Source organism: Megalobrama amblycephala, linkage group LG5 (assembly GCF_018812025.1).
Source record: "Megalobrama amblycephala isolate DHTTF-2021 linkage group LG5, ASM1881202v1, whole genome shotgun sequence".
Taxonomy (NCBI): Eukaryota; Metazoa; Chordata; class Actinopteri; order Cypriniformes; family Xenocyprididae; genus Megalobrama; species Megalobrama amblycephala.
The window spans coordinates 2,229,916-2,333,301 of record NC_063048.1 but is presented as its reverse complement, the minus strand read 5'-3'; the positions used below and the strand labels follow the sequence as shown (position 1 = coordinate 2,333,301).

Sequence of the window (103,386 nt, the reverse complement as noted above, 5' to 3'; positions counted from 1 at the left end):
ATTTAAAATGATGGTTTTCTTTTTTAATATGCTTTAAAATATATATTTTTTTTCTGTAATGCAAAGCTGTGTCTTCAGTCTTCAGTGTCACATGATTCTTCAGAAATCATTCTAATATGCTGATTTGATACTCAGTTATCAAAGTTGCAAACAGTGTTGCTTAATATTTTTGGAAACTGTTACTTTTTCAGGATTCATTGATGAATAAATAGTCAAAAAGAACAGCATTTATTCAAAATAGAAATATTTTCTAACAATATAAATCTTTACTATCACTTTTTATCAATTTAACACATCCTTTAATTGATAAAAAGTGAAATTGTTAAATTGATTTTTCTTGAATTTATTTGACTTGAAATCCTGAAAAAGTACCACAGGTTAAAAAAAAAATATTAAGCAGCACAACATTTGTATTAAATCATCATATTAGAATGATTTCTGAAGGATCATGTGACACTGAAGACTGGAGTAATGCTGCTGAAAATTCAGCTTTGATCACAGACCATTATAATAGAAAACCATTATTTTAAATTGTAATAATATTTTACAATATTACTGTTTTTTTTTTTCTGTATTTTTGATCAAATAAATGCAGGCTTGATGAGCATAAGAGACTTCTTTGAAAAACATTAAAAATAGTAATGTTTCCAAACTTTTGAATGGTAGTGTTCATGTCAACTCTAATGAGAGTTAGCTGACATGTAGTTGCAACAGAAAATGAAGTCTAATCAAAAGTTTATAGCTCATGCAGTTTGATATAGTGAGAATATAAATGGAAAAACAGCTTAATTTTATTCAGATGCCCAAACTGAGCAGAAATAAGCAGTTTGGTGCAGATGCTGCTGATATTAATATGACAAAAAGGAAGATGAAATTCTGATGCTTGTAACTTAATGATATTTTTATAACAGTATAGCAGATACTTACATAAAATGCATATAAACATCAATATCTGCCAATAAAATGTCTCAGTAAGATGATATTTAAATGCTTAGTTTATGATCAAAGCTCTGTAGTTTTAAAACATATAATGCAATGCAATACAATGATGATTGAGAGATGAACAAATAAACCTTCAGCAAAAGATGATGATCATATTTGATTTTTTTTCTATAAAATGATGTCTGGATAATCAAGTAAACTGAAGCTCCTTCAGTCCAGTTGAAATATTACTAACAATATCAAAGTTATTCTTACATTTACTTGATAAAAATCAGTGCAGATTTCACAGCAGAAAGACACGTGAAGCAGGAGCTGAAGGAGGACGTTTGTACTTGATAAAGTCTAAACCGATCAGTTTGTGTATCAGAATATAATACAGTAGCTTATAGGGTTAATCAGGACCCATCTCTCCTGTCCTCTTTACAGAGCTCCGCTCATATGAGTCCAGTAAAAAGCGGTTCATGATTTGTTACCCTAAAAACCTCTAACCCTAAACTGATCTTGATTCACATTGCCCTCACACGGGCCCCAAACACAAGGCCCCCAGTGGCCCGTCATCGACAAGCTCTTAATGCAGTAGAGAAATAAGTAAAACCACAGTGAGTAGGTGAGTCAGTTCCTCTGAGAGCTTCCTGTCATTGTGTTCTTGATGATCAGACACTGTAAATTAGATTCTGCTCTCAATGTCCTGCCATGATGTTTCCATGTGCCCATGTTTCTGTCACATGGGCTGTTTACATGACTGCCTGCTTTTAGATTCAGTGGTGAATCTAAAATGAAAATGAAATAAAAAATTGCCATTATTAACCCTCATGCCTCGTTCATCTTTGAAACATGAAGATATTTTTAATAAAACCTCAAGAGATTTCAGGCCATCCATTGAAAGTCTTTTCATCCAAAACTGTGATGCTTCAAAATGTTTATTAAGAGTTGGTAAGTGTGTTGTCAAAAGTACTGACCGCGATACCTGTTGGTACTGGAATTTTAAAAAAGTGGCGCTTTGAGCACTGTTGAGCGGATTTGTAAACGCCTTTGATTGGCCATTACGTTCATGCACTCATCAGATACAGTGCTCAGCGTAAATGAGTACACCCCCTTTGAAAAGTAACATTTTAAACAAAATCTCAATGAACACAAAAACAGTTTCCAAAATGTTGACAAGACTAAGTTTAATATAACATCTGTTTAACTTATAACATGAAAGTAAGGTTAATAATATAACTTAGATTACACTTTTTTCAGTTTTACTCAAATTAGGGTGATGCAAAAATGAGTACACCCCACAACAAAAACTACACCACATAGTGCTTTGTATGGCCTCCATGATTTTTAATGACAGCACCAAATCTTCTAGGCATGGAATGAGCAAGTTGGCGACATTTTGCATCATCTATCTTTTCCATTCTTCAAGAATGAGCTCTTTTAGAGACTGGATGCTGGATGGAGAGTGATGCTCAACTTGTCTCTTCTGAATTCCCCATAGGTGTTCGATTGGGTTCAGATCAGGAGCCACTGAATCACTTTCGCCCTGTTCCTCTTCAGAAATCCAACAGTGGCCTTAGATGTGTGTTTAGGATCATTGTCATGTTGGAAAAGTGCTCGACGACCAAAGGCACGGAGTAATGGTAGCATCTTCTCTTTCAGTATAGAGCAGTACATCTGTGAATTCATGATGCCATCAATGAAATGCAGCTCCCGACACCAGCAGCACTCATGCAGCCCCACATAAGGACACTGACACCACCATGTTTCACTGTAGGCACCATGCATTTTTCTTTGTATTCCTCACCTTTGTGATGCCATCAGTTCCAAAAACATTTATCTTGGTCTCATCACTCCAGAGTATAGAGTCCCAGTAGTCTTCATCTTTGTCAGCATGGGTCCTGGCAAACTCTAGGTGGGCTTTTTTGTGCCTGGGCTTTAGGAGAGGCTTCTTTCGTGGACGGCACCCGTGCATGCCATTCCTGTGCAGTGTACGGCGTATTTTGTCACAGGAAATAGTCACCCCAGTTGGGCTTTCTACTTCTTTAGATAACTGCAGTGAACTTGCATGCCGATTTTCTTCAACCCTTCTCATCAGAAGACGCTCCTGTCGAGGTGTTAACTTCCGTGGATGACCTGGACGTCTCTGTGAGATGGTTGCAGTTCCATCTTTTTTACATTGTTGTACCACTTTTGCTACAGTATTCTGACTGATAAGTAAAGCTTTGTTGATCTTCAACTTTCTGGTGTAAAGAAATTATTTTCTTTCTCAGGTCTTGTGACATTTCTCTTCCATGTGGTGCCATTGCTGACAGTAAGAAATGGGGTTTGAACACCCTTTTATAGTCAACTGTCTGCTGGACAGCTGTGTAATGAATAATTAGACTCACCTGTGGTTGAAATCTTGTTAAATTAGGCATTTGTAGTCTAAAATGTAGCTTTGCTCCAGAGACTTTCAGTGGGGTGTACTCATTTTTGCATCACCCTAATTTGAGTAAAAAATTAAGTTATATTATTAACCTTACCTTCATGTTATAAGTTAAACAGATGTTATATAAAACTTAGTTTTGTCAACATTTTGGAAATTGTTTTTGTGTTCATTGAGATATTGTTTAAAATGTTACTTTTCAAAGGGGGTGTACTCATTTACGCTGAGCACTGTATGTCTGTGATTAGCCATTGAGTTCACACGCTCAACAGATATGTCTGTGATTGCCTAGAATGATCAACGCTTCAAAAACATGTTGTAAATAGACATCAATGATGCTCTTCACTGAGCGCTTACACAGATAAACATGGGAGTGTTTGAAAGCAGGCGTCTATCTGCAGACCGGTCCACTCAACTGGCATCTCACCTGCTTTCAAACACTCCCACTCCCGCTTTCAAAACTCTTTTTCAAATTCAATTTCGCTTTCAAATTTCACTCTTCTGTGTGCTTTTGAACGCTCCTGTGCATTGATCATTGTAGCCAATCACAGACATATCTGTTGAGCATGTGAACACAAAGGCCAATCAGAGGTGTTTACGAATCCGCTCAAAGTGTCACATTTTTTAAATGTCAGTATCGACTCGGTACTTTTGACAAAAGTAGTTAAAATAAATCCATAGGAATTGAGCAGTTTAATCCATGATCACTGGTTAAAAGTAGGGCTGCACGATTAATCGCATGCTATTCTCACGCGCATTTCGTCAGTAAAGCCGGTTCCCTGATTACCGCTAAATCGCCATCACCTGCTTTCAAATGAAGCGGCATTTAATAGACAGAGCCGTAGGTCACTGAAAAGCCACGCAATATCGCGTTCATATCGCAGATGAATCGCCTGCGATAATGAACGCGATATTGCGTAGCTTGTCCGTGAACTACGGCTCCGTCTATTAAAAGGCGCTCCGTTTAAAAACAGGTGATGGCGATTTAGCGGTAATCAGGGAACCGGCTTTACTGACGAAATGCGCGTGAGAATAGCATGCGATTAATTGTGCAGCCCTAGTTAAAAGTTTGGAATAATTACCTTTTTTTTTTTTTTTTTTTTTTTTTTTCAATGCTACATTTATTTGTTCAAAAATACAGTATCAATGTTGAAAACTGTTGAGCTGCATTCAAAAAAAAAAAAAAAACTTTTGTATTTATCAAGGATGCATTAAATTGATCAAAAGTGACAGTAAAGACATTTATAATGTAGCTAAAGACTCTCTTTTAAATAAATGCTGTTCTTCTGATCTTTCTATTCATCAAAGAATCCTGACAAATAAAATGTATGGTGGTTTAAAAAAAATATGTTTTCAACATTAATAATATTCATAAATGTTTCTTGAGCAGCAAATGATCATATTAGAGTGATTGCTGAAGGATCATGTGACACTGAAGACTGGAGTAATGATGCTGAAAATTCAGCTTTGATCACAGGAATAAATTACAGTTTACTATATATTCACATAGAAAACAGCTGTTTTAAATTGTAAAAATATGTAACTTTTTTTACTGTATTTGTGATCAAACAAATGCAGGCTTGGCAAGCAGAAGAGATTTCTTTCAAAAACATTAAAACAATCTTACCCACCCAAACGTTTGACCTCTAGTGTATATAGAGCTCATCAAATTACAGCGAGCAGAAGCTTAAACATGCGAGTTCGGCGTGTGAGAACGGTTGAACTTGATACAGGAGAGTAAATGACGACATAGAGTTTCATTTTTGGGTGAGCTAAGGAGATCCCAAACTCTCCTAGATCAACACAAATGAATTGTGTCAGTGAAACACCTCAGAGCCCGTGAGCGGACCGTCCAGCCGCCAGCCCAACATGAGTGCAGATTTGAGCTTGTGGAGGTTTGGAGGGAACAGGAAGCAGATCAGCAGCTGTTTCTGCTCAGTCATTAACATATTCATCTCTCGGCAGAGCAGCAGGTGTGTTATTATGTGCTGCTTCACACACTCACATTCTCTGCTGGCAGTTAACTGCGTTTGTCTGATGGTCTTACGTCACGGCTGAGATTTCAACAGTTTAATCCAGCTCCATCAGCGCTCAAACACACAGCGGCCTGAAACTCTTACTGAGGGAACCCAAATGATTATTACACCAGATTAACTAGATATAATGTGAGCTGTTCCCTTTTACTTTTACTTTATATGATAGTTTTATGGCTAAAATTATGTTTTGTAGTAAAGTTATGAATAAAATAAAACTTTATAATATCTAATAAAACATTCTAGAAAATGCCATTCATTATAATTGAGACAAAAACTCAAGAGCTTGATGAGTTAGTCATTTATTTGATCAAAAATACAGTAAAAAAAGTTAAATATTTTTACAATTTAAAATATCTGTTTTCTATGTGAATATATATTAAAATGTAATTTATTCCTGTGATCAAAGCTGAATTTTCAGCATCATTACTCCAGTCTTCAGTGTCACATGATCCTTCAGAAATCATTCTAATATGATGATTTGCTGCTCAAGAAACATTTATGATTATTATCAATGTTGAAATTTTTGTGAAAACTGTCATACATTTTTTTTTTTTTTTTTTCAGGATTCTTTGATGAATAGAAAGTTCAAAAGAGCAGAATTTATTTAAAATATAATCTTTTGTAACATTATAGAATGTCTTTACTGTCACTTTTGATCAATTTAATGTGTCCTTGATGAATAAAAGTATTAATTTCATTCAAATAAAAAAATCTTACTGAAACAATACTGTACATTTCTGGGTGGAGTTTATATTTATGCACTTATATTTCATAATTTCTCCTGTTTGCACATCCCAGTTGTTTTGTCAGTGAAACACACATTTGTGGAAATCTTGATATTTGTGAATCTGCTGCAGGAAGAGAAGGACGCTTGTTCTTCTGTCTGTATATGTGTGTGTGAACTGAAGTGTCTCAGATGGAGCTGCTGTGATGTCTGAGGAACACGAGCCTCAGTGTTGAGGAGCTTCACGACGGCCGTCCGTCCGCTCTCCTCGGCCTGTCACTGGGTGTTCGGGTTGATTGTGCTGGATGATTGTGTTTTTGCTGGGGGGATTTAGTCAGTCCGGCCCCTAAAGGTCAACGGCGCGAGTGGCATTTGGGTTCTGACAGGTGACCCACATTCACTGATATTCATGTTCTGTCGGAGGCCGATCCGTCTGTCCATGAGCGACCGTCAGAGAACCGGAGAGTAGAAGAATGAGTGGAGTGTGGAGATGCAGAGACAAACGACACACACACAGTCAGCTCAAGTCAGTCAGGCTGTTTGGCTTCAGTGTGTGTGTGTGTGTGTGTGTGTGTGTGGTTTCTACATTATGAGGGCAAAATATCCCCACAAAGATGCCAATACCATCATTTTTGACCTTGTGGGGCCATTTTTTGATCCCCATGAGGAAAACAGCTTATAAATGTATAAAGTATGCAGGTTATGTATAAACAATGGAGCTGGAGTCTGGAATATTTCCTGGTTTAGATGTCTGAATGAACACGTGTGAATGTGGGAGATTTCTGCCCATGTCAAGAAGATTCACATTCATGATATTGATCAGTGGAGGCACTTTAACATTTTTCAGAAATACTTCTATCAGTTATATATTCAAAGAGTTAGTTCACCCAAAAATAATGCCATTAATTACTCACCCTTGTGTCATTCCACACTCATCTTCAGAACACAAATTAAGATATTTTTGATAAAATCCAAGAGGTTTATGACTCCTCCATATACTAATCAACACTTTCAAGGTCCAGAAAGGTGCTAAAGACATGGTTAAAACAGTCATGTGACTGCAGTGGTTCAACCTTAATGTTATGAAGAGACGGGAATAGTTATTGTGCACAAAAACAAAACAAAAATAACAACTTTATTCAACAATCTCTTCTCTTCCCTGTCATTATCTTACGCAGATGACGCAGTAACACAGAGAAGACTTCTGTGTTGACATCTGAATGCCAGCTCAGTATTGGCCAAAGCTGGTCATGTGATCAGCACGATGCATGCGTGTGATGCTGACACAGGAGCCGGCCAATAATGAGTCGCCGTTCTGATGTAGAACTTGGAAGCTCTGAATGTAAACAAAGTGTGAGAATGACACAGAAGAGAAGATAATGTTGAATAAAGTCGTTGGTTTTGTTTTGTTTTTGCGCACAGAAAGTATTCTCGTCTCTTCATAACATTAAGGTTGAACCACTGCAGTCACATGAGTGTTTTAACGATGTCTTTAGCACCTTTCTGGACCTTGAAAGTGTTGATTATATTGCTATCTATGGATTTCATCAAAAATATCTTAATTTGTGTTCTGAAGATGAACTAAGGTCTTACGGGTGTGGAACGACATGAGGGTGAGAAATTAATGACAGAAACTTCATTTTTGGGTGAACTAACCCTTTAATGTTTTAATGTCTCTGTCTGGATGTAAGTGTGAAATGATTTTTTTTTTCTCTTTTTTTTAATTTTCTAATTATTAATGTAACATGATGTACCTGCAAACTTTTTAAGCATTTCACAAACTTGTGATTGTGTGTGTATTATTCTCTTTAAATATGTTATTCCTGGGCTCTTTAAAATATGAAAAATTGTTAGCATGTATTTGTGTTTCTTTATGCTGTAAAAAAATATAATATACCAATTAACAAAAAATGCAGTGTGTTGTGAATCTTTGCTCTGTGTGTGCGCGCGCTCTATGAACAGCACAGAGCTGAAGTGTGTGTGTGACGGTCAGTTTCTCCTGGTTTGTCGTGTGTTGGTGGTCTGAAGCTCGCTGCTGTGAGCGACTGACGGACTGAAGCGACTCTTGACTGCAGACGACACACACACATATAGATTTGTAATAAACCTCGTTGAAAGCCAAAACACGTCTGTCAAAGAAATTCTCCTACCACAGCTATTTGATTTAGTCACAGGGAATTCACTTTATTTCACATGTACACAAATATAATTCCTGACACAGGCACGGGTAGATACGGCAAATGGGGGCAATAAACAGAGCAACCCGCAATTCACCACCACACCTTACATACAGTGAATTTCACACTCAATTCATTAAATATTTAGCACTCCAACAGCACGCTTACACAGCACACCGTGAACACACAAAAGGCACGTTTCTTCATTCATTTAACCCCCAACTTCCCTCCCATACCCATTGTCCGTCATACAACAAACAGTCCATGAATACATAAATAAATAAATGGATAAAAGTTAAAAGCACTTCCCTCTCCCCAGGTCAAGGAGACCCATCCATAAGGGGTAAAGCAGAGCACGGGCAACTCGTGTCGTCCGCCAAGGAGCGTCCCTTCGCTGTAAAGAGGCGGCGCTTAAGTCACAAGTCCATTCATAAAACAGTCAATCCGTTTTCGGCAGCAACTTCGTCCTTGTGCTGAGTTCATAAGCACCACGCAAAAATCCGTCCCCTCAGCCGTGTCAAAGTTGGGTGATGCGTGGCGCCAGCAATCAGTGTGCCGAGGCAAGTGACACTAAGTCAAATCCCCCCTCTACCTCCGCTCTCTAATATTAAAGACAGCTAGCTAACTATCTATCTTCATCTCCGGAGGGCCTATTGCCCCCGAGAGACAGCAAAACGTACCCCACTAGTCACCGCCTTAGGCCCCCTTCCTTCCCCACCACGCCACTTTTTAAAGTGTCCTTTGTGCGGTCCTCCACAGGTGCACCCCATCATAATAGTCACATGATTGTCCAATGACGACACAATGACGACACAGTACACTATTCCCCCTCTAATTCAGAAGAACTCGTCCTCGAGTCAAGATGATAATCCTTAGCCCAAACTGGCAATTTCCTTTGTCGTACAGGTCGAAGCATTTCTGCACTCTGCATTAAATCTGCTCCATTGTCCGCTGATTCAGATGCTAGCCCAGGGCTAAACTCCACAATTGACCCTGGCTTCTGAGTCGATGACACCGATGAACCATGTCGAAGAGGTCCATCCTTCTCTCCCAAGGGGCAAGACTGTCCCTCCATATGTCGTCTCTCACTTCCAACTGGAGGCACCGACTGAAGGACTGGCTGATCAACCGGCTGCTGCAGTGATGGTTGCTCAGACTCATCGCTTCCCCCCAGTCTCTCTGCAACAAATCGAGAAACATATGGTTTTAAACGGTTGTAATGAACAACTACAGCAGCGCCCCCTTCTGTTGACTGTAGTTGATACAATACATCCGACAGTCGCTCAATCACTTTGAAGGGACCTTTATAATTTCTCTGCAACTTAAAGCAAACTCCTTTTTTTCGAGCCTTATTTCGAACCCAGACTAATTCCCCCACTGAATAATATTGCACCTGGGCCCGAAAATCAAAATGCTTTTTCTGCTGCGAAGAAGCCTGTAACTGATGTTGCTGTACTGCCCCCACCACAGTAGACAAAGTCTCGGCCATGCGTTGCACATAATCATTTGGAGATTCAAAAGCCTCTTCCAAATTCGCATTCAACATAACATCCACTGGTAATACCATCTCCCTACCAAACACCACCTTATAGGGGGTAAAACCAGTAGTTGCATGGACACTGCTACGATATGCCATCATCACATAAGGTAACAATGAATCCCAATTCTGTTGGTTCTTATCCACAAAAAGTGACAGCATAGAAAGCAAAGTCCTATTAAAACGCTCAATGAGCCCATCTGACTGAGGATTATAGGGGGAAGTACGCGTTTTATTAATCTCCAATAACCGACATAATTCCTGAAAAAGAACTGATTCAAAATTTCTGCCCTGATCGGAATGGAGACTCCGAGGGACACCATAACGGCACACCCACTGCTCCACTAAAACTTTGGCAACTGATCGTGCTTCTTGATTAGGCAAAGCAAAAGCTTCCGTCCACTTAGAAAAATAATCTCCCACAACCAAAATATAATGATTTTTATCAATTGTTTCTGGAAGTGGACCCAAAATATCCAAAGCAACACGCTCATAAGGGCGAGAAATAGCAGAAGGGCACAATGGGGCCTGGGGGTTGCGAGTTGGAAGCTTTCGTGAGGCGCAGTCCGAACACTCCCGACACCACCTCCTCACATCCGCAAACCACCCCGGCCAATAAAAACGATCTTTAACTTTACCTTGAAGTTTTTGCACCCCTAGGTGGCCACCAGTAACGGCATTATGCAACATTGTCAGAACTTTTGGAACCAAACACTTTGGGAGTACGACCTGCACTTTATTGGCTGCATCAGAATTACGTGGAGGGACACGCACCAATAACTGGTCACGTATCTGAAGCTGATCCCACACTACTGCAAATTTTCGCAACCCTGGGTAACTTTCTATCTCCCCACGCTCCTCTGATGGCTTAATTAGCAAGTGAAGCAGCTGACCCAACTCACTATCCTCCCTCTGCAAATTAACCAAGTCATCTTCTAACGTTTCTCTAAACAGTGGCTTCTCACTCGAGTTAACCACTTGCACTACCCTTACAGGGCAAGTTTCTTCACTAGCCTCACCCCCAACCCCCTTAGGCACCTGATCCAAAACTGAATTCAGGCCTGGCAGTCTTGATAGAGCATCAGCGTTAGCATGTTGCTTACCTGACCTATGCACAATCCTGTATTGAAAGCTTGCTAGCTGTTCTAGCCAACGAGCCAGCTGTCCTTCAATTCCTTGAAAGTTATGCAACCACCGCAGGGAATTATGATCAGTACGAAGCACAAACTCTGCCCCTAGAAGGTAATGCTTGAAATGTTTGGTAAATGTCACCATACTCAGTAATTCCTTTTTGGTGGTTGCATACTTACGTTCTTGTTTAGTCAAAGACCGGCTGGCATAAGCCACAACACGTTCCATCCCTCCCTCCACCTGGGACAATACAGCACCTATCCCAACATCGGAAGCGTCAGTGTCCAAAATGAATTGTCTCAAGGGGTCTGGATATGCCAATACTGGAGCTGAAACAAGACATGACTTGAGTGTTAAAAATGCTCTTTGACACTCCTCTCCCCACTGAAATTTTCTCCCCTTTTCCGTCAGTTGATGCAGAGGCCTAGCAATCTCAGCAAAGCCCTTTATAAAGCGACGATAATAAGACGCCAACCCTAGAAAACTACGCACTTCCGTCTGGTTCCTAGGCACCGGCCACCCCCTCACTGCCTCAACCTTCGAAGGATCAGCCTTGACGCCTTCTGCTGAAATTATATGCCCCAGGTAAGATACCTGTTTCGCAAATAAATTACATTTAGAGGGTTTCACCTTCAAATTGGCTCCATACAAGTTCCTAAAAACTTGCTCCAAGCGTCCTAGGTGTTCCTGAAATGTCTTTCCAAAAACAATTATATCATCCAGATATACTAAACACGTAGTCCACTGAAGATCTGCTAAAATCAAATCCATCAACCTTTGAAAGGTAGATGGAGAGTTACACAGACCATAACTTAAAACATTAAATTCAAAAAGACCTTGACGTGTAATAAAAGCAGTCTTGGGTTTATCTTTGGGGTCAACCTCAACCTGCCAGTAGCCACTGGCTAGATCAAGAGTTGAGAACCAACAAGCATTTGCCAAACTATCCAGCGCATCATCTATCCTGGGAAGCGGGTAAGCATCTTTCTGTGTAACCTCATTTAGCTTCCTATAATCAATACAGAAACGTAAACTGCCATCCTTTTTCCTAACTGGTACCACTGGAGCTGCCCAGGGACTACAAGAAGGCTGAATGATACCATTATCCAACATTTGCTTTATCTGATCAGTTACTTCTTGGTGCAAGTGCAGCGGGACACGACGGGGGGCCATTTTAATAGGTTTAGCTGCTCCTGTATCAATTTGGTGACGAACAAGATGCGTCCTACCCAAATCGGTATCACCCGTACTAAAAAGTTGGGTATATTGCTCTAATACTTGGCGAATGGAATGCATTTGTTCTAAATTAAGACCCCTAGAATCTAACCCAAAATGGGATATCAAGGCATCAGCTGACCACCGAGTCATAACATCACACTTCTGATCCACTTCTTCTGCCCCTTCTCCTACCTCTATATTGGTAGACAAAACACCAATTTTCATTCCGTCACGCAAAGTATGGGCCTCCTTAGTTACATTAATAACGCGGACTGGCATAACACCAGCGGTTACTGCACACACCACCCGCGCCACCAACACATCACAATGGCGAGACAGAGAAGAACCAGGTTCCAACATACCTATTATCTTTCCTGGTGGCGCTCCCTCAACTGACCCCAAGATTATCACTTCACTGCGTGGAGGTATCCTGGTATCTCCATGAACTACAACAGGCATAGAAGAAACTGGAACATCAGTTTGCAAATATACTGAAATTTTTTTTCCCATCAGATAACAGCATAATTCCTTCAAATCCAACTTTACGCCAAATTTAACTAAAAAATCACTCCCCAATAACACATCACCGGGGCTTATATCTGCTACTACAAAGTCAAGAACTACAGTCAAAGATTCAAATTGACAAGTAGTTTTCCATTGACCTATAGCTTCCATTCTGCCTCCATTCGCTACTAGCAAACTACCATTATACTCCACTAAATCACTACCCCCACCTGTTGCTTCCAACCAAAACTGCTTAGGTACAATTGACACTTGTGCTCCTGTATCGACCAATAAGCGGGTCTCCACTCCCCCAACTTTACCGAGCATATAAACTCCAGCCATTTCTGGCTGGGACTGACACGCTTCCCCAGGTATAGACACAATGGAAAGAGGGGCGGACTCCCGGTCTACCGAGCCCGCCCCCTCCCGTTTCCCGAAACATATGGACAGTCTTTCTTAAAATGACGAGTACACCCACACTCCCAACAAGCTTCAATCCTATCTCGATTTTGTGAGTCTATTCGTGAACTATCCGATTTCAAATTCTTTGGATCGCGTCTATTTATGACATAATCAAATTGAGGACTCAAGGACGACGAATTCATTGTCACCTGATCTTGTAACATTTTAACAGTACTCTGTAAAGCTTTTACTTCTTGCCGAAGCCCTTCCACCATACCCACTAAAGCTTGGATTTGTCCATCTCTAGCTGGCCCCACATTTTCATTTACTACACCACAAACTTTAGCATTTGGGAGAGCTGTATTTCTTTCCAAATTTCTAATCAATTCAAGTTCAGATGCCAGGTTAATCGCCCCTTCCAAAGTAGCTGGTTTGACGCTGCGCAAGTGAATACGCGTATCGGCACAGCCTATATGGGCAATAAAATGGTCTCGAGCCAAAAGATCTCTCGTAGCACCATCTACTGACGGATATGCTTTTGAAATTAAACGCCTTAAAGCGTTTCCAAACTCACGCACGGTCTCATTTGGCTGCCTCTTACGGGATGAAAAGCTCACCCGATTCCAATCAGTACTTTCACAGGGCTCGAAACATTTACCCATTGCCGCCTTCAGTTGACTAAAATTTTGCCGAGCTTCATCGGGTAAACCACAATAAACATCCCGCGCACGACCTGACAACAATAAAGACATAAATTTTAATTTCAATACATCGTCCCAACCATTAATCCCCGCAGCCATTTCAAACTGATCTGCCCAATCAGACCACTCACGCCCCGTTCCAGTGAATGTTTCAGGCATAAAAACAGGACGAGGCGCAGGATTTAACTGCCCAAAAGCTTCAGCACCTGAAACAAGTACGGCATCGGCCCCGCTTGCCCCCCCAGACCTTGGCTCTGACATTTTGACAAACTGTAGGCTATCAAATATTTCAACGAGATCTATATGAATCACAGCAATTCGCTATGATCCCACCGCTGCCACCAGTGTAATAAACCTCGTTGAAAGCCAAAACACGTCTGTCAAAGAAATTCTCCTACCACAGCTATTTGATTTAGTCACAGGGAATTCACTTTATTTCACATGTACACAAATATAATTCCTGACACAGGCACGGGTAGATACGGCAAATGGGGGCAATAAACAGAGCAACCCGCAATTCACCACCACACCTTACATACAGTGAATTTCACACTCAATTCATTAAATATTTAGCACTCCAACAGCACGCTTACACAGCACACCGTGAACACACAAAAGGCACGTTTCTTCATTCATTTAACCCCCAACTTCCCTCCCATACCCGTTGTCCGTCATACAACAAACAGTCCATGAATACATAAATAAATAAATGGATAAAAGTTAAAAGCACTTCCCTCTCCCCAGGTCAAGGAGACCCATCCATAAGGGGTAAAGCAGAGCACGGGCAACTCGTGTCGTCCGCCAAGGAGCGTCCCTTCGCTGTAAAGAGGCGGCGCTTAAGTCACAAGTCCATTCATAAAACAGTCAATCCGTTTTCGGCAGCAACTTCGTCCTTGTGCTGAGTTCATAAGCACCACGCAAAAATCCGTCCCCTCAGCCGTGTCAAAGTTGGGTGATGCGTGGCGCCAGCAATCAGTGTGCCGAGGCAAGTGACACTAAGTCAAATCCCCCCTCTACCTCCGCTCTCTAATATTAAAGACAGCTAGCTAACTATCTATCTTCATCTCCGGAGGGCCTATTGCCCCCGAGAGACAGCAAAACGTACCCCACTAGTCACCGCCTTAGGCCCCCTTCCTTCCCCACCACGCCACTTTTTAAAGTGTCCTTTGTGCGGTCCTCCACAGGTGCACCCCATCATAATAGTCACATGATTGTCCAATGACGACACAATGACGACACAGTACAGATTTATGTTTTCATATAAAGCTATATTGCAAATATAATAGGCTTCAGACGAACAGCAAACCTTCACCATTTTATGCATTAAAAAGATGCAGTTGTTTGGATTTGGTTTGCCTGTTGAGAATATTCCACATGTATTCAAAACTAAAAATAAATTCGCACACGCAGCTTTATGTAGGCAATAATTTCTGTATTAAAGGTTATAATATATCTAGTTATCATTATTGCCGTTGTATGAACGTGCATTTAAGGCTTCATATATTTTTAGGCTATTTAAATTCCTGCTCGAGTCTCAGAAATCAACTTTCTCAAATGTAAATGTGTCATGTGCAGATGAAAGATGAAGCCCATCCGACACACTGACATTAATACTTTTAATTAATATGACACAACGACATTTAATAATGTTATTAATTGTAAAGTAATGATGTCACAAAAATAGCAGTAATATTTCGATGTTTCTGTTCTTTAATACTCGTTGACCCGTGAGAGATCTGATCTTCATCCTCATCTTCATTAAACACGATCATCCAGTGCTTTACTGAGGGACACTGATGTTTTTCTGCTTTAATGAACGCGCGCGCGCGCCCGTGCGTGTGTGAAATCAGTCCCTTTTAAAAGAGATATTCAAATCATTTATAAAAATAAAGGAATGAGATTCAGAAATAGTTCGTCACGCCCTTATTCGTTCATGTATACTCTCACCCAGAAGGGGTCGCTGCGATATTGAGCCCCGGGGTCTGTTCTCACACACACACACACACACACACACACACACACACTTTTGTGAAACTCACAGCCTTATTTTCTAATATTATTTAATTGTTTTTTTTTTTTTTTTTTTTTTTTCGTTTCCCCTGAAAAAATAAGGGTTTCAGTGATTAAAATGTTTGCTCCTCCGTCTTTAATTATTCATTATATCATTTTAAATAATTTTAAAAGTCAATAATGGCGCAAAAATGTACGGCCATTTTGAAGTAGCCTACTCATTCTTCTTCTTCTTCTTCTTCTTCTTCTTCTTCTTCTTCTTCTTCTTCTTCTTCTTCTTATTATTATTATTATTATTATTATTATTAATACACAAGAATAATAGAAATATACTGAGATTCAAAAGAAATAATCATTTTGTGCTGCTGCTGTTTGTGTGATCGCTGGAGATTCATCATCATCATCATCATCATCACATGCAGAAATTGAGAGACTCCTGAGTTTACTCGAGAATAATAATCCATATATAATAAATCAAAATTTGTGATTCTTCATGTCAGTAAATAATCTACATTGAAAAAAAAGAGAACGAAAATTTAAAATGAACTAAAAACAGCTATAACCATAATCACAATACTCACATTAATAACAATATTAATAATAACAATAATAGCACATATTTTCCCCCAGACTGGTGCTGTCGGCCTGTAACAGATATAATCACAGACTCAGATCAGATGCGCTTTAAAACCTTCGACGGTCGGTGTGGAATAAATATATTTCCGTGTGCTGGAGTTATTAAATACATCTTCAGCTATTAATTATTAGTGATGCTTCTGTCGGTTCAGTGTGAAATAATGACACTTATTGAGAGGACGGTGTTTGCTGTAGTTTGAGATCATGTGAAGATTTTCAGAGCAGATCTTGTTGTTGTACTCCGGTTTAAATGAAGAACAGAGAGAGAGAGAGAGAGAGAGAGAGAGAGAGTGTGCGGCATTATTCCTGCATGTGCTTTATTGATCAGTGACTGTGAGCTAATGTCATTATCCTCATCAATAGAGAATCACTGTGATGCTGACAGTGATTAATGATCAGGGGCCTCTGCGCGTGACCCCCGGGGCCCACAAACACACACACACAAACACACACACACAGCAGATGCCGAACAGGAGCTCTGCGTTAAATGCGAAACATGTAGAAAACAAGTGTGTGTTTCAGTGTTCGTCATCAGACTGAACAAACACGCGTGAAAATCATCCGATCCGAATTTACTTGCTCACTTTCTCCCTTTTTTATTCATATATCTTTTTTTTTTTTAGTTGGTCTGCTTTTGTGTGTTCTCACATTCCCGTGACTCTGACATGATGATGATGATGATGATGATGAAGGCTAGACCATCCATCATTCCTGTCACAGACGCAATTCAGTCCACCTCCTGTCCCCTATTAATATTAAAATCAGCTCACAATGATGCCGTCCTTCCTTTCACTTTTCTTTCTTTCTTTCTTTCTTTCTTTCTTTCTTTCTTTCTTTCTTTCTTTCTTTCTTTCTTTCTTTCTTTTTTCTTCTTTCAGCTCATAATATTTTACAATTTCAAAATAAATCTTTTGCTAGTCATTTTTTTTTCGAATGCGTATTAATTTAACCATTAAAATTACGCATGTCCGTTTGTGATTCTTTGTGAATAAATACATAAAGATTTGCGCTTTGCGCATAGCGTGGTGCAATTTATTTCGGACATTTTAATATACGTTTAAATCTTTATTTTTATACAGGCCTAAATTAATTAAATCGAAACGCGTGTTTATTAGTGTAGAAACAGCACAATCTCTCCACGCCACCCGGATACATTTTAATGACTGGATATTTAGATATAGTTTTACGTTTTCAATGTTATTATTTTGTAAAATAATTATTATCGTTGCTGTAAATTTTAATTATTAATGACAGTGTAACCGGGTTCTTTACAAATAATTAAAAACCTCCTGCTTGGGGGAAAATATGAAGATTTTCTTTTATCCATCGAGCTTAAAAAATGAGACATTCCGCGCAAACGAACCCTTCAGTAAATATTCAGAAAAACATATTAAACATTAAAGTATTGAAGAAAGATCAACTTTCACATCAATCCCTTGAAATATTTGCCTTTTTTTTCCACTAGAGTTTTCTGGAAATGTTTGAATGTGTTTTGATTCGTTGTGTTCATTACGCACGTGCGCGTCGCCATCACTATTATCGCCATTAATCGTGTTATTAGTGCGTACGGCGTTTATGATAACGCAGTGATGTTGTGTGAATGCAGCTGCAGTGCGGCCGTCAGACAGCAGGAGGCGCCGCAGAGACTCAAACCTCCTCCAGCCTCACAGTCGCTCATCTGAAGATCATGGCGAGACCAGCACTGTCCATGCACCCCCTCAAAACCCCTCAAACCAGTGAAAACAGCCGGTGGAAGCTCTTGTGCTTGTTTTCTATCAAAACAAACATCTTAAACTTCAAGAACACGGAGCCCTTAAACAACAACAATACTGAAAAACTGTTCGCCATATTTGTACGATAATCATATTAATTAAACAGGAACGATGCTAAATCCACGTCTGAATTTGCAACAACACACTGTACAGCACACAAGAATCTACCAAAATCAAAAATGAAATATTTATTACAGCATTTGTGACTGAACACCTTTGAAACATTACGCCACAGTCCTCATACAAGTATTGAATGTATTTCTGACAAAGCTCAAGGGAGACAGTATTTCATCTTCTAGTGAGGAGCACGTGCTGAGAAAGGAAGGGGAAATCATGGACATACAATATCAATGCCACAGCAGATCTGAAACTAGCAAAAACATTCGTCTTCAATTGAGGTAAACACATAGAATATCTAACATGAAACAATTAATAGACTGAACTCTGTACGAAGTTTCTTACAATATTCTCTCAGCTTCTCTCCGAGCTTTGAGTTCATAATTTAAGTTCTCTTTTCTTTTCTTTTTTTCCATCCTTTTAAAGTTTTTCACCGCGTCGACCGTCGATCGCTTCTCTACTGTATGTGCCAAAGAATTCAGAGAATCCGCGTATCGCTATCGTCCGTATGGCAGATTATATATATATTGATCCCCAGGCGTGAAACTGCTGTTGGTTTTTCTAGAGGATACGCGTCCTTCATAAGGCTCTTACTCTGAGAGTCCAAGATACAAAATTAATAATAATAATAATATTAATAATAATAATATTAATAAAATAAAAACGTATAAAAGCAACACAATCCAGTGCTTGGGCAATTCAAACGAAGAACTTCACCTACAGGGCAACATTCATTCATGGACCAAAAAGGGGGGAAATGCATGACGAAAAAAAAAGAGGAGGGGTCACGTGAAGAGAGCGGGCTTCAATCGGCGGGAGAAACTCTTGAGTCTGGTGGTGGAGGAGGAATCATCGGTTACTGTGGTCCGTAACGGGGCGCTTTCTCTCCCGTTATTGCTGCGATCGGAGCTTCTCTGCTTCGGGGATCAGCACACATAGTGTGAAAAAACAGGGCAACGATTTACTCTAGGACTAGCTCATGAAACATAAAGTGAGTGATAAAAATGTACAAGATTTAATTTAGTTTCTATGCTTTTATACTACAGTAGTTTGAACTCTTGGAGTCTCTTTTGTCTTTTTTTTTTTTTTTTTTTCTTTATCATGACGTGTGTGTGCACGTGTGTATTTTTAATAAGTTGAAACATCCTCTGCTGATTCGAACAGACACCCAAGACTTTACAAAGTGTTTTCGTCAGCTCTTGGTCCTCCAGCAACGAAAGTAACAAAATTCACAAGATAAAAAAACGATCACAGCTCGTCTGGAATTCCACGTGACATTCGCCGTTTTCTCTTTTCCTTCAAAAATCTTATTGTCCAGTTCATCCGTGATGGTGTTGGTCGGTTCCCTTCGGTCATCGGCCGGTCCAGCAGCGCTGTGGTCAGGGGGAGGGTCGGAAGAGTCGTGGTCATTTCTGCTCGAGGAGGGGGTCTCCGTGCATTAGCATGGCCGCACGGGTCGGAGGGTGAAGAGGAGCTCGGTGTGACAAACGCAAGAGACGAGGGGCTTTTGGTGGAGGGGGGTGGGTCGGTCGGTCAGTCGGTCGGTGATGCCATGCTCATGCCCACAGGACCACGCTGAGGTGCAAACTCCCCCGGCACGCCTCATGGACCTGAGATTCAGAGAAACACACAGTCAGCGGTGCAAGACGAATGCTCTACATGCAGGCCGCGTGTCTGCAGCTAATGCGGCTAAAGGTATTTCAAACAAAGCACACTTGAGCAGAGACATTTGATAACGGCGTGTATCTCTGCTCGGCATATCAACTCGTGAACGTGTGTTAGAAGATACCTAGATTCACTTCATTTGACTCAATTATGCAGCAGAATGTTTGACTTTACATTCTCTGGGAATCAAACCCCTGACTTTGGCGTTGCTAGCACCATGCGGATCCTGCAGAAACAACCTCATGATACTAAAACTTATCATCATTACGAGAGGTCGAATCCTGGGTACAAAAAAACGAGGTGCTCTGCTACAAACAGCTTTGATTTAAAGAAATTTACGGGCTTGTTAACAAGAATAGTGCTTCTGATACAGGACAAGATCTGATACAGGACGGCATTAATAGAAGAAAACTACAAGCAGAGATGCATGTGCAGATTCGGTGCGCAGTAGGGTTAGGAATCAGAATCAAAGTTCACATGCAGGACGTCATTGTTTTGTACCGTGACCCCAGGGGGATTAACAACAGGAGGGGGGTGGGGTCACTCCAGGGTCATCAGGCACTCACAGCCCAGTATTCTTGTTTATTAAAGCAAACTGCTAGAAGCTCATGAAACTAGTGAAACTTCCTATTAAAGGCGCAGCAGACATGTGTAAACGCCTCTCTGTAGATCTGTGTCTTTTAGCAACAGCACACCTCTCTGAGCACGCTCCGTCACCGATCATAATTAAACAGCAAATACGGCATATTGTGTGTGTGCGTAATCGAATCAGAGATGGCTAATATTCCTCTGTATTAAGCTATTAATCTAATTGCTCATGAAGCATAAAATATGTTACGTAATTAAATAGTCTCAAAATTATCCCGCGCCGTATTAAAAATTACCCAAGCTGAGCAAATGTTGTCTCTGCGGCTGTTTTAGGGAACGCTCTCACCACGTTTCTGAGTCTATTAACGAGGGGAGGGGGGGTCCGTGGCAGCATCGCTATGGTGACCTACAGGAAACTGCTGTCTATTTACATATAAAGGGTTCTTTTAATCAAGCAAAGTGTTATTATATTGAGGCTCATTGAGCAGGAAGTAGAGGTGTTAAATAAAATCTTCTCTGCCCTGCCACCTTTGGGACGCCATACGTCTTGATTTCTCAAATGTCAGTGGCGCGGCGCCGGCGGGCAGCGTAATGGGTGTCTTAATCAGACGAGGAACGCAAGCGAGATCTCTGCATTTACACACGGTCGTTCTTTAATGCCGACTTCCCGCTCCCTTCTGCAGATATTCCGATTCGATTCCCCTCCATTCCCAGTAAAAAAAAAAAAAAAGCCAAGCGGCTTCCCCCGGTGAAGGATGGCCGTGTCACCCGCCGTCTCTATATCTCTCTCCGGGAGCGTAATGTACTGCGCTGTTCCCGTCTTTGCATATAAGATAATTTGGGCATCAATCCTTCCCCTGACGGATTTATGTCACTCCGAGGACAGTTTCACTTCTCCTTTTTTATCGCTTCACTGGAGCCCGCTTAATTTCACCCCGTCATCTTCTACCCCAGGAGATGCCATTTTTTTCCCCCAAATGTCCAACATTTGCATTGGCCGCATGAGACGTGAAGCGCGCCGCCGCTGCGGCAATAAATAAATTCAACTTTAGTGCTTTTCTGCCTTGTTTTTTTTCCCGGGAAACATTGCACGACCCACGTCTCACCTGACTCGTTCTGCTGCCCTGATATTTAGCGATCGCAGGACGGCCGTAAAGCGTAGCGTCTATGGTGTTATTTTGGGATTTCAGGGGAATTCTGACAGGAAATGGACAGGAAAGACTCCTGAAAGAAAGGCGGAGGAAGAGAAAGAGTCCCAGTGTACTTACTTCCCCCTTTTCTTTACTGTACAGCCGTTACATGTAGTGCCACTGGCCGTCCATGCCCATGTTCATGCCCATGCCACTCATAGGACCTGCAGAGACAAACAGCACAGACAATCAGTGCCCACCAGAGCCCACAACATGACCAGATGCACAGGAGATGAGCGACTTCACATCTGGGGGAAATGAAAACAACAGAGGAGACTGCTCAAAGGTTGCTCTTTCATTGCTCATGGGGGGAGTTTTTGAGTTTATCTCCCTAACATTTAATTCAAATCAAAGTGGACAGCAGCTCAGATAATTAGATCTTGGGAGAATTGGATGAGAGACATTTTTGAGCTCTCCCCTGAAACTCTACAGGAGACATGTGGGGAGAACCATCTGTGAACCAGGAGACCCCCATTTTTAGACAATTACTGTGTAAGACAGGGGTGTCCAATCCTGCTCCTGCAGGTCCACTGTCTTGCAGAGTTCAGCTCCGGCCCGCAATAAACTTGCCTGAACCAACTAGGGTTGCAAATTTCTGGAAATTTTCAAAGTTGGAAATTTTCCATGGGAATTAACGTGAATATATGGGAATGAATGGGAATATACTGGAAATTTGTAAAATTGAAGGTTAGCCTATAACAAGGAACATCAATGTAGTTGGAAAAAAAAACAAAACATCTTGCAGCATAATCTTGGTTAAAACTATATCTTGGTTTGGAAATCTAAGCAATTCTTGCCTGAATGACTGGTGTTTTCAAGATCATTTGCAATTTATAGATTTCACATATTATGGAAGAGAGGTAAGAGAGTTGGAAGAGTTCTTTGAATCACACGTACATGCATTGGAGAAATGATCGTAAAATCAAATGTAGGATGGTTTCTACGCAACATTTTATAAATGAGGTGCCTGGTCACTCTGGAATCAGAGGATTTTTTTTTTTTTTTTTTTTTTTTTACTTTTTTGGATTTTTTGAATATTTCCAAAAGTCCCCAACTTAACTTCCCATGCAAAGTTTCCTGGAATTTTTCCATCCATTTGCAACCCTAGAACCAACTAGTCAAGGCCTTTAGGATCACTAGAAACCTGCAGGCAGGTGTGCTGGAGCTCAGCTCTGCAGGAGCAGGACTGTGAGAAACAAATGAGATATAGAGGAGATCTCAGAGGTGATGTGATCGCAGGAAGAGGGTGGCCTCATCTCACCTGCTGGCCGGATGCCCATGTGTTGCTGTCCGTCCAGCACGAAGCTGCCCATTGGCTGCCCCTCCGGACTGTACGCCGCTCCCTGGCTCACTGAAGGATCAAGAAGAAAACCTGATTGAAGTCAAACGTGGACACCAGGGGAAGAAGAGAGAAGACACACCAGACAATCAGCGATTATCCCAGCAGCAGCCAAACACAATGAGCCACACATCAACCACACACACTCGTCTTCAGTCATTCTCCAACATGAATCAACAGGACGTGAGAAGGTTATGACAACACAACTGTCCAGCAGCACTCAATGGCGTCCAACTCTTGAACTGCTTCACTGTTCTTGGGGTCAGTAGATCATAGAAACCATGCAGTGGCACTCTACATCTACACTGGTATTTCAATATCAGATGTTTACTGTTTATCCCAGTTTCCAATCCTAATAAATTCATTTGTACAACCTCTTACACAAATCTGCACAACATCAGCACAGCCAGAAACATTATCAAGCCATCAATAACTCAAGAACTAGAGAATTTCCCTTCTGTTTCTGATATGAATTCATGAATGATTATGCAAATCACTTTCTAATGTACCGTAACACAAAGAGAAACAGTGAAACACTCCAGAATTACTGTAAAGTTCTCATGTGGCCAATTAGCATTGAGATGTGCTAATGTCCCTCTAACCAGCGAGATGGAGAAACATCCAATTAGATTCAATCTGCTCTCATTGTACCGTAGATGCAGGAGAGAAAAGCTCAGGGACTCTAAGATCAGACATGAACAGTGTCGAGAACATCAGAGAAGATGAGATGAAGATGTTTACCTGCTCGATTCGACTGGTCAATCATGGGCTGCACTATTCTTCTTCTGGCATTAATGAACCTGAAAACACACAAGAAAAACATGACTAATTAAATCACCTGGCATCACAAACCTCACATGTGACTGATATTAAACACTTAGCATTAGTAGCGCTGTAGTACTCGAGGTAGGACTTGGATTCAAATCCATCTCAAATTTCAAGAGCATTTGGACTCGGCCTGGATTTGGACACTAATGAGCAGGTCTCAACTATTTATAGAAAATATGGACTTGGACTTGATTCCGAGTCCATGCTTGTCTGGACTTGAGTACTCCTGCTAAACAGTCCCGATATACCTGAAAACAACATTATTGCTCAAACTCTGTCCAGAAAGGTTCATATTTGATGGAATTGGGGATTCTCTGACTTTAATAAATGAAAGAGTTTGAGTAGTTTGATCAGCTCTGCCTGTGGAAAGACGAATCGTAAATGAGATCTCAACGGTTTCTCAAAGACGGCAATCAGACAAGTGGAGATGTTAGCTGAAGACTTCTGAAGTCTGAAGTAATCATCTCACATGAGGAGATCTCCAACTGTGCTCAGATCTGCCAAGAGAGATTTTTAAACAATTTTTAAAATGTTTTAAACAGTTTCTTCTTGGTTATGAGAACGTTAAGCCCTGGGTATACATTTTTTTATGCGTATGCTAGTGTACATGCACAGTCGAACGCACAGCTTTAGAAAATATACTTCATTCGACTCATACATGTACACAGGTGTTCTGCGCATGCACAGTTTTGAGCAATCTCTCGCCACAAGTTACAACCCATGTAAACATCTTTGTATTCTTTCATGCTAGAGTTGATGAGGGTACTTTCTAACCTCTTCACACAATCTCTCGTCTATGTAGGCCTCCATTGTCACTGTAGCTTGCATGCGTTCCTGTCTGTTCTGGTTATGCAGTTTTTCTTTGATTATCTTGTGAATTGACGCCTCCATGGCACAGTTGCCACCTTGTGGATAAAGAATTACTGCAAAAAAAAATTAAATGCGTACGTGCGACCTGCGTGTACAAGTACGCGCGGTTACAAAAATCCGACAGTGCTCGTACAGTATGCGCATACTCTTCTGATGACAAAATTCACTTCACGTGCACTGTATGGTGACCCTTGCATATGCGTAAATAGTGAAGTATACTTTGGGCTTAAGGGAACATTCCAGATAACTTTGATTGCACATTCTATTAATGTTAGTGGAAGAACGTTTGTTCATAACGTTGAGAGAACCTTGCCAGAATGTTCCCTGTTATCTGGGTCGCAACCATTTCCAATCAAATGAGCTGAGCTGCTCTCCACATTCACTTTTAAAGCTCTTCAGGAGAAACATCTGAGACCAAGTTGATCATCAATTCGAACAACTGAGAGCTCTAGTGAGTTATGAAAGAGCACCTTCTGTAGATGACTGCACCGCATGCGGTACTGTAGCTGGACCGAACCCCCGCCTCCCTCATGCACAAACATTATTCTTCACGTGTTAGTGCTCACGAGACGCTACAGTGTGCGAGGGCTGCGATACAAACGGCTCTTTGAGTTCGTCCCCTGCCCCCTAGTAAGGGCCCGTGGCAGGGGTCTCTCTCCTCTCCAGCTGTCTGTAAATGAGCTCCAGGCTTTCAGCAGCTATTGTTATGTCAGCGAGACCATCAATTAGCCTGTCTGAAGTTTTATCACCAGCACGGCGGCAAATAAGAGCAGCTCCACAAAACCTCCCGGCCCGGCCTCTCTCCTGCAGCTTTTGAGCGCCGAGCCGCTCGGGTCATCGGTAGGTCAGTGCCAGCCGAGGGAACCTTTTTAATGCGGAATGGGCCTGTGTCAAAGGCAAAACGGCCGCCCCGCACCGGGAGAGACTCCGTACTAAAGGTGCACAGAGGAGTTAGCGTTAAAGGTGCCCACATGTGTTTGATATTAGAGCGAGGGTTCGGATCACGCTGGGGCTATCCCGCATGAAAGAAGCGGGCGAGCGCACACAGGGCGACTCTATGGGACCGGTCATTAGATACAAGCAGGACTGGAATCAATTTGAGCTGTAATCCCTCCTGATGCCGTCGTACATGCTCTTACCTTCCATTAACTTAAACGCCCGCAATCTGTGCTTCACAATGACACGCTGAAGTTCACTAAACGTACAGCTGGGAAAATAGGAATAACTTTGCTTTCTTTGTCAGAGAGACTACAGAGCGACAGGCGCTCCAATGGCGGATACAACCAAACGACAGAAAGAAAATCAACATGCGTGTTTATTTGAAACATGTAAATCGAGATGATCTGTCATATGAACACACACCTGTACAATTCATCAAACACACTGACTAAATAAGCAATAGTAGTTTATCATACGGCTCAATTGTGATTGTCACTCTGTGGTAAAATATTTGCATGAAACTTTTGTTGTTACTTCGTTGAGCTCATTGTTTCTGCTTTAAAATTATACATTGGTAGCTAACTGCATGATTTTTATATGTACAAATCTGAAATACATCATTTGGACTCCCCTCTGATAACAGATCAGTCTAAATTGTAATGTAGACACATGCATTTTCTGTAAATGATATATATCGCGAAAAGCGCTATACAATTAAATGTGAATGGAGTCTAATTGAATATAATGACACTAAACGTTTTGTCACTCCACACTCTTTTTCTACATTTATGCTCATCACTTCCATTTAAAAGTTTGGGGTCAGTGAGGTTATTTTTATTCAATTAAATTGATCAAAAGTGACAAGTTGTAATATAACAAAAGATTCTATTTAAAATAAATGCGGTTCTTTTGAACTTTCTATTAATTGAAAAATAAAATGTATGTAATGCAGCACAACTGTTTTCAACATTGATAATAATCATAAATGTTTCTTGAGCAGCAAATCATCATATTAGAATGATTTCTGAAGGATCATGTGACACTGAAGACTGGAGTAATGATGCTGAAAATTCAGCTTTGATCACAGGAATTGATTACACTTTATTATATAGTCACATAGAAAACAGCTATTTTATATTCTAATAATATTCCAGTGTTTTTTACTGTATTTTTTGTCAAATAAATGCAAGACAAAACTTCTTTCAGAAACATTTAAAAAAAAAAAAAAAAAAAATTGTACAGACCCCAAACTATTGAATGGCAGTGTGTGTGTCCATTTATTTATTTGCTGTATTTGTTTAGTCATTAATAAGCAGCATAACGTAACATAACAGCTGATCCTGATTATACTTGATCCCTTAAATTATATTTTGTCAAAAAAAAAAAAAACAACTTTCCTCATAAACTAGAGAAATACCAGAGAAGAGTGATTTATGAATTTCTTTAAGAGTTGCTGCTGGGACTGACTGACCTCTTACACACACTCACACAATACACACTCACACAGTCACATACGCACTCACATACACACAGCGTCTGTTTTGCCTCTCCAAACTGTTGCCACAGTAACCCTGCAGGAGCGGCCCAGCAGCGCCGCGGCCCCAGAGCGCATTTTATCAGTGTGAGTAAAGCCAATTGAGATTATCAGACCTGCCTCTGATAACACTGTTTCACCTCCTCCCATGAGCTGCTAATGGGGTGTGCTTAGAACAACACCCGCCAGCACACACACACACACACACACACACACACACACACACACACAGCAACCAGCACCACTGCATCTCTCCAAACTCAGGCCTTCACTTGTGTCCACAAATACTTTTTTATTCATTTTGATTTTTCATTAAATAAAATGTACATTTCATGGATACTTATAAAAATGTAAGTAACAAACAAATATACAAACCACAAAACAAATGCACAGTGTACTAACAGATAAGACAAATAAAGGTAAAATGCACACAACACACACATACACACACTCCCCCGCTGCTGCGCTCCGCATGGGAACCCCATGCTGTCTTCAAACAAATAATTAAAGGAGAGGTGAAGGGTCACGGCAGGGTCATTTCTCTGGATATGCCACAGAATGTGTCCTTTACTGCCGCTCACAACAAAGACAGACCCTGCATGAGACGCAGCACAGAATCCTCAACGCTCTGAAGTCCCGCGTGTGTTCCTGACAATAGTGCCGCTTTACACAAACAGGGCACACACTTTACTTTTTTAAATATTAAACCAAAAATCCCATGTTCTTTGAAGAACTATTAATGTAAGATTATCATGCAATTAACAAAACTAGTCAAATGTTGGTAATTCCTTTCTAAAATAATGATTTTGCAGTGTTACATTAATATTAAGAACTCATTTTAATGACCAAAAACATTTTTTTTTAAATAATCATTAAAGGGTTAGTTCACCCAAAAATGTAATTTCTGTCATTAATGACTCACCCTCATGTCATTCCACACCCATAAGACCTTCGTTCATCTTCAGAACACAAATTAAGATATTTTTGATGAAATCTGAGAGTTTTTTTTTTTTTTTATCCTCCAATGAAAGCAATGAAATAACCACATTCAAGGTCCAGAAAGGTAGTAAAAACATCATTAAAACAGTCATGTGATTGCAGTGGTTCAACCTTAATGTTATGAAGCGATGAGAATACTTTTTGTGCGCAAAAAACAAAACAAAAATGAGTATATTCAACAATTTCATCTCTCCCCTGTCAGACTGCTACATTATTTACGTTGCAGAGCTTCCATGTTTACGTCAGAACGCGGCTCAGTATTGGCCGTTCTGATGTAGAACCTGGAAGCTCTGAACGTAAAAACATTAAGGTAGAATCACTGCAGTCACGTTGACTATTTTAATGACGTTTTTACTACTTTTCTGGGCCTTGAATGTGGTAATTGACCCTTAGCAAAGACCCGCCCGCCTTAGTTACTGTTGCTTTGTCCGACAAGCCATGGCGCCGTCACGCCACACGCAGTGAAAAATACATTGCAGAGCAAAGAGGACACTGACCACACGTCGACAGACAAGACAGAGCAGGTTACTTATGATGTTAAACAAAGTCCCAGATTTCAAATGGTGTAATTTTTTAAGAAATTCGAACAATAAAAACTGTTTAGTGGCTCTTTAATGTGTCATGACAGATCGCTGTAGTGCCTCAGATCAAGCGGCTCATGAACCGATCATCTGTTCCTTCTAGTTAATTTATAGCATCAAATAACATCAGAAGGAATGTTGTTTCAAATGCGGAAAGACATCAGTATACATATTTTTCAAGTTTAAGTCCACCAAGGTTAATCTTCTAACTCCTGACTGCTTTGTCGGACAAAACGGCGGATTCGGCGTTATGATTGGTTAGATCGCTTGTCAATCAAACTCCTGGCGAAGGGTCAATTACGTTGCTTTCTATGAGAGAGAAAAAAACATATCGGATTTTATCAAAATATCTTAATTTGTGTTCTGAAGATGAACGAAGGTCTTACGGGTGTAGAACGACATGAGGGTGAGTAATTAATTATTTTTTGGTGAACTAACACTTTAAAATGAAATAATCCTATATCATTTTCTCTTTTCTTACACAAAACTGAATGTGGACTGCATTTATTAAATTCAACTATTGAACTAAACATTCAATTACCAGGTTTATTTGAAGAAAATGATCATTTTGTGCTACACTACCTAATCCCTACTGAATGACAGCTTTATTTACTGCAACCCAATTAATTTATCATATTAATCTGCATTTTTTCCTATGCATTTTTGTTAGAAAGCAAAATCAGGGTTTTAAACTATTAACCATGCCAAATTCTAATAAAAGCAGATAAAATAACAATTTAGTTTGATCTTCTGAGGTGGAACACTTTCTTGAGGGCCAGCAGCTTTGATAGAAATATCACTGTAAAAGTTTGGGAACATCCCTTATATATCACTAACATTCCATTTTCTCGTCACCTGGTCCGAGGAAGCACACGTGTGATCAGCTCAAACACACGTGGAGCGGCTGCGGCTGTGAGTTATGGACTCAGGCCTGCAGGAGGCCACTTGACCTCGCTCTAGCGTGGAGCTGCATCAACATTCACAAACCTCACTTCAAACACTGCTTCAGCAGCGAGAGGGCCGGCAGACCGCGAGTCTCAGGGGCCGTTCGTGGAATTCTTGACAAAGAGTCACGTGATTGTGTGTGTGTGTGTGTGCCGCTGCTGCCACACCTGGAAACCGGCCCTGTCGTCAGCATTCCTTTCCTGAAAAACCCCAAACCAAACCACCCTCATCTGGATGTCATCCAGCAGCGCTCGCCCGGCCCCAGCCAATCACGGCGGGAGGGTGAGACGAGAGCCTGGCCAATCGGGAGCGGGGTCAGTCGTTTGACGGGACGGCGTGATTTCAAGCACAGCGCAGTGCAGGAAAGGGTCGCTCTTCGCCCGCATCTGCTCGTCAATCAAAGCCAGAAAAACAGATCCAACCAAGCAAAACTAATGAAGTTACTCTTTAATGAGGTTCAAAAACAAATAAATAGATAATGAAATAAACAGAGAAACACGCCGACGGCTGGAAGGAGGAAGCGAACAGCACCGGCGTCAACTTTGACCCGGGAAGTGTGCGCAGATTAACGCCGGGCGGCGCAGGTTTAATCAAAGCAAACAATTCCTCAATTTACACCCACTAACAGGGTCAGACGTGTGTCCACAGGCCAAACACACACCAGAGCTGTCTGTCCATTCATCAGACTGTCTCTCTCCTCTTTAAGTTAAAGCAGGAGTGGTGAGACGAGCATTCGCTCACCCGCCGTTTGATTCGCTGCAGATGGAGAGTGTGTTCAGTGAGGAAGAGTGTCTCAGACTCTCTGTTGTCTTCAGGTTTGTGTCTGTGTTTTGGGTTTGGAGGTGCAGAACTCATTAAGACCCCAGTGGAAAACCAGACTCAGACTTATATGTTTGTTTTGCAAACTGACACGATTTAACGAGCTGCTAATTAAAATAAATCAATAACACTGCGGCACCGGCTCATCCTCGCTGTCGCCCTCTCTGGATTGAGCCGAGTTGTCCACAGATTTCAGTTCAGATACATTTAAAACCAATGTTTTTGTTTCAAAACACACTAGCGTTTTCAAAAGTTGCTTGTCCACACCGAAACAATCTTCCAATGCGTGTGTAGGACATAAAAAAATGATAGCGAGAGACCATACGTAACAATTTTCACACTATTTTTCTAGCACAATTATTTTATTAGCAAAATATCTCAGCACTTTTTGGTGCTTTAAAGGGGTGGTTGATTATGATTTCACTTGTTTAACTTTAGTTAGTGTGTAATGTTGCTGTTTGATCATAAACAACATCTGCAAAGTTACGACACTTAAAGTTCAGTGCAAAGGGAGATATTTTCTTTTACAGAAATCACTGTTTAAGGACTACAACAAACGGCTGGTAGGGACTAAAACAAGCTTCTTCCTGGGTTATTGACATCACAAACCCCAAAATTTACATAAACCCCGCCCCCGAGAACACACAACAAAGGGGGCGGGGCCATGTTGGGCTGCTTTAGAGAAGAGGAAGAGTTGTTGTAGTAGAGTGTTGTTGAAATTTTACGCTGGATTTGCACAAAAGATGAACATGATGGCACATGCTAGTGGATGAGTTGAATCAACTCCACAGCAACTACATCAATTTATCCACTAACCATTCAGAAACGTCCAGTTTCATTCTAAAAGTTGTAACTTCTTCCTGAGTCTCTCCATCAGTGTCGACTCCGGTTTGAACAATGTAAGGCTGAACACCGTTACTGACAATCCTCATTTTGGCTGCATGAGATTCTCCAGCTTTGTTGTTGTTGAGCTGTTAAAGCTCCGCCCTCTTCTGGAAAGGGGGCTGGAGCAGCAGCTCATTTGCATTTAAAGGGACACACACAAAAACGGCGTGTTTTTGCTCACACCCAAATAGGGGCAAATTTGACAAACTATAATAAATGATCTGTGGGGTATTTTGAGCTGAAACTTCACAAACACATTCTGGAGACACCAGAGACTTATATTACATCTTGTGAAAGGGGCATAATAGGATCCCTTTAAGGTCAGACTTAATCACCATTCCATGAGTGGTCTAAAATGCAATCGCCCTCACTTTTTGGTGCACCAACTGCAAGTTAATTGACCCTTCACAAAGACCCGCCCCCCTTAGTTACTGTTGCTTTGTCCAACAAACCATGGCGCTGTCAAGCCACGCACAGTGAAAAATACATCACGGAGCAAAGAGGACACTGACAACATGTCGACAGACAAGACAGAGCAGGTTACTTATGATATTAAACAAAGTCCCAGATTTCAAATTGTGTAATTTTTAAAAAAAAAATTTGAACAATAAAAACCGTTTAGTGGCTCTTTAATGTGTCGTGACGGATCGCTGTAGCGCCTCAGCTCAAGCGGCTCATCAACCGATCATCTGTTCCTTCTAGTTCATTTATAGCATCAAATAAACATGAATGAAAATGCAGAAAGACGTAAATTCACACCATTTTTCAAGTTCATGTCCACCGAGGTTAATCTTCTAACTCCTGACTGCTTTGTCGGACAAAATGGCGGATTCGGCGTTATGATTGGTTAGATCGCTTGTCAATCAAACTCCCAGCGAAGGGTCAATTACCTGTCAATTTTGCAGGAATGTAAAGATTGTAAAAGTTATGATAACACTTTTTTTTTACCGTGTCATTGTTACATGTAGTTACTGTAGCAGCAACTATAATTTTGCATAATTACATGCAACTAATCCTAAACCAAACCCTCATCCTAACCCTATAAGTACATGTATATAATTATTATTACTCAGTACTTAAATGTATAATTACACTGTAACAACAACACCTTAAAATAAAGCATAACCAAAGTAACATTTATTTTTAACAACATTTTGTTTATTTTGTTTATTATTTGTTTGCATCTTCAAAAAGCTCTCAGTGTCTCTCAGTGTGGACAGAAGGCGAGAAAAAGATGTGTTTTTAAATATCAAGCTGCCTGTGTCCTGATCAAAGACACAACATCTGGGAATTAGGAGTGTCCCGACCAGCCGCAACGCACCAATAAAGAATCTCGTTGGTCCACAAAAGCATCAGAAGGCATTCTGATTGGCTGTGATCGTGGCGTATGAAGGCGGGCTCTACATGCACCCGTGTACGCACGGCCCACCGGAGGGTCCAAGTCGGCCCCGGCTGTCAGCTGTCCGTCAAACACCTGGAGCGCCGGCCGGTCAGGAAGGGCCGCTTGTTGCTCCTTTGATCCCGCAGTAGCAGCTGCTGGTTTTTACAGCGAGACTTTGTTCTGCTGTCTCTCCGTCTCTCTGTCCTGCGGCACAACAGCAGCCAATCTACCGCAGGAGAGAGAGATGTGTGCGAGAAACACCTTCTCTGGCTACATCAGCAAGCTCTGACAACTGCAGCAGGTTTGTCTTGGCCCCGGTAAAGCTCACAGACATCTGACGCTGCGTCCTTAAAGACATGATAGTCAGGCTCAAATCAGAGCCAAAGACGCCCCGGGCGTCAACACACCTGTGTGAGGATCCTGTCTCTCTCTCTCTCACCCTCCCTCGACTCGTCTGTCTTCCTCCTCGGCTCAGGCACCTTTGCTCTGCAAGTTGTTTTTGATTATCACTGGGATCACAGACGCTCGCCACCGCTCTGACCCGACACGAGTCTTTCTCTCTCTAGGGAAATGTTGCCACTTTGTATTTTTAATCTTACTGACCCCAAAACTTAAATAAAACTCAAAAATATTAAGCATTGTACATTTGATCAGTTCCTGGATTCACTGAGAGTTGAAAATTGTTTCGAAGTAAATCCTACACCAGTTTTTCTCAGTCCGGAAGTGGAATCACTGCACAACAAACTCTCAAAAGAAGCATATGTTATTTTACAAAAGCAAAACTATTTCTTAAAAATAATTGTTAAAACATGAACAGGGACATAAAAATTGATGGATTGCCTGCTTATAAAATTGATTTTGTCTTTGACGTGAGGCCTGGTGTCGTACGACGAGACACACACACACACGTACACATGTCTGAGGGTGATGCTGGTTAATGTGGAGTGTAAGTTACGGCGAGGAGCCGCTGCAGGGCACCTGCGCCCGAGATCTGCCCGTCATCAGTGAAACCTCTCAATTAACCTCCTTTCACTTACTGCCGCCTGCGAGGACTCTGTCATTACCCTCGCACACCCCCGTCACCCCATTCAATCTCAAAATCAGCCCATTCTCTCAGACCCTAAAGGGGCCCACGGTTCAACACCCTCTCTCTCGCGCTGCTCCTCTCGGTCTCTCGCCCCACAGTCCCGTCTCACGCTGTGAAGAACCACGCGGGCGGGTGTGTGCAAACTGATAATGAGAGACGAGAGGCTGCAGTGTCCACTGAGAGAGCCTGCTTTTATTTCACCGTCGGTGTGTGTGAACACAGTTTGGAGTTCGTCCAGAGCGCGTCGCGTTTTGGCATAATTTCTGCTGGTAGCTCATCCGGAACATCTCCGCTCGCTGACACGACGCGCTTCAGTAAACAAACGTGAGGTATTAATTTATGATGGCGCTGTTGGCATGTGTAGCTCAGAGAATGGGCGATAAATTGAATCCTGGGAAAACAGATCTCAGGTACGGCTTGTGTTTGAGACTGTATGAGAAAGACTCGTTACTTTTTAAAGCAATAAAGGCACAAGGCCCAAGGGTCTTTGTTAACGTAAGAAAAATATTAAACAAATATTTTTCTTATGGGAAATACAGGTTTATTAAAAAGTACAAGCTGGTGCTATACTGAGTGACAGCTTCATTTAGACTAAATCTGCATCCATTAGTGTATCTATCTATCTATCTATCTATCTATCTATCTATCTATCTATCTATCTATCTATCTATCTACCCATCTTTTTATCCATACATCCATCCATTTTCCATCTTTCTATCCATCCATCCATTTTTATCTATCTATCTATCTATCTATCTATCCATTTTTCTATCTATGCACCCATCTTTCTATCCATACATCCATCCATTTTTCATCTGTCTATCTATCTATCTATCTATCTATCCATTTTTCTATCTATGCAACCATCTTTCTATCCATACATCCATCCATTTTTCATCTATCTATCTATCTATCTATCTATCTATCTATCTATCTATCTATCTATCTATCTATCTATCTATCCATTTTTCTATCTATGCACCCATCTTTCTATCCATACATCCATCCATTTTTCATCTGTTTATCTATCTATCTATCTATTCATTTTTCTATCTATGCACCCATCTTTCTATCCATACATCCATCCATTTTTCATCTATCTATCTATCTATCTATCTATCTATCTATCTATCTATCTATCTATCTATCTATCTATCTATCTATCTATTCATTTTTCTATCTATGCACCCATCTTTCTATCCATACATCCATCCATTTTTCATCTTTCTATCCATACATCCATCCATTTTTCATCTTTCTATCCATCCATCCATCCATTTTTCATCTTTCTATCCACCCATCCATTTTTCTATCTATCCATCCATCCATCCATTTTTCATCTTTCTATCCATCTATCTATCTATCTATCTATCTATCTATCTATCTATCTATCTATCTATCTATCTATCTATCTATCTATCTATCATCTGTCTGTCCATCCGTCTATAAATCTATCTATCTATCTATCTATCTATCTTTTATAAAAAAATGCAATTATTTTATTGTTTGTTTATTTCTAGAAAATATCAAAATAATAACTTTATTACAAATGCATTCAGACATCTCCCAAATTTTGGTTGCAAAGATTGTAACCTTATGTAACAATTAATAAATAAAACATATTTAGTTGGATCTCCTGAGGCTGATGATCAGTGTTTTTTGAAAATCCAGCAGATATTTTTACCAGCTATTCGTTGAACAAGAGCAAAAATAATTTCAAAAGAGTTTCACGCCCTATTTTATGAAGAATGAAGCCCTCCAAATGCCCCCAAAATCCCACAAACCTCTTCAGCCTGAAACTGATAAACTCGTTCCTTCAAATCCTGATTGTCAGTCGTGCTTTTCTCCAGGGTCTCCCTCTCTCTCTCTCTCTCTTTTCCTCTTAACTTCCTCCCAGCTCACACTATGTTCATCTGCAGAGTCAGCAGAAAGACGCCCCACTCTCTCTCTCTCTCTCTCAGGCTTTATTTCACTAATGTGGGCTGTATTTCCCTCATCCTCTGTGTGAGGAGCAGCAGATCTGCCTCTATAAATAACTGGAAAAAGCCAACTGATCCGTCTGAGGGTGAAACACAGGAAGCTCTCAGCCATACATCCTCGCCAGGACCAGCAGAGTCCCGAACGAACGCAACCAAAACAATCAGGTTTCTGCTAGTCTGAGACCAGAGACACACTGGATTCAGCTGAACGTTAGTGCTCCGTATATGAAGTCCAACTAGCAGAGCAGTGAACACTAAAGTCCAACGGCAGCTCATAAACACAACCTTGGCAGTATAGACTTTATATTTCAGCTTTAAGTGGGTTTTCCCTTTTACAAGCCAGAACCCAGAGACAGATGGGAAGGGTGAGTGCGCATTTATTTTTCAGTGATATATAAAAAGAGCAGATAGAAAAGCTCGATGCTACTCCTGCCCGTGACATCTCTCCTCGTTTGCGACTTCTCATTAACAAACAATACTGCTGTGAAATTGCTTTAATGACAATGTAATAAAATTGCTATTCTGCTCACAGATGGCCCGAGGCGCAGCACGATCCTACAGCGCTGCGTCAGACGGCCGCATGTGATGTGCCGCCGCTGCAAACCATATAAATTAACCCACTTATTCACCTTCTTTTCTTTCTTCAATCTTTCTCCATTTGTTTCTCCCTCGAAACAAAACGCACCATCCCAGAACATAAAACCGCTTCACCCCAGTGCACCGTCTCACCTTCATTCGCACACAGCTTCACAAGATTATTTCCTCAGTGTTTTTGTCTTGTTTGTAAACCCTAACTCTCAAAACACTTAATTGGTTTGAGTAGGACAAACTTAAATCAACTGTTATGAGTATTTAGAACTTTCTTTTTCTTTTGAGTTCACAGAACTGACATATTTCAAATAAACTGAAATGTTTCATTGTTTTGAGTTGTATGAACTCATTTCTTTTCATTTAGATGAACTTAAGTTTAATTTCTGCATGCTTTGCCCATAGCACTTGAAAAGGGAGAGTAAATGCTAAAATTAAATGTTATTTTGTGCAATTACTAAAAACGAATGTGAATGACTTTACTCAAGTTTACTCAAATATTTCAAGTTAAGAACAAAATAAAAATCTTAAACTTTGAGTTTCTTAACTTAAAAAATTATCATTCAACTTTTTTGAGTTCTGACAACTTAGGGGTTTACAGTGAAGTAAATAACTCATTTGATTTGCAAGAACTCAAAATAAAAAAGTTAATTAGGTAAATCTTTTATGTTAATTGCTTTCAAAATGTAGTTTGATAACTCAGTACTTCAAGTTAGGAGCAATTAACATGCATGAGTACTACAAACTTGAACTTGAAACTTGAGAGTTCTGCTTACTTAAAATTGGGAACATTATAACTCAAAAAAATGATGTAACTGATTACCTCAAATGTTTTGAGTTAGCCCAACTTATTCAGGTTTACAGTGCAGCACAAATATCGAAACATTCTTAAATCAAAATACATTTACTGGAGATGCAAAATGACTGAAGATATTTAAAGTTATTTCCGTTAACATTAGTTAATTCACTCTGAAATAATATGAAGACACAATGAACAACTGTGTTTATATTAACTGACAAAAGTTAATAAATCCTGTAAAAATATATTTCTCATAGTTAATGTTAACTAATGCATTTATTACCAATTGTAAATTGTTACTGCATGAACGCACTTAATTTTGATACATTACATTCAAGACTTTTTGTCATAAGAACATGTATCTTGATTTAAGAATGTGTAGATATTTGTACTGGAAAACAAGGCAGAAACACATCAGACCAGCTCATTCAGATATGACAGTAAGTAGCAGGAGTTTCCCTCTCCGAGAGCTGAGAGTGAACGTGACGTCAGAGGCTTCGAGTGACGGTTTGGCCTGAATGTGAGCCGCACATTGGCCAGATGTAGACTCGTATGCTAAAAGCGGATCAGCGCTCTGGCGCTGTGAGAGATATCAGATCAAATGAAGCTGGAGCGGGCGGAGGCTGGCACTTGGGAAGCAACAACTGAGTCAATTCTGCTAATTAACTGCCAATTAGCGGTCCCTAAATGCAAGCGATGCCGATGATGTTCTCTGGCAGCAGCTCGTCTCCACTCGTCCTCTCGTGCTGTATATTAAGAGAGAACGGACACTGCCGCGTCCCGCGAGAGTCCAAAAAAAGACTCGACAGTCTCATCTAGGTCAAAGTTAAATGGATAACCAGCAACTTCAGTCATCATTCTGCCCGTGTGCAACACAGAGAGAGACCGCAGGGCTCGTGTAGTCCACTAAAACCATAAAAAAAAAATTAATCTCTTAAACTGAAATGAAATAATAAATCATCATTTTAATTTAGTTTAATTTGATGCACTAAAAGAACTTCAACTGAAATAAAAAATAATAAAAACTATATATATATATATAAAACTATTGATTCAAAATATAAAGGATTAGTTCACTTCAGAATTAAAATTTCCTGATAATTTACTCACCCCCATGTCATCCAAGATGTTCATATCTTTCTTTCTTCAGTTCTTCTTCAGAAAAGAAATGAAGGTTTTTGAGGAAAACATTCCAGGATTTTTCTCCATATAGTGGACTTTACTGGGGTTCAACGGGTTGAAGGTCCAAATGTCAGTTTCAGTGCAGCTTCAAAGAGCTCTACATGATCCCAGACGAGGAATAAGAGTCTTATCTAGAGAAACCATTGGACATTTTCTAAATAAAATAAAAATTATATACTTTTTAACCACAAATGCTCATCTTGCACTGCTCTGAGATGCTCCACGCATGACGTAATCATGTTGGAAAGGTCATGAAAGATTAAGTCAAACGCACTTTACAAAAAAAGGTAAAACAACGATGTCGGATGATTTTGAAGTTGGAGAAGAAAATGAGATAGAGTTTTTTGCCCTACCGCGGTACTTCCGCCTACGTTGACCTTTCCAACATGATTACGTCATGCGTGGCGCATCACAGAGCAGTGCAAGATGAGCATTTGTGGTTAAAAAGTATATAAATTTTTATTTTTTTTAGAAAATGGCCGATGGTTTCTCTAGATAAGACTCTTATTCCTCATCTGGGATCATGTAGAGCTCTTTGAAGCTGCACTGAAACTGACATTTGGACCTTCAACCCGTTGAACCCCAGTGAAGTCCACTATATGGAGAAAAATCCTGGAATGTTTTCCCTTAAAAACCTTAATTTCTTTTCAAATGAAGAAAGAAAGACATAAACATCTTGGATGACATGGGGGTGAGTAAATTATCAGGAAATTTTAATTCTGAAGTGAACTAATCCTTTAACATAAACAATAATAGTATCTCAATGGTGCTGAAATAACACTGGGACGGCATGTGTTTAAACTCAATGACTTTCCCATGATCTGAGGAGGGAAATAAAAACTTCACAGGCCTGTTTATACTTTTTACATTACATTTGGAAAATATTAAGCCATTATTTTGAATTTCATAACAGCTGGCTGCGCCAACTGAAACGGTCATAAAAAACATAAAGCTGATCTGTTTGTTCGTGACTCATTTGAGTTCGGGGAGGGAAAGAGAGCGGGTTATGAAATTGTTTCTCCAGTTGTCCTAGTCTAAAACAGACCAAAATAAAGGTCTGACAGATCGAAGACCAGCAGAGATGGTTCAGTCTGGAGATGATGAAACGACAACACACAGACAGCAAAGAGTGTGTGTCTGTGGGCTTCAGGTAAGATGGCAATGTTAGACCTCCATGAAATCAAGCAAAGGTCATTCATAAGTCACCTATTCCACTCCATTTTTCAGCTCATTAGTCAAATGAGTTTCCATGAGTGACAATACAGAGAGAGAGAGAGAGAAGAAACACAAACAAACTTGGTTTTTCTTCATGCACTTTTAGCCCGGTGCAAACGTTCTTGTTTTTCCCAACAAATTTCATTTTTATCAAATTTTAAATCATCATACTTGAAACATACTTTGTCTAATGTCATATCTAGCATTTTAAGTGTCCTAAAACAATATACATATAACATTTCCAAGAAAGTTTTAACAAAAATCCAGAAGTTCCTGAACTCCCAGAATCGACTGCAAGAGTGACCAATAACGAGAGACAAACCTGTCTCTGTCTCTCTCATAATGATGTGTGTGTGTGTGTGTGTGTTTAGAGGAGGCGTGTTGCTGTCAGCATGTGATTAGACAGATAGAATAACACACAGATGCAACTGCACTTTCCTGTCGTGTGGTGTGTGAAGCGTCTCTCTCTCTCTCTGAGGTCAGACAGGATTGCTGAGCAGTCTCAGATTTAATTACCCATCGGCTACATAACGAACCACCAACACCAGTGACCGTCACACACATGCAGAGCAGAAGATCAGATCCACGGGCACAGACAGAGAGATGGAGAGGTAGACGGTCTTGTCCGAGCAGGAGACGCGCTGTCTATTGACACGTTACACAGAGCGCCCTTGTGCCTCCAGGTCTGATTGTGCCTCCGAACAAAGACGTGATTCAGGACGTCCAGCCTGAGAGAGCACGCAAACCTGTCTCTCTCTCTCTCCTGTGCTCTATATCAAAGGCAGGATCAGGACAATGACCATCACAGGAGGAATCCGGGACGCTTTTGGCCCATCAGCAGGAATGTCAGGTGGATGGAACGGATCTAACTGAGACCTGAGTGCGCTACACACAAAACAACCTGACCTGAGATATATATATGATATATATAGATAGATAGATACATAGATAGACAGCACTCTTTTTTCGGTATCTGTAGTCTAAAACTAAAAGCGTTCACCCAGCCTCGCTCGTTCTCTCTGTGTGGTTCTTGTGGGGTTTGCGGGTTATTTCAGCATTAATCAGCATGAAACAGGCAAAGCAAGTCAATTTTCTGCTGCTGTAGGTGTGTGACGGCATAAAAGCTGGGTTACCGCTGTAATTGAAACGCCATCCACACCGCCAGGCGGGTGAAAGGCAGATAACGGCACTTCCTGTGGCCAATTTAAGTACCTGGTCAGACAAATCAAGCTCATTCTCCAGGCGCGCCGCTCATTGTGAGCCGGCAACAGAATGAGGTGTAGGGGAAAAATGAATCACAAAAGCAAAAAAATCAATTGACCCCGAGGTGCGCGCGGGCCCGCGGGCCGATAAAGCCGAGAGCCGCCGCCTGTACCCGACAGATAGAGCGCTCCGTAAATGAGTCCGCTTTGATAAATACATTAAGGGAAGCTGTGAATAAAAGGCAGGGACTACTCATTTGTAAATAGAAGCTCCACTACACGGAATTAGACTGATAAAATAGCGCTCCGTATAATTAAGTTTGTGTAAGGCCAGAAAATCCGTGCAAATACCTTCCCGGTGTTTTGAAAAGAAGCTGTCAGCTCAATTAATCTGAACATCGGCCGGAGAATGTAGCGAACGAAATTAAGCCAGCGATAAAAAAAGAGCCCGGGCGTGTATTTTGATAAATAATTCCTGTATCATTTCTTTGGCTCTGTGATCATTTTATTTAATCCACCACCTCCAGTTATGAGCTAAGCCATCTACAAAGACGCTGCCGGCCAGAGCGCTGTAGCTGTAATCCGGCACGGAGCGCCGATCGGGGGCGGGGAGAGCGCTCGGCTCTTGGGGAGGAGGTGTACCGCTGTCCTCTTCCCCTTCGTGCATCAAAGGGAATGAAAATGTGTGTCGAGCGGCAAAGGGACGCGGCGATAAGGCGAGTGCGGTCCGTGCGCGAATGCTTTCCGACGGTCAGCGCTGCTGGTAAAAGACATGAAAAGTGACTTGACTCACCAGTTGTTTACTTGTAAGATGGTGAGGCCCGTGTCTTGAGCGAGCTGCTTTTTCTGTTCTTCTGACGGATATGGGTGCTGCAAGAGAACACAAGAGAGACTCATGGATCATGGGAAACAACAGAGAAAGAGTGTGATGTGCTGTGTGTGTGCACTGCCAGTCATCTAGATGAGGCAAACATTACGCAAATGACTATGAAAGCTTGTTTCCTCCATGAAATAAAAAAGGTAATTGCGAATTTTTAGAGATATAAACTCACAATTATAAGTTATAAAGTCAGAAATGGGTGATATAAAGTCAGTATTGACCGTTCGCAAAGACCCGCACCCCTTAGTTACTGTTGCTACGTCCGACAAGCCATCCCGCTCTCACGCCACACATCATGTTTGGAACAATACATTGCGGAGCAAAGAGGACACTGACAACGCATCGACAGACAAGACAGAATAGGTTACTTTTGATATGAAAGTCTCAAATTTCAAAAGTTGTACTTTTTAAAGAAATTTAAACAATAAATATCATTTTGTGGCTCTTTAATGTGTCGTGACAGATTGCTGTAGCCTCAGTTCAACCGGCTCGTGAATCAATCATCTCTTCGTACATTCATTTATAGCATCAAATAAACATGAATGAACAGCAGAAGGAACGTTGTTTCAATCGCGGAAACACGTCAATGCACACCATTTTTCAAGTTTGACGACTCGCTTGTTGTATTCCTCACTTGTAAGTCGCTTTGGATAAAAGCGTCTGCCAAATGAATAAATGTATAAATGTAAGTTCAAGTCCACCGACGTTAATCTACTAACTCCCCTGACTGCTTTGTCGGACAAAATGGTGGATTCGGCGTTGTGATTGGTTAGATCGCCTGTCAATCAAACTCTGAACGGGGGTCAATTGCAATGCTATCTCATGACCAATTCGTACATATTTTACAAGGTGGCTAATTCATATGAATTCATACGACCTCACTCACATACAAATTCATACGATTTGCCTAAACCCCAGTGACGGGTAGGTTTAGGGGCGGGGTTAGAGGTAGGTAACTCGTAAAATACGTATGATTTATCAAAAATTGTACAAATTTGTACAAGTGAGGTCGTATGAATTCGTACAAATGAGCCACATAAAATGCATACGAATTGCCATGAGATCAGGTTGTCAATTGTGAGATACAGTCATAAAAAAAGTCAGAATTGCGTGATATAAATTCACAGTCGTGAGTTATAAAGGCAGAATTGTGAGATACAAACTCGCAATTGTGTGTTATAGTGTCCAGTTGTGAGGGGAAGAAGAATGTTTTTTCTCAGAATTGCGAGTTTATAACTCACAATTCTGACATTTTATCTCACAATTCTTACTTTTTTTTCTCAGAATTGCGAAATTTAAACTCGCAATTGTGTCTTATAAAGTCAGAAATGTGAGATATAAACAATTCTGAGAAAAAAAGTCAGAATTATAAGATAAAAAGTCGCAATTACACTTTTTAATTTTTAATTTAGTGGCGGAAACAAGCTTCCATACTAAACAACCGCCAACTATAGTTGACTACTTTTCTAGAAGACTGGTAGAAACAATGAATAGCTGTGCTACATGTGGAAATGGTGCTGTGGACCAGAGTCCGCTCCCCAAATCAATAGACATGACCATGATGCTGCACTTCATTATGTTCTGTTTGTGAAGATGACAAAAGGTTGAATAAAATACATTTTTGGCTGCTGCGCCTCAGAGGTCTAACAGCACTCGTCAGTGTCAAAAAGACTGAGATGACCAATCAGATAAAAGAAGGCGGGGCTTTACAGATTAACATGAATTCCAGTGCGACTTCAGTCTTATCAGTGAAAGAGTGTGAGCTAAATTTACAACCAACAGCAATATCCAGTGATGCAAACTACTAGACTTTCTAGTGAAAATGAATTAAATTTTCATGATCATGTAATTCATAACTGAATGTGATGAGACAAGAAACAATAATATGTTTGTATGCCAAATATGATTAGGAGTGAATGTGTGCATATTTTAAAACAAAAATATTATTTGCAAATTGTTTTTCCTTTATTCGCTCCAAAAAAAGGCCTAAATGTAAGATTTATGTATTTGAATTGCATATAAACTTTCCATCCATTTGAATTATATTTTATAGGCCTATATATATTTTTAATGTGTACTTTAAATGCTTAGATTTTTTTTAATTCCTTTAAATAAAAAGGGTATTTAATGGAAAAAAAAGTAATTGTTCTATATGCGTCGGCTGTGAATCTTTAGTTGACAGATGACTGTAATAACGAGCTGATGGATTGAATCCGCTGTGATAAATAAAGGATATTCACAGTGTGCTGTGCACGGCCTGTAGGGATGAGTCGCTTACATTTGCTGCAATATGTGTTAAATTTTAATAGTTCCTAACACTGAAGCTGGAGTCTTGCAAACAGACAATATGATAAGAGATCAGCGGGGTGAGGAGTGCAATTGAATCGGGATTGGACCAATTAATGGAAGTATGGAAAACCACAGAAAATACCAGATCCGTACGGCACTGCAGTGAATTCTCCAGTCAGATTAAACGTATCGCTCGGAGCGGAAAGACGGAAAACATCCTCCTTTCCTCGACGGTTAGAGAAATGACTTCAGCTTGTGTTGTGCTGAACGCAGGCCAAGCGCTAAAGCAAGACGTTTCTGCAAAGGTCTCTTATTGCCAGAAGTCGCACCTGCAAACACAATCCCCGCGCGGGATGCAATGATACAATTTGTGTCACTGTTGATCTGCCAAATGTGACATGATAGAAATGGCAGGATTGAATTTGTGCCGTGCGTGTCTCAAGCATGACGAACAATAGTGATCCGCACTGACAGATGTCTTTAAGAGGCAGATTAAGAACCAAACAAACCACACGCTCTGCTTTTATTCAGCCACCGCCTCACATGTGCGCCCACACACACGCACACGCACACACACACACATACACACACACACACTAGGTGTCTTTCTCTTCTAGTAGGTCATTCTTGAAAATTTTTAAAAAGTCACCAAGAACAAAACCATAAAAATGAGCCGGACTGACACGCTGCTGAATCTTGACCCTGAGCGCTCACGTTGAGAAACGAACGGCCGAGGTTTAATTAAAGAGCGGGAGGAGGGAACATTTCAGGAATGTGTCCAATTAATTAGAAAACAATTGTAAGATTGAACAAATAATGAAGGAAAAAGAGACGCATGAATCAGATTTCTACTTGTGCACACTGGAGCTTTTAATATGCTAAAATCATTAACAAAGAAATATGATAATGGGCACATAGAAATACATTTTTTGATTGCTAAGTGCTGACATATGCTTGGCAAGACAAGGTCCATTTTCTGTGAGGCGCACATACACGTGTGTGTGTGTGTGTGTGTGTTTCACTGACAGCATCAGGTTGTGTGATGGGTTCTCTGTCATTATTATTATTATATAGATATATATATATATATATATATATATATATATATATATATATATATTTGCAATTGGCAACTGCCAAAAGCCTTTAATCAATAACAAATTATTGATATACAAATTATATATATACATTTTTGGTTAATTTTGAAAGTAAGCATTAATTAAATCATGTATGTGCCAGCCATTAAAACAAACCCATATCGGTGATAAATACTGTTTTAAAGGGGACATATAATGCCCCTTTCACAAGATGTAATATAAGTCTCTGGTGTCTCCAGAATGTGTCTGTGAAGTTTCAGCTCAAAATCCCCCACAGATCATTTATTATAGCTTGTCAAATTTGCCCCTATGAGAGCAAAAACACACCGTTTTTGTGTGTGTCCCTTTAAATGCAAATGAGCTGCTGCTGAACAATCCTCATTTTGGCTGCGTGAGATTCTCCAGCTTTGTTGTTGTTGAGCTGTTAAAGCCCCGCCCTCTTCTGGAAAGGGGGCGGGGCTTTAACAGCTCAACAACAACAAAGCTGGAGAATCTCACGCAGCCAAAATGAGGATTGTCAGTAACGGTGTTCAGCCTTACATTGTTCAAACCGGAGTCGACACTGATGGAGAGACTCAGGAAGAAGTTACAACTTTTAGAATCAAACTGGACGTTTCTGAATGGTTAGTGGATAAATTTATGTAGTTGCTGTGGAGTTGATTCAACTCATCCACTAGCATGTGCCGTCATGTTCATCTTTTGTGTTGAATTGACCCTCGTTTGTGAAGCAGTCCGGCGTAAAATGACGGCATGTCAACAACACTCTACTACAACAACTCTTCCTCTTCTCTAAAGCAGCCCAACATGACCCCGCCCCCTTTGTTGTGTGTTCTCGGGGGCGGGGTTTATGTACATTTTTGCGGTTTGTGATGTCACTAATCCGGGAAGAAGCTTGTTTTAGTCCCTACCAGCTGTTTGTTGTAGTCCTTAAACAGATTTCTGTAAAAGAAAATATCTCCCTTTGCACTGAACTTTAAGTGTCGTAACTTTGCAGATGTTGTTTATGCTCAAACAGCAACATTACACACTAACTACAGTTAAAAAAGCGAAATCATACTCAAACACCCCTTTAAACTAACCAAAGACACGTTTGAAGAAGTGTGATGACATTATATCTTTTTCTCCCCGACAGGAAAAAAACAGAAAACGCTTAAAACCCTTCAAAGCCAGCTTAAGATATCCTGACCGCAGACACACAATATACAACAGATCCGGTTTCATTGAGCTCTGTTCCACAAATCACTGTAAATACAGACCTTGGGCCTGGTAAACAGTGCAAACGGCCATGGAAATGTGTGTATGTGATTTCCCATGCACATACTGGGATTTATAAAAACATTAGCGCAAATATGTGTGCACTATCCGCTCACTCTGGGCTGTGATGGCATTCACAAACTGTATTATCATGTACTGGTGTTTTAACCTGGATGGGAATATGCATATGGGTTATGCACAGAGAGATTAGCTTCACATATGTGGTGGGGATGAATGTACACACAATCTTACACTTTTAAATTGAAACCTATGCAAAGTATTGTACCTCAATATTTATTTATTTTTTTAATGGATCCCAAATTTTGCGTTCTGTAAATACAGCTGTGAAACCAGAGTAATGCACATCCGAATGACATCGCAGGTCGAGTCTAGCACTGTAAAATAGGGCATCAAATGACAAAACAAGTGAAACCCGAACACAGCACTACCTTTATATGAATTATTAATTCCGTCCAGCGGTGTGCATGACACGCTAACAGCACGATGAAGAGTAAACTTAGCATGAGAGATCAGAGAAAGATTGAAAGTGTTCCTGTCGCTTTAAACTCAATCAATAGAGTGAATTACTAAGAGCCGGAGCAATATCCTGAGAAACGGACTGACCACAGAATGTGAAGAGGTGCAGTCTATAAATTATTAGACAGAAAAATGAGCAGCTTATTTTATTGCAGATGCCAGCGCTAGCCGGCGATCGAATCAACTGTTAATTACGCTGCAGCCTGTTAATGGCACCGGCTTTTTGCTGCTTGCGCCATTCCGAACGCACACACGCGGTTCGGGAAGGAGTCCTCTGGGATGTGTCAGTGCATCATACAGTCCGCGGCAAGTGCATGTGGGGCGATTTTATTTCCCAGAGTGCATGTGTGTGCATGTGTGTTTGCACTCTATTGGCTAAATTACAGGGTGTGATGTGCTCTTCACCGCAACTCAATGTAACGTCGAGCCTGAACCCCCAGTGCCCCCAAACACACATCAACCCCCCTTCACACACACACACACACTCTCCCCAACAGAGCGGCTGACCGTGAGCTTGATGAATGACTTCATCAGTATGAGGCCAGACTGCAATGAATTAAAGAGTCCTGCAACCTAATGAAACCCAGCACATCCCCCAACTGAACTACTGAACAGCTCTCTGTCGCTGCAGCCAAATTCACATATCCATCCTAAATAATATGCGAGATAAGAATTAGCGCTCAGGAGGACAAACAGTCAGCCAAATGATGCAGTGTATTTTTTGAGTGAGTAGTTTAAATGTTAAGCTTTAAAGGATTAGTTCACTTCAGAATTAAAATTTCCTGATAATTTACTCACCTCCATGTCATCCAAGATGTTCATATCTTTCTTTCTTCAGTCGAAAAGAAATTAATGTTTCTGAGGAAAACATTCCAGGATTTTTCTCCATATAGTGGACTTCACTGGGGTTCAACGGGTTGAAGGTCCAAATGTCAGTTTCAGTGCAGCTTCAAAGAGCTCTACATGATCCCAGACAAGGAATAAGAGCCTTATCTAGAGAAACCATCGGTCATTTTATAAAAAAAAAAAAAAAACTTTTTTAACCACAAATGCTCGTCTTGCACTGCTCTGCGATGCTCCACGCATGACGTAATCATGTTGGAAAGGTCACGCGATCCAGTGTCTACAAAGTCAAACGCACTTTACATTAAAAGGTAAAACAACAATGTTGGACGATTTTGAAGTTGGAGTACCCTACTTCTGCCTACGTCAAACATGACCTTTCCAACATGATTACGTCATGCGTTGAGCATCACAGAGCAGTGCAAGACGAGCATTTGTGGTTAAAAAAGTATATAATTTTTATTTCTTTTAGAAACTGACTGATGGTTTCTCTAGATGAGCCTCTTGTTCCTCGTCTGGGATCATGTAGAGCTCTTTGAAGCTGCACTGAAACTGACATTTGGACCTTCAACCCGTTGAACCCCAGTGAAGTCCACTATATGGAGAAAAATCCTGGAATGTTTTCCTCAAAAACCTTATTTTTTTCCGACTGAAGAAAGAAAGACACGGACATCTTAGATGACATGGAGGTGAGTAAATTATCAGGAAATTTTAATTCTGAAGTGAACTAATCCTTTAAGGTAATGCATTTAGCTAGATGCTAACATGCTAACACAAACAATATGTGACAAAGGCGATAGTATGCCAAGATACTGCTGTGCTATCATACGGCACGCTCAAAATTGTGCACTTTATTTTTCTGTTTTGGAGGTTTGTGGAACTGAAATGAAGGGCACATTCTCATAACTCCATTGTCCCTTAACAACAATTTCATTTATTCTCCAACTACTCCATCATCGCTGAAGGATTTGAGTTTCCCCGTGACGCGCAGCTCAAATTGACTGTGATCGTTTCTGTATGTTTAATCAAACTGAGCGCAGCAAGATAACACAGACTCCCAATAAAATCAATCAAAGCCCAGAATGACATTTTAATATCTGCTACACAGAAATCTGCAGAAAGATTGGCACATTTTAAATTTAGAGAGGCTGTTAATAATGCATTTACATATGTGTGTTTCTGCAAGCATGATATTCCAACCAAATGAAGGCTGCAGGTTTATTTTGATAAGACTGATTTGAATATAATATATATCCCATTTTACAACGCAAATTCATGAATAATTGTAATGTGGTGTGTTTGTTGTAAATATTTCACACTGTGAGAAAGACAGATTTGTTTAGAAAGTTAACTTTGATTATGAAATGACTCATGGTGTGTGTCAGCAGCGCTGTGATTGATGTCTGCTCAGCAGAACAGAAGCTAAAAGACTGTTTTGTTTAAAAGATGGACAAAAGGAGTTTGCTTCTATGTACTCTAGTAGTTTGTGTGTGTCTAAGGTTAAATGTGTGTGCTTAGGTAGGGTTTTGTGTGCGTTTGATTTTCTTCAGCACTACGCTGCATCCAGACAACAAGGAGGAAGCCGGCAAGAATGCAACTTGTCTCGCTCACACACACACACACAAAAGAGAACACGTCCTCGGTTTTATGAAATCACAAATACACCCCCTGATGCTCAAACGATGTGTGCATACCAGCAGTCATTGTGTTCATCAGCATGCACACGTATGAACAAACCCTTCTTCGTGCAGCTCTGGGATCAGATTCGGTCGTGACTGTTTTTTTTTTTTTTTTTTTTTTTTTCAGAGGTAAAACAGTTTCAATTTATGTGGCTTCAAAGGGGCACCTGGAGCCCAGCGCACCATGAAAAGCTATTGAGGAGAGCAGCTAGACTCCCTCTCTTCATATGTCTCTCTCTCTCATTCTTTCTCTCTCTGTGCCCCCACAACAATTGCTGGCTGGGCTGGGCTCGGAGCCGCTGGACTGCCGCCAGCCCCCCTGTTTGCTCTACACCAATAATTTATGTTCACTGAAGATGGTGCAAGGTTCTAGAGCGACTCTAGCTATCAATTTGCCTGCCAAGCAAACTGTTGCCCCGCAAAAAACATGGATTGGCAAGGCCAGGCGGAGGGGGATGCTGGGAGGGGTGTGTGGAGGAGGTGGGCACCCCCGTGAGGTTGGCCTGGAACGCAGTTGCTGAGGGTAAACAAGCATTAGTGCTAAAAATCAATCACTCCCATTCTCAAGGCCGTCAGAGAGAACCGCACAGGGGAACAAACACACACCCACTGCAGTGAGAGATACACACACAGCAAAACACACATTGAGAGATACAAACAATTAGAGAAAAGTTTTGCTCTTTAACGGCTGTTGTTAGCTGTAACTGCTCTAGCAACTGACATGTGCTCTCTCAGTTATGATGCTTGCCTTCTGCCCGTGAGGAAAAAAACAATGAGCCTAACAGCATTGAATATAGGTCCTGTGCCTCTTTAGATGAAGTGCAGCACAAATGGTTATGTTCTGAAGTTCGCAAATCACTAACACTGACTAGGAGTAGCATTAATATTGATGCTTGACTCGGCAAATCCCACTAATAAGAGTGAGTGTGAAGGGTGTAAAGCAGTGGGGGTTTGTGTAGACCTTGTGATTTGGACACAAAAAAACCCTCTTCTATGTGTGTGTGTCTGGATGTGGCCCACAGCCATAGTGATGAGGCTAGTTAATCATCAGATCAGGTTCATGGCTTCTCTTACAGACGCGGCCAGTCGGCTCTTTCAAGGGGAGGAACCTGATCTCCATGTCCTTGCGTAGGGAAAGGGGAACAGAAGATAGACTGAATCTCCTCTCATCCTCTTAACCCTCTGGCTTTAGGGTGTACATTTGACCAAATTAAAGTCTCACCACAACAGCCCTAGAATTTGTCTTTCCACCTGATCAGTCAAACACTTCTGGGACAGGAGTTTAACTTAATTTTTTGCAGCAGCTTCTGTCATCAACTGGCTATTTTTAACTGCATGCAGATTGAGAAGCATTCCCTGTCTTAACAGCGGTTTTCAAACGGATTCATTTCACACTGGAAAAAGTGGAAGGGAAAGTGAATGGGAGTTGAGAGCAGTACAGAAGTCTTGTCAGTTGACACTACTGCTGTCATAAAGTCATGTGACCACTCATGCTCAGAGGCAAATTGGCAAATCAAGTAGATAAACATGACCTGAGTTCACACTGTAAAATGAAAGCCTGTGAAATAAGGCAAACAACCGGCTGGCCTCAGAACAAATTCACAACTAAAACGATAAAAAAATACCTTTAGATATCTGGCCTAACAAGATAGAGGCAACGATGCACTGCTCATCCAAAATACTGAGGGTGCACAGAGCAAGAATTCTCTCTTGTCGCTGCCTTCACCAGTCTGTAATGACTTGATTAGTCTAGATGGCACCCGTGAGCAACGGAGCCGAGACCTCATGGGTCACGTTCATTAGGCCACTGGGCTACTACCTATGGCTTACTGCTGTCTTGCCCCCACCATCCCACAGGGCAAGACTTACTTACGCTATTCTTTAATATATTTTGCCTGCATGAGAGAGAGAAAGGGATGTTTATTGCTCGTGGGGTACATGGACTGGGCTGGAGAACAGAAATGTTGTCCAAAAGGCCACTGGGCAGCCAAAGAACAACAGGGTCATTCTCCTTGCAGGCAACAAAGTAGTTCACCAACCCCTCAATATTCCAGCCAACCCCTTTTATGCAAGCAGGTCTTGGCAGCACACATTATTGTAAGACTCCTCTTGTGCTGGCATTTGAGACTGAAGGACAAGGCAATAGAACAGGCTAATCTAAGATATACACTGCACATATAATTTAGCGTAGTAAGCTTTCTTAATAAGGCAAAGGGTTATTTGCACATGCTGTCTCTGTTGCTTGGTTTGGGAGCAGCAATTAATGGCATGATAGCATCTTTTACCAGTAGTCGAAAAAGAATAATCCAAAGATCTAAACCTGTAATGTTATGTTTCATCTGTTGCACCAGCAAATTCAAGTTGTCAAATCTGCTTTACAGTCAAAACTCACAGTAGAGGAAACCTCGATGTTTAGCCATTAGCTGGGAATGTGGAGCAACCAAGCAGCCGGCAAACAGCTGCAGGGGCAATTTCCTGTAGGTTAATGATGCTAAAAATGCAGAAGTCAAGCATGGCGCCCATTTAGTTGGCTCTCCAAAAGGACTAAACTATGTATCAGCATAGAGAGGCCGCCATGGAGGTTTTCAGTAAACTAAAACAATCAAGTCAACCGAAGCAGGACAGAAAAAGCCAAAGATCTCTCGCAGTCATGATCGCAGAAACCTTACGAGACAACTGACGGAGCCAAAGCAAAGCTCAATTCACACCCGGGCGTCAGTACTACAGACTCAGGCAGTGGATTGCTATGAGCCCTGGGGACTCTCCACTCTTGATGCTCTAGACTAAGGGATGTATGAAGAGTTTTAATGGCTCTAAGAGCAGTAGAGCTAAGGAACAGAGCAAAGGGCCCCTTTTCAGTGCATTCCAGCTGCCTGTGCTCTCCCCATAGTGCTCATCTGCACAATCCTGCCCTGAGGTCTGCTGACCTCTGACCTGACTGACCGGCTTGGCTGTAGGCTTCTCGTTTGTTACTGACTTTATCCACTGACAAAGCAAGCAGGAAACTGGCAGCTACCCAAAAATCCCATGAGAGGATGACCAACAGCTTGCTCAGCTTACCGTTTATTAGTGGATGGGGGTCAACAGGCAGCTCAAATAAGAAATGTAGCTGGCTTTCTTATTTTTTATTTAGCTAAAGGTTACCTAACTAATGAAACTGAACAGGTAGAAAGGAAGTTTGAAACCTAAAAGGTTGATGAGAATTGCAACCTTGAATCTATCAGAGCAGATTAACAACTTGTGCAATAAATGCAGGGTTGTTCAAACCCCAAAAGGAGCGATTCATGACAGGATTGAGTTTCCCTATCACTGTGCCTTTGAGCAAGGAACTTGACCCCACATTGGTTTGGGTGGACAGTCCTTGTAGTAAATGTACTGTAGGTCCCTTTGGATGAGAAAGCGTTCACTAAACTGGCAAATAAAAGAGTACATATCAGTTCTCTCTCTGTCTTTCTTCTTTCTGCACTTTGCATGGTGCATACTGAGGCATCAAAGGGAGCTACAGTAATCCAAACACCGTCGTTACTCTGAAAGTTTACGCGCTGCCCTAGAGGGAAAGATAAAAAGGGATTGTCAGGATCCACTTACAGCTTTTTGGGCTGATCCAGGCCACAAGCAAGAACTGCGAGCTCAAACACAGCAGAGTGCTGCTGGTGCACTGGACTCCAGCAGGACGGAAGAGCAAAGGGAGGTCATTAACCTCTGCGACTAAAATGCACTCAGATGGCTCCCTGCTCTGGAGGCTGATGACAAGCGTCTGTGTTCTTTTCAACAACTTGTTGAGCTGTCTCCACCCCCACCACCTGCCCCCACCTCTGAAACCAACACCAGCCATCCCCATCTCAGGAATGTAACCCAAGCCCCACTCCTCTCCAATCACTTTGCAGAGAAGCCTGCTTGAGGTGTAAGACAGCTGTTGTTGTGTTCTTTACACAGTGTGTTTGTGTATTTTCTCTGCCATTACTTCTAAATCTTCCCTTTTTCCCCCCTTACTCAATCCCTCGCCACACCGCTGCACAATAATTCATGATTCAGTGCAGTCAGTACAGTCAACTTTGACTGACGGGAATCGAGCGGCGTGCCTCTATAATGGTGAAAGTGCTTCAGTAATGGCTATGCCATTGAGGGTTGGGCTCTGTAGAGGAAGATCTAGTGCAGAAGTCATTACCACATACTAAAACCAAATGAAGCCAAGAGCATTCAAAATAAAGCTCTGCAGGGCAGGAAAAACTGTTTCCCATCATGTTTTCAATGTGGTTCCTCACCTTTAACTCCAGCGTTTAGACTCTTGGGAAGGTCTGGGCCATAAGGCTGTCTGCTGATTCACGTAATGTCTCAGGAAGTTATTTCCCTGAAAGAGGCCACCCCCACCCTTTCAGCAGAGGAATACAGAATGGAGATGCACGGTGCTGGTGGAAACATCCATGCTTTGCAAATAAAAAGCATACCATGGACGACCACCAAGAGCCACTTGTTTAGGGACATATGACATACTACTGAACTGGCTTTGTAGATCGCTCTAATCCTGGGTCCTTCTGATGTTCTTCCACATTTCCATTACTGTCACTAGTTACCAAATCCATTGCAGTAATTGCAGCCTCGTTGTAAGGTTGGGGAAGCTACACAGCAAAATTGCTAACATCTGCAGAGTCTCCTCCATGTGTCAGGGGCTCTTCTTTGCTAAAGAACATTTTTCTAGTCGGCACAGCTTGTTTCAAAAGCTCACTCCACATTTGTTTACTTAATTCTGCTCAAAACATGCCTTAAAGAGATTCCTCACCGTTAGAGTACAGATGACATAAAATGATGCGTGAAGTCTTGCCTTCCTTTTCCTCCATAGGCTTCATTACTTTTTAATATGTGTGCAGGAAGAGGGAAAAATGGCGTTTAGATAATCAATGGTACAGAGGCAGTAGCCCATTAATCTCTCCATGGATTCCGTTCTAATATGCACACTTGCTTGGGTAAACATGGGCTCTGCTGTGGTGCACGTGTCTGCCTGGATGGGCCACTTAATGAAACATTCAGTCTTTGCTTCCTTTTGAGGAGATTTTGCTGAATGAAAAATGAACTGTCTGCTATTTGCCACGCCAAGAAGCGTCAACGTTTTATTGAATTCAGGTGGGAGTTGTACGTAACCCCCATGTGAACGGGACAAACAATGAAAGCAGCAGCCAGGAAATGGTGTGAGCACTAGAGCAGGTCCCTATGGAGATTTTATCAAAGATCCCTAATGCAAACAGCAGCACAGCTGACCGGGGGGAGGCACACGAAAGCAGAACAGAAAGAAAGGTGACCTGCAGCACTGAACCAGGACAGAGGAAGAAGATAAACATGGCACAGAGAGAGAAAGAGAGCCTCTTGTGTGGAGGTGTAGATGTAGAGGAGGATGTATACAATGACCGCCAGTTGGGGCAGCTCTGAAACTAGAGCTAACCGCTGGGCTCACGAGCCCTCCTCTTGATGCGCAAAGAGCCACCTGTGGACAGAATTGGCTGCTGTGACTGTCTCCTTAGGTAACTGAGATACACCTGTGGGGACGCGCTCACTCCTGCGCCTGCATCCCGTGCATGTGACGTCAGATGGGAGGAAGAGAGAGAAACAGAGCGGAGTAATCTGGAGGAAACGGTGGGCGGCCTGGCAGCCATAAACACAAGGACAAACAGCAGTGAATGCACGACATAAGCCAGGGTAAAGTTTGATATGCTTTACATGTCGGAGGGTAGCTGGTGGGTGAAGAAAGACAAAAAGCCGTGGCTAAGAGGATTGCGAGGCGGTGATAGTGCACGCCGGAGCCCCGAGGTGGCAGAGATTTGTGCCTGTATGGAAATGTATGATTCACCCCCCCAGCAGCGTGCTCCGCTGCCGTGAACATGCTATACTTCATTTGCTGGCGATTATGCAGGTTGCTGGCCCTCTAAGCCCCTTTGAACTTGTAATTGCCGCCGGTTTTAAATAATGAACATTAAGGGAGATTCAGAAGAGTGTGTGTAATTACAGGTTTTCCCTCCTTTTCTTCTGCTCCCTGGTTGAAGGGGGAGAGGAGGAGGAGAAAGAAGGAGGAGGTTATGCTTGCTGAAATCCGTTGTGTCTTGCCAATTCTCTTTATCTAAATCGCTGTAGATTTGAGCAGGGATTGCCGTGCCCCGGGGACATTACAACTACTGCGATCTGATCAATATTCACATGCATTCACATCTGGAGCCAAAACGCTCCGGTTTGATTAGGATATCTGCCTTTAGTAGATTTTCTTTTATTTATCTCTCTCTTTTTGTGAATATTTTTGATACTGCTCACAGGTTTTAGTTTTCATGAAAAACTTGAACAGTGAGTAGATACTGGCATCATAGCATGGCGGCACAGTCGATGGAAGGCTTCAGTTTGCCAGCATCTTGGGAGGCTGAACGGAAACCACGGCAAATTGGTGCATTTTGTTTGTTGCCTTTGATGCACCATTCAAGATACGAAATTATATTTTGCAGTCACAGCGCTCGGTCGTCATTATGAAATAGCAGAAAGGAGGTGCAGACAGAGCTCAGAGGGAGGCTCGTGAGGAGAAGTGCTGGAAAAACAAAACAGAATAAAAACAGCAGCAGAGAATGGGCGGGAAGATCACAGAGCAGAAATAGAGCTCTGGGATTCAGAGGAGCGCCAGTCCCCTGACAAACTAAACAGAGAAGCACAGTCTGGTTTTGATTTTTGCTCCAAACACACATACACGGCCATCCTCTCTTAGTTTTCTGCTTTTATGTCTGAGTTGTTTCTTCGACCACACCCCTAGTTCCTCCCTCTTTTCAGCCTGAGACACACTCTAAACGAGTATACACATTGATTACACACAATTTATTAGTTATAGCTTTGCCACAAGGGGTGCTATAGTGGGCATTAGAGTTCTCATCTATGACTAGTTTCATCTTTTAGGTTAACAGTATAAACAGAATCATGCTGAGTAAGTCCATGAGGGGGAAAAACACAAAACTTCTGAGCTGAAAACTAACATGTGCTCCAAAGTTTCAAGATTTCCTTCACATGCACCCGTTAGCCAGCCTGGTGTTGGGGGCAGACACGTGTGGGTTGGACTGAGTGGAGGTCAGTTGGATCTGTCCAGTGAGATCTAGAGTTACTAAACTAGAGTTCTTGTTCTCCTCACTGTTTATGTGTATCTTCAGGTCAGAGCAAAAGCATTCGCCTCCACACACACACACACACACACATGCATGGAACAGCGTGTTCCAGCCTGTCCAAGCTGTCTTTATTAATACCGACTCAGTCTGGGTATGTAGGAACATTCCAAGTGTCTGCAAGGTCATCCCTCAACTGACAAAGATTTCAGAGACTCATTCATCTCCAAAAAGCATCAATCCTTGATAAAACATGCCGTAAGTTCAGTCTTACACAACATACAGCATGATTCTCAAAGACAAGATCAAGAAAGAGGAACACACTAACAACAGCCTTCAGGTTACAAATGTTATTACACAGAGACATATTAAAGCGAAATGCAGCTGCAACAGTTTAAACAAAGATGCAGTGATCTGAAAACAAGAGGCAAAGCTAATGCTTAACAACATAATGCCAAATGCTAGTTGATACAAAACCAAGACCAAGATCTGTAAAACACTGTAAACATACATACACACATGGACAGCAACTATTTCCCTTGCATATGGGAGATGAAGGCTGATGTGGGTCTCACATAATTCCACAACCTGCGAGTCACTCGATATGGACATTTGGTCAGCTGACTGTAGCAGCATGCAGTTTGCAGCGACATACTTGATTTTCTAGATTTACAACAGGTCTGAATCAACAGAGGCAGACAGAGTGTTTCCACTGTTCAACACACAGATTCACCAAAATTGTTTCCATTCTCATCATTGCCACAAGGGGTGTAATAGCACACATTAGTGTAAAGAGTATTCTTCTATGGCTAGTTTTCACTGTCAGATATGATAAGAATGTTGCTGATCAATTACGTTAATGTTTATAGTTAGTTAACTGAACACATCAGGGTTAATGGCACACACATTTGAAGGTTCAATAGGGTAAAGTATGTTTCTGGTCTTCAGGCTTCCTTACACACACACACACACACAAACACATACACAGAACTGAACTGTTATATAGGCTGCACTGGTGATGGATGGCAAACACACCCATGATAGATTAGTGTTCCCCCGCTGCAGCCCCCCGGAGCGTCACTAAACAACCTTGCTGGGCCTTAAATGAAACCACTGCTTTAAGAATGCCCTGCATTACAGCAAACAGTGAGAGAGGAAACCTCTCCTGAGAAATCCCAGAGTTTATACACGGCAAGGTTGAAGCGAACCCACCGACCACATTTTATGTATGTGTGTGTGTGTGAGAGAGAGAGAGCAAGAGTTTGGCTGAAGTTTTTTCAGTGTACATTTTGTGTTTGCATGTGGATGTCCATTGTTTGAAATGATTGTCAGATGTGGTGCAGTGGAAATGAACAGTACTGTGAATCAGACATGCAAACAGTACAAACTGATCAACCCAAATGTTTAATTGGAGCCAAGCCTCAAACAAGTCTGTTTGCTTTACTGTGTGACTCTACAGCCTGATCATTGGCTGATCCTGTTTGTTTGTTTGTTTGTTTACACAATCGTTTGATGAGTTTTTTAACTTGTGAATCAAAAGCAACAGATGAGAAATGAACATGTGACACTTGCTGCTGTGTCTGACTGAGGATGTTTCCATCAGCTGTCTGTGTTTGACTAATTCACGAAGTCAACATGAAATCAAAATCAACCATCTTTACTAAATGCCCTTACATTTAATAAGTGCATGTTACTCTATGTAAAGTTATGTACTAATTTTCTTCACCACTGAAATGACTTTTTTCAGTTGATGTAAAGCCTGTTATTTGAAAAAAAAAAAAAAAAAAAAAAAAAAACCTTAAAGGATTAGTTCACTTTCAAATGAAAATTACCCCAAGCTTTACTCACCCTCAAGCCATCCTAGGTGTATTTGACTTTCTTCTTTCTGATGAACACAATCAGAGTTATATTAATAAATATCCTGACGCATCCGAGCTTTATAATGGCAGTGAATGGCGCTAAAGAGTATGAAGTTCAAGAAAGTGCATACATCCATTATAAACATACTCCACACGGCTCCGGAAGGTTAACAAAGGCCTTCTGAAGCGAAGCAATGCGTTTGTGTACGAAAAATATCCATATTTAACAAGTTATAAAGTATAATATCTAGCTTCCGAAGAAAGTGTAAAACTCTCGCCGTTCAAAGCACTTACACTACATCCTATGCCTTCTGTATTCAAATTACGTAAGTTGAATACGGAAGGCACTCTGGAGGAAGCTAGATATTTTACTTTATAACTTGTTAAATATGGATATTTTTCTTACACAAACGCTTCAGAAGGCCTTTATTAACCCCCGGAGCCATGTGGAGTATGTTTATAATGGATGTATGCACTTTCTTGAACTTCATACTCGTTGATCCCGTTCGCTGCCATTATAAAGCTTGGATGCATGAGGATATTTATTAATATATCTCCGATTGTGTTTATCAGAAAGAAGAAAGTCATATGCACCTAGGATGGCGTGGGGTAATTTTCATTTTAAAGTGAACTAATCTTTTAACCAATAACATCACAACTAACTTTTCAATACCCAATCAAATCCCAATGGATTAAAACAAATGAAAGTCCTGCCCTACATTATTTTCCAATGAATATTCAGTTTTCCCCCAAATATTCATGGCAATGGTTGAGTCACATTTCAGGCTGCCCTGCTCAAACAACCCTATTTATTTTCACTGCTTTTTGAAGGCTTACTGAAGTGAAAGGACAGCACAGGCCTGGAGTGATATCTTTGTATCTGAGTGCTTCCTGTTTTCATTGCAGGCTGACCCTCTTCTTAGCAGGAGACACACTGAGGGCGCCAACTGACTAATTGAGAGGATTCAAAGTTTGTCTCCATTAAACTGTTGGGTGACCCTGCAGCGATGTCAGTACAAACTACACTTCACCACTGCCCTGCTGTTCTCTCTGTGAGCCTAGTGGAACGTTCTTCTCACTCTTGTTCATTAAATATGAAGTCTAATAGAGCAATACACCCCACAGAGGAGTTTATCTTTCCGATAACATAAGCTCTGTGCCGTATGGGAAAGCTTACAGCAGCCAGCTGGGATTTCCTCCCGCTAATGGCACTGGAAGAGATCCAGAGAGCTCCAGGAGGAAGAGCACATCTCTGGGGCTTCAACTGCAGCGCATTCTGACCCAAACTCTGGAGTTCTGCGGAAGCACTTCAGTCAGGTGGTGAATGTGAGCCACATGGATCTCTTGTGGGTTCATCCTTTGCACCCCTCTGGGGTTGGCTGCCAATGCCCTGTTGGCTCACCCATGTAAGGCTGGGCTCAGAGCATCAGAGAGGGAAAGTGTTCCTTGGGAGAGGAGGCCATCGATTTCAGCCCACAATTGTAACTGTTAGCCGGCGCCTTGTTTTGTGGGCGCGGGGGATGGAATCGGGGGGAGGGAAGGGGTTACGTCCTTTTGAGCCCCTCAGAATAGGTGACAATGGCTCAATGTTGAGAACATATGTAAAGGGACCCCCACCGCTCATGGAAGAGCAGCTCCGCTTTGGCCCCGCGGTTGAGAAAATACAACCTCGCTGCTTTTCTTTTGCCCCCTCGAATGAATGGTTGAATGGAGAGCTGCCGCTACGGGCCATTCAGGGCCAAAGTCCCCATGAATTCACCCGCACACAAATGCATCCTGAACTGGAAAATACATTTGCTTAACAAATTAAAATAAAAGGCCTGATGTGTTAGTGTGTGGCACGGCCGTGCGGTGTAAAGGATTGCGCGGGGGGCAGCGGTTGGTACTTTGGGATAATTCAATTAAGTCTCTTTGGTCGGAAAAGGACGAAAAAAAATAGAAAGGTGCGTTAGAAAGGATGAATTATTACTCTTGCGCATAAAAGACTCTGAAATGAGAGAAACATCTAAAAGGATGATGGAAACTCCTGTATTTCCGTTAATGAAAACTTGTCCTTAGGTTTTCAGGCCAGTTTAAAACAATTCTAAAGGAACAGGAGTGCGTCTCTTGTGAATGTCGTGAATGGGGATCTCCTGAACTGCCAGTAAAGACGCCTAATGATCTTTGAAAAAAGTGCGAAATTCCTGCATGATATGGAGCCGAGTGGGGCGTTTGTGGGTAAAAGCGGCGAGGTAGGTGGTGGGTTGACGCCTCCCTCTTCACTGCTCTACACACAAGCGCACTAAGCGGTTCTGAGAGCACGAAAGGGACGACAAATGAAAAGAGCACGAGAATAAAGCAGAGAAAAAAAGCAAAGTGTCTTTGTCCATCAAATTGGGCTGCGTCGGAGTTGTTCTGATGATGATGAGAGTTCAGCACCTCTGATTATCCCTTAGCAGTTTCTAATGGATTTACAGCCCTTTTAATTAGCCATCATTATTTTGGCTTGAGTTAGATCATCGGGTCGAGGGCCAGACTCCTATGGCAGTAGGGTGTCTGAGCCGTCGCAGGGCATGTCCCTTACAGCAGCCGTTCTCAGTTTCCTGTGGAGCACACGCCACGTTCACGTGCTCAGGGATGGCAGCACCTCCCTCAGAAACCCGACCCTTCCTGTCCTGATCGATATATCCTGAGCCGCGGATGATGTCGTGACATCAGAGAGGCCGATGGAACACGACCCCGCATGCCACCTCTCTAAACCCACACACACAGCGCTCTATCCTTGTGCCACAACAACTAGCATTTGGATAAGCAGAGACTTACACTGAACCATACACAAATGTTGAACTGAGTGATCAGTCACAGTCAGATCATTAGCAATAGCACACTCGAATGTGTTATATCACTACATATGTGATTTAGCTGTATACTCGAGGAAGTAGATACTGCAAATGTGATATTGCGGATATTCTGAAATGCCATTACACTCACAAAATGGCTGAATAATTTGTCTATTTCTGCTCTTGAAATGAAAATCGTTCCAAATGGAGCCAAATCAGCATCAATCGTTGCGTGTCACAGATGCAGACAAGCAGCTGGATCTAACTGTATGTTGGTAAGTGTGCATTGATTCATTGGTTTGTAAGAGTTTCAAGTAAGAGTACTAGTGTGCGATCTCAGCTCACTTGTTTTCCCAATCACAGATACAAAAAGAGCTCATGGAAGGACAGAGACTTACTGTGAGATGCTGGAAGAGCCATGCCCGCATGATGTTGGTGGCGACCTTGGGGAAGATGCCCCGTTTTTTCTGTCGCTTTTTGTCCTTGTCTGGATCGTCATCGTCGCCTGTGCCGGGTGAGGCCACGCTGTTGTCTAAACCGTCTCCTGGACGAAAGGAGAGCTTTTTAAATATGTGATACACAATCTTACACACTGACATTATACAAACTTACATAACCCCAAAAATACAGAGACCCCCTCACGTCAAGAAGATGAAAAAATGGATTAGCAAAAGTTACAACGCCCCTTCCCTTCCTGCACCTCATTTGCATATGACGAGCACGTCTGACACTGATGTCCATGTGTGAGGGCAGGTCGAGTCTCTTCATAACCTACTTCCCAGACTTATATCTTTCTCCTCTGCCATTAATTGTGCATTAGCAAAAATGATTTACTTTAAAAAGTCAGTTATTTTTTCTTGGCCTTGGGGCGAAAATGCCTTGAAAGCCTTCCTTCAGGGCATCTAAATTATGTATCTGAAAAACTCCTGCACTACGCCACAATATTCTACAAATTTACACTTGCACGTCGCTCTGTTTTTGGGGAGACATCAATCACACGCACCTATATAAGCAATAATCACGCATTAATATTTCAACTAATCACTTTAAAAAGGAGGAAAGAGAACAGATCCGATGGGTGGTGTAATGAAATGCAAAATACATGAAGAATACAAGGACAGTTGAAAGCCTTTCCCTCTCAGTTTTAATCTATTATTTTTCTCTCTAGTGCTGTTTTATCGCCTGGATCCGTGCTGATGATGTGGAAGTGACCTCACAGGGGCAGGGGTTCGTACTGTAGTAAGCAGCAAATGCCCGAAACCCACAGAAACGTTCAGAACAGACCGGACCCGCGGCCTGACAAACGTCTATTCATTTGCTCTAATGACATCACCGGGGGAGGAGTGTAAACTTGTCTTGTTGTGGTGTGTTATGAGTGGACCACAGCGAGCAGTCCAGGCCAAAAGGTTGCCAGATTAATTTTATTGACGTTTCCATTTTCACTGCAACACGATAGCCTACTGCTCGCAGTGGCCAGTGTGACCCGCGTGTATTTACAGACCGACTCTTCGCTTCATTACCCGACGGCCCCTGACCGCTCGAGGTGAAACCAGACGCCCCTCGCACACACACAGACACTCACTGATAACCAAATCTATATGTACACAAATTAAACGTCTGGAGATCGGTGTGTTTTTAACAGATCTAGACCAGGGTAAATCAAGTACATAATGCAATTTAATGACAGAGAATGAAATGTACACAAAAACACTCATTGTATATAACATTTACTTTATCCTCTGAGAGAGGATAATGGGGTGTGTTGGGTTCTGTTTTTAGCTGATACCAATAATCTATCCAAAAATCACAACTACTCTATCACTAGTGAAAATATGCTCTCACACATACACACACACATGACAGTGAGTCAAAGGAGTGGAAATAATCAAAAAAATGATGCGACAGGATTAGTGCAGTGAAACAGAGAGAGACACGGAGGCAGAAGAAGAAAAGAAAAGAAAAGAAAAGAAAAGAAAAGAAAAGAAAAGAAAAGAAAAGAAAAGAAAAGAAAAGAAAAGAAAAGAAAAGAAAGGGCAAACTTGCTCATTACTTGTGAAGCTGCTAATCTACATGGCCCCCCCTGCTCACTGGTTAGCGCTGCAGCGCCGCAGGGCGAATCGTCCCAAACGCTAATGGCCTCTGACTGTTCCCTGGCAACTCTGCCATTTGAACCTGTGCGGATGTGAACTCCAGCACAAAACATGAGGACGACACGAGGAGAAGAGGAGAGGGGGAAGGGGAAGTATCCCATCATGCACCTCTGAGACGGGGGCAGATGAGGGGGGGTGGCTATTAGGAGACGCCCAAAGGCCTCCGGGAGACGAGGTGCTGCAGTCTTGCCCCAGGCACTTTTGGAAAAGCAGTACCCTTGGAGAAGGAAAAAACATGCCCTCTCTCTCTCTCTCTTGCTCCATATCTGGCTCAAACGTGTCCACTATGTACATGTAGAGAGAGAGACAATGTTTATCCACATTAACCTGGGCTCCACTGACCCGTATAAAATAGAAAACTGTAAAAAATAATGATAATGGACATGCATTTCAGCCTGTGTTCCTGCCTTCTGATTGGTCAATCCAGTATTCCAGTGGTGTTAAATCATTATTTAAAAATTTTGTGAATATTTGTGTATTTAATCATTTTTATAATGCGATGTAACCATTTAATGAAAGCAACTTGAGGTTGTGCTAGTGAAGTCAATTTATTTGTATAGTGTCTTTCACAATAGACACACTTGTTTCAAAGCTACCCAATGTTTATAATACCCTATCACTTTAAGCCGTTTAGAGATGGATGATGGATAATGTCATGACCTCAAGTGCCCTAATGAAAAATAAATATACTAAAACGTTTTTGAAATACATTTAAGTATACTACAAATACATTTACATATTTATGTACTTAATAAATTGTACTGTTGGTACACTAAACTGGTATACTTAAATTGGAACAACTAATTTTGTACTTATTGCCCTTTAATTGTGCAGAAGTAGTCCAGCTAAAGATTGTCCAACTAAAAATTGTGCAAACTGTATTTTGGTATTCTTCTGGTATTTTCTTCTGGTATACTTTAAATATCTTGCAACTAATTATTCAAAGTTCATACAATCCTTATTAATATTGACATTAAAACATATTTTAGGCTTAATATTAAGAAATGTGCATTGTGCACAAGTAGTACACCAAATAAAGTTTAATATAATTTATATCATTAAGTCTCAAGCGATAGCGATATATTTTAACTATACTTAGTATGAAATAAATGTATTTAAAATATATTATTTTTTTATTATTGCTGAATTATAAAAGAAATTTACACAGCAGATCTGGTTAAATTACACTAAAAATATATAATATTATTCAAGTCAAAAATATAATGTTCATGCATTAACTTATACCAACAAACAAATGTTTACGGATTAAATTGGGCAGAAATAGCTGTTTTTTTCTTCTTTACAGTGTAGGTATGACGTCAAATGTTCTGTAAACATTTTAGCAGAACAGCATTACTGTCGAGAGTAGTAGACTGTGCTGACGTTGTGTGATTGTATAACACACGTAATCACAACAACTGCAATGGGAAGGGAGTAAAAAGCCAAATCAAGCAGGCTGAAGTGCTTCACATTTTCCACCCTTTGTCTTGAGGAGAGGCGCAGTCACAGGTTTGTTTGGTTGGGACATTTGTTTCAGGCTAATGGGGCATGAACGTGGAGGCAGTGCCATCAGAGGCTGAGCTTAAAGACTCTAATTACAGCCGCCTGCTGAGACGCCGTCCACAGGACCATCCCTGCTCCTCACAGTGCGAGCTGAGGGTGCTCATGGTGGAGAGCAGTGATCCAGACCGCTGCACTCACCCACAAACACAGAGGTCAGTACGGAGAGCGTCCACCCTGAACCGCACACCTCAACCCTGCGCCTAATGCGACTACTTATTTTCACTAGTCCTCTCATCCAGGAAAGTGGTCAGTGGGTCAGTGTTTACTTATGTTAATGACTCATCCACTCGTGTTTTAAAAATTTTAACTTGATTTCATAAGTAATTAAAGGGGTGGTTGATTATGATTTGACTTTTTTAACTTTAGTTAGTGTGTAATGTTGCCGTTTGAGCATAAACAACATCTGCAAAGTTACGACACTTAAAGTTCAATGCAAAGGGAGATATTTTCTTTTATAGAAATCGCTTTTTAAGGACTACAACAAATGGCTGGTAGGGACTACAACAAGCTTCTTCCTGGGTTAGTGACATCACAAACACTAAAATTTACATAAACCCCGCCCCCGAGAACACACAACAAAGGGGGCGAGGCCATGTCGGACTGCTTTAGAGAAAAGGAAGAGATGCCGTCATTTTACGCCGGACTGCTTCACAAATGAGGGTCAATTCAACACTGGATTTGCACAAAAGATGAACATGACGGCACATGCTAGTGGATGAGTTGAATCAACTCCACAGCAACTACATAAATTTATCCACTAACCATTCAGAAACGTCCAGTTTCATTCTAAAAGTTGCAACTTCTTCCTGAGTCTCTCCATCAGTGTCGGTTTGAACAATGTAAGGCTGAACACCCTTACTGACAATCCTCATTTTGGCTGCTTGAGATTCTCCAGCTTTGTTGTTGTTGAGCTGTTAAAGCTCCGCCCTCTTCTGGAAAGGGGGCGGGAGCAGCAGCTCATTTGCATTTAAAGGGACACACACAAAAACGGCGTGTTTTTGCTCCCACCCAAATAGGGGCAAATTTGACAAGCTATAATAAATGATCCTGGGGTATTTTGAGCTGAAACTTCACAGACACATTCTAGGGATGCCATAGACTTATATTACATCTTGTGAAAGGGGCATTATAGGTAAATTCAAAGCGGTTGTAAATTGTTGTTGAATAAGTATATTAATTTTTTCAGTGTAGTCAACACAGACTGGTAGCAGAACAAATAGACTAGTCAACCACTACTCAAAAAACACACATCAAACACAAGCAGCGGTTCATTTTGTGCTGAATAACCTACACACACACACACACACACACACACACACACACACATCTGCACAAACACTCTTGTCCCGGACAGCTGCGCTCTCACAGTCAATCTTGCTGTGTAGTTTTCCTGCAGATGTAATGTGCGGTTGTTTGCACTGAAGAACCAAAGCTTCTCTTTTGCTTGTAAATGAAGTGGAATAAAACGCTTCAATTAGACGTCTGTATGAGGATGCAGCTTAAAAACACACACACACACACACACACACACACACACACACACATTCATGTCAGCCTCCTCCCAGGCATGTCACAGATTTCAGAATCTTCAAATCCTGTGCTGAGAAAACTAAAATGGGGTGCGAAAGCCATCACGGGAAAAAGTCTTTCAGCATGAAAAAACCGACCTCGCAATGGACAGGAGAAAATAAAAGGAGCATCAGCAGCCGAAGGTTGAAGATGATAATCATATGCCAATAGTGTTTCAGAAGAGCCAGTATGAAGCACTTGAGTAATTACACGTGTAATTAACCTGCTACCTGTAACGGCAATTATCTCATTACATCATAAACAGGGCCTTGGAGGGGCCGCGTCTGATCGTAGCGCTGCATTCCCGCCGCCCCTCGTCTCGTCTCTTCATTAGTCTGCTAATCACTCTGATGAGTTTATGAGACATTAAGTGTTTCCTGCATCTCTGAGCTTCTGGCCCATGTGAAAGACAATCACAGGGAAACAACATCCCGAGAGACAGTTTAAAGGAAGCTGCACGTGAACCTATGCTGTAAGGACAACTAATTCAACTCTAATGCAAAAACATGTACGGATGCAGGGCAGAAAGACTGGTTTACTGTCGCTACGAGCAAGGACTGATATTGATGAGCATGTGAGGGAGCATCTGCAGTCCAGAAACAATGAGATGTTCCTTTAGATGGAGAGAAAAAAAGAAGTTTTGTCCACACCCATTACACCCCAAGCACACTCCAACTGCTCCTAAACACACCCCAACACACGCTACACGGCCCACCAACCCCACGCTCTTCCTGCAGCCTGTCGTCCAAATCAAATTACAATAATTGGCCCCAGAGGTTATTGAGGTGCATCCAAGTCTATTCTCTCTCTCTCCAGTCAGTATCATCACACTCTGAAGCTTGTATTACGATGGAGAGCAAATAATGACTGCGCACATGAGAGCCACTGAAGGAGTTTCACACCGCAGTCATTAGAGAGTTAATTACTAAGATAATTACTACAGCAAATTACATCAATTTTCACCAAAACAGGATTTCTATGGCCTGTGAACACGAGCAGAGAGAAAGACAAAGCTGTGCTGGAATAGACTTAATCTCCAGAGAGGGAATCAAAGTCCTGCTCTGAAGGCAGAGGGTCCGATTCTACACATGAGCACACAGAACCTGTATTTATGGAGATTCTCCACCCTCAATTGCCCTTCAGACAAACACAGACTCGGCAGACAACTTGGAGTTATTACACATGCTAGAGCCGGGCATCAGACGCCGGGCTTACGAGGGCACACCGTGGCTATTAGGACGCGAGACACGAAAAGGCAGACGAATTAAAGCTTCTACACCAACAAGTCAACCATCAGATCACGGGCTCTGTTCGGCAGGCCTCTCTCATCAGCCGTCTGCCCTGAACTTTCGCTCACAAATGTCCTGGAGGCACAGAACAAAGCAAGCAGAACTGATTGCTGCGCCCCGGCCCCACTCTGTTCCGCTGCGTTCTGACTCTGTTTGGCTTCCTAATGAGCTCACTAAAAACCCAATTCATCACCCATAACCCCTTCTCAACCCTACTTGAAATGCAGTTTGGAGGAGTGCTCAAGGTTGGGGCGGGGGGTGTCGGTGATGGTGCGGGCCGTGGACGGGCGACAGTTCAGTCCCTTTCACTTTAGGAATGTGTGCCTCTCTCCAGCGGCCCTACAGCAGAGATTTCCACATTAATACCCTTCCTCATCCCTGGGAAGACTGGAATTTGGTGGGAAGGGAATGCGGCAGAGGGGACGCTGCATGGGCGGAGGGGTTTTAAACAGATGGAGATACAGTTTAGGATGTGTGTGTGAGAGAGAGAAAGGGGTGTGTGGGGCATAAAGTCCCTGAGTTCCTCATTACACGCGGTCAGAGCGATTCCTCAGGGCACCTGAGCTGAAAGCAGGAGATTAAAGCATTGATGAAGCCTCCGTTTAAAATGCAGCTGTTTTATTCTGCTTTGGTAATTAATTCTTTTTCCGATAGTGTATTGATTAAGCGCAGCCCCTGATGAAGTTCAAACTGTGAAGAGCCCCCCCCCCCCCCCCCCCCCATGGGCCTGGGCTACCTCATTGCAGAGTCAATGAAAACTTCCTCTGATTCTCTCTCGCATGCACACGTGCAGTTTGCACTCATAAATTAGTCAGCGATCTGTTGGCTGCAGCTGTCGGGTTGCTGCACCGCTGTCCAGGGCTGGGCATTGCCAACTATTGGTAGACGTAGCAACTCAATACATCCCAGTGACTGGATTGTGACTGAAAAATTGTGCATATTCATATTAATATCTATTCAGATGCTGTAAGCAAACGGATCCAGAACGAGAGTCCTCTGAACATAGTTCAGAGACACAGTTCACCATGTAGGGAACACCTCCAGAGTTCACGTGTGCGTTCTGCTCTGCAGCAGCTGTGATCTCCCATCAGCCCAGCGGCCCCTCTGGGGACCCAACTAGCAGAGAAATCAGATACTGCTTTACAAGAGCAGGAGAAGCTTGCGTCTTATCCAGACACTTCTACCAGCTCCTTTACAAGTCAATAACCGCGGCCCGTTGTCCTTCCCACAGACATTCCCTGTGTTCAAGCACTCTTCCACAAATGTAAAAATAATGAGCAGAACTGCATTAACGGAGAGAGAGAGGCTTCTGTTAATCAGTCGGTGATGAGTTTTCTATCGACTGTCTCTTGTGTTTTAGGTAAACTCAGAAACTCATTCCATTGGAGTAGGGTGAATTCAGGTGAAATTCATGGCTAATTTATTCACATTCGAGGGACTTAACAGCTCTGCATTCAAACCATATCGGAACATGCTCATTCCTAACTAATGTTTCCCAGCAGCAGGTTCAGATTACAGCCACTCTGGCATCCATGGCGTTTCTATAAGTCATTGTCTTACATCACTTGAGTGCTCCATTGGTTTTTACAAAACAAAGACATTTTGGAAAATGGTTGCCTGATGTAGGTGTGGCATGCCTATACTACCGTTTTTAAATGAATTCATTGTCCTTTGCCCCTGAATTAGTCCAAAAACACGTCTCAAATCTATGAACAGCCTTATGTCTGTCTGCTTCTTCAAAGCTGTTATCTGCTTTGCTTTTCGCCCTCTGTGTATTTTTTTCTGTCTCACTCTTTTTTGGCTTTTTATTGATTTTTCAATTTTCTCTTCCTGTAAAACCTCAACAGCAGATGCAGCCATTCCCCTAAAGCTCCTGAGCGGAGGCAACGACTTCAACCATCAGGAAAATCAAAGGCAGCGAGAAAGAGAGAGAAACAACAGCTTCTCTCTTCACCGTAATGCACGTGTTGCACGCATCGAGGAAAGAGGCGAAGTCGGTGGAAGCGGACTGCGCTCTGACCCAGAGACCCCAGCGAGGCGTAAGCGGCCCGACGGAGCGGGAGACGAACCGAGACAAGACGGCAAAGATCTCCAGCCAAAGGTCGCTCTAGCCTCCAGAACTGCAGGGAACGTGACTCATTTACCGCACAACGATGCGCTTGGACGCCGGCCCACCCAACAGCAGGTGCTGTGAACAGTGGCTCCTCATCAGGCCAGCGTAACCTCTCCTGCACCAAGCTGCTCTTTACTCATAAAGAAGGAAAATGATCTCATGGGCATCTGAGGAGGAACGCAGACCGCAAGGCCTTTGAGGAAGAAACAAAACCGTTCTGACGCGCTTCGGCCGGCTCTGCCTGTCTCCCTCTTGTTCTGTCTCTCTCTCTGTTTCTTAATAGCGCTGGAGTTTGTCCTGCGGGCCGTGTGAGGGCTAAAGGCAGCATTCCCTCACTTCAGAGCGCTTCTGAGGGTCGGCAGGTCGGATTCACAGATGTCTCCCGCAGACAGTCTGTTGTCTGAGGACCGCGGCCCAGCGAGAAACACACAATGCAGGCCTGACCCCGCAACACCGCTAAACACAACATGTTTTTTTTGTCTTGTTTGGTTTTGTGCTTTGTCTACTCTTGTGTTTTCCCTCATGACTACTAAAGCTTTTCCACTGGAGGATGTCGAATGTGGAAAATCGGTTGCTATCGCGAGATGCCATTGTTTGGTATTTCATTTCAGACATCTAAACGGTCTCTCCTTAAACTTCCTCCAATTGTTTCAAGAGATTAAGTCATTCTAGGCTGAGAGGACAGGGAAAGATGCTTTCAAGGAGAAAAAGAGGAAACAGTGGGCATGATATGACTTCATGAAGAGAAAGATGAGTATTGCTGTGTAGCAACAATTAAAACCAAGAACAAACCAAATGGGAACATGTGTCTCTGGAGTGAGAAAGTTAAATTAACTCTAGGTCCTTAATTCATGCTCCTGGTATTCATCAGTGCAAAAAGATCTGTCTTCATCATCTTTCGCCTCTGAAATGATCACCTAGGTCAGTTATGGTTCACAACTGAGTCCTCCACAATTGGCCGCAAACTCTGGTATGAAAAACCCACACAATTCTTAGTCCTGTCTTACATTTTATTTCGTGTTTCACTATGAAATATGTTTCCAGGGTGTATAGGATCAGAGTAAATGAAAAGAGGAGGCAGCATTTAACATTCAACAGCCTTAAAACATGGGAAGCGTGTAATTGGAGCTACCTGAACAGACCAGGAGGCAGAGTTTGAACAGCAGCCTCATTTCCTCATCTTTTTTTAATGGCTTATGTGTGCGTGAGTACAAGCTCCATTCTGAAATTGATAACATTCTAAATGAATTATCATGATGCATAATGAGCGTTATCTCGGCCTCCTCCCTGAAGCCCGCAGCCCTGCGTGGCACGTTGATTTGTTTTGTTGCACATTAGCCTCCGTTCTTCTAGAGAGCTCACCGCTCCAGGCGTGCAAATAAGAAATTATCCTTGCTGACTAACACTCCTAATACCTCCTTAGGGTAATTAGAAATTATTAGACGGCTGCCTCCAATAACAAGAGCTAATAGCACTAACCGCCGTCAAACCCCTCCATCCCCATCTCCTCAAACAGAACGTCAGGATGGGCACACGGACAGACGGACGGACGGACTGGTGCTCTTCGCCGACACGCTCCCCCATGCTCGACGACTCATTATGGCACACGAGGGAGCGGAAATCAGACTATAAAATGAGCTTATCTGCAATAATGCCCAAAAAGATTTGCATAAATACGTTAGCCGTGCTTGGGAAGGCAGCATCTCTTTCTCGTCCGCCCACTCGTTCGAGAGATACCTGTAGGGCATCGGCGCTGTGACGCGCTTGAGAGACCACACCGCCAAACGTTAGCCCTTCACGAGCATTCTGGGTGTTTGGAGGGAGGGGGCGGGAGGGATTAGGGAGCGGAGGGGCGTAAGGCCCGTCTGACAAACACAATGGGGAGAGGGGACAGATACTGCAGGAGAAGAGGTTAATGCTGAAATAAGCACACCTTCAATAGGCAAAATGAGCAGTTGGGTCTGGCTGTGAGTGTCCCGCAGGAGTGCTTCTCGACAATGAGTTAACAAAAATGTGCTATTCTAATGTTCATCTATCATTGTTTTGTCTGGGTCCCATCAGAACAGACCCGAGACACTTTTTTGGGTCACGACCCACCGGTTGAGAAGCACTGCTTTAGACAGCACTGGCCTCAGTAACCCCTCGCCAGCACAGAAACAAGGGTCAGACTCTCATGAGAGTAGAACCGCTCACGCCATCCGGGGAAAACAGCGCTGGAGACTAGTGTGATGGGATTATCACCTCTTAAGGGTGACTTCTTGGCTGACCCCCTCAGGCACAGCATGCTAAAACAAGGGGCCAAAAAACACTCAGTGCAGCAGCGGCGTCGTTTAAAGGGCCAGCTCGGTACAAATCAAGCTGCTAGAATTGAGCAGGCATGGGAGGTATTCCCTTGCATTCATTCATCTCACTTCTCCTCACTTCTGTGAGTTTTACTGCACTTCTTGTTTGTCTGCATCTGTCACCAGCAGATTTTAATAATGACCACGTCACTGTGCTGCTTACAATGCTGCTTAACTTTTACTTTTTTGTCTTTCTGTCTCTTTCCGGCATAAACTTTAACATTACAGAAGAGAATAAAGTCTGACATCTCAGTAGGTCCAGACCTGCCATAACAACTCAACACAAAAACCCCAAACCTCACTTGTGTGTGTATGTGTGTGTGTGTGTGTGTGTGTGTGTGTGTGTGTGTGTGTGTGTGTGTGTGTGTGTGTATGTAGGGTCTCATTGCCTGAGGGCCACAACTGATATTTTATTTTCCAAAAAAAAAAAAAAAAAAATGCTCTGGAAAAGGGCAGAAGATTCCTGCTCACTGCAGCCAGTTAAATGAAATCTCTCAGCTGTTTCCAGCAGGAGGAACTGATGTTGAACAGAAAGAGTCTGTTTGACCTGATGACACTGAACACACTCATGTGTGTAAAGATATATGATGGACTGACAGCTTCATTAACTCATTAACACTGGACAGACACGCTGCTGTCATCTGTTAGGAGTGATTTCACACAGACAGAGACGGATGAACTTTTCTGTGATGTCTGATATCAAGTCCAATTTACTTTCACAATACACATAACTTCAAAACATCCTTGCAGACAATCATACTGTTGTGTCTATAACGTCTAAATACTCCAGATTTAGATCTAGATATATTGTATTTCTAGTGTTGTCTAGCACATTTATTAGTGTTTATTAGTATATATTAGTATTATTGATATACTATTTAGTTTTTGTTAATATTTTGAATTTATTTAATATTTATTTTGTTGTTTTCATTTTGATTTTTGTCATTTTATATTTCTATATTGTTTTTAGTTTTGTTTTAGTACCTTGTATGAGAAATTTTGCCATTTTTCAATATTTGATTTGATTTAATTTATTTAATGTCTATTTTATTTTGATGTTATGAAAATTTATTTTATAGTTCCAGTTTTTGTTTTAGTTAACGATAATAAACCTGTGTTGTAATGACTTGTATGAGAATTTAAGGCAAATAAGAGATTTAAACACTGGTCCTTTTTGTTACTACTAAAAGACTGATGCAGACTAATGAATCACAATAAAGCATTTCACAATAAATTTGTTTTAAATGTTACTGTGAATTTAAAAAAAACACTTATCAGATTTAAAGCAGAACATAACTGGACTGATCAATAAGTCTCCAAACAGTGAGCATTTCTTCAAATTTCCTCATATTTCACTACAGTTGTGAAGACATTTTTCAACATCTGACCCTCAAAAGTATAGAGAAACACATACAGATACACACACACACACACACACACACACACACACATGCGTATATTTTAACAATATTGCATAAGACAGCTGACAGCGTTTCACTAACTAGCACAAGAATGCATTGTTGTTAGAGAGTTTGTTACCTGTCTCTCTCACAGACTTTCCAGCCTGAAAACTCTCTTTTAGGAACTCACACTTGTCCTGTCTTGTGTGTGTGTGGAGCGGGTGTTGAGAGTGAACAAGCGCTTCAAGCGTGAACATAATTGCAAGAATGTGAGAAATGAGGCGTCTGTTCTGCTGGCTGGGGTGAAAGGTCACTGCGCTCTGCAGGACAACTGCATTACTGCACCAAAGAACCACGTCTCTGCCCCTCGTCAGCTGTCCGGTCGCACTTTCTGACCTGTCTCACTCTCTCTGTTCCATCTCACTCTCTGTTCCATCTCACACTCTGTTCCATCTCACTCTCTGTTCCGTATCACTCTGTTCCATCTCACTCTCCATTCCATCTCACACTCCGTTCCATCTCACTCTCTGTTCCATCTCTGTCTATGTTCCGTCTTACTCTATGTTCTGTCTCACTCTGTTCCGTCTCACTCTGTTCCGTCTCACTCTGTTCCGTCTCACTCTCCGTTCCATCTCACTCTCTGTTCCATCTCTGTCTATGTTCCGTCTTACTCTATGATCTGTCTCATACTCTGTTCCGTCTCACTCTCTGTTCCGTCTCACTCTGTTCCGTCTCACTCTGTTCCATCTCATTCTATGTTCTGTCTCATACTCTGTTCCGTCTCACTCTCTGTTCCGTCTCACTCTGTTCCGTCTCACTCTCCGTTCCATCTCACTCTCTGTTCCATCTCTATCTATGTTCCGTCTTACTCTATGATCTGTCTCATACTCTGTTCCGTCTCACTCTCTGTTCCGTCTCACTCTGTTCCATCTCACTCTATGTTCTGTCTCATACTCTGTTCCGTCTCACTCAATTCAATTCAATTCAATTCAATTGGGCTTTATTGGCATGACTGTGTTATGATACAATGTTGCCAAAGCAATAAACATGTAATAGGTTATACAGGTACAGATTGATAATTAAATAAAATAAAAGGAAGAAGAGAAAAAAGAAATATATATATTCATGCATGGCTATATTGTATATGTTATCATATAATTTAACAAGTGGTTAAAAAAAAAAAAACATGGTAAATACAGAGAGCAGTAATGAGATTGAAAAGAAAAAGAAAAAAAAATGAAAGGAGAGGGATTATTCTTTGTCCCTCATAATATGACAGGAGGACACATACTCTGCTGCCAGGTGGACACACTTCTCTTTCTCTCCTAAAATATAACAAAGTTTCTCAATGTGGCTTGCTTGTTGGAATTCAGGTAGAATTTGACCAATTTGGGTGAAATATGTTTCTCTAATATTATTATATTTGCTGCACTGTGTAAGGAAATGTAGTTCATCTTCCACGACTCCATCGGAGCAGTTTGAACAGAGTCTGAGTTCTTTGGCTCTCCAGCTCTGTTTGTGTCGGCCCGTCTCTATGTACAGGCTGTGGTCGCTCAGACGATACTTCGCCAGGAGCTTTCTCTGACGATATTCTTTAATTTTTATTAAGTAAGGTGCCAATTGATAATCTGTCTTTATTTTGTGAAAGTATTTTAATTTGTTTATTTGTGCTGCTTTGATCTGCCAATCATGGGTGTATTTTTCCTGGGTTCTTTGACCTATTTCTTTAATTTTTGAGAGTTTGAATTGAATTTTTGAATTTAGTTGGTGTGTTTCTACTAAATAGTGCAAGGGGTCATTCTCTGGGTGTCCTGCCCTGTATGAAAGAGCACAGTGATGGTAGGCATCTGCCTGTGAGTCTGACAGATGAAACCAGAACTTCGCTGCTCTCTTCTGGATTTCAGAATAAGAGAGGGAATCTGCCCAGTTCTGCCCTGCAACCCAGACTAGGGGCATTTCTGTGAAGACCCAGGATATTTTTGCAGAATTCGAGGTGGAAAATTTCAACAGGATTTTTGTCTCACTCTCTGTTCCGTCTCACTCTGTTCCGTCTCACTCTCTGTTCTGTCTCACACTCTGTTCCGTCTCACTCCGTTCCGTCTCACTCTCTGTTCCGTCTCACACTCTGTTCCGTCTCACTCTCTATTCCGTCTCACACTCTGTTCCGTCACTCTCTGTTCCATCCCACACTCTGTTCCGTCTCACTCTCTGTTCCGTCTCACTCTCTGTTCCGTCTCACTCTGTTCCATCTCACTCTCTGTTCCGTATCACTCTGTTCCATCTCACACTCTGTTCCATCTCACTCTCTGTTCCATCTCTGTCTATGTTCCGTCTTACTCTATGTTCTGTCTCACTCTGTTCCATCTCACTCTGTTCCGTCTCACTCTCCGTTCCATCTCACTCTCTGTTCCATCTCTGTCTATGTTCCGTCTTACTCTATGATCTGTCTCATACTCTGTTCCGTCTCACTCTGTTCCGTCTCACTCTCCGTTCCATCTCACTCTCTGTTCCATCTCTGTCTATGTTCCGTCTTACTCTATGATCTGTCTCATACTCTGTTCCGTCTCACTCTCTGCTCCGTCTCACTCTGTTCCATCTCACTCTATGTTCTGTCTCATACTCTGTTCCGTCTCACTCTCTGTTCCATCTCACTCTGTTCCGTCTCACTCTGTTCCGTCTCACTCTCTGTTCTGTCTCACACTCTGTTCCGTCTCACTCTGTTCCGTCTCACACTCTGTTCCGTCTCACTCTCTATTCCGTCTCACACTCTGTTCCGTCACTCTCTGTTCCATCCCACACTCTGTTCCGTCTCACTCTCTGTTCCGTCTCACTCTCTGTTCCGTCTCACTCTGTTCCGTCTCACTCTATGTTCCGTCTCGCTCTTCTCTCTGTCCTGTCTAACTCTGTGTCCTGTCTCACTCTCTCTGTTCTGTCTCACTCTCTGTTCCATCTCACTCTCTCTGTTTTGTCTCGCTCTTCTCTCTGTCCTGTCTCACTCTCTTTGTCCTGTCTCACTCTCTCTGTTTCATATCACTCTCTGTTCTGTCTCACTCTCTCTGTTCCGTCTTCGTTCTGGACTGTGTGCTTTATTGGCATGACAATTGTTACAAAGTATTGCCAAAGCATTGAAAATTATTGCCAAAGCACCTGCACTGTCTCTCTCTTCTCTCTGGCCTGTCTCAGTTTCTGCCTGTCTCTCTCTCCTGTGTTTGGTTTGGGCTGGAGCTTGACCGGATCACTTCTAGGCAGTTCTGTGCCGTACCGTAAGTGTGTTAGCCCATATCGACCGGCCGTTACTGGATCCAGTGTGAGAGAGTCGATGACTGCAGTGAGGAGAACAGCTCACTGGTACTTATAACTTCAGCCTGATCAATAACACTTTCTTCTCTCTCTCCTCAGCTTCATTATAAACAGATGCACATTGGATGATACCAAAGGTGCTTCTGGCCTTTCATCAGTACTGGGGCACCCCCATCAAAAAAAGTGTGCCCATATTTGGATACTTTTTAAAATACTGTTTTGGATATAAATGGATATAATATTGTCTTTACTTGTAGTATAGAGTCATTCACAAGCTACATGCACTAAAGTGCTGAGTCGTCGATGACAAACGACAGAGAACAAGTTTTGTTCCCAACAATTGATTGTAAGTAATCCAGCGCTTATCCAGCGCTTTTTTTTGTTTTCTGTCTTATCCCAGTACTATTTCAGTGTAAGAAATCACTGCAAATTGATTCATGTGTGAACCGTCCTGATGAATCAAACAGAACTGAAAATTTGAGACCTTTTTGCAAACCCGTTTGACCGGTTAGATCATGAGAGTGAGTCCTTCATGAATCTAAACAGCTGATAGAAAACACACATTATACGATTGCTGACCTTGATTCTCAGGTCAGTATATGGTAATTTTCAGTGACACATAAACATTTTTCAGTAATATTTTACTCGTGCCCAAGTAAAAAGGGTCTAATGATGCCCCTGGATGACACATTATATTATATAATATTTTTATATTACATTACATTATACATTAGTATATCATTAGTAGAGTATATATTTTTATACTTTTATACTTTCTATATAGGATATTTGTATACTGAGCTAATATTTTGTATCTCCAACCCCTAAAGACGTGTTCACACCAAAGACGATAACTATAAAGTTTTAATAATCGTTGTAATTCTATGATAATAGTGAAGTCCATACCACAGCTACAATGAAAAAGACAAAAGTAGAACGATATCATTATAATCACTATCGGAACCATTTTTTCTCTAGCTGATAAACAATAAAAACATTGACAGCCAATCACAATCCATGCAACTTTAAAGAAGCTTGAGCATTTAAAGCAACAGATGACAAAACCGCAGGGCTTATAATAAACAGATTGTTATTGTCTGCTGGTGTGGAGGCTAATATAGTTATCGTTCTTCATGTGAATGAGCTTAAACCCTTCTCTTAAATCTGACTCTCACAGAAAATTTTTACATTTTGATTAATTTTGGTATATTTATTAATGTGTTTTCCTCATGGTGACTGCTGGCTGGCCCCCATAGTGAGGTTTTACTAATGTTGGTTAGACCTTTACACACACACACACACGTGCGCGCACACATGTTCACACTGTCAGGGCTGCATGTGCAGTAAGTGTTTATGTCATATCTGATACGATTACGTGACGTCACAGGATTCAGACTCACCTTGTTCGCTGCTGTTGTCTCCGCTCTGCGATGCGTGTCCTCCGCTGGAGGGTCCCGGCGTGCCGGCCGAGTGTGTGGACGTGGCGTCGTCGTGATCTCTCCAGGATGCTGGATTCTGGAGACGGCCAGAGCGGATCCATCCATCCACGTTCCCCATCCACAGCACAAAGAGAAAGAGAGGACTCGTGAATGTGCAGTAAACACAGATCAAAAAGCCCTTCACCATTCAACAACAAGTTTCCAAAAGGTTTTTTTTTTTTTTTTTGCAGTGATGCCACAGAAGAAGCATTTTGGGTTCGTCAAAGAACCTGTCAGTGATCAGTTCTTAAACTGCTTTTTTTTTCTAGTTATAGAACTATTTTTTCTTAGTGTGAAGAACATTTTAATGATCTAAAGAACCTTTTCCACCTTTTGTGCAATGGAGAGATTTCATAGATGCCAATATATAACCTTTATTTTTAAGACTGTAAAGACTCAGATGAACATCTAAATACCAGTCAAAGTTTATTTGTATCGCACTTTCACAATAGACAGTGTTTACAGAAAATCATGATGTTATAGTGTTTATAATATCTTAATATCTTCATACTTTATAGTTGTATTTATCAGATTAGAGCTGGACAATAATATAGTTTAAAATTGTGATGATATAAACAATCAAACAGTTTATGTGAGTTATACTATATAAAGTTAGATATATTTCTATATTCAACTTTATATAAAGAGCTGGGCAATAATATAGTTTACATTTTGCAATGATATAAACAATACGACAGTGTCATCAAGCACAACCATCTCACTGAACCCTGAATGCAACAAACACAACAACAATACATCTGTTGTCATCATTTATTCACCTTCATATCTTTTGTGAAACACAGATGTTTAGCAGAATGTCTGAGTGAATGAAAATCAGCTGTCTAGAAAGACTATCAATGAATGAACGCTGCTCACGAATGACTGGAAATATAGAGTACGAGTTGTATAGACGACTGTTAAGATGTTGTTTTTAGAGCTCAACAGCATCCTTCCTCATTCACTTCATTATACGGAAAAGAGCAACTTTCAAAACAGACAATCTGCATAACGTTTTGTTCAGAAGAAATAAAGTCACATGAGTTTGGAACTCAACCTCTGTGTCTTGAGCAGCAATTAATCATTTACACTGTCACAAACAACAAACACTATCTAATCTGACACACACACACACACACACACACTCTGAGGGCAGTTTGTCATGTGTACGAGGGCATCTCCTCCTCACCCTTCCTGAGGTTTCTCGGGGTCCGATCGGGCCGCAGGGAAACAGGATTTGTACTGTACAGGAAGAGCTTTATCTGCATTACACATAGACGAGCAAGAGGAGGAATTTCCTTTGCCACTCCAGCAAGAAAAAGACTTTACAATCCCACTAGATACACAAACACACGCTCAATGTGAGACCTGACATTGAACCTAAAACACACCTAAAATAACTAGTTTAAAAATAATAATAGTTTTTTTTTTTTTTTTCTACCTGATTTTTTTAGCTTAAATCAGGTAGAAATAGTTCTTTAAGGTAACAATTGCAGGTTGCCATGTTTTACAGTGTCAGTCACAAGCGTGAACCATGCGTCTGATGCAACAGAGTCCCGACCAAACAAACGCATTAAACTCACACACACCACAGACACAAACACAGCCGCAAATATCTGCAGAAACACAGCCAGCATTTGCTTTAAGCTCATTAGAGACAAAGCTCAAGTCTTAATCTGAGAGCAATCGAGTATGTGCGGCAACACACACACACACACACAGACTGAAGTGTTCTTAAGATGAGTCTCAGACAGCGGTGTGTGTGTGTGCTGTTAATGCATTATTATAAATTACAGTATTATGTTAGTCAAGTCTGGATGCAAAATAAGAATGCTTATTCTAAATCTAGTTTCATCTGCTCCGTCCTTCAATAACAGACTCTTTGTGAAGCTGCATCACATTGGGACTAAGTCATAAAACAATCTGCACTGAAATGTGCTGCCTAAACTGTTCAGATCAGACTGAAACAATCAGGGAAAATACGGGTGAAAATACACTTGAGCTGCTGGTTTCTAACATTGGAACAATCTGCAGTGTTTTCATATTATATCAAACTATTATATCATTCAACCATACAACCATAATGCTGTACACTGAAATGCTATAGAAACAACTTGCACTCAAGCAATTGCTAGTAAATTTTACAATCAATTACAAAGAAGGTTAAATTGAATTAAATGTGTAATTTTGAAGCAGGAAGACTGACACTGATTCTTGAGATAAGGGAAAAAACATGTCCTACACAAAAGCCCTCTTTATTCTAAAAGATAAATAAATTTGTCAAAATAAAAATGCTTAAAAAGTTACATCTAAAGGAAATCTGGACACTCAGGACATTAATTGCTTTTATCTTTAAATAATTTTGTTAGTATTAATTAAATACATGCTCTATACTTGGAAACCACGTGTAATTTAGCGTGTCATCTGAGAGCATCATGAGGTCACAATGTAAAATTACCAAACAAAGTGTTTAAAATGCAACAAATTCAAAATTATACATTTAAATTGAAAGGCAAAGATACATAATATATCAAACAATACAAAAAGTAAGTCTTGAATTATATTTTTCATAAAAAATGGCTATCACTTTGCATCAACTCCGTCAAGATTTTTTTATAAATCTAAATAAATCAGGCAATGTCATGGTCATCTTTAACTCTGAGGACCCCTTTCCTTTTTCCTGCTCATTGTGGTTCTCACAGTAGAACACATAGGCCTGGAAGTTTATTTTTTTTATATTTTATACAAAAAATCCGTCCATCAGACGTCAACTCCATCAGGTTTAATGTCTGATGGTTGACAAGTGCTCTCAAAAAGTCTATATAATGTGATTTAATATGTTATTTTGCATATGGGGAATTCTTCTAATGTTGTTTCATGATTCTATTTACAAACTGTATATTTGGTCAACACCACCAGTATTTGTCAAATCCATCAGTTTTTGTCAACTCCTTCAGTTTTTGTCAACTACGTCAGTATTTGTCAACTATGTCAGTTTTTGTCAACTCCGTCAGTTTTTGTCAACTCCGTCAGTATTTGTCAACTACGTCAGTATCTGTCAACTATGTCAGTTTTTGTCAACTCCTTCAGTTTTTGTCAACTATGTCAGTTTTTGTCAACTTCGTCAGTATCTGTCAACATCGTCAGTTTTTGTCAACTCCATCAGTATTTGTCAACTCCTTCAGTTTTTGTCAACAACGTCAGTATTTGTCAACTACGTCAGTTTTTGTTAACTCCGTCAGTATCTGTCAACTATGTCAGTTTTTGTCAACTCCGTCAGTTTTTGTTAACTCCGTCAGTATTTGTCAACTACGTCAGTATCTGTCAACTCCGTCAGTATTTGTCAACTATGTCAGTTTTTGCCAACTTCGTCAGTTTTTGTCAACTCCGTCAGTATTTGCCAACACCGTCAGTATTTGCCAACTCCTTCAGTATTTGTAAACTACGTCAGTATCTGTCAACATCGTCAGTTTTTGTCAACTCCTTCAGTATTTGTCAACTCCTTCAGTTTTTGTCAACTATGTCAGTTTTTGTCAACTCCTTCAGTTTTTGTCAACAATGTCAGTATTTGTCAACTCCGTCAGTATTTGTCAACACCGTCAGTTTTTGTCAACTCCTTCAGTTTTTGTCAACTCCGTCAGATTTTGTCAACACCGTCAGATATTGTCAACTCCGTCAGATTTTGTCAACACCGTCAGATTTTGTCAACACCGTCAGATTTTGTCAACTCCGTCAGTATTTGCCAACTCCTTCAGTTTTTGTCAACTCTGTCAGTATTTGTCAACTCCTTCAGTTTTTGTCAACTATGTCAGTTTTTGTCAACTCCTTCAGTATTTGTCAACTCCTTCAGTTTTTGTCAACTATGTCAGTTTTTGTCAACTCCTTCAGTTTTTGTCAACTATGTCAGTATTTGTCAACTCCGTCAGTATTTGTCAACACCGTCAGTTTTTGTCAACTCCGTCAGATTTTGTCAACACCGTCAGATTTTGTCAACTCCGTCAGATTTTGTCAACACCGTCAGATTTTGTCAACTCCGTCAGTATTTGCCAACTCCTTCAGTTTTTGTCAACTCCGTCAGTATTTGTCAACTCCGTCAGTATTTGTCAACTCCGTCAGTTTTTGTCAACTCCGTCAGTATTTGTCAACTCCGTCAGTTTTTGTCAACTATGTCAGATTTTGTCAACTCCGTCAGATTTTGCCAACTCCTTCAGTTTTTGTCAACTCCGTCAGTATTTGTCAACTCCGTCAGTATTTGTCAACTCCGTCAGTTTTTGTCAACTATGTCAGATTTTGTCAACTATGTCAGATTTTGTCAACTCCGTCAGATTTTGTCAACTCCGTCAGTATTTGCCAACTCCTTCAGTTTTTGTCAACTCCGTCAGTATTTGTCAACTCCGTCAGTATTTGTCAACTCCATCAGTATTTGTCAACAGTATTTGTCTGTCAGTCAACTCCATATTTGTCAACTCCGTCAGTTTTTGTCAACTCCGTCAGTTTTTGTCAACTATCAGTTTTTGTCAACTCCGTCAGTTTTTGTCAACTCCTTCAGTTTTTGTTCAACTATGTCAGTTTTTGTCAACTCCTTCAGTTTTTGTCAACTCCGTCAGTATTTGTCAACTCCTTCAGTTTTTGTCAACTATGTCAGTTTTTGTCAACTCCTTCAGTTTTTGTCAACTCCATCAGTTTTTGTCAACTCCATCAGTTTCTGTCAACTCCTTCAGTTTTTGTCAACTATGTCAGTTTTTGTCAACTCCTTCAGTTTTTGTCAACTCCGTCAGTATTTGTCAACTCCTTCAGTTTTTGTCAACTCCTTCAGTTTTTGTCCTTCAGTTTTTGTCAACTCCTCAGTTTTTGTCACTCCGTCAGTTTTGTCAACTCCTTCAGTTTTTGTCAACTATGTCAGTTTTTGTCAACTCCTTCAGTTTTTGTCAACTCCTTCAGTTTTTGTCAACTCCGTCAGTTTTTGTCAACTCCTTCAGTTTTTGTCAACTATGTCAGTTTTTGTCAACTCCTTCAGTTTTTGTCAACTCTGTCAGTATTTGTCAACACCGTCAGTTTTTAACACCGTCAGGTGAAGGTTTTTGTTAATTTAGGAAGAAATGTCTTATTCTTTTTTCAATTCATTGTGTTAAAATTTTAAAACATCAACTGAACTACATGATATCATGTCTGATTTACCTAAGAACATTAGTTGTATATGTATAATGTAATATGTATAATTAAAAGGAAGGTAGAGAATTAAAGAATTAGGAACTGGATTGTTTATAATAACCCTAACCTAACTCAAGAAAAATTTTAGAGAATTTATTTTTTCACATAGCTCCTTTACTGAACACCATTATTACATAATTGAAAACTTTGCACTGTTGTTGGATGGATCAAATTAAAATAACATGCTTTTTAATGCGTCTGACAGAGTTGACACAAATTAAGTGAATGAATGTAAATGTAAATATATCAGTTTAAAAGAAATATATTATTAAATAAATAATAAAAACTTCTAAAACATGTTTTGTCCCTGATCTCAAGAATCAATGCTGAAATAGCATTTGTTATATTAACACTTTTCAAAAAATCATTTTAGCAGTGTTTGTCTGAGATTAATATACTGTTGTAGATCATACAAAGGCTTGGTATCACTGCAGTGAAAGCGATGTTGGTTCTATCAGAGCCTTTACAGCACGTCTTCAGAAAAACAGCCGTCTGTGTAATGTAGTTCAGCTGAGGCTTCATATGCTGAGAATGAGCTCAAGCCATGAAAATGACCGGGTTCTGTTTCCTGTAGCTGAGACGCCCACCGCAAGACGGGCCTAAAAACACACAGTCTCACTCGAACATGGCCGCGATCCATATGTGCTGACTGCTACATGTTTCACGCAGACCAGCACACATCCATGCGATCTACAGCCGCATCTTTCCAGAGTTTGCAGCTAATATCCAGTTTCCTCACGCCACTCGGCAGCAAAAAAGCAACAGCCCTTTTCCCACTTATGAATAATGCAGCCGCCCTCTCGCTCTCTCCCTCTCTCTCTCTCAGGCCTCACATCACAACAAAACAGTTGTCAGGGCTCCCAAGAGTCCATTAAAGTTCAAACAAGCTGTAAAGAAAGCGAGTGAGAGACATCGTGTGACCCAAACGGCTGAGAGAGCCTCCACCCCACCCAGCGAGCATGTGACGATTCCCCATCGCTGCGGATAATTAGGAGTCAAACGCAGCCCGCTCCGTGCTCTCCTCTAATTGTGTTAAAGAGCGCCGTTACCAGGCCACAAACACAGCGGCGGCACAATAGAGCAGATAAAGAATAAGATAGAGGGTCGCTGGGTCTCTGGGGGCCGCCTTTCACTGCTCGCACAGGGTCACAGTCTCAACGCTGATAATGCAAGATGTAATTAATATAAAAGCCGGACACAATAGCGAACGGAGCGGCTAGGAGAGCGGCCGACTTGCTGACACACACCTGCCCTGCCCGTCAAACTTTCATTCAGAGTCGTCACTAGATACAACGCACTTGCAGAAAAACGCATGTCGGATCGGGAATGGCTGCGAATGCTGACACATGCGCATCTTCAGCCCCTGACCTTCTGTGCGTCTGCTCCACACGCAGCTCTGCTGCATTTAACATGTAATTACACAACTGCTCCCAAAACATGTTAAAGGGATGGTCTGAAGCATCTCAGAATGACTATTCAAAGCGAAACTGCCAATTATCTGACGAGAATTGAGAGAGGAGCCTTCGCTGAGCTCGAGTAATTGACAGAGACGTGAATGAATGTTGTTAATGCTGTTCTTTATGACACAGGCGGGCAAAAACACACCTCAGTCATATGAAGATCATATTCTGAAAAAAATTATTTAACATCACCCAATCCACCGCATGCATACACCTACAAAACTCATTTTATGGGTAGAAACAGATCTTTATGTAATTACACTCAGAGAAAAAGGGTCATTGTGGTTCTATGTAGAACTCTACACTGTAAAAAAAAATATTTTCCTGATTTGTTATCACAATCTTTTTTCTTTTGTCAGATCAACTCAGATAATTAATGTGGTTCAGTTAACACAATATTTTGAGTTTCTGTTGATTAAACCAGCCGTCTTCATTGTATTAACTCAAACTTTTAATTTCAATTAACTAAAAATTTTAAGGCAACCAGGTAACTTACTTTTTTAAGTTAAACCAATAATTCTTTTTTACAGTGAGAGTTCTCGACTCAATTTTAAAGAATCCTTTATGCCAAAAGGTTCTATATAAGGATATAATGTCTCACATGATTGCATAATATTTTCACATTTAACGAGTAATTTATACGAGTAAAATATGTTTACAAGCTGTTTAATTCATAAAAATTAATTTTTAAAAATGAATTAAAACTAAATCCATAAAATGATCCGATGATGGAACCCCTCCACCTGACGGAACACTTTAAGCTTCAATACAGAACCTTTTCTGCAGGTTAATAAGATGTCACATTCCATTTTGAAATCCATGAATTTATTAAACTGGAAAACTAAAACCGATCCGAATCATTCTGAAGAGAACAAACCCCAAACACACACACACACACACACACACACACATATCCGTCTGAAGCACTAAGCCGAACTCTACAGAAGCACAGCAACAAGTGACCGTGTGTCCAGACGTGAGCAGTCAAACCCTGATCAAACAGATCTGATCCGTGCAGAGCGTCACTGTCCCACAGCAGAACACGTGCTGCTTCATTAAGATAGGCTGGACGATCTAAACCAATGCACTGATTAGATGACCTGTAAGCTACAGACAAGTAAACATTCTTCATTTATAAAGTGCTCACTAAGTTTATTACATGCAAATGCCCATAATATTATGACACTCGATATATATATATATATATATATATATATATATATATAGATATATATATTTGAGAGAGAGATCACCACGACACATTCATGGGAAATATGTGTGTTTTAAAAAATGGCATGTAAACACAAGCGTCTTATATATTTCCATTAGTGGCTTCGGTAAGTTATTTATTATCAACATAAAAACTACTGACAGCCACAAATAATTAGGAGAAATGTAGGTGCCAAAGGCACATGTCACAATATTGACGATGACAGACAGCATTGAGGCAAATGTCAAAAACACAGAGAAAGTGCTCAACATGTTCTGTGCTGCACTTTTTTAAGTGCACATATGTGAAAATGCACAAAGATGAAATTCATTACAATGTAAATTAGTACAAATTATTAACAGATTATTAGCTAGATATAGCCGTCAGAACAGGCAGATATAATTTCTATCATTTTAAAAAATTCATTAAGCAAAGCTTTGATTTTATTTCTATAACAGAATGTTTTTAAAGGGCTGGACATCCTGACAAAGGCCTTGCATACTCTGACAGCACTATAAACTACACTCATAGAAATGTAGTATAGTAAAGCCATATTCACAGCCAGCAGCAGCAGCAGAGAGAGAGAGAGAGAGAGAGAGAGAGAGAGCACAAGGCATGTCCTTCATCCCCAGCAAAGCAACTTTCACCAAATGATGTAGCCCCAGGCAAAATATATTAAAAATGCATATCAAAGCAAAAAAATGGATGAGATAGGTACTACCTAAATAAATTTGCATATCCAGCTATCAAACTGCTGTCCTCAAACATGCAAAAAGGGGTAGAAACGCCATACAATAAAGTGCAAGACCCATATGAATTTAAGAAATCTAATCCTTGTAATTTATTTAGATTTGTAATATAATCGCAATCGTTTCTGCTGAGCTGAACATCAGGACAGTGTGTCGCTTATGAAGTATGTGAGGCAGCAACAGGCCTGCAATCATTTATTCTCATTAACAAACACAGCCGCTCGTGCACACTATGCAAATGTGTACCTCAACACACACACACACACACACACACACACACACACACACAAAGATCTCTGTTACACACACGAGCTAATGCACTCATATACTTACACATTTACACACACACAGCCAATAAAATAGACTAAAAATAAGCCTTCACTAGCAGTCGAATAGATATTAAAGCTCACAGCTACAAAATCCTCTGCAACTCAATAGCGTTAATCATGTAAGAACGTGCGCAAGATATCATGTTTTCAATGATAAGCCGATAGAAATTCTAGGCAACAAACCGCTCGAAAGAAAATGACGTAAAGGGAATTCGAATTTCGAACCCAAAGAGTCTTAGATGCATTTTCGAACCACGGTCAGTGTTCCGAATGAACTTTCATTTTTCATTTTGTCATTATCAAAATGAAACCAATAACAAACAGCAGAGATGGAAACAACAGCGTGTCTTTTTTTTTCAAACGCATTTTTTACACTTGAAGTGAGTTAAGTAGGCCTATATGTGGAATTAAATGATTGTTTGAGTGTTTTTCCCCGGTTTTTAATCGATCAATTCAGTAGATTGACTTTAATTCCGTATAGTTTGAGATTAACCCAACATATGCTCAAAAGCCTCAAATCTGCTTTAACTCTTAACAGGCTTGATCTGCTGCTGTTGTGAGCTCTATATATCCCGATCCTCAACACATGCACGCGACTGCAGGACGCTCGATATGAACTACACGACGCGGAAAACTTTCTTTTCCCCAACATTTCATTCACAACACCGAAATCAACGCGTTTAAACAAAGCCGATGTCATTCTAAATATAACGATTCTGAGTCATCGTTGAATTGACAATAATGGAGCATGGGGCCTGTAAAACGGACTCAAACCACAACAGAAATCAATAAGAGGCAATTAAACAAATCAACAACATCATCCTTGCAAATTACGGGGAAGCACATTATAAACTTGACTGTGCAATACTTTAAACAAAATAGTGTTCATACTCACATAAAACGGTCTACTAAACTATAACTCCAAGTCTCAGTTATTCATTTGTTTAAAGCAGTCATTTGCAATTCGAGATCATTATGTACAATGCAACAGCCCGAATGATACCGAAATACAAAACATAATAGAAGCGACACCAACTACTAGCGTTAAATATAAATAATGGAGATATTGTCAGACACACGCCGTGTTTGCTCACAATACACAAGTTCAGAGGAATCGCTGAAAACTTTCTGCACAGTCCATTTTACCATTCAAGCTGATTTAAAGACATCTCAACTTATAGCCTATTTTATCACTCACATTAGCCTACTATTTTAGGGTATACAGTGCAGACAAAAAACAATTAAACCATCCGGTTACTTACATGATCGGCTAAGTTAGTTGAAGATCCCGAGAGTTCCTCGTGGTCTGATTTTGAGCTGCCATCTCGTTCATCAATTACTAAATCTATGGGCATTTTTCCTTTCAAACAACTGATGTACCGATGGCAGAAATTGTCGCAGAGTTCGTGCACCTTGAGCAGAGGAAAGAAAAGCTCTTTCAACAGCCGGTCCAGAAATAAGCACAATTAGAGGACATTATGAGCAAAGGCAGGAAAACAATAGAGAAATTGTAGCAATGCAAATGATTCTCCAGAGACCCACGCAACAAGTTAATCGACAAAAATAAACGCTGGAGAACAACAAATAATATTCGAAAGTCTTAGTTAACATTTCGCATAAACTATAGTTGTCCGTGAAATTGTTCATTTATTTTAAACAAGTAAGAATATTTCTGTCACATAATTTCCGCTTGAACAAACATCTACGGAATATGGATTCAATCATATGAATTATAATTAATTGATACAATTGTGTTAATAACAAATTACTTTCGGGGTAATTTGATCAAATAATAACGTTATTTTTTATTTCATCAAGAAGTACCAAATCTGAATTTAATTAATTAAAAAATAATGATAATAAAAATAAAAATCACAGATTGGTGATGAGCGCAGGAAATTCATCCAAATTACTTCTAAGAGTAAATCAATCCAAATCAATAAAAATTACCTTTTCTAACTCCAAAAGATGAAACCGTAATACTTGTATGGCTTGTATCATCTGTGAAGAGAAATGGACGTCGTTAGCTGTATTCCTTCTTTACATTTTGATTTTAATTTTCGTTACAAAATATTTTGTAGTGAACAAAAAACATCCCAATAATAAGAAATAATTCAAGAGTTAATGATGTACTCGAGAACTATTATTTTGGATATTTAAAAAAAAAATGCACGTGGAATTATTGGCCTGTGTAAAGTGTTAAGGGGTCGATGGTGATATCAGCCCAATAATGAGTGATTTTTAACTCTAATACTCTCCACTTCAAACAGTCCTGTCACACATCAAATCCCCTCGTATTTACTTGCACTATCTCCATATCCAAAGCAAAAAAATCTAGCAAATAATGAGTGACACTTATTTAAGAGATCTCGATTGCACGGCTATTGTGAAGACAATCAGTGCTGATGTGTTATCTTACCAAATTATCCAATTCTGGATTTGAAGAAAATAAAGGTTTTTCTGCGCGGACCTAAAACACAAACAAATAACCGGGGTTAATAGCAATCGATGAGAATATGTGGAGCAATTTAATAAATGTGTTTTAAAGATGCATAAAAATTCCAATCGTTACTAATCTGGTTAAACACTCGTTAAATATAAAAGCATTGATGGAAATATTGTTAGCGGTCTTAAAATGAAATGGACGATTGCTTCTATTTTTGTTTATTTTAATGTCTCCAACACGTATGGACAAGGGTAGATGAGTCGTGAGTGACCTGTTTGGCGAAGACAGCGATGTCCTCGTTGAAGGAGTCGGAGGAGCACACGTCTCCTCCCGCCACCCCGGGCTCGCGGGGAGTGCATGTGGCCAGCTCGCACTTCTCAAAGACCAGAGCCAGTAGAGGAAACAGAGGGTGACTGCAGGAACAACAACACACGAACCTTTCAGAGCGCTCGGTTCAGATTTCACCGACGAATAATACGAGGAAGAGTGTGTAATAGTTCGAGGAATAATTCGGCTTTGAGTCCTGAAAACAAGGCGGCTTAAGTGAAGCAGAAATTTGAAACATTCAGATACTACAGTTGAGTAATTATTTATGAAAAAAATAAGTGCGAGAGTGGCAACCATGTCGGGTTTTGTACTGATTATGAACTTAAGTGAAATTAAAGCTGCAAGCTGCCGTCATAAATTTAAGAGCAGAAAATAAGTGCCAAGTAAGAAAAAGGCCCACAAATAAATGTACAAATCAAAGTGAAGTAGATTAAAATTGTGCCAGCAATTCTGGCAAAGCACCCTATACAGAAGAAATATTATTAAAGTTATGGAAAAACTATTACGGGAAAGAGAAGCCGCCCGAAGGAATTCACGGATCCGATATTAATATGGAACTCACCCGTAAATTTGATCTTTATCCCTCTTTAACACGTCGTTGACAGCCGAGCCCATGCTGGTGGGCATGACATTGGGATGGGGGGCATGTGTGCCGTAATGCTGGCTGGCGTGGAGCGGCGGTCCGTGATTCAGATGATGGACCTGCGGGAGCGGCCGAGGCGCGTGAGGATCCCCGTACATACCGACCCCGTCCATGCCGCCGTAATGAGCCAACTCATCGTACTGAAAGAGAAGTAGAAAGTCACAATAAAACACAATGCTGCAGAAGAAAGAGCGATAGCGTGAAAAAAGAAGAAGAAAGGCGTCGCGCAAGACTAAAGTTTGCTGGCATATTTGCTCGTAATTACCAAAAACATTGTAAAGTTGTGCTTCCCCGAGTAAAGCGTGTCTTTAAAAGCGGAGCTCGGGCGATGAGACGCGGCGAATATTCCCAACAAAGTGCGTCAGACTGAAGTAGTTTTGCGCGTGAGGCGACAGTCGAGGCCTGTGATAGATAGTGTATTAGTGGAGGTGAGTGTTGGAGATTTTAAACCTACCCTTTGCGCCATCAGCCTGCGCTCCAATAAACCTCTGGATCTGTGTCGTAGATTTAATTTCCCAGTCCGCTCACAAACTCATGCGCTCCAAAGATCCCTTTTTCAAGCAACTTGCCGAATTCTCCTATTCTCCAGTATGGCTGAGAAAGAGCGCAGGCATCGGGAAGAGTTTTGCAATTATTCTTCTTTTCCTCTTTGCCCCCCAGAAAAGAAAGAAAAAAAAGTCAAGCACCAAACTGAAGGTTACAGCCGGCCCATCAACAACCTGCATGTAACTAAACTGTCGTGTCTCATGGCTTTTTGCCACTCCAGCTGTCAATCAAAGCCAGAGGTTGTCAAGGTAATGAATGAATGATGGTTGGTGATGATGTTCAAGAGAGGATGAATCTTTTTAGCCCCGTTTTCATCCCACAAGTCCCTGTCTTCTTTATGCCTCCGGTCCGCTTTCTTGTTTTATTACTACTGTATAAAAAAAAAAAAAAAAAAGGGAAAAGAGAAGAGTTTTTTTTAAAAAAAATGCGGCGATCTCTTGCGCGGTCTGAGATGAGTGAGTGTCAGTGAGTGTTGGCAGGTCGGCCGCTCGCTCGCTTATAGAACACAGTGAGTTGAGCTGCGCGCATCGGCGGGAGAATGAAATGACGGAAGCCGGAAGTGGCGCTGAGCACAGCCAGTCCTGCACGAGCTCCACGCCAAACCCTGCGCAAGAGGCGAGCGTCCAGTGCGCGAGGGGGGAGCCACCGCAGATCCCACTCACATACACTGAGAAAATGAGACACCGCGCGATGGGCAGGCATCCAAACGTCGAATAAGCATTCAAACAGTATCTTTATTGCACAAAAGAAAAAATATTTTAACACGACTTTTTTGTGTAATGCCTACAACTGATATCGAGTGTCATATCCCCTTGCACAAAAAATGCTTATTTAGACGGACCCCTTTTAAAATAAAGTGAACTTTTCCACAAGGGTGAAGGAAAAAAAGAGTTTTTATGGAAACTATCTTTAGCCCAATAGCGTTTCGAGATTGAAATGTGAGCCGTGCATCGCGCTGCTCAATTATCAAAGAGCCCCAAGATCATCAATCATTAGGAAGGCCTGAAGTTTCAGAGGAGGAGCAATGATATTGATTGTGCTACAGATGGCCCCTAATACCACAAACAGACCCTTAAAATACTACTCCTCATCAATGAACATATAGCCTACATCGCGGCACATGTGACATCACCGTCGTATCGATCGCTTTTTACATAAATGTCTACATTTAGAGCTCAGTGAGTTGTTGTTGTTGTTTTGTTGTTGAAATTAACAAATTCACGTCGGGCTAGTGGAGCTGAACTCGTGCAGGATCGAGCAGACCTCAACAAACAAGGTCAAAAAGCCGCTCCACCACATACACCCGAACCGAGGGCTCGTGTTCTAATGAAGCCGGCAATTAAAACGGATTTCATAAATGCAACAACTGCTCTGTTTATGACAGAGGGGAGGGAAGAACATGAGGAGAAAGTAGAAGTGAAGGGTTCACTGTGCAATAGCGACTGCAGTGGACACAGAGCGCGTGCTGTATGACCACTGCTTCATCGTGAGGAAGAAGATGAGGACCATTTCTATACAAACGCGTGATCGGATAAATGTGGGTAAGTCGATCGCATCCTTATAGAATTGAGCCTGCCGCGGCGCGGGAAAAGTGCGCGTGATACTGCTGATCTACACAATCACAGCAGGAGAAAAAAAAAAAAAAGATTTGAGCAGCTATAACTTTATTAATGAGACAAAGAATGTCTAATGAAACGAATCTATAAAATCATACATAAATCAGCGCCTTGAGAAAATGCTCTGTTATTCATAGTTAACGTTTTCGCTTTGATTAAATGATGCCTATGATGCAAACTGGTCTACTTTTCAGTTTTAATCACATCGGTTTTAGGATAAAACCCCCGCATTTTTCTGACACAACGGCTAACAATTTCACCGAAAAGAAACTTTAATGACATGGAAAAACACGCTTAAAATAGGCTACCCTATTCGCTTCGTCCATGTTAATAGCTGCATGAAATAAAATATTTAGTTTTTAAAAAGGAGCCTAGAGACTTTAAAACAGCTAAAATCAGTGTTGTGAACGTGGATCCGTGGCTCGGGCAGAAGATGGCTTTAACAGGCGGTAAAATTTCATCTGCTGGTGTCAAATTGAGGTCATTTTAGGGTTAAAGCTCTCGATGTCTCTGCCCAGCTGCGGCTGAGAATCCATTTCAACGCAAACACTTTTACATAACCTCACACAATTTTAAACTCATCTCTTTTCAACATATTTTTTTAATGAAAATCATAACATAAAATATAGGCTAATCTAAATGTAAAATATAACTTTAGCTAGCCTATGTAAACTGCTTTATGCTAACAACTAAAACGTTTAGCCTTATCTAAATTTCAGTTGTCAAGGCTTCGGGTCATTCAGAATTATTTAACGCTGTTTAATTTAATTTAGCTCTAAAATTTTAAATAAAATATAGCCGACCTATAAACACATTTCTACAGGACAACAGGTCGCCGAAGTTAAGAGTTTGAAAAATCCAAATTCGCGCCCAATAAAATATTCGCGCCTTCTTCATTTTTTTTAACTTTAATCATTTAGGCTGTTTTTTTTTTTTTTTTTTTTTTTTTTTTTTTTTTTTAAATGCCGTTCATTAGAATTTCTAGATTAATCATTTATATCTTCAAATGTTCCGTCATCTTCAGTTTTGATACGTGTGGAGGTTTTTCTGAGGTGACTATTTATGTTAGGATAATCATTTCTCCGTGTACTGCTTTGGCTCCATTTAAACTCTCTCTGACCTCAGGGAACATGTCATTCTAGTCCCTGCAGGAAAGCTGTGGAGCTCCAGTGTTTGTAGAAGTTTCGTGAGTAACTGTAAATTCTTCTGTGTGAAAGGCGTCTTTTCCTTCATGGCTGCTCAGTGGCGTTATTCTCACGGCTCTGTGAGAGATTGTGTGTGTGTGTGTGTGTGTGTGTGTGTGTGTGTGTGTGTGTGTGTGTGTGTGTGTGTGTATTTCTGCAGCTCTTTAGCGACACCTGCCGGATCAATGATACTCCACTTTGCAATCCTGTGTAAAGTGTAGTTAAATAAAAGAGAAATAAACACTGATATCGTGAGGAAAAAAACATATACAAACAAAATTAGTTTCGAATGAATTATATTTAATGAACAAAGCTTGCCAGGGAAGAACGAAATAAACAGACTACCAAGTGTTTGCGCATTCGATAGCCTACATTTTAAGGTTGTTTTTGTTCCATAAATTATAATGTTTAAATGATCTATTTTTGTTGTTGAGCGCTTCGCACTATGTTCTACAATTAGATAACTTTCATTTTAAAACCACGCGATTATTTTTCACGTAGGCCTATCAGTTTTCCTGGTTAAATCAGTGAATGTTGACGGTGGAAAATAGGCTATTTTTCATCACTGAGATCAAATTTTTTTTTTATTATTATTTTCTTGAAAAATACATTAATTAAAATGCGCCTTAGGCTACAATAGGAGTAGCTACACATCCTATACGTTTTGTTATTATTTTCCTCCTCGCCATATAGTTTGGAAGCGCAAATATTTGATAAATATATATCTGATGATATCTAAGATAAAAACTGTAGCCTATATAATCTTGTGTTACTAAATAAAATGGTAGCCTAGGCCTAGATATTAGTTGAATACAATATGATTAATAAACGAACAAGCAAAATAAACAAACAATATAGCCTAAATTATATATATATATAATCTTTTAGTGCTAACTGAAACCTGCAACTCTTGTAAAGTAGGCCTATCTAATTTTACATATATTTTGAAATACGCCTATGTCAAAATCTTTCCGTGTCCACGAGAAGAATATTAAAACGGAGAAATGCGTGATTATTAATGATCTTGATAACAGGCTCATGTGTTATTTCTGTTCACGCTTGTCGCTCGTTTTGTGTGTTTTAAGAGGCTTAAAGCTCTGACACCTTTATATCAGATTCACCAACACCTTTAATTTACATTCATGCCGTAATGCCCCGCACAAAACGGAACATGCAGAAAGCCATAAGTATGATTTTTTTCCCCCGATTAAATCAGATTTGCTCTTTCCATTTCTTCGTTTGAATTATTATCTCTTAGGCTAATATAAGTCGCGAAAATATGTCTGTGTATTAACTTTAAGAGGCCTACACATAAAGAATAAATAATCTTTTTAAAAGACCAGATTCAGCAAAGAGATCTTTTCATTTCAGAGGGGGGAAATAGTTTTGAAGGAATGACTATAACCGCTACCAAAGGGTTAAAGTTTAGCACGTATAGATTTAGTTTTCGTGAGTGCTTGTCAACAGTAATGAAACACGAGCCACGCCCACTGACGTCACTGACAGCTCATTAACGCTAATCATTTGCTTCTAGGGTAGAGGACAAAATCATATCGTTAATGGCTTATATTAGTAATTGGTTGCAAGTGTAGGTATTCCTACCATACAGAAATATTTCAAGGCGCAGGTTCACTCATTATGCAGCTCCAGGAATTATGTGCCCCCTCAGGACTGCTGATTTTCCGCCATTTAAACAAATACCCGACATAGCGCATGTTAAGAAGAAATTGTTTCCCGTTTCCACTGTTCAAATTAAAGGTGTAAAATCCACATTTGCAATGTGTTCAAATAAATGCCGTTGCCATCTTTGTTGTTGTTTTGTTTTTCTTACATCTTCCCATTTGACTGTATCTCCCTTGGTTCTGGAAGAGTTTACACGATCAAGCAGGGGAGCCAGGTAATTACCACACACTGTCAAACACAGGGACCAGTGATTCAAATGCAGTCTGAAGTATCAAAGAGGAGCGTTCCCTTTGCAGGAGGCCCCAGATCTACATAGGAGACGCTGGCGAGACGACTGCCACAGGGACACACAGTGAGCATGTGACAGCAGTTACAACAAGCGCTGAGAAGTTTCATCTTTACATGCTGCTGGCCTCCAGTTCTGCAGCTCCAAACAATTCCTGCTAGAGCATAAAACCACACGAGCGGCCAAAAATGAACGTTAAATATAAGGATATTTAAATTTATACTAAGATCATAATGAAAAATATGGTTACACTTTATTTTAAGGCGACATTGTTACAGTGTAATTACACGAATAAAAACTGAGAGTAACACTTTATTTTAGTGTCCTTGTTACATGTTACATGTAGTTACAATAGTAATAACTATAAATTATGCATAATCACATGCAACTAACCCTAAACCAAACCAAACCATAACCCTATAGTAAGAACATGTAGTTAATAATTATTTCTCGGTACTTTAATGTATAATTAAACTGTAACAATGACACCTTAAAATAAAGTGTAACGGAACTGAGTAATATTAATTAACTACATATACTTATTATTAAGGTTAAAGTTAGTTACTTGTAATTATGCATAATTTACTGTTATTACTATTGTAAGTGCATGTAACATCTGCAACTACATCACCTTAAAATAAAGTGTAACCCTTAATTTTAAGGTGACGTTGTTACAGTGTAATTACACAAATAAAAACAAAAACTGAGGGTAACACCTTAAAATAAGGTGTAACAGAACTGAGTAATATTAATGAACTACATAGGGTTAAAGTAAGGGCTTGGTTTACGGTTAGTTACTTGTAATTATGCATAATTTATCATTACTATACACTGTAAAAAAGAATTGTTGGTTTAACTTAAAGTTAGTTACCTGGTTGCCTTAAAATTTTGAGTTCACTGAAATTTAAAAAATTGAGTTAATACAATGAAGAAAATTGGTTTAATCAACAGAAACTCAAAATATTATGTTATCTGAAGCACATTAATTATCTAAGTTGATTTGACAAAAGAAAAAATGTTAAGATAACAAATCATGAAAATATTTTTTATAGTGTACTATGTGCATGTAACATATACAACTACGTATCGTATTTTAAGGTATCCATGTTGCAGTGTAATTATACATTTAAGTACTGAGTAATAATAATTAACTACATGTACTTACAATAGGGTTAGGGTTAGGATGAGGGTTTGGTTTAGGGCATGTAATTATGCATAATTTAGTTATTACTACAGTAACTACATGTAACGTGTAACAATGACTATAAAATAAAGTGTAACCAAACCGAGTAATATTAATGAGCTACATGTACTTATTATAGGGTTAAGGTTTACGGCTTGGTTTACTTGTAATTATACATAATTTACTGTCATTACTATAGTAAGTGCATGTAACATCTGCAACTATGTCACCTTTAAATAAAGTGGGTTACAATATATTTTAAGGTGACGTTGCTACAGTGTAATTATACATTTAAGTACAGCGTAATAATTATTAACTACATGTACTTACTATAGGGTTAGGGTTAGGATGAGGGTTTGGTTTAGGTTTAATAGCATGCAATTATGCATAATTTATAGTTATTACTACAGTTACTACATGTAACGTGTAACAATGACACTGTAAAATAAAGTGTAACCAAAAACACATTATATTATAGCTTTTATTGTATCTATATAACTATAGCTGCTGTTTCAAGTATATTTGCACCAAAAATAAAAGCTTGTAAAATTTATTAGATATGTTTTTACTCAAATGCTGCATGAATCGTACTCAGCTGCATCTCAAGGAGCTGTAATTTATTTAGTCAAAAAAATCTGATGAAGCAATACAAATAAAAAAAAAAAATTCAAAGGCCCCGTTGGTGTGCAAAACTGTTGGAATCTAAATCCAGTCTGGTGGGACGTTTGAGTGTTTAACATTATAAACATGCCTGTCTCTTCCAGCTCGGAGGGATACTTTACATGTAAATATTCACACAGGCCATGAATTATTGAGAGTTGTAAAGAAGTAAAATGTCTCTGCGTTTGAGCTCAAGAATGGACAGGAAGAGAGTGAATTATCTAAAAGAGAAGGTAATTGGGGGATGAAGAAATAAAAGCCTAGGCGAAAAAATAAAGCCTACTGTATGTCAAATCCTGCGCACACACACACACACACACGTATAGAGGCATGTCTATAGGTGTGTGTGTGTCTATAGGCCTATATGTGAATCTACACAGACAAAAGTCACACGTCAAAACTTGTCAAAGTTTCCCGGTGAAGTGAGTTAGGGTGAATTCAGGCTGTTCTTGTCTTTGTTGTATTCTGGCCTGTGGCTGAACACTTGACAGACTGTCAGGAGCTGATGGGATACGAGTGCAGGCACTAGAAAGCCGCTCATTTTTGTGGTTGATTCACCACTCCATGCTTTATTATCAAACAGGTAATACTCTGAACACAACAGCACTAGAACTAATGGAACACAGCAGTGCAGATCTGTGATTACTGCGTTTCTGAACACACTCAAATGTGATGCATGAGGCTTAGACAGAATGCATGCTTTTCTCACTGTTTTTGCTTTTACAGTCTTGCATAATTGTGCATTGCAAATATTGTATTTTATGTCAGTAAAATCAGCAGAATTAAAGGTTAAATGTTCAATCATTGCAGTGTACTACATAAACACTTACACTCTCTGTTGATCTCAGCATTGAAAATGAAGAAATGCATGACTTAAATGAAATTTCCCAGTGCAACAAAAAGCTTCCTAATCCCCATACTACTAAGCAATTTTGAATTACTGTACTATAATTGTGCGAGTAAACTAAAAGTCTATTAGCAATGCAGAAGTATCACACACACACACACACCAGGGCACTAAACTGACACAATTCACAAGTGGTCCCGATGTCTCAGAGGACTTTTAATATGTATGAGCAACATCAAAGAGGAATATCCTGACATGTGGCTCCTCCAAATGATCAAGCTTATTATCACATATATGCAAATGTTTTCCATTTTTGTTGCTCTCCGTTTGTGGAACCGCAGCGGAAAATACAGATGATACAGTTAGAAACAGCCATGATGTTATCTAGTGACCAGTATACTTGCATGCATGTTTTGTTGCTTTTCCTCTGACAAACTCATCGTGTGTCATTTTCTGAGAAGATAATTTTGTTAGTCCTTTTGTTTGTGACATGTCATAAAAAATTCTTGAAGAGAATCTGAAAATGAATAAATGAAAGTGTTCAGATACTCGCCACGTTTCTTTTTCATACCATATTCTTTCATTACATTTTTATGGGTCATTTAAAGGTGAATAAAAATCTCCTGATGCGAGTACAATAACAGCGCAGACTTTCATACAGCGTAACATGAGTGCGTGATAACAAAAGCATACAGAGCTGAATTAAATTCTAAGAGGAGAGCATGTTTTATTATGGGCCAAGCCAGATTTATGAATACAATTCATTTTCTAACTGCGTCTCTTGAAAATCGCTCTGTGAAAATCTCCTGTGATGTTTACATTTATACCATTTTAACATTTTATTATGAGAATTACAGATGTTAAACTGTATGCATATATCAAAAAAGAAATATGACCTACATTCACAGTGTAACTGGAGGAGCCTTTTAATAAACTGCTTGTGGTTTATTGATTACTTATGACATATACTGACGTGAGCAGTGATCTTTTGTTGTGTAGTTTCTTTGGTAGACGTATTCTTAAACGTCATTTGTAATATCATATATAGTGATTGTACCATTCTATGAGTTCACTTACTATTTTTCATCACTCTACACTCTAAAAAATGTTGGATTAAAAACAATCCAAGTTGGGTTGAAAATGGACAAACCCAGAGATTGGGTCATTTTTAACCCAGCTGTTGGGTTAAATGTGTGCCTAATGTGCTGAGTAGTTTTATTTAACCCAACTATTGTTTAAAAATTACTGCATGGCTGGCTTAAAATCAACCCAAAATATGTTGGAAATTAAAAATCAGACCTAATTACTAGAGGAAATAATAATAATCAAAAGGTGAACATTTATTAATAAGCAATTTAATATATGTTTATTGTTTTATTATATATTTTGGATTCATTTTAAGCAAGCAATACAATATTTTTTAAACAATAGTTCACTGTAAAAAAAAAAATCATGATTTGTTATCACAACATTCTTTCTTTTGTCAAATCAACTTAGATAATGTGGTTCAGATATCATAATATTCTGAGTTTCTGTTGATTAAACCAATCGTCTTCATTGTATTAACTCAAATTTTTAATTTTGTTGAACTCAAAATTTTAAGGCAGCCAGGTAACTTACTTTAAGTTAAACCAACAATTCCTTTTTACATTTAACCCAACTGCTGGGTACAAACAACCCATTCGCTTGGTTAAAACAAACCAATCGCTGGGTTTGTCCATTTTCAACCCAACTTGGGCTGTTTTTGTATTGCTTGTCCCAGCAAATTTGTAGAGTGTATAGGCGCAGCCTAATATTATATTATAAACCACCAATATGATAAATACAGGCTAGCATGAGGTCAGACGACCTCAGCAGCCTTCATAAGTCTTTGTGAAATCTCTGAGTCTGTAAGTGACTTTTAGCTTTTTTAAATAATCCTTCCTCACTGGTTCTGCAAATAAGCAACCTTCTGCTCAGACATATAGGTTGATTGGGCGACATGAAATGAGCGTGATTCGTTGGGACCCGCAATGATCCGTCAAGCCGTGTTGATCTGCTGGTTAATGGAGTCGCTGTCAACGGTCCAGCAGAACTGATGGAATCATCCTTTTGTTCCTTAATGCAGTCAGTGTCTCTTCACCGAATCTTGTATTCTCCTTTAATAGTCAGTGGTAGTTAATTATTAAAGGTATGTATTTGAATTATAAATATACTAGTTATACAGAAGTAGGCAAAGCAGGCATAGCGCCTCAGGCTAAATTCCTCCATTAGCCATTATTTTCCAGTCTCCTGCCTCCATTTCCCTGCCTCCTAGTTTTATGTCATCTCCAAAAACAGCCAGGCATTGCTTTGTACTTGCCATCTCCTCCCCGCTATGACCACAAAAAAACCCTCCCCTCCATACATATAGCTGCTGCCGCCTTGAAGTGGGATGTCATACCTGTCTTACATTTAATGAATCGCTTTCTTCACCGTGTCCCAGAATTCCAGACACTCTCCTCGGAAAGCTGATGGCGCTTCCACCGAACGGCCTGCCGCGTGTCAGCAGTCATCCGGCGTAGCGCACATTACCGTACATCATTAGGCGTGTCAGGAACGACGCCGCTCTCAGGCCACGTGCGGCCCTGCAGACGGAGCCAAAACAAAGAACTTTTGCATGCTCTTCTCTTTTTTTCTCCTATCGGTCTCTCCGGTCCGACTCCCTCTCCTCTGCTCGACCATCATCTCTTCCACCTCTGGATTTATGAATAAAATACGACACGCTCAGAATAAGAAGATGGCACTGCAGTAACTGTCAAATGCCAAGATGAAATAATAAATTCAGGTGCCTTTTTCTGCTCTGTTGAAGGAAACTTTGTTCTCTTTCCGAAGCTGGCTTTTTCGTCTCTTTTTCGTCTGGGTTTTTTCCCCCCGGTTGCCGCTTGCTCGTTTTCAAATATTTTCACCCCGTTTCTGCAAGTTTTTTCTCACCTCCTTCAAGCAGTTCACATTCTGCGGTTCACTTTTAAAGGTTTCGTGGAGTGATTGATGACATCGGAAGTAAAAGCAGTGCGATACTGTTTGTAACCTCCATCAGAACATTCATCCACTTTATGTCTTGAAATGTAATAAAAGCGCCGGTGAATGAGGCATTAATGTTGGGGTCGTTTGATTGGAGTCTCTGATTGGATCTACTTAGGCAGACGGGATCAAACTGGGTCAAAATCTTAGCGATGTGACTCCTTATTCAATGTATACAGCATTTGCCTTGAATGAAACACATTTTCATTAGGTTATTCTGATTACATATTTGACAGACACTTTTATCCTACCACAACTAACAGTGCATTCTGTCATTCTAGTGTTTTCTGGGAATCAAACCCATGACCTTGGTGTAGGAAGACAAAATTAACTTTCTTGCACTTTTCTGTGCATGTGTGCTGATTTATAGGGACGCATAATATATCGGCCACAATATTGGTATCAGCCAATATATGTTCATTTTTAATGTTATCATTATCGGCCTGATAAGAAAATTTGGCCGATATATTAAAGCCAATCAATTTCTATCAGATGAGACACTTCAGATGTGAACTGTTCACAATGATGGTTTTGAATTGCTTGAAATATGATTAAAAATCACTTCAAAAAAGAAAAATACAGTTAAGTACAACGTACTTCGCAAGTCTGTCATATAGGCTACATAAACTTATATTGAGAACATTATAATTGTGTGTTTGGGACATGGATTTTAATGGAGAGACTTTTGTTTTTGTAATCAGGTTCTCAAAAATGATATAAAAATGTGGATAAAGATTTATCGGCCAATATATCGGTTATTGCTTTCAAATATAAAGAATTCGGCCAAAATTTCCATATCGGTGGAAATTAACCTAACTAATTAATTTTAACCCTACTGATTTGTGCACTTCCAACCTCTTCTGAATCGCCTGTAAAAACCAAGAACAGAAGTGTGATCCTCCTCATCACTCTCATAGACACAACATTGACTGTGGAATGATTTGTTTTTTTGTTCATTTATTAACGTTTTTACGCCATGTTAGCATCATGGCTATTTACATGGCAAACAAAAAGGTCAGTATCAACCATAAAATTTACATTATTATATAAAACATTTCAACTTAGCATAAGATAGAAAATCTAAAATACATTCAGGTGATACATTTTGAAATAATCCATGCAAGCATGTGACTGTGGAATGACAAAAGTACAGAAAACAATTTGTCAAAGAGCCAACAACATTCATAACATACAACGGCAGGTTTATTAGACAACTAAATTAGAAAAAAGTACAACTAGTTTGCAAGTTGGCAAGTTGATTTGGCTTAATAAAAAAATGTATGATTTTTAGGAAAAAAGGTCCACCTTGTTAGCAAATCATGGAAAAACAAACAAATATTTCACCAAATTACACTCTAAAAATGCTGGGTTATAAACAACTCAAGTTTGGTTGAAAATGGACAATCCCAGCGGTTGGGTTAAATGTTTGACCAGTGTGCTGGGCAGTTTTATT

General features: G+C 40.7%; 1 protein-coding gene across 7 annotated transcripts; it reads right to left on the bottom strand.

The window, feature by feature from the left end:
* Positions 1-18,365: 18,365 nt before the first annotated feature.
* Positions 18,366-92,057, bottom strand: meis2a (Meis homeobox 2a). Of its 7 annotated transcripts, none has more exons than XM_048190365.1 (13): positions 91,341-92,057; positions 90,806-91,026; positions 90,188-90,329; positions 89,890-89,940; positions 89,421-89,471; positions 88,733-88,882; positions 78,437-78,593; positions 61,709-61,854; positions 41,726-41,802; positions 23,841-23,899; positions 23,022-23,132; positions 21,839-21,924; positions 18,366-19,927 (listed from the first exon to the last, which is right to left on the bottom strand). In XM_048190365.1, the coding sequence occupies exons 1-12, from the start codon at positions 91,350-91,352 to the stop codon at positions 21,866-21,868; spliced, it is 1,236 nt and encodes a 411-aa protein (XP_048046322.1). In that variant the 5' UTR covers positions 91,353-92,057; the 3' UTR covers positions 18,366-19,927; positions 21,839-21,865. The 7 variants fall into 7 exon arrangements, with proteins under 7 accessions (XP_048046322.1, XP_048046326.1, XP_048046325.1 ...); XM_048190369.1 differs by having other exon boundaries at positions 23,022-23,111; XM_048190368.1 differs by having other exon boundaries at positions 61,709-61,851.
* Positions 92,058-103,386: the final 11,329 nt, after the last annotated feature.

Coding starts and splice junctions, on each gene's coding strand:
- meis2a (XM_048190365.1), bottom strand. Junction 90,330..90,805: donor GATAAAGATCAAATTTACGG/GTGAGTTCCATA, acceptor TTGTTCCTGCAG/TCACCCTCTGTTTCCTCTAC. Junction 23,900..41,725: donor ATCTTACAAGTAAACAACTG/GTGAGTCAAGTC, acceptor GTGTGTTTTCAG/GTTCATTAATGCCAGAAGAA.